General features: G+C 44.4%; 1 protein-coding gene and 1 long non-coding RNA gene across 11 annotated transcripts; one reads left to right on the top strand and one right to left on the bottom strand.

Annotated features, from left to right (window-relative positions):
- Positions 1–54492: 54492 nt before the first annotated feature.
- Positions 54493–57382, bottom strand: LOC141947699 (uncharacterized). Its single transcript, XR_012630233.1, has 2 exons — positions 57134–57382; positions 54493–56103 (listed from the first exon to the last, which is right to left on the bottom strand). It is a non-coding gene; the product is annotated as an uncharacterized LOC141947699 (long non-coding RNA).
- ADAMTS9 (ADAM metallopeptidase with thrombospondin type 1 motif 9) lies at positions 56113–142239 on the top strand. Of its 10 annotated transcripts, none has more exons than XM_074879047.1 (40): positions 56113–56967; positions 57088–57476; positions 58735–58897; positions 71387–71673; positions 72650–72733; positions 72836–72957; positions 73369–73409; positions 73530–73635; positions 75367–75513; positions 76386–76527; positions 76747–76851; positions 81511–81656; positions 88423–88604; positions 88718–88854; positions 89465–89582; positions 89847–89942; positions 92737–92903; positions 93013–93142; positions 93712–93838; positions 95502–95712; positions 96474–96638; positions 97754–97918; positions 98792–98911; positions 100736–100840; positions 100987–101154; positions 101351–101635; positions 102286–102447; positions 103042–103218; positions 117036–117203; positions 122354–122527; positions 128447–128617; positions 130120–130314; positions 132304–132436; positions 132680–132774; positions 132934–133028; positions 133123–133256; positions 134737–134828; positions 136803–136907; positions 138956–139050; positions 139377–142239. In XM_074879047.1, exons 1-39 carry the CDS (start codon positions 56379–56381, stop codon positions 139043–139045), a joined length of 6288 nt encoding a protein of 2095 aa, XP_074735148.1. In that variant the 5' UTR covers positions 56113–56378; the 3' UTR covers positions 139046–139050; positions 139377–142239. The 10 variants fall into 10 exon arrangements, 7 of the variants coding, with proteins under 7 accessions (XP_074735148.1, XP_074735147.1, XP_074735150.1 ...); XM_074879046.1 differs by having other exon boundaries at positions 76744–76851; XR_012630230.1 differs by lacking the exon at positions 139377–142239 and having other exon boundaries at positions 76744–76851; positions 133123–133222; positions 138956–139049.
- The last annotated feature ends 1187 nt before the right edge of the window (positions 142240–143426 follow it).

Raw genomic sequence — 143426 nt, 5'->3', positions numbered from 1 at the left:
GTAGAAGGCTGGCCCTGAAGGTGCCACCTTGTTCGTGCACATCCATCCTTTTAGGCTCTCTTGAGAGCACACAAACAAGGAGAAATCTACTGTCTTATTTTTCAATGTGTGAAAAATGCTGAAATTAAATATATACTCCATAATGCACAATTCAAGTCAGGGCCATGCTTTCATGTAACAGTTAAGGCAAAGAGCTCAGTAGGAGTTAAAGAAAAGTTTAAAATTAACAAAAATAAAGATATTTGAATATTCCAACTTTAGGCTATAAACTAATGATCAAACATGAGGTCAGAGAAAAATGTTCCCCAGCACAACTGGTGAATAATTATCGATCAGGAGTGTTGTAATTTACACAGTAATACCAGGGATGATATTTGACTAGAGTGGACATTAATCTCCTGGTAGAGCAATGCTCTTGTTCCTGGTCTTCTGCAGTAGCAAGAAAATTGATCAGATGGCTTAATGCACGCTAGAACATCCATATTCCGAGTTCAGTCATTTGTATTGCTATCACATGTAATTATTGCTTATGGTATTGATTTCTTTAAAGGTCTTTCAGTCAGCGTTAACAGCCCTCTTGTATTGACCTACTTATAAACTTTGTTTTAGACTCTCTGCTGCCATGCAGCAGCTGCCATGCCATTTGAAAATCTAGCTTCTTTCTTCACAGACCCTATAGATTAAAGACAGAAAGGTCCCTAATTCTCAATTATGTGAGCACTCCTTCTTGCAGTTTAAAGAGAAAGGGGTGAGGAAGGCAGGGTACTTGGTGTTCTCAGCCTGGCTGCTTTTATCATTGAAAGCATGGAAGTTTGAGTCCCCACCCCTGTGGGACTTCATTAATACTTCTCCCAGGTGAACTTAGCCCCTCACAAAAGGGTTCTTTGTATTTTGTCTTTAACCAGCTCTTTGTTTGGGCAGATATCCAGGCTAGTAAGAAAAAAAAGTCAATATTCTCAGTGGCTTTCTCCTGCTATAAGTTTCAAAAGAGAGTTTCAGAGACAATATGGTTATAATTGGACATAGAAATAAATGCATGGGTGTACAGAATTTACATTGAAAAACGTGAATTTCCTTCAAAGAGGAATAACTAGACATTAGGGGTATTGTTTCATTTTAAAAAAAAAAAAAAGCACAAGTCTTTTACCCAAGTGGATACAGGCCTTACACAGCTGAGCCATTGCAATGCTTATTTACAGTAGTCAGTAAAATGAAAATAGCCAGAAGTTGCCCTTAAACTCCCTGAAACCTGTATTTTTGCTATGTGTATGTGGCTACAGATAAAGGGAGAAATGCAGAACTCTCTTAATCCAGGCATGCTTTCTAGAGGGTAGAAATTAATGGTGCATTTGGGAGCCCCTGTACCTGTGAATTGCTGCTGGCAGGATTCACACAGCTCGTTCTGTGGGATGGACCAAGGCAGCAGCTTGGCATTTGTTCTGCCTGCAGCAGAAGTTTTCCTGCTCCTCTGAACCACTACATGTAGGCCATGTGTTAAAGCCTTAAGTGGCTCAATTCTATTAATTTTTCTGCTGGCCTCTCTACTGGTAATTGATGTCCCAAAGAGCTTTATACTGGTAATAGTGTCTGGAGAGAGACTGAAAACAGGCGGCTTTAATATGAGCTTCTTGTTGGGTTTGCAAGAACAGAGGATAGATGCTGTGCCATGTAGAACTCACTGGTGTCATCTCCCATCACCGTGATATCTAAATATCTGTGGCTTCAATGTGATTATTCTCCTAAAGCAGAAGGTAAAGAAATACTACCGTCCTCGTTCTGACAATATGGCATTAAAGCAGTGGGAGTTGCATCCAGATGCATCAAAATATTTCAGTGCCTAATTAAGGACAGGACAATGAATACAGCAGTTTAAATCTGAGACTAACATCCTACATGCCAGACCAGATTTCTTTATCTAAAACGGTTCATAAGTGATTGTCTCATCCTGTAGGTTTTGCAGTGAGGCTCCTCTTCCTTAATGCAGACATTTATCTAAATAAATTTGTTTCGCCCTGGTAAACTTTTGTCATCTGTCGTTGTGAAAGCAGAAGGAGGAATAAGAAAAATGTTATTGCTAGGCTAGTTTTCATTTCTGAGTTTGAATAGACTATCTCTTCCCTACACCTGAACATCTGATAACTTTTTTAAAATATTTTTTTCCCTCCTCTCACAAGGGGAGAATGCTGGTAGACAACCATAGCGCTTTGTTATGCTAATCTGGCACTGAACTGAGACCCATCAGTGGCATGTCTTTTTCTAAAGAGCAATCAGAAGAGGAGGAAAAATAAATTTAAAAAAGACCCAAACAACTTGCATTTACTTCATCTCACCAGAATGTAAACTAAAGTGGATCTTTGATGTTACATGCACAGATGTTGTAGTCGATATATCTCATGTCAGGGACCAAGCTAGAAGTGACAGAATGGCAGGAAGTTGAGTAGACCACAAACATCCAACACTACGGGGATGGCCCAGAGCAGCAACCTACACAACCACAAGGATCTAACTCCATTCTTAATTAAAGCAGTGCTTTCCAAGATATGATAGAAAATAGGTGCTGTGCTTGAACTCTAATATTTAGATGTGGTTACTGATGCTAAAGTAAGATTTGGGGCCAGAGGCCAATGAGCAGGCACCTGCCCAGAGAGAGATGTGTTTATTGCAGTCTGCCTGCATACAATAAGCGGTGATATCTGGGTTCTCTTTAAAGAGTTACAGATTTTTGGATAACAAAAAAGCTAACATATGTCAGTTGTTTGCTCATGAATTTAACCATTATTTTATTAGCTAGACAGATACTCCTATTTCACAATTTATTATGCTTTCTGTTCTTGGAGTATCTGTGATCAGGGAGGGTGTCGTCGTCTTGTCATACAAATAAACTTTTGCCAAAATTATTTTAATGGATATTTGGACTTAATTACAGACTCTTGACTCCACGTTTTATGCTCAATATTAACGTGGGGTTTAAATCGACCAATTCTCATCAGTTACTTTTATATTTCAGTTTTGGCATTTGAATGTGCAGTGTTATAGAAGAGTCAGCTGTGTTGTAAAGGAGTCGAAATAGGAAATTATATATGGAGATTTGGGGGCAGTGTTGCATGAGAAATAAGAGAAATGTGAATGTCTGTATTCAGTAAAATGCACCAGAAACCCCCAAAGCCATTTCTTTATGTGCCAGCAGTGCTTTTGTCTTGCTGCAAACTGACTGAACGTGTTTGCACAGTCCTACCATGAAAATGTGCGTTCCACCTTTGTGTTGTTCATTCAATTCCCCTTTTGAATCCCAAGCAGCTTTGGGAGAAGTATCTTGTACCATGTTAGCAGCAGTGCTCCGTCCTCTGAATGACTTCTGTGGGTAATGCTTGAGCTTACCAGCTTAAAATTCTTACTGTAAGCACTGATGCAGCAAACTCCAGTGGAAAAGTCTGACTGGAACAAACTCATTTCAAATGCAGTTATAGTGCTCACAGGTGATTTTTATTTTTCTCATGCTCTCTTTCTACTGCCCGTGTGCTTCCTTGTGTGCTGCCGTGATGAGATGCTAGCATGCTACATAATGAAAATCCAGTGCTAGACCCATGCAAGAGTAAGTTATTATAGGTAATGGATGTTGGTGTTGGATTCTGTTGAGTGCATCTGTAATACTGCCGTTGTCCTCAATACACTCCTTCAGCTTTTGATGGTTTTGATGTTGACAGTGGATTGTTCTAATTTCTGCAGACTTGATAGCTTAAATAAAAAGTTCAAGATGGTAGGAGAATGCCCAATATATTTGGACCTAAATATTATAAAAAGTATTTAAGAATGTATGTGCAATCTGTCAAGAAATCTAGCACAATAGCTGTTAAATGTTACCAATTTATCACCAATATTAGTACCTCTGTGTGGGGAATATGTTTCATATCTGTACTGCTGGGAGTTGCAGTGTTCTCAGTGGGGAGTCAGAGGGGACATGCTTGGGACAACACACTGTTTCTAATCAGCTATACAACTGTTGGTGAACGGCAGCAGATTTATCATCTGAAATTATTCCCTCCAAGTAGTTTTTTATTGTAATACCAGGAAACTAGTCTCCTTTTTTTTTCTTTTTTTTTTTTTAAAGTGCTTTATTAGAATCATCTGGATATACTCTACCTAATAAAACAGTAGTCTATGGCTGCTGGACTTCCTGTGAGAAAGAAGAATTAATCAGATATGCACAGACACTCTAAAGGGGAATGGAAGTTCTATCAGTTGCTATAACATAATGGAAGATATGTTGGATCTGGGGGTCAGTGGGTGTAAGATGGTTTAAGCACAGGGCTGGTCACTAGAGCTATATCTTCTTTTCCCCAGCTGAAGATGGCATATTTGTGTTAGTTGCTCACGTACTCGAGACAGATCAAGCAGGAACACTGGTACAAATGTTTCAAGAGTTATTTTATTTCCCTCACAGTCAGCAAAAGCAGTGTTTGGAAGCTGTTCTGGGTGGAAATCATTCCAAGTGAGAGGCTTGGACATGAGCAGCTTATTGTCTGCTGCTTAGCCAGAGCCATTTGCAAAGACAGACATGGTGGATCATGGGGTGCTTCAGAGATGTGTGTGTTGAGCCATCTTGGATGACTTATTGTCTGGTTGGAGCACAGAGCAACTTTGGCTTTGCCATACCCAAGAAACAACTGCATATTTGATTCCCAAGTCTGAACATGAAGAAACAAAGAGCTGCTGCTCAGGATGTCTGTTTTTGCACTGTGCAAGCAAATAATGGCTTGTCCACATGACACTGGCCTTCTAAAACTCCAGGATGTTCCGCAGAGGTGCAGAGAGCTCTCTTTCTAGAGTCACTCGTATAATTTAGGTCTGTATTAGGAAAAACCTTCCTTCTTGGTTGTTCTACATATGCTATTGCAGTTGACTTGTTGCTGTAATATCTAACAGCTCACTAATCCTGAACTAAATGATGTGGCTAATACAGACCCTGTGTGTTTCTCATCCAGGGGCAAATATCTGTTTACTGTTTTGATTTTAGGGAGGTTTCTTTCCCCCAGAAAAATTGCTTGCTGCTGTGTCCTTTGCAGTGAAGACACCTGGTTAAAAATGTCTTGCTTCTCTCTTGGAGAACTTTTTTTTCAATGAATGAGGAGGGAATTCAGTAAAATTTAATTGGTCAGTGTTTTTACGCAGATTATTTCTTTCTTTACCCCCTGAAGATAGCTGGGGAAAAATTATTTTGCTTTTCCAAGAGCCAGCAACTTAATTTTTAAAAATGTAGACATGGTCTGTCTGAGCATTCTCCTTTCCCTGTTACCTGGCGGATAAAGTGAAAATGCTTGCAAGAAGGGAAGAAATCCAATGAAGACTGTGAGACCGTGAGGAGACCAGGCTGCAAGGCAGACTGATATGGGAAAATGTAGTGTCTGGCAGTGAGATAACGGGACTTGTGGTGTCTGTGGCCAGATTGGTTTTGATGAATGACCAGCTTAGTGGTGTTGTCTCTATGACTCACTTCTTAGCTATCTGAAGAGGTCCTAGCTAAATAGCGCTTGCAGTTTTACACTCAACAGTTTTCTCCCTCCCGCTGTGAATTCATGGCTGGAAAGCACTTGAATTAGCTCTTTCCAGGGTAAAATTTTGGTTTGGAAGACTTGTTTTATATCAGAAACATATTTTTCCTGTTTGAAAGAAAAGAATTTCCAAAAGTCTTTTGTAACATTGATCTTAAATAAGTAATAGATAACGTGGTGCACTGTCTCTGGCTAGTACTTGTCTTCAAAGGCAGGAGCACTTAAAATGTAGAAACGAATGGGCCATTCACTCATTTGCACCTTTCTGGAGACGCATATGTTAGCAGTCAGTCTGGAAATGTCATGTGGTCATGGATTCTTACTTTGACCTTATTTTGCCTTATTTATCCCTTGCCCAGGCCAAACTGGCAGCTGCCTTGGGACCCGATTACTTAATTCAGTGGTTCTCAGACAGGGAGAGCCGCCTTCCTGGCGAGTGGGTCACTGAGGAGGGACAAGTTCAGGGGTTTTCTGTGACTTGCCAGCAAGGCAGAGAATAGCGAATAAATGGCTCGCCTCCTTTTGGATGCTGGCAACGAGACACTCTTCTTTGCCTGTGACTACTTCAAAAGGGTAATTAAAGTGTGAATTTAAAAGGGTATTAGGCTGACCTGCCTTGTAGTTACAGTAAGACAGCTTCAGTTCTGGATAAAGGTATCTGCCCAGAGGTCTGATGCAGGCTTTAATTCATCCACTGTGAACTCATTTGCTGCGTGTCCCTGCATAGCTGAGGAGAGGCAAGATGGATAAGCAGACCAAGGAAAGTGCTGCAGATTCCTCTCTCATCAGCTGAATTAATTTTAGATGCTTCCTTAAGCCAATCCCCACCCACCCTTCCCCTCAGTGCTGGTGGCCTCTTTCATTTCCCTGCCCCAGAATGTCCCCTTCATCCTGCTCACTCTGTATTGCAGTTGTGGAGTTGCATGGACATTTTTTTATGGTCAAGTTGAAGTCCCGTATGCCCCCATGTTAATTTTGCACATAATTTTTCATATTCTTGAACTATGTCCGCAAGCCTCTGGGTGCCAGTATTAATCTCTGATTTTTTTTTTTTTTTTTTTTTGCTTTCTAGTTGCACAGAGGGTTTGTTTCTGATTTGCAAGTGTTAGGAGAAACAAGCTGCAGTCCAGCTGTAAACTGTAAGCCCAGTGCATTTTTATATGACTTTATTCAATAGCACCCCTGAGTAGTATTTACAGTGCCTTGCAGTGGGGCTCCCAAAGCTTGACTCCTGCACACACACAAACAGGAAAAAATATCTCTGGAGATATTTTTGGTTACTTTTGTCCTGTTGAAGACAAAGTATTTTTTGGCATATGGGTGACATCCAACCTTCAAGGACCAGAGATGGCAGGCAGAAGGACAGAGAGGAGGGCTCTGATTCAGAGTCTGGGATGATTCTTGCCTTCTGCACCCTACGATGCTCTGTCAGAGAAAGGTGTCGGGGTTGGGGACTTTTGCCAAGCAGCCACCTATGAATCTGCTTATAAGCAGGACACATTTGATGGTGTTTGTAGAAAATGATGTAACCTCAGGCAAGTTATGAACAGAAGTTTCTATTAATGTACATCACAGCTCTTCACTAGCTGAAGTCACTTGCAGAGGGCACAAGCTCTGAATCATCTTGAGTGACATAAATGAGGTAGTTTTTATTTTAAACAAAAACCCAAACAAAAACCCTATTACGTTGTCTTTGGGGAAACAATTACTAATTCTGTTGCATTTGTTAGTAGCTTTGCTGTTTTGAGCTTTTCTTGACATCTTCCTGGGTTTTGCTTGAACTTTTGTTTTAATTAAAACCAAGGGACATTGTATTTCCCCCCGATTCATGTCTAGTAAGAGAAGTGACGGTAGAGAGTCTGTGCACACACCATCACTTCTGCAAGAGGGTGCTGTGTTCAGCTGGAACATAAAAAATGCAGCCTCTGCTTGTGGTGTAGGCTCAGCCTTCCCACTGCCTACCAAGAGCAACCATGCTGCAGCAGCTGGAACAGCTGGCACGGGGAAACTGCTGCAGCTGAGAATGGGGGGGGATGTTCTGTGTTTGAAAAAAAGGGTTCTTGGCAGAATATTTAATTGTGGCTTTTGGTGGGGGTTCAGGACTGAGAGTCTCATTTTGGTATTTGTGAAGGGTTTTCTTCTTTCCAGTGTGCTGTGGAGATCCATCTTCTTTGTCCATGTTCCTTGTGTTTTGGTTCTTTGTCCATCTAGAGATGATGTTGTGCCAACTTTTGAGTGATGAAGGTTGCACCCTTCTCTGTTTTGTAAAATTGCAAGTCTCTGTTTAAGGAAAAATGCCTCTTTTTATCAAATGTGCCCAGCCACAAGCCAAGTTTGGTTCTCTGCCATGGATTTAGTATGCAGGGTCTCACAAAACATGCTGCTCCATCCTCACTGTCTGTCGTGGGCAGTAGCTCTGCTTTTGGTATTGTACATGTCACAGTCTTTACTTGTGCCTTGGTGTTATCTCTGTCCTCTGGTTGGTCTTCAGATAAGAACACATCTGTTCCCTGGCAAAGGCATGGTAGATACCCTTCCCACTAATTTGTTCCACTTAAATGCCTCTGAAATATTGCAGAACAGAGAAATATCTCCTATTTTGTATCCTTTTAGGTTTTGCCCACCTTATTTTTTTTATCCGCGGCTCACTGCATCCATTCATTACCATCTCCTTTCTTCCTAACTGTTTCTTGGAAAGAATAATTTCTCGCCTTACATTGCTTGGAATGGGATTGCTGCATTATGCCGGTCCCTTTTTCTTGCACTGACACTGCATGAATTCTGGGGATGTTCATGTGGATCTTACGATGCATTTGACTGTTGTAGTGTGTCAGAGAATACCAGACTTTGGCTGTTAAGTGGCTGATTTGGGAGGTGGTATGGCAGAATAGGGAAGCTGGTCCCTCAGGGGAGATATCCTTTCTTATCTCTGTTTAATGAAGGTGGGTCTGAATTTAAACATGCAGAAGTCTAGTGAGCCCTCAGGATGAGGATGTGAAGTGACTTGTATCTGAGCCTTCTCTTTCCCCTCTTTTTGCTCAACTAGTTCCAGCTCCCACATTGTTTCATTGCCCCAAATAAAAGCTCTTGTTATAGTACTGGAACAAGCATTGTGGGTGGCTTGCGGACGCAATGTCTGTTTGCTCCCAAGTCAGACAGGGATGTGGGCAAGTAGTGGTAGTAAATGTTTGTTTTAAAGCAATATCTTAGGTATGATTTCCTTCCCTGTTTTTATCTTAAGCAAGGGTGAATAATACAAACCCAATGAAAATGCATCATAAAACCCAGGAATGTCCTGCAACATGCTCTCAACTGTCGAGTCCAATGTTTGAAAACTGTTAGTATTTCACTGTTTCTCTTGGGAATATGGCAAAAACACCTTCTCCATTGGAATATCTTGAATAAGTTGGTGAGTAATATTGCTGAGAGAAGGCAGTTGCTGACCCTAGGGCAAGCTGCCCTCCAGTGCTGTGGAGTGCTGGAGCGCAACGGCCAGAAGATGCCGGGCTGGCCTCCATGTGGCTGGTGCTGCTCCAGTCCCCTCCTCTCCTTCAAGGGGAAGGGGAATTTCAGGGGTGTGCCATGTACATGGCAGAATCAGCTCACAGCGTACAGATCCTCTGCACCTGCTGCCCTGGGGAGCTGTATTATGCAAAGGTAGTGTACAGTCATCTTCGATTCCTCTGCCTGGGTTTTGCACTGTGTAGCTCATCCTGACCTTCACCTCTGCCCCATCTTTACCTCACTAGCTTGTTTTGTTCTCTTTGGAAACTTCCTGAGTACATTTTATTTGATTCTGCCTCCTCCTCTTCTTCAGTCTCCTGGCTACTGTTCATCTATTCGTCATGTACAAACACAAATAAACAAATGAAAAGTGGTACAACTCCAGGTCAGAGCTCAGCTAATGCCTTAATCTTCAAAGGCTTTGGCTATCTGGACAAGGAACTGCTAGTCATGCACACCTTGGGATGCCTTTGGCACCAAGGCAGGTATTTTTGTCTACTGGACAGAATCCTAGGGTTTTTCCGCTCGGGTTCAAAGGCAGGGCTGTTACCTCTAGGGCCACTCACCACTTGGAAATTATTTAATGTGAATCATTTTCCCTCTGTGCAAGATCTTTGCTTCTAGAATGAAATAATCAACTTCATTCGTTTTTTTCCCCCTTCTGAGAAGAGAGTAGAAGTGATATCTTTGTATTGTACGCACATTTGGTGAAAGACCATTTTCTGTGTTGTTTCAAAGAGGTAATTACAATTGTAGCTTATAAATCATTGGGGAGGTATAGGACTGTCCCCTCCTAATGCGGCTTTTTGAAAATGAGTGCTGATTATTTGCTTCCTGATGGTGTAATTTTATCTGGTCTGAACTTACCATACAGATTGCATACCGCTGTGATTATGTATTTGCCTCTCTGAGGCTGCCAGATACATACAGGGAAGCATGTGTGAGCTGACCTCTAGCAGAGGCTCTACAATTGTGGCTTCTTTCCCCTTAATCCCATTTCCAAGCAGTGATATTGCTAAGACAAAGTTTACCACCTGAGCTATCTCAGCAGGACAGAGGACTGTTGTGCTAGGGTACAATTTATTCTGGGGCCAGTTTGTTTAGCTAGTGTAAGTGGCATTGACATTGTGAAGGGATCCACTAGGCTGTAGCCAAAATGCAATGATTTAAGCATTGTATTAATAGTCCCAATGAATTAAGCATTGTATTAATAGTCCCATAACTATTAATGACACTTTAAGGATTAGACACAATATGGCTCAAGTTTGAATTTAACAAAAATCTGGGAGCAAGCTGGCAGAGATCAGTGAAATATCTGCAATTGTTAGAGTGTCATAAAAGGGGTTGACTCTGCAATGCTAAATGATGGTTGCTTGCACAAATCAGTAAAGCCAAGGAAAAAGCTGAACTGTTTTGCTCAGGATATTTCCTCCCCTTACAAACAGAGGAAGCAGTAGCTTTGGGATTAGCGACACTTTGTACATGAACAATACTATCTATATTTTCGACTGGTCATAACACTGTAGGGAGAATAATCTGTGGCTGGATTTCTCTGTAAATTGGCAGAGAAGGCAGCCTTGAGCCAGGTCCCATTAAACCCACCAGCTCCATGACTGGGGAGGTCCTCCCTCTGGTTGAGGGGTCCCCTCCGTTGCCCACAGCAGGCTCATGTTCCTGTTGCATGTTCCTAAACCATTAGGCTATGAAGTAAGCAGGGCAGAGGCCTCTGGCTAAAATTGTTCTGATTTTCACTAATTCAAGGGGTTTTTCACTAATTTTCACTAATTCAAAGGGTGCCTGGAGTGTATTGGTTAGGACACTCAGCTGGAAGTGGAGATACTGGGATCTAGGCCCTGGAAATTACCTGGTACTGTTTAAATACAGAATAAATACCCAGGTTAAGCTGTTAGATTCTGCTGTGATGGCAAAGTACCCAAGTACTTCAGTATGTTTAGCTATCTAAATAGATGTTTATCTATCTAAATTTGGTATGTCCTAGTGAGATTTTTTTAAAGTATCGAGGACACAATAAACACTGGGTTGGCATTTTTAGATAACAAAGTTTTTTAGAGTTTGTGTTCCTAAGCCATTTATGGAAGCAGACTTTAGACTCCTGGGCACCCTACTTGCCACCTTAACATCACTCATCCTGGATTAGGGCAGGAATTCAAAGCAAAAGTTCCTAAATTTCAAGCTAATATTCTAACTGGGAGACAATCACTGCAGAGATGTTTTCATCCCCAATGGAGAAAGGGGACAGAGAAGAAAGAAAAACATTTGACAAAAAGGGAGGGAAGGGCAAGAAAGGAAACTCTTAGTTCTTTTTTATTACTATTGATTTAAATCTTCCAGGTACAGATAATCTATAGAAGTTACTAGTGAAATTCACATAAAGATAATAATTTAGTTCATCTAAACAAATGTTATATCACATCATTTGTAAATTGAGAAACTCTGTGGTGGTGTTACAAAATTTCCATGAATATCCATTAAATATTCAAACAATGCTGTTTCTTCATGTCTGAAATGAACTCTTGTTAACTTTGTTTTGAACTTTATTTAGCTATAAACTTTGAAAATAGGTTGTCTGTATGTTTATGTATCTTCAGTGTCTTTCTGTCATGAATTTTCTCATCTTAAGTTTCTCTGACCATAATGTTTAGAGAAGGTACTATATTTAAATCTGTAAGTTGAATTTTGTAGAGATCTAGCATCTGATTTAGCCCCATTACTCTCACAGCTGGTCTGCTCCTCAAAGGGCCATAGTCAGATATGCTCAATTTAGGGACTTTCAGTGCTAACTTCCCATTGCACCAATGACAGTGACTGTAATTTCTGCCATCTTTACCGTTTTACACTGGATAGGGATGATACAACCTTTTTCCCACATGTTCGGTGACCCCCCCAGTGTTTGCATGTTGCCTTTGTGCTCCATCCAGTCTGGTCACTTGTTACCGCTGCCTGATGTTGGGTACCCAAGTACCCATTCCAGCATCCAGGATTGCTGGGGACTCAAGGTCTTGTGCTCAGGCACGTTATTCAAAGTGCAAAGTTACCTCAGTCCACCTCTGAAGCGGTCCTCGTGTCTGTAGCTTCACACAGGCAAAGAGCTGATGGAGACACGGTTGAGGGAGGAGGATGTTAGCCTCTGCTATGTATGATTTTGCCAGCATTGTGAAATCAAGCCTTGCAAACGGAGTGCTGTAATTGTGTCTCATTGTGAAATCAAGCAGAATATGCCCACGTTTGTGCTGTGATGTGGCACTCATCAATATATTTGAAATTGCCTGGCTTTGTGTGCAGTTCCCAGAATCTCTTCTTACCCTTCACACATCTGTATTTTTCTTGCATCTAGATTATGTGGTTGTATGTTATCCAGGAAGAAAACTTTTCCACGGGGAAAGGTAGTACATTCAATCTTACCTATAATTAAAAAAACCAAAACCAAAGCAGCTACAGAGCAGAAAAACTTTGCATGTTTCTAGATGTTAGGAAGAGGGTAGGGAAATATACATCCTAAAAACCGTTAGCATTTGTTAAGTGCACATTCCAGTATGAATGTAATGTTCAAACATTTCGAATAGTTTTATTGTGCATTCAATTATCCCAGCTCATGAGAAATTTTTGCAAATTAAAGTGAGGTAGTAATTACCCTCCAAGTATCCGTCAGTGCTACTTGGAGCACTGAAGTAGGCTTTAATGGCTCATATGCACTGTATGCCTCTCAGCATGACAGCATGAGTTTGGCTTTGCTGCTGTTATGGTCTATCTCAGTGTGTCGGTAAGTATTGGAAACTAGAGACAGATAAATCTTTCCTTAAAATATGGAGCTAGCATGAGAGAAACAGAGCCACTTTGTAAGCTGTTATTGTAACTTTTAGTACTCACTGGGTTAAAGAAGGGGGAAAAAAAAGGGGGAGGGAAGGTATTTTGGGGTACATTAAGATCATGATTACATTGTAGTCCATCAGTTAGTTCTGATGTATTAAGTTATGTTGTTCTTCACAAAATCTCACTTTTCTACTCCTGTAGACACACTGTGTGTCTCCAACTTTGGCTCTTTACCGAGGGGCGATACTTAGCTTTGGTGCCCCTGTGCCCCTTCTTGCCAATGCCTGGGTCTTCTACCACTGCCTTCTGGTTTGGGGTGAAGGCTTCTCTTAAGCTGGGCTCCCACAGAGTCAGACATCTACACATCCTTTCCCACTCCCCTGGTTTGGGGTGATATTCTTTTGGCTAGATTTTGAAATCTACTGAAAAGTCTTGTATGCCTAAAGGGGAGATTTTGGGACACTGGGCGTCTTTCAAAACTGGTTTATTTACATATGTGTCTAGTAGGAAACAGAGTTCCTCTTGAAAAAGCAAAGCAAAAAAAATCCCACTTAACCTCCTAGAAAAGAATTAGCTCCTTGACTTTAAACAGCAAAAATAAAAAGCTTTAATATAAATACATCTTGAACTTCACCGAAACTTGTTTACCGTTAAAACTTATCTCTGAGCTTGCAATTGCAGAAGCTGGTGTAGTAAGCATAGTAGAGCCATATAGCACATACTTTAAAGCAATTTACAGTGCAGAGAATCTAATAAAGGTAGCTGACAAGATAATTGCCAAATTATATGAATGCATTACCACCACTCACACACAAATGCTCTTTAATTATTTTTTGGCATCTGAGAAAAGGAAGAGAAATGCTGAGTTAATAGGCAACATGTAATCCATCTGTGTTTGTTTTGGTGCATCCTGGATTTGTGGAAGATACCGACAAGAGACGTTGCCTGGGGTACAATGACCTTTGTGCACAGGAAAAAAATTGCCACTCACTAGACTAATAGTGTAAAACAAGAGAGTTGCTTGTCTTTGGATTATGACCCGGTCACCTAAAGCATGTGGGAAAAATGTGTTCAGATAAAGGCTACAAAATTGTTAACACTTTTAATTATGTTTAGATTACAGAGCATTATACAACTAGCAGTGTCCATGTTATTGAAAACCTTATCAGCTGCCATTCAGTGAATGGCCCCACTAATAAAGTGCTTCATGGAATTTCTGCATGTATTTGTGCCTGGTGTTTGTCCAGCCACATCTCGGGGGTTTCCTTCTGAGGCATCCATCTGATCCTAATCCCAGCCAACAATAGCCATTTTATTCTGTTATACTCTATCACACAGTAATTAAAGTTATTATTTCCTTGCTATCATTATCATTGCCTGTGTATATATCACACAGATGAAAATAAGAAAAATCCTTCTTGTTTAGACAGTCGTCTGAGGTATTCTTCAGCCACTTGTCTGTTATGCTTTCTTGATTTGTTTAGAAAATGACTTCAAATTACAGTGATATGGAACGTTTTAATGGGTTCATTGTCTGATTTCATTTTTTAATATTTTTTTTTAAATGAAGTCAGCAGTCTATTCTGTGAGGGATGAAGGTAAAATATTCTTCATTTATAATATCCTGTTCAAAGCTTGCTGCTTCAGATGGTAGAAACAAAGGACTTAATGAAAACTAATTTGAATTAGAATAGGAAATAGTGGTCATGCATTTCCTATGGATAGGACAGATAGATGAAGAATTCTTCTTGTGAAAGATGGCTCACTGGCAGTGCAGAATACTAGGATTAAGTGACTATGTACCTCTCCCTGCTTAATGCATTCAGCATCGCCAATGTACTCTGTGGAACCAAATTAATTTGGGAACTTGAAAACCTGAGTTGGAGGTTTGGTGCTGAAGAAGCCATTAGACAGGGTGTGGGGGGGATCAGTGTTAGCGTTCAGCATGACTGAACATGGGCAGTGGAAGAGAATGCAGCAATGAGAAAGGGATAGCAAGGAGGCACAGAGGGGAGCTTGGAACAGAGGGAATTACTCTTGTGACTGTGCCATGGCCTCATGCAGAGCATGCTCCTTATCTGTAGAGAAAGGGTGAGATTGTGCACACGTGAGGCTGGAGATACCTGGCACAAACTTGTGTGATATCTTCTGATACCTGGCACGATCAGCTTCTTTGGGAGAATAAGAGGGGTAATCCTTTCCGATTGCTCCGCAGAGCAGGGAAGTGATGACAGCTAGTAGATATCTGCTCACTGAGAGGTGGTTGGAAATCCTTTCCTCCCAGAATGCAACAGCTTAGACTGTTTCATGGCCCAAATCTATTAGTCTAGGTTTCTGAGTGAAAGCTTCCAAGAAAAACAAAGGCTTGCCCTGAGATGTTATTTGAAAGCCCTGATTTTGACTTGTGGGGATGGGAGTGTACTTGGAGAAAGCTTTGGGTAGTGATTGTTGTTCAACAACAGTAAGGAGTCTGCATCTTTTTTTTCCCTTCCCTTTTTTTTCTTTCAAAATGCTTAGTTGTTTTTTCTAGCAGTGCAAGGCAATCACACCTTCAGTCACCAGTGTCATGCTCTTTGGAGACACGTAGAATTTGGGATGGGCAAAAAGAATGGTAGGATTTCAGGTAGTTGTAATATCTGGAAGAAAATGGAAACGTGTTCAGAGGATTTGTGTTCACCTCCCCACAGCCATTAACCACAGGAGCCAGCACAGCCTTCAAGTGTGTCCGCTACCAACCGATTCTCCTTGGGACAAGTTCCTGGCAGCTGGCTTAATGGGGCATGCAGATTCATTGCTTTTGGCTGTGCTACCTGAATGCAGATGTTTTTATCAGACAGCAGTTCTCTGGCTTGGTGTAGGTACAACAGCAGTCCAACCTGAACCAGCTGCTTCGGCAGTTCCCGTAACACCTTGGCAGAGTGGTGTCTTGTCCTGCCAGTGCTCAGCCTTGTTCCAGCTGGGGTTACCACAACCATCAGACTCTATACAAGGAAGCTCCCAATGCCAATGTAATTGTTTTGGCTAAAAATAATTATTTATTTTTGTAGGTATGGGACTTTTAAGCAGGTCTTCTATTTGTTGTTCTGGGAGTCAGACTTATGGGATGGGCCTGTGGTTACAGCTGTGGACAGCATATCCATTCTCATTAGTCATCTCAAGTTCAAGCAACTCTCTGACCTGCAAGATTTACCCCTGGTTCAAGTACATGGCGCAATTGCAAGTTGATTGTCTACCAAGGTGCTTTCCCTGAATAGGACTTTTGAAACCAGCTTCCTACTCAGTTTTGCTGTTTCCTACTCAAATCCAATTTCCAGTGCCATCATTGGCATCAATGATAAATCTGACTCTGTGTGTTTGTCAGCATTAGAGCAAAGCCTACAGCTCTTAAAAGAGCTTACGTCTCCTTGGGATATGGCAAAGGGACATCTTTGAACACATCACATTAGATTGTCTCCAGCACAAAATAGTTCATCCTTATGTTCTTATGCTCACAAATGCATGGCTGAAGAGTATGAGAGGTTTTTCCAAGAGTATTGATCCTTTAGGGTACTTAAATACGTGCACTACACAGGCACTGCTATATAATGAATAACATAATTGCAGAAGCTTTACCAGAATGTAGGTACTGAAGTGATCTTGGTCTGCAAGTATTGGCTCAAGAATTGTTTCTAAGGCATGTTGTCTTCTCTGATCATTTTGGTTTGCAGGTTCATCGAGCTGAGCTGTACTGTGGTTGATGGGGAACAGTAAGACCAGGTTATCACCCTTAAACAAAACTCATTCCCATTCATTTTCTTTTTTTCCCTATGTTTTTAGTCAATCAAACAGTGAAGCTGGTGGGTCTGAGACAAACATGTCCTCAGTGTGCAAATCTCTGTGAAGGGAGGGAAAATAATTACAGAAAATCTTCAGTTACTTTAAAGGTTTCTTATTTCTTCCCACACACAATTTTTACTTTCAGAAATCTACTTTCAGTATACGTTTTCACTCGTGCTTTGACTAATCCATATATGTCACCAGATTTTGGTTGAATTTTGCCTTCTCTTTTTTTTTTATGAGAAATAGGATAAGATCAACAGCCACGTTTTCACTCAGCAATTTTGTGTATCACTAGTTTTAAACAACTTTCCAATTATGAGTGAATCATTTCTCATTAGGTTTTTCTTATCTCATGGGGTCTTTGAATCAGATTGCACCCGTGTGCAGTTAAGAATTTAAACACACTTTACTAAGGCCTAAATACATGCTTAAAACTAAGGGTGTAAGCGAGTGTTTTTCTCAGATATAAACGACAGTAAGTTCATGCTGCTATTATTTTCTGAAGGGTCTCATGTGAGTCACTTTATTGAAGCATCACAGAGGTCCTGAGGTCTGTGAAATCTCTAGTGGACATAAAGTTAACTTTGGGTAAGTGGTTGTGGCATCTAGATTTTGGTTTCAAGAATATATTTTGCAGTGTAAATATTGTCTCTCATTAGTATCCTCCAATATTTGCTTAAAACATGTTGTTTGTGTGAAATTCCTAGCAGAGAGATTTACTAACAAATTATACTCGCAGAGCAGCAAAACTGAAGCAAACTCATTTGTGGGGTAGAATAAATGCACGCAAAGTACTACAGACAGCAGCCATCCTGTTTCCACTGACAGAATTTTCATTTCAATATGTGATTTAAAAAAAAAAAATCACGGAGTGCAGTAAAAGCTAGGCGAGGATCTCTTTTTGTCTTTGGGGAGAGAGCAAATATGAAGACTCCCTTGCTCTCATCATTGATTTTTCTGTTTAACATTCATGATACTTCAAGTAGTTACACTGCTAGCAGGTAGAGTAACAACTGATTAAAGCTGTTTCTGAACTGTTTCTCTTTAGCTGTAACTAATAGGCATAAATATTTACTCTGTAGTTATCAGTAAAATATATTTTTCTGCAAGTACTAATAACAAACCAATCCCCTAATTAGGATATAAAACAGCTGGTGGCATTCACAGAAACATTTCCCTTTAACAGATAACTCTGAGAGCAGAGAACAGTGCTATTTTCATTTCGACCCTTTCAAAGAAACAGGAAAATAGGAAGGGAGTTTTAAAATTGTATTCTACACGCATATTAACTCCCACATTGTTTTCTGCCCAAGATTATAAACAATGTTTGTTTGAGAGGCTTTAGATTTGTTCACATTTCAAATACTGTAGGGAATGATTAAAGATATTGAAAGTTAACCTCATGGTGGTACATCAGAGGCACCTCCAGCTTGTGCCCCCCAAGCTAAACCCTGCGCAAACAGTAGAGGTATGTAACCTTTCTGCTGCTCACAGATCGTTCGGTAAAAATTTAATCAAATACTTGTCTCTTTTTGATGTCTGCCTATGTGGTGCCTGTCAGGAGTTGGAAAGATAGATTGGTGTCGAATAACTACTGTTTGGATCCAAAAGGATTTTAATAGCTGTGTTACGATCCGTAGAAACTGCTTGGGGATTCTTTAACGGTAGTTAATGAATGTGTCTTAGTGACGAGAACAAAATAAAGTCAAGGCAGGCTGAACTCTTCCAAATGGCTTGTAAATCCTAAACACGACATCGATTCTATTCTTAACTTCATTCAGCAGATTATAAATTGATATGCAAATGGGGGTGATAGGAAAATATGGTTTACGGTCAGCTGTTGTCTCATGCTTTTGAGAAAAAGCAGACTCAAATTCAAAGCATCTGTTGCAAAACTAAATGAATTCTGGTTGAAATTTATTTCTAGAAAAGTTGTCCATTGGGACATTCCTGTAGTAAGTTGAATATTTATTTCTGCTGTGAGACAAAATTGCATCTGCTGTGTGGTTTTGATTTTTGAATGTCTGAGGGCCAAATCTCAGTTGCTTTAAACGGGCATAGTTGTTCCCCCTTCTTTTGTTACAGAAAACTTTGCTTGAGATATCAAGCCAAGGAAAAGATTTCTTGTAAGGAGAAGACTTTGGATGGGATCGTTTTTTCAAGGCATTTGGGTTTTCTTCCTTGTGGAGATACGGTCAAACTATAAGTAGAATACGAGCAGAAATGTTCTGCTGTAGCTGGTAAAAAGCCTAATTTAAATAGTTTCCTTAAAAAAATTAGGCTGTTCTAGTGGAAGTTATCCTTTTGTTTTGCTCAAGTTTCTATTTCCTATGGGCACAATGATATTTCATTAACAACCTAAACATTTTCATTCAAAATTATGCCACTGCTCCTTGTTGGGAGTATGTGGGCTTCATGCTGTGATCCTTCACTGTGGGCCAGGCTCCCTGGCTGAACTGACATCCATTACAGAGAGGAACATAAACTCTTTTTTTGCCTGGTTTCAAATGACAGAGATTTGGGGTTTGGGAGGTATTTTGGGGATGTTCTGGTGGTTTTTAGGAAGGAATATTTTATTTTTAATATCTCTAGCTTTGATGTACTTTTCACCAATGTCCACAGCAAGGTCTTTCACTCAGAAATCATTTTGCCGTTGAAGAAAAGGTGGTATATGAGGCTACTACCACAATCAACCAAAATATCTCCAGAAAGTTTCTCCAGTGTTATTTATTGCATGTTGGAGAAGGTTTTCATGGAAATAGAGGCATGCAGACAGCATAGGTACACATCCCTCTCCCAACCTCATTGCTGATGCCCCATGCTCTGTGGATCTCAATGTGAGAGTGGTGAGATACCTTTATAATGTTATAATTTTAATACAGAGGTTTGGGGGGGGTTCAGGATTTTCACTCTAACATTGTTTCTTAGTTCTTTGTCTAGCTACTTGGTGCATGAAATAATTAATGTGGTTTGGACATCTATTCAGGAGAAGGCTTTAAGTTCAACTTTTAAACTGTTTAGTTTGTGCATGAGAAATTTTTCCCACCAGCTTTACTTTGGGCTATTAGCCCATAGCTGTACCCTGGCCAAGCTTTTTCATGAAACATCAAAAATTTACTGAGTACATATGTTCATTTTTCTCCCCCGTGGGACTACCTTTCTCCTGCAATCTCAGCCTGGAAAAGAAACTTACCACTAAAATGGCCTTGACATTTTGCACAACATTTCCCATACTTATACTCTTGGGTTCTTCAGGAAACCAGCACCAGTGGGGCAGTGGACAAAACTGCAAGTAAAATGCAACTTTACAGTTGTGCAACTCTTATATAAAAGTCATAATTTAAACAAATAAATGTGAGTGTTGGACATGTGCCAGGAGACAGAATAGAACTGGTTAGCAACTTAGTTATTACACAGAAATCTTTACTGCTTCCTTAGCATTGATTGTGTGTGACTGTCTAAGCTTTAGAAACCTGGAAATAAATCTCTAATCACAGAGGATCAAAAGTGGGTAACTCAACTGGGACACCTCTGCCAGCTGCCTACTTATCCCAGGCCCTCAACAGTGAATAGATGTGACCAAGCTGTGGAGCTGGATGACTCATACTTGTCAGAATGGATCTATCACCAGGTTTTATTATGGGTTAAAGTCATCGTTTCTTCAGAATAGATGAGGCACACTTAAGTCTGCGTTGCTTGCTGGAAAGCATAGACCTTTCAGCACCAGGGCTCAGCAAATTTGGGAAAGGGTGGGAGAGGCTGAGGGGGGTTCAGCTCACAAGGTGGTTAGAGGAATGCATCTGGGGGAGCTACATCTATAATTTTCCTTGGTAAATCCACATTCTACATGTATAATTTTCCTTGGTAAATCCACATTCAGGGGTTCTTTCAGTGTGGAGATGAGTCCTAAAGCCTGCTGTGTGTTGGAGAACTTTGGTTTCTACTGGATGAGGTTGTACTGCAAGTCTTGTGGCACTACTTACCTTGCTTCTCAGAGCCAACTCCTTCAAATATTTCCTTTTCAAATATTCATGAATACTTAGTACTGACACAGGATACTGGATTGATTGCTTAGCTCTAGAGACACAACAGCATTTTTTGTTGGGCCTGACTTGATGTCGTGATTTATCAGCATAAGATGTTTGTCCTACTTGAAACTGGTAAAAGTGCCAGTCAGTGAAAGTAAAATGAAACTTGTTACATTTTTAATGAGGTGTTTCTTGATCACAGATGTTCATATGTAGGGTGCCCAAATCTGTTGCTCTGAGTTGTGAAGACCCACTTCATGCTGTTTTTAACCAGATAAACTAAACATGCTTTGACTTTCAGCAGAAGACAGGTGACCCAGGAAGAACACAACAGTCCTCAGCCCACTGATTTTTCTGACTTCATCCTCCAAAATCCTGTTCTTTGCTGTTAAAGTTTTCCAGGAAACCTAGCCTTGGAACTCACCAACTTTTTTCTCAATTAGTGTCTCTGAGTTATTTACACTATTTAAGATTGCCCAGCTTGAAGCAGATTTTCTAGCAAGGGTGGAGGGCTCTGGCTGCTGAGGTCCTTTAAGAAGTTTTAAATTAAGCAACCAAAAATCCTGTAAGCAACTTACTGATCACACCTGAAACTCCAGGCTGTGGATTAGTCATTTAAAATGGCACCAGTTTCTTGTTGGTGTTCAGGCTGTGCATGGCTACAGCAGAGGTACTGAAACTGCCTGTACTCTTGTATAACAATCCTCAGTATACCTTCTGGGTCCTTGTGCTGTGTTCACACAGCTCTCGCCTGCAGCTGGTTGTTATCTACTGTCTCTCTTTCCTCAGAAAAAAATGTACAAGTTTCTCTGCCTGTTTTAATAGGGTCCTCTGTTAATAATAGCGAAAAGGAGGTTGCAGAAGAATACTTGTGAATGTGAAGTAAAATTTTTCATGGGTTTGGGTTTTACCTTAGTTGGCTAGATATTTTGGACTGAAAGCTTGGTAGAAATTAACTTTACCTTTAAAATGAACTGCATTGCTTTTTCCATAGCTGTCAGCTGTATACTCTTTGCCCTGGATCTCCAGAGGCTCTTGTGAGCATCTCCATTTCCAGTCACCAAGTGTGACTGGCCAAGGGCTGAGATCTACAGTAAGTCAGAGTCACTATATTAGTTTTACCTTCTCCTCCAACTTGACTGATCACCAGGCAGGGTGCAGATGTTTTCAGGTAGCCCCACTTGTTGATATCAGGACATCATTTTGTACTTTATTGCCTGTGGCATAATTCTCCTTGTGTGCTCCAAGTCACTGGTCTAATTTTTTAGTGTAGTATCACTGGAGTTTGAAATCAGTAAATCAGTAACCTTCCTTGTTTTGTCCATGGGGAAAAAAATATCTCTATATTTTTCTATATACTAAAAAAACCCAAACCAACAAACAACATCCCCCCTAAACTGCTTTGATAACAAATGCTACATAAACATTCTATATAACAATGTGACAGACAAAGCAGAATAAGTTGTTGCAATTTGAGGAGTCCATATTTGCTCTTCAGCTTGCAGCAGGAATAAGAAATTTGACAGTTTTGTCCACTATTTTGTTGAGGACTGTCACTAACAATGATAAAAATTGCAAGACGACAAGACCACATGTGCACTTAAGGAGGAAAGGAAAAAAAAAAAAAGCAGGATAATTCAATCTGTAGATTTAATTTTCATGCTCTCACAGTCTCTAAGGATTTGTATGACTGACAAGTCTAATAGCAAAAATCTGGATCCCAGAGTCTTCCTCCACTGACCCAGTAAACCTTTGCCAAGTCATGATGGTTGCCTGATGCACAGCCTGAGTGTCAGCTGAAGAAAGAGAAACACCTGGGATTCAAGAGCTGAAAAAGACATTTAAAACAGAAATACAAGCTGAAGTGGAAGGAGGTCACAGGCAAAGAGCAAAGACTGGGGTACCTAAAACTAAGAGTATGGAGGAGCAGACATCACTGGAGATGAGGCTGCTAGTGGATTATAGGGGTTTCCAGCCTGGGTTTTGTCACTAGCAATACCATGCTATGGTGATATTACTAGTTCAAGCCTTGATCTTCTCTAAATGTCCATTGTGTAGCAATGCTCTGGGCAATGGGCAGTCCCCTACCTCTGAAAGGATTACCATCTACATTGGGGTGCAAGTACCAGGCAAGAGGATACACCAGGGAGCAGTGGCCTGCAAGGAGAAAGCTCTGCAGCCAGCTGGGAATGCCACAGGGCTGATCTGCAGATTTGAGCTCCTATGTAATGTGATTTCCAGCAATTCTTTAATCGAGTTAATGATTATGTCTAACTAGCATTCTTATGTCGCTTTTATCTGGATCTCTCTTGTCTCACCCCATAAAAAGTGCTTTTTATGAAGATGTGGAGTAGCCTGCTGCACAAGTGACACATCACCTCCTGAAGTCTAATAGAGCTGTCATCCTCGTGTCACCATTGTATCTGTTAAAGCAATCGGCTGAACATCTGTCCCTCTGTATTTTATACAGTACGATCCACTCTGCCAATTCCCTCCATCCAGCCAGGTTCCCGGAAACGCCGCATTTTAAATGCTTTTAGAGTGGGAGGAAAGAGGGAGTGTTTTTTCATTTTTCAGTCAGCTGCATCTGATAAAACAACAATTTGTAGTGCAGGGTAACCCCAAACATGTAAAAGCTGGTTTGCAAGCCATGCTGCAGTATTCTAAAAAGGACTGGAGCTCTTCAAAAATCATTCGATTGGAATCACATTGGGCCTGAATTTGGCAAGAAAACCACCTAATTTCAGTGCTGAAATCTGTAACAAACTGGAAGTAATTCTCCATTAGCGTGGAGTTCATATAAATCAAGGCTTCTGCTTCCAAAACTGAATTACCCACAACAGCACAAGCTATTGTGGCTTTTAAGAGCAGACATCTAAAACCAAGCGTGGCCGGTTCCAGGTGTTCAATGCTGTAATGGGGGCCAGGGTTTTTTGAGACGTTTGGATACATTAAACAGCATGTTGAACTCTTCTGAAAAATCTAGTCCTCCCTCGGCTGATACGGAAGGGATTTTAACTCTTAAAAAAAAAAAAAGACCTGTTTTTTCTGATTCTGAATATTTTTGGAAAGTCCGTTTTCTGACAGTATCCTTGTATTTGGTTTGATGCTGCCCACAGGAAAGAAATGCAAAGAGCTCATGAGTCTGGACTAGCAGCAGAAAGCTGGAGAAGGCAGTGATGAAACGGAGGGAGCAGATGGCAGGGCATGACCAGAGGAGCTTGCTTAGCAAGTTGCTCTTCCCCTACACACTTGGATAATACAACTTCATCACATGCACCTCAAACAGAATTTCATCTCCTAATAGATGAAGAGCTGAGCAGATTGCAAGCCTACAGCTAATTCTATGAAATCTGATTGATTTCAATAGTAAACACAAAATAGCCAACTGCATTTTTTTGCCTTTGTTTTGATGCTTTTTGCCTAAACAGCAGCAGGTGTTCTGGGCTGCCCTGCCAGCACTTCCATATGGGTCAGAAACCAAATCAGCTACCAAATATTGATGCAAATTAATTAATTAATTCTGCAGTACTTCTCAACTCTCTCTTTGCAGATATTACATTTCTTTTCATTTATGGGCTGTACCTGTTTGTGGGGCAGTTTCCAGATTAGTATCTCTGCATTTCTGTTTTCAACTTGGTGTGAGTGGAAAGAGAAAAACATGCTTTCCTATCCCTAATTCTAAATTTTACTAGTGTGATGGGGGGGGGGGGGGGGGGGGTGTGTGTTTCTCCTGACACCCCTTTGCTTAGACATGGCCGGAGAGTCAAACCACGTACAAAGATGGTCTATGTTTAATACACTGCTACTGGGATCAACACAGGATATGGAGTATTTGAAAGTTCATCTTGAGGGAAAAGTCACAGTGTAGGCAGTTTATTAGCTGTGATGGCTCCTGATACCTTGAGAAACTCACCCTGTTACACCTGCCAAGAAAGACTGTCTCCTGGAAAAGCTAAGGCAGTTTGTCTCAATAAATACTTGGATACAGCATAAAGGACACTGGCTGTGTACCTGCAATCAAAATGGGTTAAGACTAAACTGTGTGTGTCTGCAGCCTGATTATGGGTGAGTGATAAACTTGTAATCAAAGAAGTAAAACTCTTTTGAACATCAAAGGAACTGTTATTCATGTGGATGTGTACAACATATCTGATTACAGACAATGGTCTAGCAGTGTCTTGAAGCAGCAAATACAACCAGGGAAACAAACAGGGTAGTTGGGAGGGATGGATGGATGGATGGATGGATGGATGGGCGGGCTTTAGCACTCTCTTCTCTGGCCTTGGGCACTCTGACCCATTGTTAGGAGTAAAATACCTGTTGTTGCAGCCAGGATACCTCCAGTTCCTCTTCCAAACTGAGTTTCAATCAGCTGGAGACACCTAGGATGGATAGTGAAACTGTCAGAAATATTTTGTCATGGAAAGCCATCTGGACTTCTAGAGAGAAAGGAAACCTTTATTTTCTCCTCTGCTTCTCATTTTCCATTGCATACGTGGCCAAGAACCATAGAAAAAGAAAATATCCTAGCTAAGACATGTCTTGTCCTTACAATTTTCAGTGTTATTCATGTTGCATGGTTTAGGCTTAATCCTAGTACTAATGTACTTTCTAGTGTAGTAATACCAACAACTAAGAGCTCTCAGTGCTCACTCCTCTTCTGAGGACATACTCTTAGCATCCCTCGCCAGGACCATAACCCTGTCTGTTTTCTGAGGTTTGGAGGACAAGGGAAAATTCTGTAGACTCAGGACACAGAGTTCAAGGAGTCCCTGAGACAAAAGTAGCTGTGTGTCAAAATCAGTGTTGATGGGGTGTGGAGGAGTTTGATTAATATGCTGAAACTTAAGCTGCGTCTTCCAGAGGCTGGTACCAAAATACCAAAAAAAAAAAAATTGCAACGAGATACCTATTTGAGAAATGCTATAGATGGCTTCATGTTGTCCCAGGTACAGTGAGGAGAAACTTGCCTTTTCATACATCTGTGTGGGCCAGACATTATGTTGCTGGTAGATATTGAAAAGCATGAGAAAAAGGATAAATTGAACATCTGGCGACAGGGAATTCCCCCGGAGCCACCTCAATAGCAACCACAGAACAGGTTTTCAACCCAAAGCAGGTCACATGCACTAACGTGGGCCATAACTAATCCTTCCCTCCCACATCCTCCATTCTAGGCAAAATCATCTGTGGCTGTCAACACCTCCAGGAGTCATAGTGTAAAGGGTCTGTACGATGATCCCAGTCTCATCCAAGGTATAAAATGTCCATGCTCTCTTTCTTCTCTCCCTGCTTCCCACCCCTTTCCACATACTACACCAATGGGTTTCCCAGAGCACTTCTATTAATAAGACATGTTGTCACCTTCGTTCATCTGCCAGAGAAACAGGGTAACACCTGAAAATCTGAAGGGGGGGAAAATAATTATTTCTTGATAAATGATTTCTAAACTAAGAAATTTAGAACAAGTGAGTCAAAAGTATATCTTGAGGATGAGGGAGGTTCATGCTAAGAGACAATAAGGCACTGTATTTTGCAAATTTCAGTGCTCTTAAGACTTTTCTGTTGTTTATAAGAAATGCTTCATGAAGAAAAATTGTAAGTATAAGAATTCCCTGCTCTTGATATTTCCTGGGTACGTTGGAGTGTGCCTTGCTCTTGCTGAGGTCTAATGGTATCATTCTGAGTGGGAAGTGGGGCTGGTAAGCCACTTCTCACCTATTAATTTTCACATGCTCTATATAACCAAAGACTGAAGCATAATCTGTTGGCGTGAGGTTGACTGAACTAGGATATACAGACAAAGAACTTCTTCAAATACTTGACATTTCAGTCTCAACCACGGTTTACATCTGAAGTAATTTGGAGGTTTATTTTGATTAGAATCTGAATAGTCATTTTTGATTAGCAGACTGCATAGATCAGAAATGATACTACAAAGCTGAAGCCATACAGATTGCCAAAGGTAACACACTATCTTTGCTTACTCAAGGTTTCAGTGCTGAACTTATTTGAAGTTGAGCTCACCATGGAATATTTGTTTGTTTTGCAACTGTTGTCTACCCATCTGCTTTAGGTTTTGCTTGATTTCAAGAAGGGTTGGATTGTTTGGGCTTTTTGTTTTTTAAGGATATTGGGTGCATTAATCCTCTGAAAAATCAAAACACCCTCAAGATTAATTACAGATATGGGTCAGCTATTTGTTACATTCTATCCATATGAAGCAGGTGTTTGGGTTGGCAAGTGACCCAGAGACAAAGTAAGGACTTGGTAGATGAGAAGCAGCCCTGTGGTGACTTTTTTTTTCTCTTTTTTTCTTTGTGTTTATGGTAAAACCAAGCTTTACATACTCTCTAAGAGTCCATTACTTCAAATGTTCTGCAAATGATTCTCACTGGAATGGTTTCATAGAATCATGGAATAATTGAGGTTGAAAAGAAAAATTGCAGGTCATCTAGACCAGTCCCTCTTCAAAGCAGGACTATCTGCATTTGTCTTCATCATAGTCACCGATGAGGTAGCTGAGAAAGCAATTAGAGGCACCTATCCTCATTTGTTTTTTTTCCAGGATGAACAAATGTCATTCCCTTGTCTGCCTTGTCTATAGCATAGTCATGTCTTTCTGACCGTAGTACTTCAGAGGTAGCCTTCCTATGGGAATACCAGGTAATAATCACTTCCCCTGACCTGCTGGCTAAGTTCTTGCAAGTTCAGTGCAGTAGGTGGTTGACCTTCTTTGGTGCACTGCTGGCTTGCACTGAATTCCTGTCCACCTAGAACCCACCTCCTTCTCCGTAAAGCTGCTTTCTATTTAGAAAATCTGCAGCATGAATGGGGATTATTGCTTCAGGTGCAAGAATTTGAATAATTTCATGAGGCTTCTGTCAGTTGACTTCACCTGTCAGTTAAGACGTAGTTGAACAGAGCCCTGCCCTCTGGCATATCAGCCATTCCCACCAATTTAGTATCTTATGTGAACATGCTGAAGGTACACTCCATCCTGTTGGCTAGGTTAATGTGGCTAAACACAGTGAGCCCCAGGATTAAACTGAGGAGCTCGGCTGATGATCAGCCACCCATTGAGCATCAACTGACCACTATTTTCTGAGCCTGGCAGCACACCCCTTTGTTCCATACATCTCCATGGGTCCCCTGAAAGGCTGGCTTGGGTTAAAGGATAGTGCAGGCAAGGTCTGGGGAGATAAAATGGGAAGGTAGTGAATTCACAACTAGAAGACAGGCACCATTTGCTAATGGTTTTCAATGGGAGGTGGTGAGCTCACAGTGTTTTCTGTTGGGGAAATATCTCCAGTAGCATATTTCAGTGTTCCTGAGTCTTGGAACCCAGGTTTGTTTTCCTAAGATCTATTTGGCAAATGAATAATGCTTCCAGCAGCCAACAGTGCCTCAAATTTGATACAGCGGGGAGCCCTCTCATTAGGTAGAAGGGATTCAGACTACAGTGGTTAAATCTAAGTGCTGGAGTCACAGTCCAGTGCTGCGGAAGGCCACTCTTAAGAAGAGCTTGTTTGCCAAATGCTGACAGATGACTGTCTTTTCCTCAACAACTAAACTCTTGTTTAGCTTTATTTCAAATGTTTACTTTTCTGCTGGGGTTTCAATAAAAGACCCTTGTCTTGCAGCAGCAGCAAGTCATCCAGCACAAGAATGGGGTCTGTAAAACTGTCTTCGTTTTGTGCTTGTAAAGCTCTTTGAGAGAGAGCGCGCTACCCATCCTGTGTTTTGCTTTTGGGAGGAAGTTAAACATACATTATTTAAGTTACTTGTGTTATTGTTAGATCATTGGGACAAAGGGGCTGACTGGTAGCAAGCATAAAATAGTTGAAATATATGCCCCTATGATTCTTTTTCAAAAAAAAAAAAAAAAACCAAAACAAAACAAACCCCCAAAACAGGAAAATAAAAAAAGTAAAGATCAGTTGTTAGGTTTTGAGCTGCTTTGGTTTCTGCGTTGTCTTTTTTTCTTCTGAGCTCTTATTACCCTATTGGATCTCAAGCTATCTCTGAACCCCAGAAATAAGGCCACTTATTTGGTTTTTCTAACAGAACAGTTGCTATTGAAAATGAAATTCTGCAGATAGATGGTTGGAATATCAGGTGCACTGAGGAGGAGTGCATCCAGCACAGTAACTGGTGGCTTTCCTGGTGGCTTTTCCTTCTGCTACTGCACAGTGATCGTCTCCCCATCACTGAACTGATGCTGCAGCAGCTCTGGACAGGAGCAGGAATATGTATTTACAATTATTTGCCTTTTCTCTTTCAAGTTTTAAACAGTGCTGAGTAATGAAAAAACAAGCTAGGGCAGGAGCAGCTCTCAAGCTTTTGAGCTCTGCAGATGCAGCCCCCGGTACCTCTTGGGTGCACTTGGTGTTCACAGTTTCTGTGACTTTTTGACAGCTCCCACAGCATCCAGCCCAAGAGCAATACTGAATTCATCTCTTCTTTCTGACTTCTGAAGAGGGGGGAGCCATGGAGGCAAAACCTGCGGGTCCTTCTCCCCCACTGGTGTTGACTAAATCATGTGAGAGGGATTAAGGAGACCAGTGAAGCATTTTAACCCTCCTCTCACCGCAAGAGCAGTGGGGACCTGCCGTGTCCACTTAATAACCAGGCATGTGTATCAAAGAGGCTGGTATATGAGAGGGTGAGCAAGGCGGAGTTTAACAAACAGCCCTTAATCCAGTTAGCTCTTGATGCTGATGATGGCGGAACAACTTGGAACTGAAGAGTTTGTGCTCCAGGATTTCTTTTATGGGACTGTAAAAGCAACGTGTTCCCTCTGGATGGCGAGTGTTAAGGATCCTTTGCTCCTTTTAAGAAGGCAGCAGCACTGCAGCAGATTTGCGTGACTCTCCCACAGCCGTTCCCACTCCTCCCTGGAGCTTTCTGAAAACCCCTCTGCCTTTTGATAGTAGCCCAGCTCCCCAGTTCAGTGCCTCGTCTTTGTGTGGGCACCACGGAGTCGCGCTGGAAGGGAGATAATACTTCCTGAAGTGCTCATTTAGCCCAGCGGGAGGGAAGCGGCTAGCAGCATCCACGCGGGTTATTAAGCTGCACTGGAAAGAAAGAGCAAACTGCAGAGTTGTATTAGTTTATGTATTATCAGCATTTGTAAGGTACCTGTTGCCTTAGTAACGAGGAACAATGTATATAGCTTTGACTGGGCAAAATCACCCTCTGGTCGGGGAAATAAAAAATTCATGGCCTTTCCTCGGGAGCCACTCCTCCTGAGCTTGGGGAGGGGAGTTTAGGAGACAGAAGAAACTGAGCTGGTTGTTATGATCATACAATCCCGGTTTCTGTTCATTCACTGCTCCGGGGAACCCTGCAGAGCTGCTAACAAGCTGTGTGTATATTGAGAGCACGTAGGAGTATGATGGAGGTAGGGAGGACAGAGGGGTGTGCAAGCTCATGTAACCCAAAGCGTGTGCAACGCCTTTCAGTGCAGTGGGCTTGGGGTTATCCCGAGCTGTCTTTCAGATGTTCCTCCTGCCCTCATCTCCAATGGACTCGTGCCTGACTGGGGAGAACATTAGTGGTGCTTCTCCTGGCCTCATCCGCCCTGGGAACTGGACCATTTCCACATGAGAGGAGTGGCAGACTCTGCTATCTGTGTGGCAATTGCATGTGTTGTGCTGTCCTTACTTCTCTGGGCTTAGTGTTTCATCATTAAATGGGAATAATGGTATTGCCTTACCTGAAAAGCTACCATAGGTCTCACAGTAGCAGTTACTCTTCTAATGTGGGGTGAATGAGTGAATGCATGAGATACCACTGCTGTTTATATCACAGGAAGGTCCAAGGGCCTTCGTGCTGGGCCCTGGGAGCTCAGCTCTGGCATGGTGGTCCCACTGGGGTACAGCAGGGTCGCCTCATCTCTGGAGCAGGGAGCCTGGCCCAACTATACGGCACTCTGGACTTTCAGATGCTTGACACTTGATATTTCCCTTATGGAAAAGCAGTCTGCTCTGTATCAATAGTATAACAAGATAAACATTGTGCTCAGCATGACAACCAAGAAAAATACTGGAAGGTCAACTTAAAGGCTGAGATGGGTTCAGAAGACAATGCTGACTTTGTGTCAAAATCAGGGGAGACTCATCACACAGGTCCCAGCAGTCACGGGAGATAAAGCAGCACTTTCTATCGCACATGGGTCAGCTAGCATGGACTTGTTCCTTTTATTTATTCTATATGCTGGCTAATGACAATACAGTTATTGTTCTTACACCTGTCTGCAAAGGGAAATGAACTGATGACAGAATTCTAGTGCTTCTCCATGAGGCAAATGGGTCAGGTTTCTTTTTTTTTTTTTTCCCATTTAGTGCAATACATCTGGTCTCACAAATCTGAGCTGCAGCCCAAGATATATATAGGCAATTCAGAGCCTTGTTTTATCATCTTCTAAAGGACAATAAAGTAAGTCATGAAAATCTCCACCAGGGTGAAATAAGAGGTGAGATTCTGATAGTTGTAAACCAGGCAGCCAGCTAAGGTGTATCCAATTATCTGTGGTATTGCAGGTTTTTGTTTCAGGAACACATCAGATGTGGTTGCCAGCAGCACAAAACTTACTTCACTTTGGCTTGACACTTGTTTTCACAATTGCTATACAAACAATAAAAACGCATCATCCATTACTGTTCCATCCTCCTATCACCCTCTTTTTGTTGCATCAGAAGAGATTTAACTTCACCCTCTATCAGCCACTGCAGTGGTTGCTGCCACTATTACTTTGACTATAATTTTAATTGCCTATAGATGCTGCGCTGATCTTTTTTCTGACGCTGAAAGATTTAACAGTGGAGTTAAGCTCCAGAATCGATGTTAACAAGTCTTTATTTGGGACTATTCTATTTAATAGACTCTCATAGCTAGTAGGGGTGATTTACAAAACTGACCTTCACTGACTGTCTGCAAAAACAGAGGATCAGCTAATACATTTCTTCAGCATGTAATGGATCCTTCCTCATTGGGAATCACCCTGGCCCTTAAGTCATGGTCACAGCTTTACCTGCCCCAGAGCATTACTGCTCTAACTTTTAACTAGATGATTTATTGCCCTGTGAAGGGTAAAATAAAACCAAACTTCTTGTTCAATACGCCTTAAGATGCAGCAGCAGAGATGGAAGTAGCTGATTACTTGCAGTGCAGAGCCTATTCCCATGCCTAGCTGAGCTGACAGTATAGTTTTAAATGTCCCAAGTAATAGGAGTCTGGACCAAACGCTGTAAAAGATATGGTACGGAACAGCTAAGCTTTGATGGAGACATGGCTGGCTAACCTAACAGGCATTACTTGGCTTTAACAACCTTGCTACAAAGTGTAATGATTTGTGTAGCTTTGAGTTCAATATGAAGGTTTCTGCTTTAAAAAGTAAGGAAAAAAAGATTTGCATTGGCATTTTGTTCTAGCAGATGACGTGCCACTGGGACCACGCTCCCCAGTGAAAATGCCACAGAGACAATCTGTCCGCTCCTACCCATCACATTTCTTTCCATGCCAGTGGCTGACAGGGCACTTCCAGCCATACGCAAAATCCAGGCTGCCGGCTGCAGTGGTATTTGCAAAGGTGAAATCATGCAGCTGTTAAAGGAGCTTCTTTGCTCCCAGCCCGAAAAGTCGATGAGCATTTTGTACGTGATAGGTTTGGGCAGATCTTCTGAAGTGACTCCACTCAGCTTCCTTTTGCCCTCTGATTTGCCTGTGGTAGAGGCTGTATGTACTTCATAGTGAATGATATAATAAAGGGTTATTAAGTGATACAAGTGTATTAAGAAGTGCTATCCACAAATCAGTATAAAATATTCCAGGTTATTATAAGACCCTATTACAAGCAAATTGAAGGATTTTGCATCAGTTGATTAACCACTTATGAAACTGCCTCTTATTAAACTTGCCTATGACATATTAAATGTACAGCTGTAAATGAAAGGCAACTAGGCCATTTATTGCAAAACAAATGGATTGATATGATAAAAAGGGGCTTTTGCTTTTGTGTGGGGATACTGCCAAAAGGAAGAGGAAGAGCAGTCCCAAAAATGAGAATACCACAATGTGCTTTTACTCCAAAACAGAGTCCTGAATTTACCCTGTTAGAAAAATCTATCGCGGGGACTTGAGTGAAGTATTATCTAACCATCTGAGACACAGCCCTATAATTCATGGGTCATTGACACAGTAGAGAAGATCAGTTCTGTCTATTGTAGCAGCAGAGGGACTCTTAATCCATGGATTATTAACGTGGAAAATTGAAGGGGCTGTTACAGGCTTGTGGTTTATTAGACTATTGTGGATTTAGGGAGCTTTAATTTGAAGATTATGGACACAATGGAGTGCAACAGATCCCTTGACAATGTCAGTGGCAAGGCTTTTGTACAGGAGAAAGCTTCTGCCTGAATTCTGGCCTTCCCCATCCCACAGGATACTGCTTAGGGAAACACTTATGGGGCTGTAATCACATTTGAAAATCAAAGCAACTCAGAAACCCACCTCTCTGAAGAGAACATTCCCTGAGATCTCCAGTCTGAAAATTATTTTGTTCTAGCAAAGATTTTCTTGTTAGCACTTGATTTGTATCAACTGTTGTTTTATCTTGCAAAAACTTGGTGCTATATGTCCTTAGGTCCATGGGATGTTTTGCAGTACTAGAGAACTGGATGTATATCAGATGTTAGAGATGGACCAAGAAGTGTAACCTTGGACTTCCACTAGCAAGAGCTTTAAGAAAATACCCTCCTGTCCCTGAGCTCCACCTCAAAGGAACTGAGTGAGCTTATCTCTGCTTCCCATTCACCCTGAAAGACTAACAGAGATGTGAGGAATTTGTGGGTATGGAGAGGCACAGTGAGGCTTGAACACAACCATGGTTCAGAAGACAACCATCCTGCTCTGAAAGCCCACCAGGGACAGTTTTTCCCCTGTCCGAGCATCTTTCAGGTTGCATGTTCTCCTTTTATTTTCTGTTTCAAAAGTGGTGAAGAGGACGTAAGCTTTATAACTGCAATGGTGTTTGCAAATGGAAATGGTTTGCCTCCATCACTGGCAGTGTCTGAGAGCAGGTGAAGCATCTGCTGGGAAGGTCTCAGCAGTAATATGCTCCACTGCAGAGCAATGGCATGAATGGGACAACCTTTCCGCTTGATTCTCTGATTTATGTTTGCAATAAAAGAGGAGGGAGCTGTGGACAGATCTAACATAAAGTGGCTTGTTGGATCATAGGTCTTGACATGTCTTATTTGTACATGCCCAGCTCGGGGTGTCTGTGCTTGCAGGGGTCAGATTTGCGGCTCTTGCGTGAACGTCTGCAACTGCAGGTGGACTGAGGGGAGCAGGGAAGGAAAGCCAAAATGACAGCTCTCCCTGGCATTGTTTGGTTTATTGCACTGTTGTCCAGAAAAAGCAAAATTTGGTCATGCTTCTCCTCATGTCTAGGTTATTTCCCTAAGCTGGGTACTGCCTACTCTTTCTACTCAATTTCATTTTAGGGCCAGACAAAACCTTAAAAGCTTTCCCAATAGGGAAAGGTCTAAAGGAAGAAGACAAGTATATAAAATAAACTATAGGGTATGTGAATTGGGGAAGGGGAAGAGAAAAGGAAGTAAGTGGGGATCTCTCCCAGGCCAAGAGGGAATCAGAGAGGTGAACTGAATGCTCCAATTTCCTTGCCCAGCATCAATGAGATAGTAACAGACAATATGCAATGGAGTTTGCAGCCTGAGGACAGGCTTAAGTCAGCAAAGCTCTGTTTTTCATATTTGTTTCTACTTTGCAAGAAGGGGATGCAGGAGGAGAAAGCATGTGCAGGACTTTAGAAACTCGTGTAAGAGAGTTTCTAGGAGCAGCCTTCTGCACTGGGACAGTCTCTATCCTCTGATGCTCCGATGTGTACCAAAGGCTTGGTTTCTATGCAAAATCCCAGCAGTTGTGCAGGGCTTTGATTAAATCGTTGTGAAATTGGTTGAGGTATTTCACTAGCTTGAGTGATTATTTTAATTGAAAAAATATATATTTACTCAAAATAAACTCCTGTTTCTCAACTATGCTTATGTTACGCAGATAGCTTGGTTTATATTTAAATAGAAAATGTTTAATATTCAGCCTGGGAATAGTTGTTTAGCACAAATAACTATTGCTTCAATATTAATTTCCACTTTGAGTATTTACATTCGCTTGCTTTCCCTCCCTTGCCCTCTTCCATTCCCTCTTTCCAACAAAATTTACTTATATTTCCCAGGGAATATATGTGGTTTAGAGTAATGCAAAACAAATGATGGATTGAGTGTATTTGCAATGGCCTTTGAAAACTGTCCCAGTGTCCAAATACTGCTCAGTTTTATTCTGCTAAGCGTCCTGTGCTTACTGCTGCAACATGTCATCTATGCAGCCAGGAAGTTGTACAAGATACGCAAGATTCAAGCCAACAGGATAAAATCCAAGTGATCTTTTGGCCAGCTTTTGAAATTAATAGAATTTTGTGACCCAGAACTCCAGAAATGAATATTAACTGAGTGGTCAAACACAGATGGTCCATATGGAGTCTTCTGTGTAACTTCTAATTTGACATGTGAAATATTTTATATAAATTTTAAATATACCAGGATTTTGAGCACTGTGCTATTTAAGGAAGCACATATTGTTGCAAAGGAACAAGACCATTCTGAGAAGTGCTTGGTTTTAGAAGATAGATGGGTTTAAGCAGCCTTCAGAATTTGTGTAATACAGTTACTGAGTTAATATTCCAGTCTAAACTATGGATGTACCAGCAGTGAGATATTCTGCAACTGCAGCTTGTAAAATCTGTTGAGTTTGGAGATGTCCTACAAACTTGAAGATTTGGGTGTTTGGTTTTGTGAAGGTAGGACATGACTACAAATGCTTCTGCAAACTCAGGTCTGTAGTCAGGCACCATGGTGTTCAATATGAAGCTAGAGAGCTAGAGATGTGGGCCAGAGCTCTTGCTGGTAATGGTGCAGAATCAATACCATAAAGTGAACTTGTGTGTACAGACCTCTCCAAAGGGAGGGGGAAGGCTCATATCACATCGTGCCTGAGCCCCCTCTGGCTTGCTTCACTGAGCACGTATATCTTTAGCTTGAGCCAAAGATGCCTGATTTTTGGCAAGTACTGTACATGCAACTCCACGAGATGGAAGCACACATTTAACGGTGATGTATTGGACACCTTCAAGAAGTTATGGAAGCTTTAGTTGCTCTGAAGCCCTAAACTCTAAAGTAGCAGTAATCTTTCCTTTGACTTCAGCAGATGTCTCCCACAAGCATGCAAGAAAATGTTTGTCTTAATATTAGCAGTAGATTTTAGGTTGCGAAATAGTCAAAGGTCAGAACTTCATTTTCTCTCGAATATGTTGCTGAATGAACAATAGCTGAATAACATTTATTTGGTGTTTGCAGTCACTAATTACACTCCCTCAAGATATTCTCACAATTGTTTATTTTTCTAGTTCTGCCTAATAAAGTGGCTTGAGTTTGGTGAACAGCTGGAGCGAAAGGGGTGTGGGAGGTAAGAACACTATAAAACTGAGGTAGGTGAGATGTTCTCCTGGTGAGTATAAGAAGGAAGGAAGGCAGGCAAGACACTGAGTTCCTGGATCTCCGGGCATCACCCTTCCTGTGAGACGATTGTGAAATAATACGTATTTTAGTCATTTGGTTGCTAAAGTTCATAGCAGAATTATATCCTAGTTGTAAGTTTTTTGCCAGCAGTCTAGAAAGTGGAATGGTCCTGTTTGTCACTCACTTTCACGGGGATACCTGGGGCTGGTTGTTGGACAAAGACTCCCCACTGTGTGTGGTGTACAGGGGCTTCCCTTGCCATTGCAGTGTAAAACACTGAAACTTGCCCCAGGGGTGCAGGGGAATAACGCTGCCTGGAAAACTTCACCATATTCCTCCCACTCAGGCTGCTGCTCTCCTGTCTCATGGCTTTCCTGTACAGCAGGGTCAGATGGAGAGCCATCAGGAGACTGCTGACACTAATTCAGAGCAAGCCTAGCCATCTCTGCTGTGGAGAGCCAAGGTGGGAATTTCTTTCTTCACTTGATCAAAGCAGTTCAATTATATCCTTTTGGAGCTTTATGTATTAGCATCGCATAACATCTCTTTTCACTTAACTACTCCAGCCATTCATTATCCATCCAAATGGAAACTGGCAGCACTTTCCGTATTCAGGTTTTTTTGGATCAGTAGTTATATCTGTTGTCGGTCCAGAAAATGTCAGCTTTCATCTGTCCTCTCCCTTGCACAGAGCTTTTCCTTTTAAACCAAAATTTTTGTTTAAATATTTAAACATTTATTTATTTAAGTAGCAAACCAATGCATCCTCTACTCATGTCAAATTTCACTAGACAGCACTTCTCTGGCTTTGCTTGTTGTCTTATGGCTCAGCAGATAACATATTAATGGCCTGTAAGGAAACCCAGCAGGATGTATCCTGGGAAGAAAATGGACTATGTCTGAATTTCTTGATGGTCCTTCATTTGGAAATGTTACTCAGAAAGATGTTATGATTCTGATGGAACAAATACAGCTGCTTCTTTGTATGTATTACATCCACAGGGAAAGATCTTCCATGGTCACTTGTCTTGTATCAAAAGTTGCTGGTATTTCCTACAGGAAAGATAAGCTCTGCGTTTCTTATTCCAGTAAATGGCTGCCATTTAATGTTTCAACCAATCCTCCTAGTAATTACAGTCAGCAGAGTTCCCATGCTGTGCATCAGTGATGGTTTGTGAACTTGCTTCAGTAACTTCCCATGAGTCGTCAGTAGGGTTGACACAGCTGAAGTAGAAGAGTCAAACTACAATTACATAGTTTTGTTGTGGTTTTTTTTAAGCCTAGTTTCCTAAAGATAAGATTTGCACCATCACACTGTAAGTCAGACTCTACATCTGAATACGTTGCTAAGTTTCATCCAAATTTGACAGACAGCTAGGTATGTCAGCACTAACAAGATAAGCAACTGAGGAAAGGAGAGATTAAATTCATGGCCCCTCAGTCAGGAGCAAAAGTTGCCCTGTAATCTGAAGTAAATCTCCAGATCCCACAAACCACTCATAGGAAAAGTATTCCCGCTATAGGAGATGTTCTGATTTGACTTTGTGTGTTGCTACCCAGAGACTGGCCCAACCCTGAGACAGGGAGCCAAAGGAAACAATGCTTTGCAGCTTCTGTTGCTTACAGATTGGCTTCTTGTTAAACACTTTCCCAACTTCTCCGTCAGAGATGTGTGTCATCTTTTGGGCTTTTGTTTTAAATATACAAAGATGGTTTTTCCATTAAATATTGTGCAGCTGTCCTGGGAGGTACATTTCCAGTACTTTATTAATAATTCTTGAGTGCAGAAGGGGAAAGGACCCTGCGGGCAGAGGGCACAGCAAGCTTTTGTGCATTAGGTAAGATGACAACCTGAGAACATCTCTGGTGCGGGGCAGAGGCCTGTATAAGGTGAAAATGCAAACATGCCAGATTCATAGGATGTGGTACGATGTCTCCATGATCCCACAACTCCGCCTGGCACATTGATGTTTGGACCATAATGGTCCTCTGATGAATACAGATAAACCAGTGAGTTTCTGCCAGACGTCAGGCCTGTTGCATGGTGGGCAACACACAGGGACTGTTTTTCAGCTCTATGGTTTTGGCAGACCCTCACAACCAACAGCACAGCCTACTGTTGCTCAGAAAAGGTGTTGGAGCTGAACCCCACTTTCAGGTGGGACGCCCTTCTCCGAGTCTGCACAAGCATTTGTTGCTAAGAGTAAAAGAAGGAAAGCAACAGTGCTGTGTAGGCTCAAGGTAGCATTACTTAACATGAGGACAACAGTTCTGATGATAAATATTTCATAGGCCATTCACATCTGATAAAGGCGAGAAGCAACACGTTCAAGTTTTTATATTCTTTCCTCTATCTCCTTTTTTCATCTGGCTTGTTTGTTGGAGCATCTCACTCTCCTGATCCTTCCTGATGGGGGAGGAAATTACTGGTTTTACTATTTTCTAAATAGGAAGAGCTGAGGCAGGGAAAACTACATCTGTTAAAGCAAATTAGGAGAGAAAGAGGCACACAGCAGTTCTCAAAATTCTCCCCATATGTCCAGCTCCCCTTGGCACCAGGCATTAAAGAAATTCCTATAAGTTTTCTATCTGCATCTTTGCAAACCTAAATCCCTCTGAATGTCTGGCACTAAATCATCTACCCATGGTTACAGAAGGAATTTGAAGTATCACAGGAAACTGATCCTTCTTCAGCAACAAAAATGGTGTTTAATTGCTGCCCTTTCCGTCCCATGTGGTGTGTTCTAGAGAGTTTGTCAGCTTGAACTGGGTGCATTTCAGCTGCCAAGTTCTTTGTTGAGGGAAACTCCCAAACTGCTTTGCATCAGGAACAGGCATATAGATAAGTATGTCTAAGCATGTGTGTGTGTATAGCTATATATCAAAAACTATACAGAGTGTGTGTATGCATATGTCTGTATATAAAGTATATTTACAGTATCAAGAAAATAAATGAGAGAGCTTCCGAGATTCCCAGTTGTTCTCTAGTGGCTCATGAAAACATTTGAAGTGTAAGTGCTAGGTTGCACTAGGTTCCTCCTAAAACTTAAAGATGGCAAAGAAAAACTAGTAAATTCTGAGTAGTTCTTGTCTTTGCCTTGGTTAATTTTTTCCAGTAAACTCCCTCCCACCAGAAGCTCAGCTGGGACTGCTTACTTAAATTTATTTTGCTTAAAACAGGAACTGAGCCTTAAAACCATTATTAATAAACAGTTTATTTTTTACAGTGAGGCATCCAATGTAATTCATAAATTATATTTAATTAAAGACACTCACCTTTCCAGCTGTTTCTCTAATCAGCATAATCTAAAGCCAATAAATTCAATGGGTGCTTTGCCAGTAATGTCAGGGACTTTGGTGCAGGCACAAGCACTTTCAGGCTCCTCTCCTCATCACCCTGGGTGTTACCAGGTTTTGTTGAAGCTGATTCACAGAGCCCCTGAGACATGCTTGAACTTCTGGGGACTCTGTCTCTTCACCAGCAGGTTGCCCAAGGTGGGGGCTGGATGCCTGGCCAACACAGTGGGCCCACCTCTTGCCTTTATTTTTTTCTTATTCTCCTCAACCTGTGAGAAATTAAAGTAACTAAGCCATAACTATTGTAAAAGAGCAAGTCTACCATTGACATAGCCAGCAACTTGCTCAATGACCCTTCAAGCTAACCCATATACAAGATCATTTCCTATGAAATGGAGTGGGAAGTTTCAGGCAGCCGGTTGAAGAGAGGAGCCTGTCTGTGACATATAGTGGAAAAAAAATAAATCTCACTTTCAGTCCTTTCTACAGCTGGCTCTCTGTGAGCCTCCTGAGCTCAGGAGTAATCAAATGAGTTCATGGGAAACAATTCTACTGAGGGCTATGAAATACAAATATGAAGATACCACCCTGACTGCAGAAATCACCTGTGAAGTTTGTTAGAGAGGCTTCAGGAGAAATGACATGGGAAACAGAAGATAAAGGTAGCTGGAAATGTCTTGGTTGTTAAAATCCCCTCCACTTTCAGAGAGACCTACAAAAGAGGGAGAAATGGGTTAACCTTTGTTTATAGAGATGTGCCAAAGATGTGCATTTTTCTTATTTTAATTGACGTATTCCCAGTCCTCATATGCTCCAGTGGCATCTGTGATGCGATTCAAAAGGGGGTAAGAGACAGCCTGTGATGTCTACAGATAGGAGAAACCAAGTCATGTCAGTAATTACAGGTAGCTAGGTATTATTCTGAATAATACAAATACAACCAGCCGACTCTCTGATCTGCTCTTTGTCAGGCCCCAGAAAATTGCCTTGATCCCTCTGTGTTTATGTGTGTGCGGCAGACAAAAAAGGGATGAAATTCTCATTCCACAATGTTTTTTCAAGCATCTGAGCCATCTCTGCTGACCCAAGTAACTGCACTTTAGTGACTGTATCATCTGCACGGTGACATCAGCACTGGTTTGCCATCAGATAACACTTCTCAGAAAGGGAAATTTAATCTACTGGATTACTTTTCCAAGTAATTAGGGGAAAAAATAGGGAAGTTTTGCAAGGCCAGAGTTTGTTTTTACTTATGACGTCCTTTAAAAAAAAGGTTAAGCGGCTGCTCAGACAACCCCTTGTAGGTCTAAGGTTCAAAACTAAAAGTAACAGCCCAGCAGAAGTGTGCTAATAGTAGATGTGACTGAGAGCTGTGTGGCAAGCTGGGGGCTATGATAAATCTGAATTATTATGAGAATCCGTGAGGGCTTGGGTGCTGGCTATTTTGGGTTAGTTTCTCACTTTCTGAATTTTTAATGTTACTTACTATTGCAGTTGAGTGGTTTGATTGTTTCTTCTTTATGAACCCTGTAAAAGAAAACCTTTTTAGGTTGGAAAGAGCTGGAAGAGAAGGATGAAGGCAGTCTGATAGGCTGTCCCCAGCCCCTCTCTTCTCAGAGGTAGAGGACCTCTGAGCCACTTGACCTGGTTTGGGATTTTTCCCCTCAGCAGCCCTGTCCAGAGGCTGTTCCCATGAGGTAGGACGACTAACAAAAGCCTGAAGGACTGTGTTGGGACTAGGGACTTGCTTTGCAGAACAGCCCCTTCACGCACTGCAGCAAAACTGGAGCTGGTGCCACTTGACAGAATTGGGTCCTGCATTTGTGGATTTAACCTCATTTTCTGCTACAGGCCTCCTGGTATGTAAGAAAGCAAATTCAAGCATGCTACTGTGTTCACTGAGGCAGCAAACTTGGGGGGAGGGAGAAAATTCCCCTCCTTCTGCAGTTCATGGTGTTCTTCTAAACTATTTATAAATAGGTCTACTGTAGCCCGTGTTTGCATTTGGACGGCTTCACTGCTCTCATTTTCAAGGCTTCTCTCAGATCTGAAAGTAAAGGTCGGGTTGACTCCCCTCATTTGAAATAAAGAGGGGAAGAAAGTTAACACTGTAGCAGGTGGTTCCAACGCAGTAATTCCCAGGAACATGCATGAGTCCTCCCTCGTGCAAGGCAGGGGCAGAGCTCTAAGCCCGCTCTCCCTTTTGCTCCATTTTCATTTCCCTGCCCTCTTCATTAGCTGATGACAGTTCTAACTTCCTGCATCCTTTTAAAGAGATCCCTCTGCTCATCATCTGGGATTCATGAAATGCAGAGTTCTGGTAAGCAGCACAAATCACAGGCTTCTGGCCTGCACTTGCCAGAAACCCTGGATAAGTTTTCAGCTGAGTTTATACTTCACCTCCCTCCACTCTGCAGAGAAATAATATATGGTTCCGTTTTCTCCAGAAAAACTTGCACCAAAAACCAACAATCTATTTTGTGAAGGATTATTTTTGGCTGATTGAGAGGTGTTTGGAGATGACAGGCATCTGAGCTCATCTTAAGCCTTAAATTGCAGTAAATCCTGTATTTATTTACTTTTTACTTCAACCAAATAAGACATTATCCTGCCTTTGAGTTAACGCTTTCAGTGCTTGGCTTAGCTGAGTGGTGCATTGTTATCTACCATCACTGGACAAGGAACAGCACAGAGCCACCAATTCATATATGAAACAGCTAAAACACTAAATAGGATTATGTGGCTCATAAGACATGAAGAATCAGAACCAGCCTGTTAAGCAGTTTTTAAGTTGTACTACATATATGTAACAATTGCCTTGCTTCTGCACGGGGCAACTGAAGGACAGGTAAAACCACCATGAAACAGCCTGAGATGCTGCGTTGTGTGTACGGGCACAGGATGCGATGCCTCATCGTCTTCCCAATGTCGGCATTCAAAGGCTGCGAGTAAGAAAGGTCTCAGTGGGTATTTTCTTAAGTCACAACCTATATCTGAATGAAGAAAACATGACTTTGAATAAGGGTGTGCAAAAATTCACTTCTGAAATGGAAAACACTTTTTTTTTTTCCTTAGATAATCAAGAGCACCTTACTCTCCTGTATCTACAGCAGCCTTCTTCAGAACAGATTATCTTTGACTCAGATGGTACATTTAACTTTGGGATGGGTTACTAATAGAGGTCTGTAGGTGTTCTGAATGTGGGGAATGTATGTGGTAGGTTGGTATGTTATGAACCTAAACAAAGACGACTAGCAAGACTAAATATTGTTTTATTGCCTATTTAGGACTTTGAGATTAAATGTTTGTATAAAAGAAGGTGTGTTATCCCAAGACAGTGGTTTTATTTCTGCTGTTGCTAACATGGTGTCACAAAGGCCCAAAAGGTCTCTGTAAACTCTCTGCTCTGACTGAGCTATGAGTTAGAGCCAAGGTGAACTTCTCCCAGTAAGTCCCAATCACTGACACGAGGCACTCCCCTTCAAAGAGGTCCTGGCCAATAAGGCTAGAGGTCTCATCAATATCGTCTCATCAATAACAGAACTAGTTCATATCCATGTACATTTTTTTCACCAATGATTTCTTTTAACAAAGAAGCACTGAAAAATTAATTGCCACTGTTCTCCTTGGATGTGTTCTGAACATCCCACAGGCTCTGAGAGATGGTTTCTGTGCAGGCAGTAGCTGTTACCCTGGCAAATAAGTGTTGACCCTCTGTTTAGAAATCTAATTTTCTTCCCTTATTTGTTGTGGGAAAAATGTCATGACATTCTTGTCATAGAATTCCTTTTCTAGTTTTCCTGTGTTTTGCACTCGCAATCTCTGCAATTATCTTTGGCACAGCAATTATTATTGTACCAGCTGTAATCCTTGCAATAGGTGATCCTAATGAAACATTGCTTGGTGTCTTGTGAAATTCCAGCGCCAGCGAGTACAGACCCTACCAGAGCTTTTATTATTGACTTTTGCTAATTTGTTTGGGTATTCACATGAAGGTTTTGCTGTGATTTACCTCACATGCTATAGCAAAGTGGATTTCCAAAACTATTTACCTCTGAACTGTGGTCTTTTATCTAGGAAAGTGCAGTTTATGGCAAGTGTTTAGGGATGAGTTTCTGCACGGTGTGTTTTTCAGCTGCTTGGCACCTCAGTTGAATGGCACAGGTTTTAGTTTTATACATCACTGGAAAAAGCGAACTTATAAAGCACTGTTCATGAGAACTATCTCTGTATTGCAACAACGGTTTTAATTATTACAAAATAATTTATTTTAATGTCATTTCAGATTTAACTCTTCGTAGATCTATTTCAATTATAGAAACTAGCCATATATATATTTTCATGGAGACCTTAAAAGTTGTATTTGCTTTTATATTTCTTCCATTTATATTGATTAAATGTCATACACTAAATAATTCCCATACCCATTAACATATGATTTGCCCACTAGTAATTACTTTGTCATCCTTACTTCCTCAGGCTATTTTCAACTTTAAGCCACTGTTAATCCATGACCTTAGTGCTTTTGTCTCCAGGTCTGAATTACATAAGTATTATGGAACAAGGATTGAAATGAACTACTCTTGGCTTTATTGTACAATTACAGTCAGCTGACTTTTCTATTTCCACTAACTAAAATAATAGAGTAAATTTAATTCCTTTATGAAAGGATCATAAGAATTTTTTTTTTTTTTTTTGCAGTGTGACAAGGCCAAATAAGAAATATTTCTACAGGGAAAGTAAAAATGGAGGAAAATAGCAACTGTCTGCTTTTCTGGGTGTTCAGGATTGCTGCCAAGTGGACACAAAGACAACTGAAGCAGGAATGTATCCCGCACTCTGCAGTGGCCACTGCAATGGTAATTGAATAAAATCCGCTGAGAGAAAAAAAATAAAAGCACTTTGGTCATGGAGCTGAAATGGAAAAGTAGGTGCCTTTAAAGGACCTTTTTGTAGCGTGGCTCCTCAAACTCTTTCTCCTTCCATGAGACTACCCTAAAAGCAGAACACCTGTTGAATGTCAGGTTTCCTTTTGGATGCAGGAGCACAGCATCATATAGCATGGTCATGTCTCTAACAGGCTGGGCAGTTTGCTATTGCTCCTGTTCTAGGCAAGGCATCTGATTCTCATCTGAAATGCTATCTCTAAGCTGCTTTTGTTCAATTGCTTACTTTCACGAAAGGTTATAATCAAAAGGCCAGACTTTTGGAAGAGTTTGGCTCCCTTGTATGATACTGGTTTCCAAGCGGCATGTAAATAAGGGGTCACATTTTCCAAAGAGAGTATTGCCCCACCGTCAGTGCTGTGAGAAATCTGCTTTGCAGCTCCATGGCTGTATTTAAGGGGAAACATTGCTGACAGGCTGAGTCAGTGGCCCAAATTCTCCTCCCTTTATCCATATAACCACATGAAAGCTTGTGCCTCCTATCCACAGAGTGTGCATGAATAATTTGCTTGGCATGGGACTGGAGCTAGCTAGCACAATAACTATGCTTTTGTAGGCTCCATATGTCCCTTGCCTTGGAGCTTTTAAAATGATACAAAACTCTGGTACTGTGACTAAAATGAGAAAAGCCTGGGCAATGACTTCAGAAGCAATTGGGAGTGACCTAAAGCTCATGAAAGGACTCTTGGCTTCAATGGTGTTGACCCAAGTCCATGAAACTTAAGAGTTACATCCAGACCCTATGGAGATCCTGGAATGACCCCTGCAGTATGCAGAAGGATGGGGGTTTTAATCCCTGCAAGGGAGTCCTAATTTCCAAATACTTCAGAAACACTGGACTCTTTAACTGTACTTCTCGAAATTATGCTCAAGAAATAAGTGTGCACACACGTTGTCTATCCCTCTTCTCCTCTATGCAATGAACATTTTTGGTGTAGGAGAGTTCAGTAACAGAAACGTAAACCTTTTGTTTACATCTATAAACAAGATAAGGTACAAATTGTTGCAACACAAACTTCCTTGCTGTGGCCCTCCACTGACCTCAGCTATAAACGACAAGGAGCCTCCTTTCTCACAGTTTCAGGAGACTCCAATCTCTAGGACAAAGTTTCAACCAACCAATGAGCTTGCAAATTCTTCTGTGTGAACTTTTCCAACTGCCATGCTATTCATACACTGCCTGGGGCCAGAAGGCTCGTGGCTATGGTGTGAGGGTCAGACACGGCAGTACCCACACTTGCAGGGTGCTCCGGACACCTCCAACTGCAGGGTGAAGCTGGTTGCATTTGCACTTATTCCCTGAAATCAAGAAATGAGTTACACGTGCTTTTGCCAAAGGGCTTGGACAGAGAAGTGCACGCTCATACTGCATTTCAAACTAACTGACAGCAGACATCCATGTCACTGTATCACACGCTCATGTCTTCTCCTGGAAGCTCTGTGCTGGGTCAAATAAATTGGTTGCAAAATATCTAAGATTCTGCCAAGTAAACACAAGTATAATTAGATTAAAAAGCTACTCATGCATTGTCTTATTTTTATAGATTTCAATGGATGCAGAAAGAAAAAGATCTGGCAGTAAGAGCTGGTTTCCAGGCACAGGACCCAGACAGATGGCACATGACCTGAAGGAAGGACACAAGGAGAGGGCTGAGGCATGAGAAAAGTCTTAGGGAATGGGGCAGAAAAGTGAAGGGGACTTCTGCCCTTGACAGCTGTAAGTATAGCTCCATGCATTGAGAGATCTCACAGCCCTTTTTGATAAAAGCTCACAGCCGTTGGCAGTTCTAGTATGGCTGCACATGCATGCCATTGAGACTATGGTATGGGGGTTTTTTTAGTCAAAATTTGTTAATCTGGGATTTCAACAGCCATATTTGTTCTGGGTGCTCTGTGGAAGCTAAGTTATTATGTTTGGTATCAATGTCAGACCACAGGGCAGTGCAAGGTCGAGCTTTACAACACCACACTGCATTTGCAAGAGGGAGAGAGTTACAATGATGTTTGTATCTCCCCAGGGTCCCTTTTCTCCTGGAGCAGCTCAACAGAGGGGCACAAGGACATCACCTCTGGCACAGCTCACCCAACAGCAGATCCCCGGAAGATGGACTGGACTGGTGCTCAGGTACAGCACTGCTGTAAGCTTACCTTGTTCTCATCCTGTCGCTATTGAATGGTCACCACTGGCATGCCCTGGAGATGACATGACATGGCCCTAACAGGGCAGTACTTCTTATGTGTTTAAGCAATGCAGTAACTCCTCTTCTGCTTGTTGTGCTGTGCAGTGGGTTACAGGAGAGCATCTCCAGGATAGCTGCAAGTGACAAGGGCCATGGAGACAGTTCTTGGTCAGAGCTGTTATGATGCTGCCAAAGCAGCAGGGAGGTAGAAGCATCTCGGATCTTGAAAACTGCTGAATCCTGGCCCAGAGGCCTGTTTTCTATTCATAGCTGTGTTCAAAAAAATTTCATGCAATCAATTAGATACTGCTGCTCTAAACCAGATGGTTTTATATATACATAAACAGGGCTACAAAGTTGCATTCTCACTGTTCAGAGAGGTTAGTTAATTAATTCACAGAATCAAACAGGATAAGCATGCGTTTGTTTTAATGAGCCCAGTACTACACATCTATTTGGGGGGGAGGGTGGGGGTGCCCTTTTGGCTCTTGGGGTGTTTGGTTGACCCGTGGGTGCTGGGAGATGCCAGCATGGCTCACAGGCTATGACAGGTCTAGGGCTCTCAGTCATGGGCCAGCATCTCTGTGTCCTGGTGTTGCATGAACTACATTGTTGGTAGGTGAAATGGCTCAGATTTGGACAATTCTCTGTTTTGAATATAGGCTTTGAGGTACAAATAGCTGTGGGCGGGAACCTGATATGAAAACAGTATAGAGAAACAATGCCGCTGCTATGTATGAGTTTTCCCTCTCCCTGTAACAAATGCTACTCTTAGCTGGCCAGCTAGTGTGGAGTAACGCATTAACTGAGTGTGATAAGGAAGGGGAACACTGATACCAGCTCCATTTTCAGTCCTGTGTTTGTTCTGCAGTTAGCACAAAGGGGTCTTGGTCCCTTGGTAGGCCCTGTCATGTCAAAACAATGTCAGTTAAGTCAACAAATCCATTCATGTTCCAGTCATTTCCAAGTCATGCTTCCTCCCTTTAAAAATTCTGGGTGGAAATGTTAGGGATATTTAAGAATTAAGCTGATAAAACATGGGGAGAAAACGTGGAAACAGCTGGCTCTCAAACTTGAGCCTGATTCCCAACACCAACATCCAGTAATGTTATTTATATTCTAGTGTATACAGAAAGTAGAGTGTCCTGAAGAAATATGGCATGTATAGCCCAGCATACATTCAGTGTAGGACAGGAAATTACCTCCTTAGCAGAGCTGTGTATCTCCAGGCATACAAGATGTGCTGTCCATGTGCACATCTCTTTGGGTCTGCCATGCGCCTGCAGGTGATGAGGAGCTCTGGCGGGGTGGTGGTTACCAGGAAGGCCCAAATGGTCCAAATGCTCTAAATATGTATGGGTAACACTTCTGGCTGGGAAAGAAATGCCATGCCCTCAGACTGGGTATATGTGAGCTCTATTCCTGGTGTCATCAAATTCAGCCCCTGATATTGTAGGTAATAGTGTGCTATAATCCTTATTAAAAACTGTGATCACACTTTGTTTTAGAAGTAAATTGGGTGTATGAAAGCAATATCTAGATTACTGGCAGGTTGCTAGCTAACTCTTTCAGCCATACTGCTTATTCCTACTGTGGCATCCTTATGGATCCCGCCCCAGCTTATCCCTCCTTGCAACCAAAAGACAAAGTAAGGCTTGGTTTATAAGTCTTGGGAATTTTGAGGACTGATCCATGTTTTTGTGTGCTTAGAGTTGACAAAATTAGCTGCTTACTTCATTGACTGAAAACAGATAAAAAGAAATACCTGCTTGTGCAATGAATAATTCATCAGTGAAATAAAGTGCTGCAGGATAGTATTTGGGATGAAAACTGCATTATGTTAGTCTCCAAGAGGCAATCTGCTACCTATAAAGTTAAAGGAAGGTATTCCTCCTGGTTATCCTTTCTTCAGGAAAAAAACAAAGACAGAAAAAACCCTCCTCTTAACACTGTCTATATTCAGAAACAGCCTACATTTTAAGTAATTAAAACTGATGATCCTGACAAACATTCACCTCCAAAGAAATAGTCTATTGCAAACGTAAACTCACAAGATCCTTCCAGGCATACTAGCACAACTGTCTCCTAAAAATTCTTCCCAAGCCATCTGGCGTCTTATCTTTGTAGCCAAGCCATACAATAACTTTGAAAGAGAATTGTTACTAGCAGGCTTTGGTCTCAGGACTATAGATTCGCTTGGAGGCATCACAGCTAGCTCTGAACCTGTCAGCTCTGACTGTGTGAATACTCCACTTCTTTCTATCACGACCCAAAACGTCCAGCTGTGGTTCTCTGGGGAGATCCCTTCCTCATGAGGTTTGCGAAGGGAGTGAAGGAGTTACAGGGAGAAGCTGGAGACGCTGTGTACTTCCAAACAGGGATTTACACTCCATTAATTTTCTCTACAGCGGCCCAGCCTGAGTGGCATGACATGAAAGTGGTTACGAAGGTGCAGCCAATTCACATCATTCACGCAGCTCTCCCCGCACCTGTGAGGGGAACGTATGGATTCCAGGTTTGGTCCTACACAGCTTTTGCCATCAAAAAGGGTATTTAGTGAGTGAGAAGGCAGGAAGGTGTGGAGCAGAGGTGGCTGATGGAAACAGCTGGGAAGGACAGGACAACTCTGTTTCAGCTTTGCATATCATCCAGAGTTTGCTCTCCCTTGGTTGCATCCCACTAGTTCTGAGTGGCAGTCCTTAGCATCTCACCTAAACTCCATCATTCAAGAAACACTGGATTTTTACTGTTAAGTGCCCTATTTTGGTTGCAAAAGCAGAGCTTGATATTGAAGGTAAGTAACAAAGTCAAGGCTGCAGGCACCTGATGGCAAAGCAATGATCCAGGCACAAACTGGAGTGCGGGATCCTGTGTTAACTGTGCCCAACTGCTCAGGCGAGGCGATAGCCATCATGAGAAACAGGCAGGTTGTTGCAGAGTGTGCAGCTGAAAATAGAACTTGCTCACTGCTCGTTCATCCAGGGCAAACACAACATAGTTGGGGAGAGACCAAATCCCTTTTTAGATTTTTGTCACATGTTTATATGCTGACTCCACCGCCTAAGCATCCCTAGTCTGTTCCTTATCAATGCTGCTCTCAGAAGAAACGAGGAAACTGGGTGCAGGAGTGTAGGAGCACATGTAGGAGGAGAGCTCCTTCCTCAGCACATCCTGCATTCAGCAAGTTGGAGACTTGCTGCAAGTTGCATCTGCAACATCATATTTAAGAAGTGTCTCATTCCTTTATCATCGGGGGAGCAATCCCACATCACTGCTCTGGTGCACCTTCTGGCTGTAGTAAAGATGTGATGCCAGCAGTTGTACCAAGCGATGGAGCTACCATTAGATTACCTTTTCCCTCCCTGTGCCAGTCTGTGCTGGCAACCCTCAGCACCTGGGCAGCATTTTAGAACGCTCTGGTTTTCAGTACTGCACCTTAGGGAGCAGAGCCATTTTTCAAAGTTAGAGAGAAATATTTTTCCAAGTTGTTGTATCTTGCTAATGAAATACTGGGTGTTGTACATGCTTGTCAGGTGGATATTAATGAGAATGATGTGGTGCTGTAAAATAGCTCCTGGAAATGATGGAGGCCCCGATTCTGCACTTCTCCAAGTCAGTAGAAGTTTTGTTGATGAATTTTGATGGGAGCTGGACTAGGCCTAAAACATTCCCACTTTTTAGCCATTGACAACTTTTTTGACGGTTTTATAACTGGTACAGACTTTCTACCACTATACAAATACAACAACATCACAAAGACTTCCCCCAGGGAGATGTCTTTGCTCTTAGCTGGCTACCTTGTGACACCCCTAGGGAAATCAAACAGTTCAGGGAAAAAGAACTTGGTATACGTAAAGCTGCTTAGCTTTTTTCCAACTCTAATGGATATTTGTATTTTATTATCTCTAGAGACAATCTACTATTTGGGGAAAGAATGAAAACAACCCTCCTAAAATAGTTTTACAGTTTAATGATCCCTGCACTGGAATATTACATTGTACGCTCACGCTGCATGCAGGCTTGAGTGGGGGGTAGAACTGATCACAGGGTCAGAGCTCCACAACTCTGTATCCTTTGCCAAATTGACCATCTCAGTTCTCCTCTTCATAGGGTGATGGCAGTACCTCCCAGAGCTGTGTATAATTAGTCTATATGAATAAAAGTACATGGCTCAAGGGGTAAAGATTTTTGTACCTGCAGAACTTCCAACACTCCTAGGTTGCCTTTCGGTGTGGGATTACAGAACATCTGCTCTGTTTAGTCCTCCTAGTATTACTATTAACGTTTTGGCAAAGGCACCTGGAACACAGCACAGATGCACATGTACATAATATCGAAAGTCAAAAGGAGTGTATTCAGGTCACGTTTGATTTATAGCATGTCAAACACAAAAGATAAACTTATATAACGTTTAACTCGATGGCTTAATTTGCACAAAAAAGGGAAGAACCCGAATTAAGTGTTTCTCAGGTACTTTAGGATCTGCCTCAGATCTTTACCTGTAGTAAACAGGGTAGGGGATGGGGTCTATAAATGTCTGTCAGGCCAAAGGCACTGCCAGACTGCAGTGAGAACCTAGAGTTAGGCTACTCTGAGCATGTATTTTCCCCAACACAGATAAGAGGTGTAAGCAAAAGAAGCAGTGTGTGATCAGTCTACGGCAATGCTGGGAGCAGGGGAGGGGCAAGCTGGAACCAGAAGTTTTAAGTGGAAAGCCTGAAGGGATCATTATGTCCACCCGTGCTGACCTGAAGCTGAAAATCCCACACATTTGCAGTGTCTACATGGGCTTTGCTGTTCCTTCCACCCAGTCCCTAGATCCTACTCACATATCTGTTTTCCAGGGTCAAAGTTGTTTGTAAGGCAAACTGAGAGCCAGTTTCCTTGCATGTGAGTGGAGCAATACAAGACTTGTTTGCATTTCCTCCTTTACCTTCTGTTCCCGAATGGTAGTTCCCCGCCCAGGCAAGGAGCGGAGATGATGTCTGCAAGGACAGGGTTATACTTGCATTTTCCACTGCACCCAGCTTGCGCCTCTGTGCAGAGGGATGGCTCCCGCAGGACACAGCTCCTGCTGCAATGCGCTGGCTGGGAAGACATTTGAGTTGCACAGTTTGACCCAGGACCAAGCAGAAGGACATTTGGGACTTACTTGCCTGGGTGACCTTGGATTAGTCACTTCAATGTGCACATTTTATTATCTCAGGGGACTAGGATGGAAGTGAGAGTTTATTTCTGCTCTGCAGCATCTTGGCACATCATTTCACATCTCCCTCTGTCACCGGCCCTAAAATGGGGACCAGGATATGGGCCTGCAGGGATCAAGCTGTGACAGGAGTGCTGTGCTGGTATTGCTGTGAGAGGCAGGTACCACTTCCCAGCCCTCTCCGGGTTGGAGGAGCAAACCCCCAACAAACCAAGTGATTTGGATGTCAATGGCAACAGCACGCTATGCGGGGCACGGCTCAGGGTAAGAACAGAGAGCCCCACGGAGGAAGCAGGAGCTTAAATAGCTACTGTAGATGAGTTAAACTGTGTATTTGAATCCTTTTAACCAGGATCAAAAAGAGTTGGCTTGGCACAGATAACAAATTGGAAAATTAAATATACACCAAGAACTTATAAGTCTCAGCCCCTCCAAACAAATGTGAAAGGCTTAAAACAACTTAAAAATCCCACCTTAACCCAATTGCTGAAAATGTCCTTTAAAGAAAAGGCCTTTATGTGAGCAGAACAGCTTCCTAAACTGAGAGAAAGGCAGCACTGAGTGGTATCCTTGTTACCAGCATAGGCAGATGAGCAAGGCAGGCAGGAATCCAGCCAGCAAGCAGTTGGCTGTTTGAAGGGAATGAAATCTTTCACTTTCTGACCACACAGATTAGACACGAGGAGAGAATGTTTGCTGTCTTTGGTTATCTTGTGGCATTGAAGAGCAGCCATCAAAGGGAAACAGTCTGCCTTCTGGGATAATCGTTGGGCAAGTGAGTGGATGCAGCAGATAAAGGAAGATGACGCTTACCCAGAGAGGCCGAGCGGCAAAGAACAAAGATTAGTGACTGGGGATTGCCCTCACCTATGGGGAAAAGGAAATGGTAACGAAGATGAAAAGCAATGGAAAAACCTCAGGAAATTTGGGTTCCTTGAGTGTATTCTTGCAGCAGCATGCACTGCCTTAAATTTCCCATTGAAGTTTTGCTGTTGTGATCAAGTTCTCATTTTGTAGTTTATAGAAGAGGCATTTGCAGCTCGATTTTTGCAGTATTTATGTAGGCAAAATTCCCAGTGTTTTAAGGGGATTTTTCCATGAGTAGGTATGGGCTCTTAGGGGTTACTTCTGACTGGGTGAGGACTTGGAGTCTGCACAATTACCATATCGTAAGTATTAATAGATCCTTCCTAATAGGAAAGTTATTTGAATTTAAGATTGTAGCTTAGTTTCTCTAAACTCCACATAATCTATTTACTTACGCTACAGCTTTCCTTCTGCACTTCCTAATCTCCAGCTGTAAAGATTCAAAATGCTGCACAAGATACAACTCCTACATGTGTCAATGGAAATGGCATTGTAAGTAAGTAATACCGTGCTCCTGGAACATGTTTAGTGCCATTGCAAAGCCAGGATTTGGTCCTGGGAGCATTTCAGTCCACTGCCCTGTAATTGAGAGACCTAAATAGTCCATCCATGGGTCAGCTCCCCTCTTCTGAAAGATGGAGGGCTTTTGTTTAGGGTTGACATAGCGCTTAAGGATATGGTATAGTTGAGAACTGTCAATGTTAGGTTAATGGTTGGACTAGGTGATCTTCAAGGTCTTTTCCAACCTAGATGATTCTGTGATTCTGTTTCTTGCCTACCCTCGTGTCTGAACGTGCCAAGGTTTCAGATCAGCGAGCGAGCCCATGATGATGCTCCTCCACGTGACAGCCTCACTCCATTCAGCTCAGCGCCAAAAAGAAAAGGGTCCTGCCCACCCAAGTCACAGGTATGTGCTGCCACTTCTCACCCTGTGCCAGCTCCTGAGCTCCTTTGAGACCCACCCTGAATCCAAATTAACTGGTTACCTTGTAGAAAACTAAGGAAAATAAGCAAAGCTTTGACAGGTTGTCCTGTGTCGGTGAGCTGAACAGCAGCAAGGCAGCTCCCACCAGCACTGGACCCGGCACAAGGGGATGCTGAGGCTGGGAGCAGTGGGATGCAGGGCGCTTGTGAAACGGGGACAGCAGCTGCCCTGAGGCACTCTGCAACACAGATAAACCAGCAACCGACTTGTTTCCCAACACCACCCTGATCTTAGGATGAGGAGATGAGTGAAGGCTGCACCCCTCTCCCCCAGGACACCAGCAGGACTAGCTCCACGTAAGCCTCCTCCCCTCCCCTCTGACTCAGCTCTAATGCTATGCTCAGATTTCCACTCTCACCTTCCTCAGGCAACTCGGGTCACTTTTCTTCACTCCCTCTTTGCTGACCGGCAGCTTGATATCCCTCAACATGCCCAACTGGCAGCACCAGCACTCCTGGGATACGTGTCTGCACCCACCTGAGCGTGGGATACGGCCTCCCCCTCCCCTGCCATGACTTCTGGGGCTGTATCCCAAGCTCAAGCACCCTGTATCCCTCTCCCCATGGAGTCTGAAAGTTTTCGGGGACACGCGGAAGTTGTGGGAAGGTGCTGGACGACTGTCAGGGGTTCAGCAATGTACAGGGTACTCCCGCTAGCCCAGGGAGCAGATATTACTCCTGCTATGAGTTAAGTCATTTATTTGACAATGAGACAGAGAAAGCCTGAAGAAAAGAATCAGAGCAAGGCAACGTGCCTGGAGGGAAACCTGGGCTGCCATGCAGTGATGTTACGAGATTCCCCTTTTTGTTCATCCAGCAGCCCAAGGACCTCGGTGGCTTTTCTGACTCAGAACACAATTCAGTGTGGGACGGGTGGGGATGCCACGATCTTTTATGCCAAGCCAGGAGAGGCCATGCAAGCCAGGGGTTTGCGTGGCAGCCCCAGTAGTTTTTGCAGATTGAAGTTATTTTAGAATAGTTTGGTCTTTCTCCTCTTCTGAGGATTTCTTTCTTAATGTGTGTACATGAACGAGCAGTTAGCTGCAAGAATAGGAAGATATTACCATGCAGGCCCTCTGCAGCATTAAAAGCAAATCCGGTCCAGGTTTTCTCCTGAACAGGTGAGCGCATGGAGATACAACCACGTTTGGTTATTGGAAGAGCTGCTCCTTGGCAGTAGGTGACATCTACCAGAATGGGCATGTCGCTGCTCCACCCATGATGGAAGGAGGGAGACATCTCTGCTCCCCAGAACTGGGAGACCGTCAGGCAGCCGTGGCTGTGCTCACGCCAGCCCTAAGGCTGGACACAGTGAGAAAGCCCAACACCGTTGTTGGAGCTGACCATGCACGAAGCAACTCGAGCCTGGAAGCATCCCAGCTTTGCCAAGCCCCCGAAGCCAGTACAGGTGAGTTATTTTATTGTAAGCATCCGATACCTAAATTAAACATGGTTTATAAGTGTGGGCACAATGCCACGCTGAGAGGCTATGTGCCGTTACACTTTGCCCTAAAGGTGTGCTGACATGGGTCTCCACCAACGTGGAGATTCCTGCTCTGTGCTCTGCTGTGCAGAGGTGCTGCCGGGGCCCTGCCGAGGAGCCCTCCCAGCCCTGGCCAGTTAAAGACACATGGCCTCAGAGGTGATGCTTTGCTTACTTTGACTTTCAGATTCATTGTACAAAATTAGTAATTTACTACTAACGGTTGAGGTTTGTAGGGCTTCACCAGTTAATTTAGAAGAGCCAGGAGGTGCTATTTTGCCCAGAAGTGGATTCTGAATTGATTTTTTTTAAAAGCTTTCCCTTTGTGCAGCAAATATTGGTATTTCTGGGTTTTATCCCAAAGTTGAGTGAAGAAAGTATAGAACTTTGACATTTTCTACAGAAGTGCAAAACTGAACTTCCAACCATTTATTTTCTTTTGCCTTGCCTACAGGCTTTAAATTTCATTGCATCTTTCCCCATTTTGAAAAAAGTAACAAACACAAACCCAAGGTTTTTGGGTTTGGTTTAAGGAAGGGTAGAAGACAATGTTTGATTACATTTAGCTCTAATGGATGTCTTAAGTTTTTATATAAAACTTCCAAGTTGTAAAACAAACCAAAATAAACTCAGATAAGGAAATAATCTTTCTTTTCCTTCAGGGTGCCTGAAAACTGCACAGTATAAAAATAATGCTAAACAAAAGTTGCTTTAAGCGCCTCATCTGTGAGAAATGCAGAAGAGAACAACTGCTATGGAAAGTGTCACACGGGGGCTTCTTCGACTGTTGGTACAACTGCTTCGAGCTGTCTTAAAAAAAAAAAAAAAAAAAAAAAAAAAAGGATGAACATCAATTATGTAAGAAAACTCGGCTCTCCTCCCGGTGAAGTGGCTCTTTCCCCCAGGACCTGGCACATCAGGCAGCAGCCGGTGCCGCTCGGCCCGGACCACTTGGCTTTTGTAAAACCACTTGCAAGGAGCCGGCGGGGCCGCGGCTCGGCGTCCCCCCACCTCCTCCGCCCGCCCCGTCCAACCCCGGCGAGGGCTTTTCTTGGCGAAAACCTGCGATTCCGGCGTTCCTCGGAATGAAAGAAAGTGACATGTTGGAAAGGGGAGGGGGGGGGGGAAGAGGAGGAAGGGCTGTCCCTGCTCCTGCAGGGCGGGATCTTTTCTCCTGCTTGATCTATGGAGCCCGCCCCCTTAAATTGGCTCCCGGGAGCGCCCCGTCCACCAGCCCGACGGGGGGAGAGGCGGAAAGCGAGGGAGAGCAGGCAGGCGGGCGGGCGGCCGGCTCCCCCGTCCCGGCCCGTCGGTCCCGGCCCGTCCGCCCCCGCGCAACATGCGCGGCCCCCGGCGCCCCGCGCCCCGCCGGCCCGCCCGCCCCTAACACCGCCCGGCTCCAGCGCCTTCCCCCCGGCAGCGCACCGGGGGGCGGGGAGGGGGGGGAGAAAGGGGGCGGAAAAAAAAAAAAAAGAAGAAAAAAAAGGGAAAAGGAGGGGGGGAAAGGGAGGAAAAAGAAGGAGGAAAAGAAGAGCCAAGCGGGGGAAGGCTGCTCTCCTCTGAGGACAGCGCGCAGCACCATGCAGCTGGCGCCGCTGGCGCTGGCACTCACCACGCTCTTCATCGACGGCTTGAGGATAGGAGCGAGGAGGCAGAAGCTGCACCCCAGGCAAGGTAAGGGGGTATCGGGGAGGCGGGAGGGGGGAGTCGGGGGGGTGCTGGGCTGCCGCCCCCCGCGGGGTTAGGGGGCTCGGCCTCCCCGCTCAGGGGCATGTGCTTCTCCTTCGCTTGCAGCCAAGCTGCTGGAGAAGCTCAGCGAGTACGAGATCGTGACTCCTACCCGGGTGAATGAGTTTGGCGAGCCCTTCCCCACCGATGTCCACTTCAGGCGGCGGCGGCGGAGCACCAGCGCTGCCCCCGACGCCTGGACGGCCGCCGCCGCCGCCTCCCCTAAGGCGCACTACAGGCTCTCCGCCTTCGGGCAGCAGTTCCTCTTCAACCTGACGGCCAGCTCGGCCTTCATCGCCCCGCTCTTCACCGTCAGCCTCCTGGGAGAGCCTGCCGCCGACCAACGGCGCCTCTACGCCGAGGCGGCCGACGCCGACGTGAAGCACTGCTTCTACCGGGGCCACGTCAACGCCCGCCCGCGGCACACCGCCGTTATCAGCCTCTGCTCCGGGATGGTGAGACCCGCTCCCGGCTCCGGCCACGGCCCCGCCGGGCGCCCAGCGGCGGCTCGCCGGGGCGGAAGCGCGGAGGAGGAGGAGGAGGGAGGAGCAGGGCGAGGGAGGGTGGGCAGAGGGATGGGGACGGCCCCTTCCCCCCGCCCCCCACACCCCCCCATCCCCGGCTGGGGTTTGCGGCGCCGGCTCGCCCCGTTCGGGAGTTTCTCCCACCCCGCTTTTAGTATTCCGTCGGGTCCTGGCACCGGGGTGAACCCCTCCTGCTCTGAGGGTTTGGGGGGGGAAAAACTGCCACCCAGCGGCACCCCGGGGGGGAGGTCAGCGGGCGCAGAGCCCCGGCACGGACACCCTCCTGCCCCCGGGGTGCCGACGAGGGCTGCGAAGGGATGACTGGGGGGCTGCACCCCGGCGCAGGGGCACGGCCCGAGGAGAGAGGAAGGCAGGCTTCCTGGCAGCCCCTCCTGCCATCCTAGTGCCCTTCTGTGCAGGGGGACATTGACAAAGGGATGAGCAGAAGCTCCCAGCGGGGCTGACCCTTCCGACTGCCCTGGTGCTTGGCCGGGGTGCTCCCCAGGAGGTCTCTGCTGGGCCCCGTCTGGGACAGGAGCTCCCCTGGGTGAGCACCCAGGCTAATGCACGTGTGTGTGGCAGGGCAGGCCTCCCTCCCAGTTACTGGTCACGCATCCCAGTCTAGGATGGCTGCAGGATCGTTTTTGTCTTGGATGTCTTTTTTACCTGCTAAATCCCTACATTCATAGTCACGTGCAACTAGAAGCGTTGGTGTCTTCTCATAAGCAGGGATTTCACTGGCTGGACATCTCCCTCTGGTCCTTACACGTGGGTTTAAAGCCCACCTGAGGGAGAGCTGCTGTATGAAAACCAGCACAACGTGATGGGGTTGCACTGAGGCCTCCAGCACTCTGCAGCACCGTCTCCCCTTGGGCAGCGGTAGCTTGGTAAATGTCACTGGTGTAGGGGACAGGGTCTGACAGACATGCCCCTCTCGTGCTCCCTGCCTGTGGATTAGTAATCTGCTTTCTGTAACTTCCACTGGGGTGGCTGCAGGGAGCATTGCAGCCTGGTGTGGGTGCAAGTGGTGTGATGGGAGCTGGAGCTCTGGCCTGCACCTTCGCAAGGGTCACTGCAGAACCGGGCACTCGCACACCTCCCTCGTTAACCACTCATTTTGTTGGGTAGTCCTGCTCTATGGGTTCTCATCACCCAAAGCTGACCACCTGTTCCTCTCTGTCCCTCTCAGCTAGGCACATTCAAGTCAGACGATGGGGACTATTTTGTAGAGCCACTACTATCGCTTGAAGAACAGGAGTATGAAGAAGAGCACAATAAACCACATCTAGTCTACCGGCACCGGACACCTCCAACCAACTCTTCAGGGGACAGGCAGACTTGCGATACTCCAGGTACTCGTTTTGTTACTGCCCTTGATGACTTGGCACTTACAAAAGGGAACTAGTTTGCAGTAAGAAGCCAGTAGGTTTGTGTGGGGCAGAAGGGATGCGCAGTTGAGGGACCCCTCTAGAAATGGTACCGCGTGCGCTAGGACCGGGCTCGCAGCGGTACTGCTGTCCTGGAGGGACGTGGTGTGCCTGTGCTTTCTAGTAATTGGTTATAAGGAAGTTGTGGTCAGGAAAAATGTTACGGTTTCCATTTCATCCCTGCTGTAAGGCTGGCAAGAGATCCTTTGGGCTGTCGTGCCTTAAATAGCCCATGAGCCTTTAAACTTGCTTTCTGTCCTCTCCTACGTGTAATTTCTAACCATCTTAATCTGATCTGCTCTCTGTTTGAAACTCTGTTTCTGTCCTTTAAATGACATCCTTCTGTCTTGGTCTTGCTGTGCTCCTGGTCTTCCCTCCACAAATCTGTTTGTGAGTTGCAATGTTTTATTTCTTTCTAGTGGAAGTGAGAAGGTCCTAACACCAACCCTGACAGTCCTTCCCTTATTAATCACTTTTCCATGGTTCATTTTCAAAGGCTTTTTTTTTTTCCTCATAGCCCTTCCTCCACCAGCACCATCTCCCTGACCTCCTCACTCTCTCTAGGCTTTGCACATATGAAAGAGCACAAGCCTTTTTATCTCCCCTTCACGTGCCTTGGTGAGCAATAGCCTTGCTCCTACTGTCCCTATTATCTGCAGTGGCCTCCTGCTGCTCTCTGCTTCGTTGACTTCCTGATTTTCACAACTAATCCTCTCCTTTGGCAGCAAATATCTAAGTTTCCTCTGAAGAAGCTTAATTCTTCAGTGTTCTGTTTCACCTGCTGTTTTGTCCTCCTCCTTTGGCCTGCAGCTAGATCTACAGGAGCTTTAAAACATAAACAGAGTAGACCTTGACTGGTTTCCCTTGTGCGGGCTGCAAGCCGCTCATGTGCTGCAAAGTAGGTGGAGTTGCTCAGGGAGTAAAGGTACCACTGGAGGAGAAGCGTGGTGCCAAGCTTAGACTGCATTTAGCACGCGTGACTCGTTTGGCACCCATGACTGTGGATCGCGGCCGTGCTGTTGAGCTGTCAGTCTGTTTAGCTTGCACTGATCACTAACTAAGCTAAGTCAGAAGATGCTCTGGTGCTCTGTGACCAGCCAGAGCTGATGCACTTAGCAACATGTGTTTCTTCTAGAAGACATGTGGATACGTGTCCACATGTAAACATACGTGCTGGGGACCAATGGTACCTCTCACAAGGCTGTCGTTGTTTGTTCTTCCAAGGGTTGCTGCTGGACTATGCCATTCTGGTTTCTCTCTTCCAGCTGTTTCTGCTCCCTTCTTTGAGATCAGATGCAGGAGACTCAGAACAGTTGGAAAGAAACATGGAATCTGGCACATTGCATCAGTAGCCCTTGGAGGAACGGAGCAGCAGATCACAGGACTCATTGAATCAAAGGTAGCTGGGAGGGCGCTGACTTTCGCTTGTGGACTTTACTCTGTGCCATTATAACAGTCTGCTGTATTTCACCCCACTGTATCATAGCTTCCATTTAGGGTATTATTCTTCTGGATCATGATTCACCAGAATATTATTCCATCCACGATATTACCTACATGGTGTGTATCTTTTTCTCCTCTTTTCCAACATTCTTTGCCTCTTGCTTGTCTTTTGTTTCCTTTCTTTCTTCTCAGTTGCTTCATGTAGTGAAGGGAGGAGGTCTTGCCTCTCAAATACAAGCTGAAGGATTCCAGATATAGGTGTGCCAGTCTTACTTGTCCTCCTGTCCCCTTCCCCTCCATCTCTGCCCCTCCCTTTTACTGTTGTCCAAGTTTTTGAAAGGGAATGATGCTTTAGTCATACATGTATGGTGAACAAGTCTTGGTCACTTTATTTAAGGAGCAAGTGCAGGGCAGCTTGGGCAATGCTGAACCTTGGGGTTACACCAGGTGGAGAGAAGGTATCTCACATGTCTTTGGAGCAGAGGGGAAAATGCAAAATCTAGCAGCACTCCCTGTTTTGGACAGGGTACATCTGTCACTCCTACCAGAGAAGAATGGTTTCATGAGAGTTTGGGGGTATGTTATAGCTGTAGGGTGTGGTGTGAATCCAGTCTTTTGTCAGAAAAACGTGTGAAAAGATGCGTTTGCATTGCAGGCTTCTGGCAGAGATTGAAAATTGCTCAAAGAGGAAATTCACGCGAGGGAAATCTTAAGTACCCACCCTGCAGTGAGCAAGGGAGCCTGAGTTGCTAGGTGGTGGTGCTATTAAGAATGGCTTTCTGATAGTCTTCTTCCTGGAAATGATTAATAAGCAACATACTGGCGTGCCCTTGCCATGATGATGTAATTATAGACTTCTTGCAGTATCCAGGAAAAGTTTCCCTTGTGAGTTGACTGACAGATTGAGTAAAAGCTTTCATTTCCAGCAGTCTCCCTGGTGTTACTTCTAGTTTTCAGCGTCCTCAGGTCAGCTTAGAAAAACAGGTATTTGATTTTGTTAAGTTTTAATTAGCAGTTTCTGATAACAGTTTTAGGTCCTCTGACATATGAGATACTCTGCAGATGTTCTGAAAAAAGATCTTTCTCCTCTGAATGCTGATGGATATCAAATGTAAACTGTGCTCTGCATATGAACTTTCATAGCACAACGCCGGGGTCTTCTGGCAATGCACTTCAGCTGTCTGGCATATAGCTCAACTGCCTCAATAAAAACTTTGGACAGTTTTCCTTGGGGTAATGGGTTAATGTAGTTTCAGTCATAGGAAATGGTGCAATTTCTTCTCCTTCCCTTCTTTTAGTTAGTACCGTGAATCAATTTGTCATCTGGTCGAGGATCTGCTAGAATAATTAGTTGTGTTTCCCTGAATAGCCCTGACGGGATGAAGACTTGGCCAGCCTGACAGTGTGATGTCACTAGGTGCAGCGCCGCTACCACCCATCGCTTCACGATAGCAAGCTCTTCCGATCCAAATTATTAAATATCCGCTTTTTTTGAGGTGGAGGAGGAAGAGAAAAGAAATTCTGATCCTAAAAAAAGAAAAGAAGGAAGTGGCTCATTGCGAAGCTGGAGAGCGGAGCTTTCCTGCGCCCCACGGAGGAACAATCTGACTCCGATGATAAAAGGCGCATAGCTGCATCCTGCCACGCTGTGGGGAGCTGCACCCGCCGTGCCGGCCGGCTTTGGGAGGCCGGCAGCAGCTCTCCAACCCGCTCGTCCAGTCTGACATCCCATCAGGAGCAGACCGGCAAACCCTACCCACCGGTTTCCATGTGAAACCCCAAAGGTTTGGTCTTTCAGAGAGGCGTCCAGCTCCAGATGCCAATGGACACTGTCCCTGGTCGTCACCTACATAAACCACTTTGGGCCACCTCTTGCTTTGCGTCTTGTGTCCCATTCTGCTGCCTCTCCTTTCTCTCACGTTTCCCACATTTTTCGTCATCGATATGTTTATAAGTGTATTTTGCTTGTTGTCTTCTCTGGAGCTCTTCCCAATTTTCTTGGGGTTTGTGATAGCTTTAGCCTTTTACTGAATCTTACCCAATTGTTTTGCCTGTTGGCCACCCCTTGTTCTGAGACAGATGTGGCCTTCACCTGCTTGGTGGCACCGAGCCACATTGCCCCATTACCCTGTGGCCATAAGCATAAATACAAGAGTTGGGCTGTCTCATCTCCCCACTTCTGCTGCATGTTCATCTATTTATTGCTTCAGACTTTGCAAATTCCTTGAAGTTTTTACTGTGACCCCGGTGCAGGACTCCTGAATTAACTCCTTTGGGCAGCTCCTTCTTTGTTCCCACTGCATTCACTTTTCTGCTCTCCTGATCTGTGTTTTCTGTTTCTTTCCCTGCTTCCTTAGTTAAATACCTCCCTGTTCTTGCCTCACTTCTCATAATTCTTTTATATTCAAGACCCGCCTGTGGCTGAGATGAATAAATCAAGGACTGAATACATAGCGAGCACTAGCTGTTCCCATGACTTGTTGCTGGTCAGCTGTGCCCATCTGAGGCTGGTGTTAGATGTGGGCTCTGGAGCTGCGTGTGAGGATCTTGCACAAAGTCCTGGCTCCTTAATGAGAGAGCTTAAAGTGGGAATATCCACCACGGGCAAAACTCCTCATGCAGAAGCAGCAATAACACTCTGATGGTGCCAAACTAGTAGGAAGATGATTAGAGCTTTTTCTATTTCTGGGGGAGAGCCAAGGGGCTGTAGCCAGCAAAGAGGCCTTCCAGCAATTCGCGCTGAGGTGGTGAGATTTTGGAAGCGGGCTCAGATGAGTGCAGGACAGAGCAGATCTTACCTGCACAGAGCTGGCTGTGCCCCCACCCGCTGCCGGCGGAGGTAGGAAAGCCCGGTGACTCAACTGCTGAGGTTGCTTTCCAAAAACCACCAAGCATTACCAGCACAGATGGCTGCTGGGCACAGCCTGAAAGCTTGGCAGGTCCCAGTACCTGCCAGAAGTGGACGCAAAAGGGTCTCAAATTTGCAACTGGGTATTTAGTTGCAAGGTGTTAAAGCAGTTTGACGACTCAAAAGGCAGCATGTGTGTGGCCAAGCACGGCAGCTCCAAAAAGGCAAGGCCCATGTACTCATCCAGATGAGGAGGAGAAAAGGAGCTCTGTGTGTCTAAGTTGTGGTGAGAAGGTTGCTATAAAAAGCACGAGACATATCAGCAGCATGAACCAAGTCTTGCCGCCGAGCTAGCGTGACACAGGCATAATCAGTCATATGTCACTGATTTTTCAGTGGCATTAATGAGTAATTTGTAATAGATTACCTTTCATAGTGACTTTAACAACCCATCCTGCTGAACGTGACACTGGGGAGTCACCGGAGCAGAGGAGTGCTGCCCTGTGTCTTGAGCAAGCAAATGCCTGGTGCTGCCAGCTTGATGATTGCGATCTTGTTTCCGTGTGATAATTGGCACCAGCCCGCTGAGCCCTTACAGATGGTTGTCATCTCTCCCCCAGTGCCATCCAGCTGCATGGGATGTCATTGGTGAACCCATGGCACAAGCAGGAGATGGTCCCACCACTGCGTTCCCACGTGTTTGGGAAGGGATGACCAGGTTGAGGTTGCCAGCATGTGGGTTTGTTAATGCATTATCAGTGTCGTGACTGGGGAGGTGACCTGATGGAGGATGTGTTGGGGGTCTGGCACCATGGCTAAAGCCTGACTTTGTCCCTTTCCATGTGTTCTCTTGTTGGCACAGGTAGGTGATGAGCTCTTGCTCCTGCTGGAGCTGTGGTTCGAGGTGTATACCCGGTGTTAGAACTGGCAGTGGTGGGGAACAGGGCCAAACAGGCCAGAGGTGGAAAATTTCATACTCATTCTACAGACCATTTATGTGTGTTACATTCTTATTTTATAGCAGTTTTGAGGCAGAAACTTTGAATGCATTTTCCACAGGACTTAATTTTTGTACTCTTGTGAGAGGTCCATGATGAAATCCCATGTCCTTTGCAGTCAAGTTGTTGGTGTAGAGCCCTTTTGGGTTTTTGCTATTTCTTTTGCACTGTTTGTCTTGCTTCCAACTATGACTTTATTTTGGTTTTCTCCTCCTTCATCCAGCAGAATTTCACATTCTAGTTGTCTGGTTTACAGGCAGGTCTTCAGGCAAATTCTGTACTGCTGGGTGTCACGTAACCATGGGTTTGTAGAAGATCTGCAGGGAGGTTTTCCTAAGCCTTTACTTCCAGGTTGAGCAATCCTTGAGCTCTTTCAAAAGTCTGTTTAAGCTGTCAACTTTGCTTTTGGCCTCAGGGTAAAACATTGACTTCGTTCTTTCCCTCAGAAAAGTTTCTCATCTTAAGGAAGTGAATTGTAATTTATAGTCAGATAGTAATTATTTCAGGTTTCCTTCCCTCCCAAAAACAGCAAATGAGAGAGTTATGTCACAAGTCCCATATGCTAATGTAATTAATTCTATTTCTGGCTTCCTATTGAGGTAATAGCACAGTAACAGCCAATTGGTACTTGGTCAAATGGGCCTGGGATGTCAAACACAAGCTTTTCCCATACTGAGTAGGGAAAGGGATCAGGCTGTAATGTTTGTGCTGTCTTGCTGTGGTGTTGGCAAGTGAAATAAGGTATTAGACTGACTTCAGTTAAAAACTTGATCACAGCCAATGATACAGATCCCATAACTGTGGTTTTATTTAAAAATTTCTCAATGTGAGTTATAAGCAAGTTGCATGCATTTTGTTGTTTACATTCTTAGTACTGAAAATGTATCAGGCATCCATCTGGTACCCTAATGGTGGAAGACCAAGATTGTGACTAAAATTATTATTCATTGTTTATTGTTTTGCAACTTAGACATGGCAAGTGGAGAGTTAAATTATTCTCCTTGGATGTACATGCAATTGTGCGTCTACTTTTACATCATCTGCGTGGACATCCGCTGAAGAAGGGCAGGTGGGAGAAGCAGGGAGGTATCACTTTGGTACTTTCCATCTGTACATTTTCCCTGTAGCATATACTACTGAAAATAAACAGCTGACTATTGTGTGACTTCTCTTCCCTCATGCCAGCATCCCTGTGGCCAATTGCTAGGCAAAGTTCGTTCGTTCTTTTGGTTTAGTTTTTCTCACCTTTTACTGAGTGTCAGTACAAAGTTGTGGTGATCTCAGTGTTGTTCTTGTTGGTATGGTACCTCACAGTGTAGATAACGTGTTGGTGTACTTGTGACTGTTATGCATTGGCATTTGGGTGCTTAGGTGGTTTGCAGGGCAGAAGTTGGGTTCAGCAAGTGCAGCCTCTAGAGCTGTGCAGGCAAATAGGTTCAATTAGCTCAGGCAGCGCAGAAGGCAACAGCTTGGGCTGTTCTCCTGATGTGCTGAAATGGCACTGGTGTATGTCAGTGTGTCTGTGGTATATTCATACTGGTTTGACCCACAACCTGGCTCAGATGTGTGTCTTCTCATAGGTGAAATGCTGGGCTGTGCTTTAGCAAACTGCCCAGTCCTTTGCAGCACCAGGATGGTTTTCAAGGGTATTTTGCCATGTTTTTTTCAGTCATTCTAGAGGGCTAGCTTATTTTTCTTCCTGAACCAGTGGATTATGGAACTGATATCAGTGATTTTTCAGCACTGCAACTTTCTGTCAGCCATACCTTAAACCATTTTTGTACCAATTTAGTGCTGTTTTTGCGGTCGTGTGGTACAGTTATTTAGTTATTTTGTCTGTAAAATGATCTTGAATAATTTTCCACCACATGCTCAGCTCACATGTTACTATGTGCTTTCTTAAAGAGGCAATTTATTGTCTTGTTCATTAATCTAGTTTCTGTCTACTGTGCAAAATTGATAGCTTTCATGTACAACCTTTTACCTTAGGCAGAAGAAAATCTTTAAAGCTGGAATGCATTCTCACATGCATCATCGGGAAGGGAAACGGCGAGAGTATGTGTGGTCTTTGGCGTTTGCATGGTATAAAACCAGAGAATATATTCTTCCTAAGGGAAGCTGATTGCTGCTAACTGCAAGTCCGTGGTTCTCAAGCGTTCTGGTTCAAGCAGCAGGAAGAAAAGCAGGATCACCCCAAAAAAACATATGTGGGTTCAGCATCACCTTGAGCTTTGGCACTTCCAAGGATGGAGTCTCCATAGCGAAAGCTTGCTCTGGTTCACAGGCCACAGTGGGTGAATGGAGGTGGGACCGCAAAATATCTTTTTCTTTGGATCCTGCCTGGCCTGGCTCCTTCACTTCCATTCTGATGTAGGCCGTTGAACTCACCTCTGTCAATAAAGTCTGTTTTCCCTTTCTAGCTATAGCAGCAGCTCCGACTGCACAGTCAAGGAGCTATCCAGAGGGAAGGCAGGGTTAGTCCTGCTTATAGGACTGGTCTTTGCAGTGTGGTATAGAGCAAGGCAGTTGCTGCTCCCCCATTACATTACCATCCCTGGCTGTTTTCTGAGCACGGCAAGGAGCTGCTGGCAGCGAAGAGGTGTTTAGCTCTGGGTTATGCTGGCCACAACAAGCACAGCCACAGTAACAGAGGTGAGAATTTGGCCTCGTGCAAATTCATCTGGGATATATCTGTAGGTATATTGAAAGACAGATAAAGATATAAAGCATGATATAGAATTAAAACAGACCCAGGGCGACAAATACCCTTGGGTCCAGTTTAGGATATCTTTGGGTCCTAAAGAGGAGCTAGTTTCCATCCCATTTCCTGGCAAGAAGAGTCTAAAAATGTGGTTTGATTTCAGCCAGTCTGACCTCTGCATGAAGAAAATCCATTTTGCCTCTTGCCTCTCTTTTCCAAGTGATGGCAGTCACTTCAGTGGCTGCTGTTGTACCAGCTACAGGCAACAAATTCAGGCCAGCCAACTGTAGCCAGAGCTTGTACCGAACCATTTGGACAGGGTTTGCTGCTGTGGCTCCTGCTCCAGTTGAGGAAGGCAGGTCACACGCCGCCTGACTGCCTGGAGGGAGCTCAGCTAAATTTTGATCTGCTTTATGGAGGTGTGCAATAAATAATGAACTTACAAATGACAGTTTTATCATCTGTGAGCTAGTCTTGGAGTGTTGTGGGCCAACCACTGAGAGGCAAACTTTGTGTTAAAAATCCTAGGTCACAGGTTCAGAAAAGGTATGACCATAAGTTGATTTGAAATGCTCCTTTTCTAGCAGGGGGAGGTTGTTAATGTTATTAGCTCAAGAAATAGATTATTTTTTTCCCCCTCTCTTGCTCTCTCTCTTTTATACTTTTTTTTTTTTTCTCCACTCTATGTGCAGCTCTCATGAACTTGGAGCTGAACTGGAATTGCTTGCATTGTCACATGTCTTATTTAATTGTGCAAATTGCTTTCTATTCCAAGGACAAGTTAATGTAGAAATGGAAAGGATTAGAACTATTGGGGGAAGCGATCACTCTTTCTTTTAATTTTTGGTTTTAGCATAACAATAGCTACTATTTCAAAAGCAGTCCCTGGCTCTGCCCTGTCACCCTTTCATGCAGGCAAAGTACTCGCGTAGGGCCTGAGTCTCCCCTGCTGTCTCCCTTGGGATAGATCCAAAATCCATTAATCGGCTGGAATCATCCATAAATCAGCTCAGTGGGCTCTGGGCTGAGGCTTCTTGTGCAAGCAAAACTAAATGTCACGGGTGGAAAGATGCCATCAGGGAGGAATATCCCTGTCAAGGATTGGGTCTCCTTTTGAAGTCCCACATAACAAAGAAGAAACCAAGCGGGGAAAAAATGAACATACACCTCTAGGTCTGCATAAAGACAGTCTAAGCACCATAGACTTGTCTTTGTAAAGCAAGCAGTAAAACAGACATTATTCCAGCAGCCATTTAGCCACCTCTTAAATGAATAATAACTTTTGAATCAGTACGTAGGCTCACCTAATACTTGCATTATTGATCTGTAATTTGCGTGTTTTTAAAGTGTTTGTCTACTCATTGGGGTTTAGTTTTTCTGCAAGTTAAAGATAATGTTTTGTTGCTTAAACCCATCCAATTACTGCCATGTGTAGGTAGATGTTTTTCAGGTCATTTGCAGAGATTGAGAGCTTGCCAAGCAAACCATTTTCCTTCCTGATTTCTGTTAATATATTAACACAGTAGGAAGAAAAAAGGCAAAACTGGGTGGAAAAATATCACACCCTTTTTTGCTGTTGTGTGTGGCAGTAGGAAGCTGTTGCTGTAAAATTGCAGTTTTCTTGTGTAACGTGAGAGATTTTCACTTCTGCTTGATTAAACAGCAGGATGCTGTACCATTCAGTAACAGCATTTCTGTTGTGGCCATTGTAACGGAATGAGATATCAACAGCATCAGGCACATGGAGTACTGGAAGCACCTGTATGCAACTCCCATAAATGCTGGTGGGGGTTTTGTGGACGGGTTGAGAGCAGTGCACTGCCATTAGTGTTTAATTTTTTACAGGTGTATGTGCACCATCTCTAAGTGTAGTTATATGCAAGAAAGATGGGTGAAGATAACAGTTCACAGCTATCAAAGTCCAGGAGTGGCTTGACATGTGATGAATTCCCACTCGCTTGTGCTTGGTTTTACAGTAACTAGGCTGGCAAACATACTATACGTGACTTATCCAAGTAGTGTGCTGGAAGTGTTGGAGTGACTTCATACCTGTGAAGAAATATGTTGGTTTTTGAAGGGACGATGTGGCTGACTTGATTTGTGCTGGACGGGGGAAGTACACTGATACTGTATAATGCTTGGCAGTGTTAGGTTAACAGTTGGACTTGATGATCTTAAGGGTGTTTTCCAACCTAAATGATTCTATGATACCATGCCAGGTCTCTGCAACAGAAAGAAAGGTAGTTTTTCCTCTGTGCTGGATGTCCCTGGCTGTGTTGGCTTCTGGTTCTCCTGCATCACGGGTCAGGTTGGGGCTAACAGAATCAGACCCGGCATTTCATGTGGACATCTCTGATTTTTTTTGGGTGGGGTTTTTTGTTTGGGTTTTTTTTGAGCATGCGACAACACCAGCTGCAGGATTTCAGTGCAAGTCTGGTGAATATCAATTAATTTCTTCTAAACACCTCCTGTATAACAGGTGTCTCTTCAACGGATCCTTTGCGTTTCCCTCTTCTTTTGCCATCTAACCTCCATCTGCCAGTCTGGCCAGAGGAGAAGACACCTGAGCCCCATGGTCCCACTTGGAGCTCTGCAGAGCCATGGTGGCGGATGGTGCAGAGCTCTGCCTTCACGCTGCAACCTTGTCTTCAGCCTCTCTCAAGCCCCGTTGAGCACCTCCCCATCCTTAAGGCGTTTTTCCTTGAGCACCTGCTTCTTCTGGAAGTTGGTTATTTAAAAGGGAAATTGAAGTGACTGGCTGAGGGTGCAGAGAGGAGGGGAACTGGCTGAAGGGCTGAGGTTAGCACTTTCTCCTCAGTCTGGTTGTCTTCTCACCTTTAAGTTATTTGTATGCATAGTTGGCTTCCCATGCTGATTGGCACTGAATGAGTCGGGATAATGTCACGGTTGCCCACGAAGCCGTGCCAGCATGAGAGCACAACCTTGCCAACACAAGGGCATTGATTAGTGCAGAGGAACTAGGGCAATCCAATTATAACCACAAATACCATTGGGTTTCTCAAATTCTTACTCAAATAACTGCGGACTCTCTGCTGTATTAAGGTGGTCTGGGCTACATCGAGAAAGGGCAATTCATAGGGCTTAGGTAGTGCAGAGTAAACAGGATTTATTTCTGAAATACTCTATTGCCTCTTTACACGTAGGGCAAAAGGATAGTATTTTTCAGATAGGTAGAAGCTGGCCAACCTCCTTTGCCTGCCTTGATATTAGAGAATGTATTTTATATTTCTTTTTTTGGAAATTATTACAAAATATCCTAAAAGGAAACTACACAGGAAAAATAGCTAAGAAGTTTCCTATCATTTCGATCTTGTTTGAGCATTGAATATTCCTTTGTTCCCTAATATTATGCTTCCTCTAACCTACTCAGTGGGTCAGATAAGGAAATGTGATATTTTTCACCACCATGACGAAATTAAGCTAAAGCTACAAAGAGCGTGAGGGTTGTAGCCTGGAGTCTTAGATGAGTAGTTCAGATCTGGCTTTATATTAAATGTAGAAGTGAACAGTCTCTCATGGATGAATCACATTCAATTAGCTACTTCCTGTGATGAACTGATTAAAAATTAAGTGGCACCAAATAAGACTGATTTTGCTCTTACATTTAAATAATGCTATAATTACATACTAATCAGATGGTAAATCTTAATTGTACACGTTCCATATGTTTTATTTGCCTGTTCGCCCTCTTCACTTTGTCGTCTTTATATCAGCGTGGAGTATATTTTCAGGCTGCTTTTATGTTTGGCCTAATTGAATATCAAAAGCAGTATATGTGAAACTTCCTGAATTCTATTCTTTAGCCAGTGGCAGCTGTGCTATTAGATGACCTTTACCATTCCCGTAGCAGAGAATAATAAAGGGAGGGGGGGAACTGAAGCCCAGCCGTGTTATTGTTAGAGACAGAAATAAATCATATATAATTGCTTCGCTATGAAGGCCAAATCCTGCCGTCCTTCATGCCTGAGTTAGAAATACAGGATTTGGACCTTTGTTTCCTGTGGTTTCCTGGCCACCTTGGACGTGCCCAGAATCCTCACGCTGCCGCTGCAGTGGCTAATTACCATCACCGGGCTCACGTCACGTTAAACTGAACTGCAGCCCAGGCTCCATCCCTTCTGCACAGGCAAGGAGATGGCTCTGTGGCAGGAAAGCCTTTACATGAATGTCTGCCTTTTAAGTGCCATTAGCTTCCATGATACTGCTTTAAAAATTAAGAAAAGCCTTAGATGTTGGATTACATGGTGGGTCTCCACAGAGTGCTTCTGTTTTGGTCAGCTGTTTGGAACAAGCCTGCTAACTCTTCATTGTAGTAAATAGGTATTTTGACATAATGTCCATGTGGTACTAACTTTATTAGCTCCAGAATGTACTTTATGTTTTTGTCTGCTTTTTAATAATAGATCACGAACACAGTCACAAAAAGAACAAGTGGAAACACTGGAGAAGACAGTGGGCAGAAAGCAGCATATTGTCTGACATGGAGATGTTGAAACACAGCCTGGAAGTGAATTCATTTTCTACGGATAGCAACAAGACTGGGAACATCAGTGAAAAGAAGAGCCATAAACGAACAAAGCGGTTTCTCTCATACCCTCGTTTTGTGGAAGTGATGGTGGTGGCTGACAGCAGGATGGTTGCCTACCATGGAGCTAATCTACAGCACTATGTCTTAACGTTAATGTCAATAGTGAGTACTCAACTAGCAGGAGTAGATTCACCCACGGATCATTTTCTAGTGGTCACAGAGCACCTTTTCTGCTGTGTTTGTATGCTGTACCATCAGTTTGCTTCAGCCAGGCATGGAGAAAATGCTGGGATTAGAGTAAAGTTTGGTAAAACTTGGTTGGTGAACATTGGTTGGAGTCTTCTTTCTTCCCAGACCCATCACGTTTCCTAACCCTTCCCACCCCTCTCCCTTCCAGCTTTCTGAACCCCAGCCAGCCCAAGAAATATCACGGGCCTGTTAGTCCACACACTGTACTCTTCTTTTTATTTAAGCCCATGTAAAATAGCAGCTGAATTTAAAAGGTTCTTTGGGGACTGTGCCTTCTAAGAGACTGGTGCTAGTAGGTTTTGCAGTTGCCTGACTTCCCTTGCTGTTGCAAAGAGAAGGAGCCTGTGGTCACTTTGATCCTTAGCATAGCGCTAGGGTTGGCTTTCCAGGCTGAGGACAAGCATTTTAGTAGCTGCTGGTACTAGGATGCGGTAGTGCAGTCCCCAAACAGGCATCTCTGTAGAGGCGGAGTGACTGGAAATGAGTATCCAGCATAGCTGTGTCACTGGAGGGATTTTCATCCTATTTGAGGGTAGAATTACAGGGAATATGTGGTCTAAAGCTGTCCATGTCAAAATGAGGCACTTGAGAGAATAAGTTGCTATTGACAGTCTTGATTGGTGGTCATTGTATCTCAGAGCAGAATGATCCTGTAATTTGGTGAAATGTGTGCTAAGGCAAAAGGAAATGTTGGGTTTTTGTGATACCAGCAGGTTTGCTTCATTCTGAAATTGTGCTTCTGGCAGGAGGTCTCTCCAAGTAGTATCAGAGCACTGAGTGGGCCAGAAAAGCAGCTCAGGAGAAAAGCAGTTGCAAAATGGATGTATTGTCTTAATTGTTTGTTTCCTTGAATGTTAGCAATAACTCTGAATATTTCTTTTTGAAACAGGTGGCTTCTATCTACAAAGACCCAAGCATTGGAAATTTAATTAATATCGTTATTGTGAAATTGGTCGTGATACATAATGAACAGGTATTGGAAGTGATTTTCTTCACCTCCTGCTTGACAGTGGCATTTATAGTGAGCACTGAGATGAATAATTAAAATACTTGATTTCTGTGTGTTGCTCATTAGGATGGCCCTGCAATATCTTACAATGCCCAGACAACATTAAAAAACTTTTGCCAGTGGCAGCAATCCCAGAATCACCCTGAAGGAAGTCACCTTCAACATGACACAGCCGTGCTTGTTACCAGGTATGGTGAATAGTCTCATGAAAAGTGATAGCCAGTCATGTGTCAGAGGCTGTGAGCATGTAATATATCCAGCTATGGGAAATGTTCAGTTTTTAATGTGGGTGCAATGACATTTGCAATTGTGGGAGCAGTGTAACTGTGAGCAGAATTGGGATAACGTGTCCACCATAGCGGAAGATGACATTGAGAGGTTCAGGACTGCCCAAGGTCTGCCCATGGGTTTAAAATAAGATGAAAAACTCTGACTATGGTAGGGAGTTGGTTCAGACTCTGACTGGACAATGTGGCAAACCAGCATGAGAAGGTCCGTTGGAGGACCAAGAATTGCATTTGGATGTTGTTATTATTGTGCTTGTACCTTAGCTCACTGCTGCATTGAAAATTAATGTGTTGGGTCTGTTCTGCTTTCAGACAGGATATTTGTAGAGCACACGACAAATGTGATACTCTGGGTAAGGAAAACCTTTTCTTTGTCTTTTAATAACTTTTTTTGTAGTGACAACCTTAGTTGCCTGTGCTGAACCGTGGGTGATATTTCTTTCTCTATTGTAAACCTCTTTGTTCTTTCCTAGGTCTGGCAGAGCTGGGCACAGTCTGTGACCCATACAGGAGCTGTTCAATTAGTGAAGATAACGGACTGAGCACTGCTTTCACAATAGCACATGAACTTGGCCATGTGTATGTTTTATGTAAATACATTTGCATTTAAATAGTCCAAGATTTATGCTAGCTAGGGCTTGCCAGCCAGGCTAGGGCTTGGTACCTGCTGAGCCTAATTATTTGAGAGAAGATAAATATAGTTGGGTAGAAGATGCACCACTGAGGAAGATTAATTTGTGGTGTGACTCTGGGAAGTGGTGGGGTGCTCCAGAGCCTATCTCAGAGCAGAAAAAACAGCAGACCCACATTTCCGGGAGGATGAGTAACAGGGCACCCCAAGTAGCACCTAAACAAGGGAGGAGAGGTAACAAAATGTCCCTTATTACTGCATCTTCCCACATCTACATGTGGCTATCAGCAGAATCTGCCCCACCAGCCATGAAGTCCTGGCCAAGCCACCAGGACTAGCCAGGACTTTGGCTGGATCTGGGAGGTACTGGGTGCTGGACCTCCCCAGAAGAGATGCTGTCATTCAAGATGAACCTCCTCCATTAACTGATTTTGACTTTTTTTGAGAGTGGTAGTGAGAAAAATCATCTTAGATCACATAATCCTTTACCCTCCAGCTACAATTTTTAGGCAGCTGGTTCAGTCCTGAGCCACCTCCTGCCTGGTTTGCAGTGGAGGTCTGTAGGTGTGGGATGGATGAGTACTTGGGAACAGATCTCTCATTGTTTTAAACTCCCTTTTTCTTCTCAGAGAGCTGGCTGAGACAGTCTATTTTTAACCACAGTAGTATTTGTTTAAATGAGATTTCCTGACAGAAAGTCCCCAAAGGTTTGGCGTTCCCCACACCTAACCTGTGGCTAATTCCTTCGCTAATGCTGCCCCAGAACTGCCGGAGGGGTTAGCGGCGCTCCCGAGCAGGAAATGCCTCTTTGCTCTTTTACAGAGAGCAGAGTGAAAAGGTGGTTCATTGGAGGTAATCCTAATGGGATATAAACTCCCCAGCCTTCGAACGCAAGATCACACTGGGTCATTTCCCCTTCTCCACTTCAAACAGCAAAGCACTTTAAGCCGTTCTGTCTCCGTTAGCGTGTTTGCCGCATTCTTCAATATGTCATGTGCTGCAAACTTTGCCTGGGTTTCTGCTGATATTGATGCTTGATGGCATTTTGTAAACCTACCACATAAAGTATAGGAGCCAAGTCTATCTCCAGTGCAACCCTATTTAGGCAACAGCATGAGGGATCAGCACGGCCCGAGGTATTCAACTGCATGGGCAAACATTTTGCAGCCAACATAGGGTGCTGCCTGTGTACGTGAGGGACTTAAGGCAGCAGTGGTTGGTGGGCTCAAGTCATTCATATCCTTCAGAAACTTATTCCCCCAGATCAACTCTTGGCTCAATGCCAGAGTACTTGCCATTTTTATGAAGGTGGGGCCAAACTTCAGCCTGTCTGCAGATTCGCAACCATCGGCTGAAAAGGAAACTGCAGCTGAAATTGCATCTTACTCCAGGATCCCTCAAGGACTTGTCTGGCTAAATATATGCAGTGACGGTGTGGAGAGCTTACCAGAGTGCTACACAGCTTTTTGCAGAACCAGGGCTAGGAACCTCATTTGAGCAATGTTGTTGACACTTCGGAATATGTGCATATTAATACTTTTATTCTGTAATATCTGTCATTAGCATACCTAGGAAAAATTCTTGGGTTTGCTTACATTCACACTGTTGCTTTTGCTATGCTAAATACTTGGCATTTACCACTTAACTGACTGTGCTTTCTGCTGCTGCTTTTCTCTTAGGTTTAACATGCCACACGATGACAATCATAAGTGCAAAGAAGACGGAGGTAAAAATCAACAGCATGTCATGGCGCCAACACTGAACTTCTACACCAATCCCTGGATGTGGTCAAAATGCAGTAGGAAATACATCACTGAATTTCTGGAGTAAGGCCTTGCATATGCATGTGTTAGACTGTTTTCACATGTGCATGTGTCCCGTGGGGTTCATCAGTTAATCTGAAGTCCTAGTGTGCAGCGTTTGGAGGAAATCAGAGGGATTTGTGTGTGCACACATCCTTTACATAGAGCAGGAATGCACCCCTGGCATCCAGTCCCTGCCGGTTCAGCCTCATGATAAGCTGGCAAGGACCAGCCTCTCTATGGGAAAGAATAAGTCTTCCCCCATGGATACTGCTTTTAAGGAATGTGCGTTCCCCTCAAACCTGAAGAGTGAGTTTTCCAAGCCCTGTGGCTCAGATAAGGAGCTGTGTTTTAGGAGGCAGATTGAATCTGCCTTTCTGCTCTGCAGGTCAAGATAAAGCCCTGACACTAGTTCCGTGGTAGGAACACTGTTCCAGGAGCCCGCGGGTCAGTTTGACGCACAATGATCGCCCATTTTGCTGCGATGCTTTCCCATGTGTTGTGATGAGGAGCAGAATGAGAGCCACGATGGTGTTCTGTCAAATCCTGGAGCTCAGTCCCTTGGGCAGATCTTCTGCTCATCAATGATTTTCTTTCTAAAGATGTACCAGCTTTTGCTCAGCAATGAAATGCAAGTCGTGCACTCTCAGAAATGCTTTTGCCAGGGTAGCTGACTGCACCGTGGGTGGGTGGTCGTTAGCACAGCACAGGGGTGGTGGTGAATGGGTAATGCACCCTCCTGTGCTGCTGTGCTTGAGCGTGCTGTAGCTGTTGTAGTGCTTGTTAAATATGGCAAATGTGGTGTGCATCTGCCCTACAGCTAGTGCAGGTAAACACCAATGGGTTCTAGTCTCATCGCCTCCTTTTCAACATCATTTTTATGATTTGTGTTGTAGCACTGGTTATGGGGAGTGTTTGCTTGATGAACCTTCATCAAGAACTTACACGTTGCCTCAGCAGCTCCCGGGACTGATTTATGACGTCAACAAACAATGTGAGTTAATTTTTGGACCCGGATCTCAAGTGTGCCCATATATGGTAAGTGAAATTCCACAACTTGGTTTTCCTGGTGTTCCCAGGACAAAATAAGGCCTCCTGGGATTGGATGAATGGGAGGCTCACAAGCCATCAAATTATTGTCAAGCTTGTGAGTTAACGATGAATCTTAGGGGGATAATTTTATAAAGGATCTTCTATGTGGTAAGGCATGTGGCACATATTTATTTAATAAGTTGATCTTTTCAATAACTTAAGCAGATGCAGTGTCGGCGACTTTGGTGTATTAACATTGATGGCGCGCACAAGGGATGTCGTACCCAACACACACCTTGGGCTGATGGGACAGAATGTGAGCCTGGAAAGGTCTGTAATACCTGGTGGTTCGTGCCTCCTAGCTATGTTTCCTAGGGCTCAGGCTAAGCACATCAGCCAAAATCATCCTATCCCAGTGGCTGGCTGTGTGGGGCACAGCTGACTGCAAGGGTGGAAGCCCAAAGCAGCTCTGTGTGTTTTAAGCCTGGTGTGCGTGGGTCAGCTCTACCCCAGATAATGTGATTAAAATTGATTGCTTGGTGTAACGTTGTTTAAAGCAGGTATTCCTTCTGGAGTGCTTATCTTTTTAAATTAATGCCCTTGAGTGAACCCTTGAGGAAAACTTTTGCAAAGCTTCCCTAGGCTTTTATTAGAAATTTCCTATGTGATGTGAGCAATTAGTAATTTTGCGTAACATAAACTTGCCAACTGGCTTCTCTTCTTGACAACTTCAGAGTAAAATATAGAACTGGTTGACACTTTCTGTATGGAACATTTTTGGCAGTAATTCATAGAAACTCTCAATTTCCATGTGCAGTGTTAGTTTCCAGCTAGCATTGTGGTTTCTAGAATAAGTATTTAGTTTTTAGTTGTCCAGATCTGGAGAAATATAGTTCAGAGCATTTTATTTTTCTTTTATTGAGATACTGAAGCTTTTGAAGAAAAATGATAACTAGTTATCAATATTTGTGTCTGAACAAAAATATTATTCATCTGGATCTAGTAAAAAAAGTGTGATGCTATTCCACAAGGTAAAGCTTAAAAAATTGCTTTTCTGGCTATTAATGGTCAATAGTTAAAGTTTTCTATAGAAATAGTCAACATTTTAACATTTTAATTCATAATCTTTCAAATGTATTTTAATAAAAATATCTGGATGCTATTTTAGATATAACTTTCCATACAGGCTGTAGATCTCCTTGGTTTTTGTTGCATGTGTCTGAATAGTCAGTTGTTCAGTGACGACTGATTTCCTTCAAGACAATGGGTGTAATGTATCAATTTGCCTTCCTTTCTTCCGGAAAAGAGCAGTCAACATGTTTGTTTTTATTGTTGAGAATGTACGTTAGAGATGTGGTTGGAAATCCTATTCTTGTGCTACTCCTTGGAGCCAGTGGTGCACCAATATTTAATTCATAATTCATGTAAAATGCCCCCTTTTTTTTGAGCCTCAAGATAAAGCTTAGGCATCTCTGGAGTCCCTGTGACTTGAGACCTTGTGTCTTCAGCTTCTCCATTTGTGACCTTGGCATCTGCTCACCACTGGAAGCTCAGAAATAACTATTTTCTTGAAATTCCAAAAATCTGGGCCACAATGTTATTTCGACAAACCTGCTCTGTTACCCTTGGATATGACCAGAGTGATGTGAAAACAACTACAATTGAGCAGCTTAGCACCTCCTTAGAGTTACCCCATGTCAGATGAGAGGCAGTGTCCAGCTGCATGGCTCTTAATAAAGACCGTGTAAGCAAAAACATTTCAGTCCACAAATGTAGACAATTTGACAAGTTTAGACAAATTGGACAAGTGTGACCTTCTCAGCTGAGAGCAGATGGGGTCTTAAGAAAAGCTAATGCAGTCCACTCGTGTTCACGCATTTGAATGTATTCTCAAAAAAAGGCTTTACGGAGTGATTCTTGTATCTTTGTGTTGGTCTAATTCAAGTTTAAGGTTTGGATCATGATAAACTCTCTTCCTCAGTGTTTACTTGGGCTTGTGAAGGACTGAGGTGTGAGTCTGGAGTGCTTTTCATTGGAATAAATCACTTTTTTGGTACTCTGCTGTGGCCAGCAGCCCCATCAAACTGCTGCTTGCTGACTAATGCCTTGCCTGAAGTCTGCATGTTAAAAGCCTGTGATATATGGGTTGGCAGATGGAGAAAATACCATGCCATTTTTTATGGAGATATCTTTGGAAATGAGGGAGCCTGAATAGCTAAAAAAAAAATCTAGCTAAAACTACTGGGATGTAGATATATCCAGGCTCTAAATTTATTCTTAAATCAAGGACACTAAACCAACATGGGAGTATTAACTTATGCATATTTTTCATGTGAGGACACTGAATCTGATATCGCTAAATCAAGTAATAAGCCCAGCCCAGAGTTTGGCCTTTGCTGGGTAAGCACCAGTTGTGATGGTTTAAAGTGTTTCACAGCACCAGTGCATTGTCAGGTGGAAATAAATCACTGAAAGAAAATAAAGAGGGTCGTAAACTTGGGCCTCTATCCCTTGTGGTTTTCAGGGTTGTTTAAAGAATGGTAAAAGAAGAGTAGACGAATAGTAATCATTTCTGTCTCCTGCCGTATGGCAGCAGGTAGCGTATATGTTATGCATGCATGAAGCTTCACAGCACTTGTCTGCCCCCTGCTAATCTATTCAGCCAAAGTCAGCCCAAGGATGGGAGATGGATTTGGTGAATTATCTGGGACTCCAGCGGCAAGACAAAGGAAAGGAAAGTCTGTTGTAGTGTCTCCCGTCCCTGCCATTGCTCTCCTGCTCAACTGTGCGTCTAAGTTATTTTGAATTTGCTCCAGACAAAACCTCTTTTATTCTCTTCATTCTCTGATCTGTAAGCTCATAGGAGAGAGAAGCCTAGCAGGCTTAGTTTTTCTGTTGTAACTCAACATAGAAATTATTTTTAAAATACAAAAGGCACGAAGGTTGCGCAGCCAGACTATTCACAGTGTGGTTCCAAGAAACACCATTGTGTTTCCATAAGATAATCCTGCTGGTTTTTTAAAACAGCTGCTCTTCCCTCCCACCCCCACTTTGTTTTACCATCAACTCCAGACCCCCAATTTTTAATAACATCAAGGGATGTAGGTGATTTCCTGGTTAATTCTCAACCATCGGATGGGAGACATACAGGTCATGTCACGGTCTGTTAGCTGTGTACATTCACTAGTTAGCTATTCAGTCATCTTCTCTGGGTCAGTGGTGCCAAGCATGACTGTGGTTATATATTTAGCTGTGAGCATCAACATTGCTGCGAGAAGTGCTCCACCAGGACAGCGCTGTAGGATTGGTTTCGTGCATTTTTGTACATTGATGATAGCTGTCAGACCTCTTTGTCCCTGTACAAGGCTGGCACAGGGGTCCCCATTCTGCAGTTTTTCAACCCTCTAAATGCCAGGAGGAGTTGTGCGTCATAAGGGTTTGTCCCACAGTAAAGAAACAGGCATTTCAGCTTATTTTATTCCAGTCCTTTACTGTAGCAGATATTTTTCAGCCAGTTTCTACCTGGGGAATCAAATCTTCAGATGAAAGCAAATCCAGGGCACGCTGCAGCCTAGAGACAATGCTCATCTCTGAGAAAACACCACATCTAGGGCCCAAGCTATGAGTTGTTCAGCCATCCTGCAAACCATGCCCATCGGCAAACACATCTGGGATCAGCTTTCTTCATAGCATAACAACATGGCAAGTCAGCCATCATGGACAAAAGGTGCTAAACCTGCTGCAGAGACAGTGTCCTATGGGCTGGGTATACAACCTGCCTGATAGCTTGTTTGCTCTGTCTTCCCAGATGGGTTTCTCTAAGGTGGTTCATAAGGATGTCTAAAAAAGGGAGCGAACTCATGGTGTGTCTTGACACAACCTCGTTCCGCTATTAGTGAAAGAGCTGGAAAAACGTGGCACATCAGTGAATTCAGCCCTCTTGCCATAAAGATCATCAGGTGTTCCCCTGCCTGAACAGCATCTGGTGCAGAGAAATATTGCAAGGGAATATTTTAATGATGCACTACTTGTTTTTTTCTTTAAGTCTGTAACATCTTCTAATCTGTGAGCAATCAGCAATGTTTGGGCTTCCTATAATTGCAAAGATTTAGGCATCTGCCAGTGCATGAGCACATCTCTGGGTTTAAATCTGCTTTAGCGAGCACTGTTAAGTGAGAGGGAAGCCCTGCTCTCACAGCTCTTGGGGACGCTTTTCCATCCACTCTGGTGGGACCGGAGGGTGACTCTCCTCTAGATCCCACCTCTCCAGAAGTCTGTGTACTTGAAGTAGCAAATGTACCCCAAAGGGACACAGTTTATACCATAAAAATGGGGGACTTGCCAAGATAATTTAAGCCAGTTTTCCAAACAAAAGAAAACAAGAGTTATAGCTGGAAAACAAAAGTGTAGGCCAGGCCTTGGCAAGCCCCATGTTATGGCTGAGTGAAAAAAAAAGAAGTAGTTGGATTGAGGAATTAATGTTTCTATTTTATTTGCCCTTTGGATTTGGAAGTTTCCTTTCCCACTTCGTACAGCTGTGGGGAGGTTTGTGTTTTCCCTGGTGTTTTTCCCCACCGCTTGTCTCCTCCCCTGACATGGTACAGTTCCTGCTGCTCTCCAGGAAATCAGATAAGCAGCTTTTTGAAAAGCCAGTGCCGCAAGCATTGCCGTGCTGTTTGGCACCAGTAAACAGGGCATATTAGGTGGTTGCTGTTGTCCTCAGTTGTCTTCCCGTAAATCACTCCCATGGAGTCAGGACCTTGCCTTCACTTCTCCCTTTAAGGGTGCAGAGAGAAAGAAATTATGGGGTTGACAGACAAAAGGTAAAGAAGTTTGATTTTATTAGATTGCAAAATCTTTGCAGCATTTTGCCTGTGGTTAAGAAATAAGTAAGCCTGAGTTTTGTCGTCCAGGCTGGTCGCTGTTGGTTGGCTCGTAATGCAAAAGCAATGCAAACCCACCTTTCCCATCTCTTTCCTTCACATGCAGCACTGCCGGTTTGGGATGTGCGTGCCCAAAGAGCGAGAGACACCGGTGATAGATGGAGCGTGGGGGACATGGAGCCCTTTTGGGACCTGCTCGAGAACCTGTGGAGGTGGCATAAAGACAGCGATACGAGAGTGCAACAGGCCCGAGTAAGTGCACGGAGGGGAAGTGCCGGTGTGTGAAATAGAGAAAAGCAGCTGGATTGCCCAAAGGGTCTGAAATCCCCGTTGGCTGTCCCCCAGCCCATGTGTGCCCCAGGGACCGGTGGCTTTGCCCCAGGGACTGGTGGCTTTGCCTGGCACGGATGAGGCAGCATGGGAACCCAGGAGGAGCCAGTCACAGGTTTGGTTTGTGGGTAAAGGGCACTAAAAAGGGATCCCTTCAATGGAGAGAGAAGGAAAAAGCTAATATCTGTGTGGGTTTATTGCCTCCTGTTTTCCTGGGAAAGCACAGCTGGGGTCCCACTTTCAAAGGTGTTTTTATTCTTCCAGAGCTGTGGATCAGAAAAGACAAAGAAGGGAAGGGGCCACGTTTTTATGCATTTTTCACCATTTTACCCCTGCTTTGACTACTTTTGCAGCTGTTCCTGCAGGCCAGATCCTTTATACAATTTTCTACCATTTTGCTCGTGCTTTGGCTGATTTTGCAGCTCCTGGCTGCTTTCGCAGCTGATCTTTTATACAGTTACTTGTCAGCTGGTGCAGACTAGCCAAACCTCAGCAGAAATCTGTGCCCCATTAAAAAGTGGCACTCAAAAATGTTTGCCGTCAGCTTGGAATGCAAAATCCTGAACCCTTTGAAATGGCAGGGAATTTTGCCATGGGCTTCGAGGAGACAAATTTGTGGCCGGCGAAATATTACTTATAGGTTGAGCAACCGGTATGAAAACAGCCTGTTTACATAAATTGTGAACTGTGCTGGTTTCTGTTTAACTGCCTTCTTTCAGCCCACGAGAGCAAGAAGGGGTGGGCAGGATGCTTTCTGGACTGAGACACAGAGAGGAGAGGGGTCTGTGGAGCTGGTTGGACTTGAGGGGTCTTAAAAAGATTGAGCAGGCTCATTCCATTGTCTTATCATTGGTGCTGGATGGCTTATTGCCAAGGAAATAGCCATTAGTGATGTGCCAGTGACAGTTTCATCACTGCTAATGGGAGAAGGGAGAGCTTATACCCATGGCACCAGTGGTGAAGTGACAGGAGAGGCTGGCTGAGCGCAGCTGGACGAGTGTCAAAAGAGAAGGGTTGAGGCTAAGGGAATGGGACACCAGCACACTAATTAAAGTGATGCTGAAAAACACACAAGTGCAAAGGAGTTCTCGTCTCGCTGTGCTGAGTCAGCATACGCCATATGATCTTCCAGTAGCCATGGAGACACAAAACTAAAATATCTTTACACACACAAAAATAACTATGCTGCTGAACCTTTGGAGCTGTCATTGAGATGTATTCCCATCTTCTGGAGACGCATCTGTTTGGACTGATAGCTTTTTGTGATAGAAAATCTCCTTTATCCTAATGGCTAGCCAAGGGACTTTAAATTCCATCTTCTCCTATAGCTTGTGTTTTGTATCTTGGTGTTTCCTGAGGTGTATTTCTGTGGCTGGGATTTGCAAAAGCACCTAAGTACACTCAGCACCAAGCTGCCTGTGAAATCCCCTGAGCTTATCATTAATAGTGGTTATTTTCTGGGCCCCCTTTCAAGAGCCATATAGCTGTCACTGACCTCTCCTCCAACCCCTCACAAAGTCTCCACAACTCATCATCTGTCCTAGCACCATCCACAGAGCTTTATACTGACTGTGTGGTTTTGTCCCTGTAATTTGGCATCATAGCGTGAGCTCCCACCGTTTGTGTCCCTGTTATCATGGGGCTGTTGAGATGATGCAAGTGAATGAGACACTGCTGGGTGCTCTCCTGCTTCTCCAAATTTTCAAAAGTCTTCAAAACCAGTTTCACCTGGGACCAAAACTAACCCATATACCTTGAGTAAGGTCTGGAATAGTTTTCAGTAAGTCTTTTATATTCAAGATGGTTTAGCTTTTTGAAGATTTTTTTCTGTGCACGAGGATCTGGGGTGGGATCTTGCATGCCAATAAAATATTGTGTTAAATCTGGCATTGAAAATGACCTCCCCCACCATGGTACAGAAAATAAGACTGCAGCTCCTGCCTCTGTAATGTGCTCTGATACCTACGTGGATGAGTATCTTGCAGAGCCGTAGGAAGAGCTGTAAGCGTCTGAAATGGCAGCAGACTGTGTTTTGACATATGCCGAAGGAATGTATTAGCTAACCAGACCAGACCCTTCCCACCAGGATTGCCCACTTGGAAATATGAGGCTGGCTGGTACAAAGCTCACGGCTGCAGCACGTCACGTACAGGGTCTGTGGTGCAAGCCCTGGTTTTCAAAGCAAGGCATAGCTGCAGAATTATGGGGAAAAGGCATATTTTATAAGATGTCAATACCAGGAGCCCTGTTTTCAGGAATGGCTTTCTGGATGGGGGAATGTTATATCTGGACGTGAGTCAGATCACGTCTGCATTTTATTCCATCACAAAAGTATCCACCTGTGCTGAAGGCTGTCTGAGCATGACATGTAAACATATCTGTAGATAACTGTGCTGGCCCCTGGCAGCACACGTACAATTCCGGGTCCCAGGGCTTCCCAGGATGCTGTGAAGGAGATCGCAAATTGACCTGTGCACGCTAGAGTTTCACAGATTTTTCTGCAGTCACTGCGTGAGTGCAGACACATAGGCTGATGTGCAGATGAACACACGTGCCCTGCAGTTAATTCTCCGGGGGGCCTTTCACCGTGCCAGCCTGAGTGCCCCCAGGCAGAGCTGCTGCCTGTGAGCTGAGCACATGCAAAGCACCCCCAAACTAGCACTTCCTGACGAGGTGCCTGTGCCTGGTGCTCCTGGGCTGCTGAGAGTTGGGTGGTGCCTCAAGGTCTGCAAGTGAAAATGTTCAATGTTAGGAATTGGAGATGATGCATTAAGCATTTCAGACCTGTTGGGATGGGACTGGGGATAAGATCCCACGGTTCCCCAGGCCTTTCTGCCGTTTCCTGAGACTTTCTGGTGTGCTGGGAGAAATGCAGCAAAGCCAGGGTGTGTGCAGGATTTTGTAAGGGGAACGATGCTAGATTGAAAGCAGGTCCACACCGGCTGTTAGTTGATGAAATAGATGATTCAGAGAGAAGGGAAATCAAGGTAGAACAAGGAGGTTTATATGCATGCACTGCTTTCCCTTCTGTCTCTGTGGTACATTGTTGATGATTATCAATAAAAAGACTACATAGTGGGAAGTATCTGTATTTCTTCGTGACACTGAAAATCAATGTTATATGAGGCTGACTTATTTTTCAGGGTCAGCTCTTTCTGTTTACTCAAATTCTGTGAAAAGCAATACTGGTTTAAAAACACCCTAAAACTGTCAGGGTGGTTTGGGGCTATTTTGAAATGTCAGAAGTGTGAGTGTGCTTCAGCCCCAAACACTGGCTGTGGGGAGATTTACTGTCACAGTTACAAAGCTGACAGTTTGCAACATGATGGCAGGTTTTAGCATCCTTCAGTTTGTGGTGTGTCTGTGTGTACAGTGTTATCTCAGTCTCATGGGTCATGTCTAGAGAAAAGGATGCTATACAGTAGCTTGGGATCTTTAGATTTTGTTAGACATGCCCTTTAAAAAAAAAAAGCTCCTGCATGTTCTTCTTAACTAACTTAATATTTAAAAGTCTCATTTTAATTAAATTGATTTATATTGGAAGTAACATGGTTACCATAAAAATGTTGTAATGTTTTTAAAGAAATGCCCTGTTAGAGGTTTGTGTAATTTAGAGCCTTTGTCAAACTGCAACAGCCCTGCTGTGGTATAAATGCTTTCGAAGTGGAAATGATGAATCCTGTTAACTCCCCCATGAATGATTCGGACTCACTGAAGTCTGGAGTGTGCTGCTGCCACAGCTAAGAAGTGTCCCCATGTGCTGTGAGGTGAGATGGGCGAGATGTCCCTTTGGAGCTGGAGGTAGATAATGTGACTGCATGGGAATAGTCTGTGGGATGGGCTCCAGCGGTGGGAAACCCCCAGCAATCACCACTGTGCCTGCGAGGCAGGAGGAGTCTGAGATGCGTCTGCAGGGGCTGCTGCGCTGGGTTAGCTCTGGAGTGGTCCCAAGTGTAATTAGTTAAATTATTTCAAGTTGCTTGTCATACCAAGCTGGAGAATAGACTAAATTGGTAGAAACTGGGTTTAGACTTGCTCCACTAGGAACTGGTGTAAAATCAGTCTGTAAACAGGAATCTGCACTGGGCACTGTGCGGTTGCCTGGGCTTTTTTTATCACTGGTACTTGCTTAATTGCAAGCACCAGAAACCTTTGCAAGTAACACACGTTTAGTTTCCAGATGGCAGGTGAGAGCTGCCCTCGGAGCAGGTAGAGCTGATGTTACCAGCTATTGCTCCGGGCTGTGCCTAAAGAGAAATCATACCCCTTGGCATTTAGGATAGGACTTGAGGAGTCTGCCCCACGGCAGTGTGTATCTCAGCAAGGAGAGGATGCTGGCAGGAAAAATCCCACATGTGTAGCTGGTAGGGCTCTGCATCTAGCTCGTGGCTGCTGGAAGAGGCAACTCCTTCTGCCAAACCTGTGAGCATCCCTAGTGTGGTGCTGATGGGGTGGTGGGAAGTCTGCCTGCCCTTCCCCGCCTTGCAGGTAATCTGGCAAGAGCAAGCTGCTCTTGTGTCTCTGTCTCCCCATTTGTTTCACAGCAACTCTGCTACTTCAGTCACAAACGGTTTTCAAATATAAGAGTGAAGAATGTGAAGAATTTGTGGGAGAAAATAGAGATGCTTAAAAAAATTGGTACTTTTAGCAGAGATGCTAAAAAAGCTGTGTTCAGCTGTAGGAACTTGTTGACTCACTGTGTGTAGAGACCCTTGTACCTGTGCAGGGGATTTCTGTCTCGTGTTAGGAGATGCTGGCTGCATGCCATGTGGAGAGCTTATGGTGGGCATCTCCATGCTAAGGGCTGGGGGGTTCCTGTTTATCACTCGTTGGTTTGCATTTTGGAGGGTCTCCAAGTGTGCAAACTGCCTTCTTTCCCTAAAGAGGCTCAAAGGGAAGATGTGCTCTGCCAGCAGCCCTGGGGCACCAATGGGCTTCTGGTCCCAGGGCGAGGCAGGGCCAGTCCTGAAGAAAAGCCCTGAGAGGCAGGAGCTGTGGGTGCCAGGACTTCAGCGCATGGCGAGTCTCTTTTCTGATCTGCACCTCTTGACAGTGCAGGTACTTGTTTCATTCAGGGATTGGGTAGATGTAGGTTTACTGGTTATTTTGCAGCAGAGGCTGGACCTGAGCCCAGACATTGTCCTGAGCTTCAAGGGCCACTCTCTGCCTCTGTACACGTGCTCCGGCACAACGTGGTCAGGACACGGTGGCTCTGGCCGTTCAGGATGTCTTGCCATCCACTGACTTGTCTGAAATGGTCTGTTAAAGGGAGAGGCTGGGGTAACCTCAGCCAGCGGAGGCTTTCCCGTGCTGATGCCTGAGATGCATGTTAACTTCATCTCCCTTGCGTGCAGGTCTTACTTGGTATAAGTTTTCCTTTTTGGATAGTTACAACTTTACCCAAGTTGACCCTGGCAACATTTCATCCAGCTTGTAACATCCTTCCTTCTGTAACAACAGGGACGAGCAAAGTTGGTTGAGTGGTACTGCAGTTTTTATTATGCATATTAGTGGTGGTAGCTTGCAGAAACCTCCACCACGCCCTCGCGATTTCATGTGAAGTTTCAGGAGACAGCAGCAGAGACGGTGGGGATTTTCTGAAATAATTAAAGCATAGTGCATCCATCCTTTTTTTTTTTATTATTACAATTCATTATATACATAGAAGACTGCACCTAGATGTGCATGTGAAATCTTACCCAAGCTCCTAAAAGAAATGTCCTTTAAAAGAAATAGGATAGCTTGTATCCTAAGGGTACTTTCCCCACAACACTACCATAACTGAAAATGAGTCCTCAGCAGAAAAGTGCCTTATGCTGGGCTCCTCCAATGCCATCCACATGCAGTCATTCCCGCACTGCTGCTGACAGTGGCTGAAGTGGGAGAGGCTTTTTTGGTCCCTGAAGTGAGCTGTTATCTGGCAAAGGTTCCGTCCGCATATGAGGACAAAAATAGTTTTATGACTGTAGCCCTGAATCTGGGAGTTGGGAAATTCAAAATGGCAATTTCTCCTAGGCTTATCCACTGGCTTTTATGTGGCTTGGATTAAATCCTCTCCCCAGTTTATACCGGAGTCATCCTACTATAAAACAGGGGTAAAGTATTTATTAGCTGTGTTTGGTGCTTTCTGGAATACATGGAGATATAAAGTTGTTTAAAAGTGTCTAGCATTACCATTTCTACCATTTTGGCCTAGAAATCCTGAAGGACTAAGTGCTGCCTGACCTTTCAGCCTGTGCAGGGAAGCCCTTTCTCCTTTCTGCTGTGACATTTAGTTGTTTGCAACCCACTAGATCAGATGCAAACTGTCAGCCACCAAATCCATAAGACCAATGGGATTGTGGAAAGATGGTCCTGTATGGGATCTCTCAGTGTGAAATTAAATCCTCAGATGGGGAGGAAAATGTTGCTCTTCCTCTCTGGCTTCTCTCACTATCACTGCATTCATCAGAGAGCAAATATTCCCTTTTTCATCCCTTTTTAACATCACATATATATGGTCTTTTTTATTAGACATCTGCATAATCTTTCCTGCTTGTCAGCCTGGGATATTAAAGACATGCATAAACATAGGCAGAGCCATCACAATGGTGTTGCAAATACTGACTGTGCTGAACAGGTTGCAGAACTGCAATTGCATCTTGTTTCCAGCCCGATCCCAGCCAGCTTCTCTTTCTTGTTTCTGCAGGCCTAAAAACGGTGGGAAATACTGCGTGGGTCGTCGCATGAAGTTTAAATCCTGCAACACTGACCCGTGCTCGAAGTTAAAGAAGGATTTCCGGGACGAGCAGTGTGCTGATTTCGATGGGAAGCACTTTAACATCAACGGGCTGCCCACGAATGTGCGCTGGGTTCCCAAATACAGCGGCAGTAAGTGGCTGCGGGGGGGGCGGGGGGGATGCAGATCCCGCCTCCTGCATCACCACGTTGGGATGATGGCATTCGGATAACATGTTTCTGGTTTTCTTCCCTCCCATCCCCAGTTCTGATGAAGGATCGGTGCAAGTTGTTCTGCCGAGTGGCAGGAAACACAGCGTATTACCAGCTGCGGGATCGCGTCATCGATGGGACGCCCTGCGGCCCTGACACAAATGACATCTGCGTGCAGGGCCTTTGCCGGGTAAGTATTTTCCCTTCTCTTTAGCGAGGGTGATTGCAGTTTTGCGTGGTGAGATGGCACTTCTGCACCTTGCTCCGCCCGGTTGTTGGCATGCCCTCTTCACTCAGGGGCTGCCGACAGCATCCGCAGGCTCCACGGAGCTCCATGAGCTTTGATTGTGCCAACCTTCAGGTTTGCAGAAGATCCGTGCGTGCAGGATGTCTGTACATCTGCCCTAAATTACTGAGGGCTGTGGAGGTCTGAGCCTGAACCCAAATGATGCTTCCTTCTGTGCTCTGCCCCGGTTCTTCCCAGTCAGACCCCGAAGCGCTTTACATTTTCATTCACAATTATTTTTCACACTTTCCCCTATGGGAACAGTTGATGCAAGAAGTTTTCTCTAGCGAAGGCATCGCCTGGTGCAAACAACAGTTCTGATTCTCGATTCTTGTTTGAAAATGGTGTGGGATGGCCACACTGTAAATGAGCGGAAAAATGTGGGGAAGCAAAACAATTTGTCTCGTGGCAGCCTTTTGCATACACAGCTTTTGTGTGCCTTAATTGGGAGGTTTGTAAATGCTGTTCTAGTCTGTATTTGCTCAATCTAGTTTTTTCAATTTTTCTCTTAAAGCAAGCTGGATGCGATCATGTGCTGAATTCAAAAGCAAGAAGAGATAAATGTGGTGTTTGTGGTGGGGATAATTCTTCATGCAAAACTGTTGCGGGCACATTTAACACGGTGCATTATGGTAAGAATCTGTAGCTAAAAACTTTATAGTGAAAAATGCGGGTCTATAAAAGCCATTACCACACTTAATCTACAAAAACACTGATGTAAAATGCAAAATCCTTCTAGCTATAGCATATTCCATTTTATAACTATTTATGCTATCCCTAAATGAAAAGTATTGGCTTGTGTAATGTGAGGTAATTTTGCTCGTTTCCCTTCCCCCCATAAAAAGCAAATGAAATGTCTGTGTAATAGCCTTGACTTTCTGTTAAATCTTTTCTAGGCTATAACGTTGTGGTCCGCATCCCAGCTGGTGCAACTAATATTGATGTGCGTCAGCACAGTTACTCAGGGAAACCAGAGGATGACAACTACCTGGGTGAGCTGCGGTCCTTCTTTCAGTCCAGAAATCTGCTTTATTGTCTGATTGTGGTGATATATCCACTGACTGCTCTCTGCTAGGGAGGATGAAGAATTCATTTAAGGGAGATGTTTTCTTATCGAGGATTTATCTCATATGTCTTATTCATTCAGCCTTATCTTGTTCCTTCTTTTTTGTTTGTGCCATCTCTGATGCAAAGTTTGGGAGGTTCACAGGTTATAAGAAATATCCCCTTAGAGTGTCTCTGGGGCTGGGAAGGACTATCAAGTCTGGGCTGTGGGTGGGAGCTAAGGCACAAAGCTGGGAACCAAACAGGCTTCTGAGTTCTGCTGGAGTCTCCTCATCGCAACTTGACATGTCTCTGCTGTCACTGTGCCTTGGCTGGAGAGTAAATATGCCACACCCTGAAAGAAGTGTGTACAAACAAATCCAAAGAGAAATTATTTTCTATTCCTCTGACAGTAGTAACTCTGATTTCACTTAGACTGAGCCCTTCTTGTCCCTGCCTGACAGTGATATGTAACTGTAAAGAAATACCCTGCACCAAAGACATCGGTTTGATTTAAACCTAACAATAACTTGGCCTTTGGCTCTTGGACATTCATAGTCACTGTTTTCTCTACACTGTGGGTATGTCTCTAGAGGCAGATAAAAATGCTTGTGGTGCTCTGTCAGACCAGTCTGCTGCATGCACATATGCTTTTAGCATGGCCACGTGTCTCTTTCCCACCATGCTGATCAGTAATTCACCTCATTCTCTTTGGGTTCAGTAGCAGAGATAACATGAACGCACATTACAACTGGTGTTACACCTGCCAGTTGAAGACTGGTTTTGCCATTAAGTCCTTTTTGGGTCCTTCAGTGTCTGTTCAGGCTGCTGACAGAGCAGGGACTCAGGCTGTGGCCCTTTGCAGTCCCAGGGAGGTGACTGATCTCCCAGCTCTGTTCCTCCTCTTTTGCACACCCGTGCCTGGCACCGCCAGCTGCGCTCCGGTAGCAGGGGGTCCTGCATTTACATCTCTGAGCAGGGCACTTAATCTCGTTTCATCTCCCAAAATGCCTGCGTTGTTGAGCGTTTTTTGTGAAATATGGAGCCAAGTGTTTGCTGTAACTGAGTATGTTAAAAAGGGGACTAGGCTGGTGGTTCCTAGCCCATTGAAGGTAAAGGAACTCACTTGAGAAACGAGTAGAGGAGACTATCATGCACCAAAGGGAGACGGTGCTGACAGCTTTGGCTGTCGCTCTGAAATGCCATCCATGTGGCTGGACCCTTCATTCAGGCAAAAAGCTGAGCAGGTCCTCCCTGTCCTCATTCCCAGACTGGGGTCATGAAGGCTGTCTGTCCCGGCACGCATGCAGCCGTTCACTTACAGCCATGTGGCATCGTTTCTGCACATTTACAACAATGAAATGAGATGGTGCAGCACGAATGCACATCAGTACCAAGAAAACCTTACTGAGCTGTGATAGTTTTCTGTCCCTGGGGAGGGAGGTATGTTTCATTATTCCTCTTTTCTAGAAAAACAATCCTCCCCATGTTGTGCCTATTCAAACTGGTTCACCCCAGAAGGAGCCCCAAAGAACTTCTCGGCTCTTCTTGGAGGGCCTTTAATCTTCTTGGGAAGCAATGAAGGCAAATCTTCTTTAATGTTGCTTTAATATTGCTGGGAAAGCATCTCTTCATATTAGGCCTGACTAGAAGCAAATGAGAAGTGTGCATGTGTCCACTTATTTTGCAGCTCACTGAGTGTGAAATCTTGGGCCCTCAGTACTGTGAACCTTGTAGTTGCTTAACAATTTAGGAGGAATTTGATGTTGTCATCAAGTCCAAGACATGTACCTACTGTTGTAGGAGATACAGTAAATGGGAAGAAATCCTTTAATGAGTTTTACTACTGCGTGATGACATTAAAGCCTCCAAAATGTGGAATTTGGTTGAGTATAGCGTCTGCTTTGTGAGTTTTTCTCCATCTATGTCTGTTTGCTACTGAGCAGTGTTTTGCTTCATTATCTCTCCTCATTCAGTGTAAAAACCTTCCCTTTGGTGTTTTGGTGTTAAGTTTAGATTTTTCAGTACAGAGGCTTTGTAGTAATGTAGCTGTGATGGGTGAAATGGTGGGGAAACTAACTTAGGAAATTAGCTACATAATCGCATTAGTGTGAAGTTGTGCAGCAGACTGCTGTTTTCAGGAAACTGTTCCTTTTATAAAGCATTTAGGCTTTAAGCCTTCAGTGCTTTCACATACCTTAAGATTTGGAATAATAAAAAGTACAGGGAGAGGAGGGAGAGGGAGAGAGCAGGGGAGATACTGACCAAACTCCCTGTAATTACCTACCAGAAAATTATGACTGGGCAATTAGGGTACATACATTTACCCTAAGAACACACCTGGAAACAACAGGGAAGCCACCCTCTCTGCACAGCTAACAAAAAGATTTGAGCAGGATTATTTCTGCGGTATACGCGGGGGTACGGGCTGTGTGTGCTGCGTACAGCAGCCGGCCTGGCATGCCTTTTGGGTATCCCTCTGCCCTGGATTATGGGTGAACTATTTAGCAACAACTTCAGGCATTCAGCTTTCATTTTAATGAGGCTCTCCAGTAGAAAAGGGAGAGGGCACAATGTCTGTAAGAGCTCTGCTGCTCTCTTTACACACTTTCTGTTTGAGTGTGCCAGTGGGCTTTTCCTCCCACCCCAATGAAAAGGAGCACTGAGAGCGCATGACCCACGTTATTATGTACGTATGAGTTAATTCTGCGTCTTTAGTTCTTGTTTTTTGCACCTATGCAGCCTTATCTAACAGTCAAGGAGACTTTATATTAAATGGAGACTTTGTCGTCAGTATGTTTAAAAGGGAAATCAAAGTTGGGAATGCTGTGATCGAATACAGCGGATCGGATAATACTATTGAAAGGATTAATTCTACAGATCGGATTGAACAAGAAATAACGCTTCAGGTGAAGTATATGTTGTGCGTATGGAAAAGTCTGCCCAGCATTATTGGACTGAAAACAGTGGGCAGTGAAGTCTGTTGGTTTACTCTGCTTCATCTTTTTTTCCTCTTAGGTTTTATCAGTGGGCAATTTGTACAATCCTGACGTTCGTTACACATTTAATATCCCTATTGAGGACAAACCTCAGCAGTTTTACTGGAATGCATATGGCCCGTGGCAGCCCTGCAGTAAGCTCTGCCAAGGTGGGTGCTTGGGAAGGCTTAGTTTTGTCCTGGATTTGCCTGGGAACTGGGCAGTGCTGTCAAATCCCTCTCTGATTTCTCTGAGATTCTCCCTTATGGACGTGACTGTTTCCCTGGGCTGTAGTAATAGATAATGTTGTACGAAGTGTAGCCCTGCTCTGCTGCTTCTCAGTTTGAGTGAGGCACCTATACAGCCCCCTGAGCCAGGTAAGCCTTGTGACCTGGTTCACAGACGAGGAAGCTCACGCACAGAAAAGGTTACGTGGCATTTCCTAAGGCTGCAGAAGGCATCGGTGTCTGGTTTTGGGTCTGACACCTGCCAATGCTGGCCCTGCTAAACACACAGAGCCCATCCTTGCAGGTGTGCTGCAGCTCTCTGCCTGTGTCCATCTCATCTGCATTAAACCCCTTCCACTCTTCTTAGAGAGTCTTAACCCCCTCCCTGTTTCTGAAAGAGACTTAAAAGCGTAATTAAACATCTCAAATGCTACTGTAAAAGGAGTAAGAGAAACAACTGATTTGATTTATTTCCCGTGTGACTCAAACAATGTGACTTTTTTTCTGTGTAGGAGAACGAAAAAGGAAACCCGTGTGTACGAGGGAGTCGGATCAGCTCACGGTGTCGGACCAGCGATGTGATCGAATTCCCCAGCCTGACCCCATCACTGAGCCTTGTAGCACAGAATGTGAATTAAGGTGCACTCTGCTCAGCCGTGTGTATACATTACAGCGTATATTTATTGTTTACTTCTTTTTCCTTTCACCTCTCACCATAATTCCTTTACTCACCAGCCTGTATTAGATTTTAAAAAAGAAAAGGATTAGCATTTGCCTCTTTGTCAACCAAGAGGGATTGAAATCCACCAGCTGTGTTTTGAGAGGCACTTTTCTACATTTTCGCGTTTCTCTTGTTGGATTAAAGTAGCGCTAACTATAAAAAAAAAAAAAATCACCTAAGGTTGAAAAATTTCCCTGTGCAATACAGTGCCTGAAATTTGCATCTGTCTGGATCAGAAATGCTCAACACCATACTACAAACAGCCTGCAAAGAGGGAAAAACATATGCTTCAAGCAAAAGAGTAACTAAAACTTGGATTTATCATAGTCTGCTTAAAGAATAGGCTTAAGTGTAGAACAGGTTTGGGGTTGTCCCCAGACAACTCCTGGCGAGCTGGAATTGATGGAGCATGGCCTAAATCATCCCAACCCATTTTCCTTTAAAAAGCAATCTGTTTTCCTTTCTGGAGCTTAAATATGGTAGCATTAAAGGGCTGCTGGTGAAGCAATTCAGATGGCCACGTTTCCCGAGGGGTTTCTCTGGCTGTGTTAAACCCGGGGCTGTATAGGGGCTGTATAGGGGCTCTAGGTTGGGTTGTCGCGGTAACAGCTGTTGCCATTGCAACAGGTTGGAAACTTGAGAAGGGTAAATGCAGGAGTTTAAAAAGCAGGCAGGGATGTGAGGGCTCCCGCCATTCAGGAGCTATTGACTCCAAATCCCCTTGATCTTATTCTTCTTCTAGCTGTGCTGAAGTCTGCTCTCCCAGCTTAGGAGTGGGGCTCTACAGTCCCCACACAGGCACTTGCAACAGCCTGGGGGTCCCCAAGAGGATGTCACTGCCTCCTTCCCTGGGAGCCACCCTGCAAGGTGTGGGGGGCACTCAGCTCCTGTGGACACCAGGGTCTCTGACATCTCCCTGGATCAGACCCCATGGCCAGCATCTCTTGCCACAGCTGGGGCTGATGTGAAGCAGGGGTGTATCCCCACGTGAGTCCTTGAGGGTCACCAGCACCAGCCCCTGTTGCCCATCCCAAGAAGGAGGGAGCATGGTGGGAATCTCTCTGTTGAGAGGGAACACCTCTAATCCTTGCTGACACCTCTGGGGCTCATGGGTCTTGGAGCAAGTCATTTGCTCATGCTGTGGAGAGCTGAAACTCTTTTGCAAGCATCCTGCCTTGTGGAGCGCCTTTCAAGCCTGTGCAGATCGTTTTCTGATGCTGTATTTTTTAGCTTTTAGTTTTTAGAGGATGACGTGGCACTCCTGCAGGAGAACATGGGCTGGAAAGCCTTCAAAGCCCTTCTCCTTGCTTGGCCACGGACTCCCCACATCGGCCTGCGTGGCCCCGCAGGGTCACAGTGTGGCTTTGCTGCCTGTTAGAGGGACCCAGTGACAGTTCCTTCCCTGCAAGAAGCAATGCCAGGGTTATTGTGTCAGATTTTTGGAAGCCATAAAGCATTGGGAAGTATTACAAAGAGCCAAAACTTCCAGTTCAGGAGCATTTATTTATGTCAAATGCCCTTGAGCACGTTACCTGCAGAGCCCCAGAGCCTCACAGCTGATGTTTGCTCTCCTCGGCTCAGGTGGCACATTGCGAGGAAGAGCGAGTGCACGGCCCAGTGCGGGCTGGGGTACCGCACCCTGGAGATCTACTGCTCCAAGTACAGCAGGCTGGAGGGGAAGATAGAGAAGGTTGACGACCGCTTCTGCAGCAGCCAGCCCAAGCCCAGCACGAGGGAGAAGTGCACTGGAGACTGTAACGTGGGAGGGTGGCGGTACTCGGCCTGGACCGAGGTAAGGGATGCTCGGTGGTACGATGAACACTGTCTCCTCCTTGCACAGGGATATGTCAGGCTGTTATGTTTGCAAACAGCATTTATATAACAGTTGGCCACAGTGATTCTGCTTCCATTGATTTTTCTGGAGGACATTGTAGTCCAAATCAGCCTGGTACTCCTTATTTTCCACTGAAATTAATTTATGCTTTTAAGCATCCCAAGGTCTGTCTTCGTTATGCTAAGCCCTGCTGGCTGTCTTCTCCCATCAAAGCCAGCACCACTGCCAGGAGTTGGGGAGGACATGTTACCATCAGCAGAGGACTTCTGAAATTTGTTTCCTTCACACTTTTTAGCTTTTCCATGAAAATTCCTGAATGCAGGCCTGACACCGAGAGAATGATGAGCTTGGGGCTTTCCAGAGAAGGCATAGTGAAGTGGGGCTGGCTGGTTAGAGGGAATTAATCTCTCCTAAACTGAGAATGAGCAACAGCCATTTGGGAGAACTGAAAGGCAACACTTGTAAAAGTAATAATGGGGTTATAACCTGAAATGAATTTCTGAAACTCATTGCCGTGAGATTTGATTAAGCTTAGCAAGATTGGCTTTTTAAAGGAATATATAAAGTAACAGCCTGTTATGTAAAGTACAAATTGTTCTTCCAGAGGTTTTCTGCAGTCTCTTCACAGTCCTGACTGCAAAGAGGGAAAAGGCAATAAATGGGCTCTCAGCTTGTAATAGAGTGGCAGAAAGTATTTACTCAATGTCTCTCTTTCCCAGTGCTCCAAGAGCTGCGGCGGGGGCACGCGGCGGCGGCGAGCCATGTGCGTGAACACCTACAACGATGTCCTGGACGACAGCAAGTGCAGTCAGCAGGAGAAGCTGACCGTGCAGCGATGCAGCGACTTCTTGTGCCCCCAGTGGAAAACTGGCGACTGGTCCGAGGTAGGTGCTGGTCACCACGGTGGGCTTATCCTGCTGGTCCTCCACCCTGAAGGGCTGGTGTCTGCAAAGAATTAATCTCTGTCCCTGCTCATTCCTCGTGTTTTGTTTGTGCCTCCTGCAGAAGGTGTTCCCAAGCCTGTGCACAGGGAGGCTTAAGACAGGCAGCAAAGTCACTGGCATTGTCACCACTGGTCAAGTGGCTGTTTCCCTCCCTGAAAAGCCACAGGGGGTTAATTCCTCTCCAATCATGCAGTAAATTCTTCCCAGTTTTTCCATGGTTCCTCTGCACCTTTGGGAAGAAAAATACCTTCTGCTCTCATCTTCCCCTGAGATTGTCCTCACAAGCCCTGACAGCTCTGGCTGTTGCTGGAGGGAAGGATTTCACCCTACTATCATCTCACTCAGCCCTCTCCCTGCTGTTTATTACCATTGCCTCTTCCACTGCTGCTGCTGTCCTTTGCAATGCACCAAAACTGTATCTTGATAGACATTTCCCTGCAGCAGGACTGGGGATGCTGGACAACAGTCTTCAAAGGCTGCTTGTCACCTTTGTGATGAAGTATCTCTTGTACCTGTGAATCACGTTCTTTTAGGAAATGATGAATGCAATTAAGTGGAAACGGGGATTGTTCTCTGCAAAATATCTGTCTTCTGGGTGGAGTTACTGGCAGCCCAAGCCATACCAGGGCAGTGGAAGAGGCGCTCGCAGCCTGTGGGAGCTGAGACCCTTACCGCACACACTCAGAGCCAAGCAAGTTTTTTACAAGCCTTTAGCACCCCGTTGTGCACAGTTGAAGGCCAGTCAGGCAGTGCTGTGGCTTTGCCCTATGTCTCAGAGCTGCTGGAAGTCCTCGTGGTCTTGCTTTGCCTGTGCTGAAGGGTCCCAGCCCGGCTGTGCTCTCCGTGCTCCAGCTTCTGAGAGCAGTCCCGTCTCATTGCAAGACACTCACGTGTTTTCCAGCACACGTGGTCATTAGCTAAAGAATTGTCTCTCATCTCCGGTTTTTAAGCTGTGGTTGCATCGGATCTCCAGGTGTATTTTTCAGTGTCGGGGCAGGTGCTGAGCTGGCGGCGCATCCCCGGCACCGCCTGAGCTTGCGCTTTACTCCTCACAGTGCTTGGTCACCTGTGGAAAAGGCCACAAACACCGCCAGACCTGGTGCCAGTTTGGAGAAGATCGGTTAAACGACAGGTTTTGTGATCCTGAAACGAAGCCGGAGTCAGTGCAGACGTGCCAGCAGCAGGAGTGTGCTTCGTGGCAAGTGGGGCCATGGGGCCAGGTACCGTAGAGCAGCCGCGGGGCTCCCGGTCGGTGGGACCTGGGTGCTGGTGGCCGAGGCTGGGCGCTACCCTTTCATCCAAATTCAGTGGCATAACTGTGTTAATTGATTTGCATGCCAAAGCAGCCCTCTGTTCGCTTGGGTTCAGTGGATGGGCAGCAATAACAGTACCTGCCCTTTGTGCTAAATTTAATCTCTGTCACACTAAATTGGCTATGATTTTCAAAAAAAGGGTTTCCAAGGTTACGCTCCTAAATCCATATTTAGGCACATAAATACATGGCCTAATTTTCACAGAAAAGCTGCTCACATTGAATAGCTTTTGTTGCTTTTAATGTTTTCCAGTTTCTGTGTTCGTGAGGGCTTTTTTCTGTTAAAATACAAGTTGCTCATTTCTCCCAGAGTGTTCTGGCATCTCCTTTTCCACAAAGCTATTAGCTCTTGACTTAAAAAAAAACCAGCAACAAACCCAGACCAGCGGTACCAGTCAGACTTATTTCCCATCAGTAAAATTATTCATTACCTGCTTGTGGTACCGTGGGGCTGAACAACCAGTTTTAAAGAAGGATATGATGCAGGTTCTACCAGACTCTGATTTACTGTATGTAGCAAAGTAAATCAGTTAAATGCTTGCACCTTCATTCCTGAGGAGGAAGCAAGTGAAGCATGTGAGGCTCTGGTGGACGCAGTGAGTTAAAACTTTGACCTAATTTAAAGCTGAAATGCATGAAGTGGAGAGAAACCAGAAGGGAAGCTGGGTTTTATTTTTGTGCTCATGCTGCGTGCCTAAACACAGGCCGGGCTGATTAATACTTTCTAACCAAAGCAGCTACTCAGACCCAGCACTTCTTTCTCCTGTCTGTCCTCTCTCAGTGCACGATGACTTGTGGCCAAGGCTACCAAATGAGAGCGGTGAAATGTGTCGTGGGCACCTACGTGTCAGTGGTGGATGATAATGAGTGTAATGCTGCAACCAGGCCAACAGACACCCAGGTAAATCCTGCTGTCCCGTCTCCATCTTTTGCCAGCATGTGTATGGAGGCATCCAGGCTGCAGCTTCAGAGGATGGCTTGCTGCAGCAAAGGCTGGCCCTGAGCGCCAGCCCATGCAGAGCAGTATCTTGGTCTGCTATATGACTTGGAAAGGTACAGCACAGCACCCTGTTTTGGTAGAAATAGGACAGAGAAGCTGTATACAGGGATTTCCCATCCAGACCCTCTCCATGTGGTTAACCTGACACTCTGAAGCACCAGATCGACAAAAAGTCAACGGACAACTTGTTATGAGAGCATCAGGACCCTCATGGGGTAAAGATTACCTTTGCTTATGGTTTATATCCATGGAGCTCTAGTCATAGGATGGGATGTGTGAGTGGCTGTCCAGATTCAGAGCTAAAGCTGGTCTCTAAGATCTCAGGAGCGAGAGAGCAACAGTAGATGAATATGGGAAGACAACCAGAGACCAGAAGAATAAGACGGGACAGTAGTTACTAGCCTCAGAGGCTGGGGTCTCAACACAGCAGACACCTCCTTTCGCTTGCATGGGGTCCAGGATGCCTGGCTGCAGTCTGGGCTCACTTGGCTGCAGGACTGTTGCTGTGTGGTACAAATGATGGCTGGAGGCCTTCATTTCTTGTCTGCTGCACGTGACAATATAGTGTATGCGCCAGCTACAATTCCAGACGCATCTGCCCTGGCCGGATAAATTGAGAAATGTTGCACATCCTTTGCAAATTTGCTGAAGAGGCTTTCCATGCTATGTTTGCTGGTACTTGGAAGCATCCGTGTAAATTCCCATTTCAAGCAGAGGATGTGTCCAGGGTGTCTGAAGGAGTTGAATAAAACAGAACATTACCATCTATCTGTCATCTAGGAGAGTTGTAGTGCTGATGCCCTGCCCAGCTTTAGTCCTGCATGACTTCACACAGTTTAACTAAGGCCACAACATTTAGGAAAGGGCTGTTTTTCCCATGTATGGAAACCAAATGTACTATAGTCAAGGGGTAACAAACCCGGTGTCATCAGCCATCATTTGGCATGCACATCTCCAGTGTAAGTAAAATCCTTGCAATGCGGAAATCATTGATGCCATTTGTCAAGAGCCACTCTCTCCCACACAGTGATGATCAGTATTAATTTCCTTTTTGGCAATGACTACTCGTAGGCTCATGGAGTAAAGTTATGGCTATTCATCATTTCTGTCACCAGACCTCCCAGGAGGTCCAGACAGGACCAGAGCCCTCCCATTAAGCACCGTACCAAGGCTGAGCAGAATGACATGCCTGTCTCCACAACCTTGCATGCTTAGTGTGTGGTGAAGATCAGCACGTGGATATAGGTGGTCTGGTGGGCTGCAGGGAATCAAAGGGCTGCAATCAGCTCAGCAGCGTAACCTTTATTAAGTGGGCTGCAGGTCTCGCGCTGAAGGAAGGGAGCTTTGAAGGGAGATAAAGTTGCTGTTTTGCAGATGTGTGTTCATAACAGAATTCTTTTAATGAACTTTCATCTTTTGCCTCAAAAACATCTGGTTTTAATGCATGGAGATGGCACATGGTTATGGGGATCCCTATTGTAGAGTTCCTAATAAGTCAAAAACCCACTGAGGGGTCTGCATATGAAGCCCTCGGGGTATTGACACCAAGCTTTGCTGATTCACCAAGAGGATGCAGGGAGAAAGCCTGTCAAGGCACAAGCGTGCAGGTCACAGATTTTCAAGACATTGTGTGTTGTTCATAATTACATTGAATAGGAGGTGGTTTAACTGAAACATCTGCAAATTCTTTATTTCCCTCTTTTCCCTCATGTATTTCATGTACAGGACTGTGAAATAGCAGCATGTCCTCCCCATCCAAATAGTCCCGAAGCCAAAAGATCCATATCAGGCGTTCACAGGACGCAGTGGAGATTTGGATCCTGGACACCGGTAAGCATGTGTCGTAATACTTTCAGGATTATTTTACAGGAGATAATGTGATATTTTTTAAGTGCATTTGACCAACTTTTCATTCCAAAGCCCTTGTAATACAGATCAGGAAAGTTTCTAGTGGAGTGCTTGTTGCTTTTCCCTAGTGCTCTGCAACGTGTGGGAAGGGTACCCGGATGAGATACGTCAGCTGTCGGGATGACCAGGGCTCGGTGGCCGACGAGTCAGCGTGTTTCCACCTCCCGAAGCCATCAGCCACAGAAATGTGCACCGTGACACCGTGTGGGCAGTGGAAGGCCTTGGAGTGGAGCTCTGTAAGCATCATGCTGTCTTTTGCAGTGGAGCCTTATAGACTGCGTTGCTGGAAACATGTTTCATTTATCTGTCACGCTTGCTCTTTTATAAGTGGGGAGATTAAGGTTTTCTGCTGTTCATTATTAGAAATAGCTGTCTGTCTGATTTTTCAAAGCTGGAAATGTGACTGTCTCTCCTTTTCCCACTGTAATGCAGTGCTCGGTGACTTGTGGTCAAGGTAAGGCAACGCGACAAGTGATCTGCATCAATTACAGTGACCAGCTGGTGGATAGGAGTGAGTGTGATCCAGACGACCTTCCTGCCACCGAGCAAGACTGCTCCATGTCTCCTTGTCATCCAAACAGCCATGACTACGGCAGGCCCATCCACCCTTTCCTCTATCCGGATCATCGCCTGAAACTGCACCCTGGAGGCAGCCCGAACCGAAACCGTGCACATATACCAGGAGGCAATCAGTGGAGGATTGGCCCCTGGGGTGCTGTAAGTGCCTGGATTTTCTTATTGCTTGGTTTTTGTTGTTTGGTTTGTCGGTTTTTGTTTTGTTTTTTTTTTTTTCTGGGCTAGTCCTGGCTTTTGTTAAAGTCACCACACAGGAAAAAGAGGGACCCTTCTCCCTGCTGTCAGCTCTCTGCTCACACGAGCAAGTGTTGCAGCAGGGTGCAGGCATCACTTCTCAGCCTCTCACACCTATCTCCAAGGCTCTCTAGGCAGAAAGCTGACAGCATCATTTTCCATGAGGCAAAGGCCAACCTCTGCTTCTTGGCCATCTCCTGGGACATCTACAGCTGTGCAGAGCTGTTGCCAGCTCCTCTCCCCTCAACCAGTTTGCAACGCTTTATCACAGAATTCCCTAAAGGGAATTAAGCAGAAATGGGATGTCAAACACTGCATTAAAGGCAGTGGGGATTACTCACCTGCTTAAACCTGGGCTTGTGTTTATTTTCTTTGCTTAGTCAGCACCTAAGTCATTGCACTACTATTAGTAATAGCTGGGTTTTGAAGTTAATAATGCCTGTTAGCTGTATTAAATTTCTAGCAGTGCATTCCCACGGTGCAAGGCATTGGGAAGGAGCTGGGAATGCAAAATTATTCCTGGACTCAACAAAGCCATGGGCAATTGTGTCTTCCAGTGCTCTAGCACATGTGCGGGGGGGTTCCAGCGGCGGGTCGTGGTGTGCCAGGATGAAAACGGATACACTGCAAATAACTGTGATGAGAAAAGCAAGCCCATGGAGCAGAGATCGTGCGAATCTGGCCCCTGTCCTCAGTGGGCTTATGGCAACTGGGGAGAGGTGAGTGCTCCATTCATCCTGGGCTCCCTGCACAGAGGAAAGCTTTCATTAGTGGGTGGCTGAAAAATGGGAAAAGAGGGGGATATTGTGGTGACATTTATTAGAAAGATTGGAACATGAAAAGCAGCCTCTGATAAATGAGTGAACCCTAGCAACTGCTTGGTGGTGTTTTCCTTTGCATTTGTCATGGGAAAAATTTCTTCCCAGGCAAAAAGCAAATTCTACAAAAATCAAGATATTTTTTTTGTCTTAAGAGAAGTCTAGTTTAACTGAAGGCTTTTTTCTTTAATAAAAACACTGCTCCCTTCTGAAAATTCATCTGAGATGAACAGTTAGAGACATTAACCTCCAGTATCACATTGGGTCTGGCAGTATCATTGTGGAGCAGCACGAACAGCTTTGGGAAGAGAGAAGCTGAAGCAGCTGATGCCCTGTCTGAGGCTCATGCAACATCTGGGGGGGATTTGGCCAGCGTGGGTTGGTTGGGAACAGAAACAACCATCGGGTCTCAAGAGGTGCTAGTGCTTCGAGCGACCGGTCGGCAGTATTTTTGCTGCCCAGGCGGTGATTGCTCTGTCCTCTGCTGACTTCCAGTGCACGAAGCCATGTGGGGCAGGGACAAGAACACGGCTGGTGGTGTGCCAGCGCCCTAATGGAGAAAGGTTTACGGATCTGAGCTGTGAAATCCTTGACAAGCCACCGGACAGAGAGCAGTGCAATGTGCAGGACTGTCCTAGAGATGCTGCCTGGAGCGCTGGTCCTTGGAGCTCGGTACGACCATAAACTCTTTCTCTTTGTGAACCCTTTTGTGGATATCCCGTAACAACAGATTTAATTTGCTTCAAACCAAGGTGCTAATGCTTCGTGTCTTAAAACTGCACTTAAAGAGGATTATTGACAATATATTCAGAATAACACCTGTTCAGGAAGGGCTTACAATTAGGGGAGCTCAAGTCCTTTAATTTAAAAGGCACTTTCTGCTAAGTAGCCACCTTTGTCCATTTTATTACACTCTGCGAGCGCTGTGCATTATGAGTCTTGGTTCTGAGTTCTTTGCATATGGATTTAAACCTGGCATTTAAGCAGCACATTTCCATTGAAGTTAAATTGTTCTGATATTTAATGGTAATACTGCACTGTGCACCTCCTGGTTTGACAGTCGCGTGTTCTCTGCCAAAAGCAAGATGACAGAGGAAAATGTGTACTAAATTGCATCAACTCCTGAGCATGTACAACTGCATATAGATGTGTGTGTGTGTCCCTACCTGCCCCCACACACAGCTATATAGAAACACGTGTGCATTCACACCCGTGCTCTATTTCTGTTCCTGTGTGTATTATATAATAGAGTGTGATGTACTGTGCAAAGGCACCTGTCAGCTATCCTCATGCATCTCTCTGGTTCTGGAGAGTTCCTATCTGGCCTGACCTCCAGCTGCTGCTCTAGATATCATTAAGTCAGCAAGGGTTCAGCAAAGTGGTGGAAGGCTTAAAACCCTGGGAGTGTTCTAATAACAAAATAGTGTTTGAAGCAGAGGTGTCTTACACTGCCCCTTTGCTGCTGGAGGAGTCTGCTACAGAGGTGCTCTTGTGAGGGCACAGCAGCCCTGAACCGCAGGGCTGGGGCACTATTTTGGGTCCCACAGCTTTGAAATTCTCCCTGCCCAGAGCAGCACCTTCTGCTCGCCTCCGGGGCCCCTGTGTGCCAAGGCCAGTGCTGCCAGGGGCTCTTCTGGCGCACTGGAAACCACGGACCTGCCGGTTTTGGAGTGGCCTTCAAACAAATGTCGATCTTTATTGTGTATTTTGTTATAAAAGCATTTGAAGAAGATTTAAAAAAAAAAAAATTAATCTGACTCAAAAGCACTTTATAGGAAAAGAGAAAAAGAGGCCTGTTTGTAATGTATTGGACTTCCTTAACCGTCACGGTTTGAAAAGTCGTCTTGCTAAGACGTAACCACACTCTTGTTTCTGCGGGTGCTTTCAGTAACACGGATGCCTTCAGTAATGCTCCTCGATATTTTTATCATACCTCAGTGAGTTATGCAGTAGCCATAAAACTGCTGAACTGGTGTTTATACGGTGCTTCACCAGTACAAGGGACAGTGATATGAAATATTTCATTTGAGGTGCTAATGTATCACTTGTACGCTGATATAGTTGGTGCTAAAAATGAGCGAGGAGAGCTAAGCAGAGCTAGCAACGTGTGCGGTGGCTTCCCTGCAGAATTGCCGGCTGGGAGTTGCTGCCAACCTTTGTTACCTGTGCTGGACCATTTGCAAGAACCAAAGGTGTGGACAGAGTTGTGTTGCATTTTGGTGTCACTCAGCGTTCAGCCTCTTCACAGCTATTCAGGAGCAGGCTCCAGGGCTGCGTCTGCTCCTCTGTGTTGGAAATGAAGGGTGCAGTCCTGTATTTTGGTTTTGGGTGTTTGGTTTGTTGTTTTTTTTTTCACCCAGGCAAACTTCCCTTTGCTCTGCTAAGTCGTATTAGCCTTGGTGGGTTGTCCTTGCTCAGTCTTCTGGGAGCGGGTGGGTGTTGGGCAAACAGGCAGAGGGCAGGGGCAACCTATCCTGCCTGTGGCATCTCCTCCTGGCTGTCCGTGGGGCTCGCAGCCCCCCAACCTCCCGCAGGTGAAGGGGCTGCAGAGCTGAGCCCCAGTTGTTGCCACGAAGTGACTTGATTTTTCAGTCTTATTACCGAGGTGTCCTTTGGCTCTGATGTAGGGGACCCCAGAGCTGTCTGAAGACTGAATTGTATCTATGGGGTCAACAGGGCTTCGTGTCCCTCCTGCAAAGTACTCCACATGTATGTCTACCTCGTGCTACTACTGTAGGTAGTAACGTCCAAATTTTTTTTCTTTAGTGTGGTATCACCTGGGTTTGCTTTAGCTCTGTCATCAGTTGCAAACATCATTCTGTAGCTGTACATACTTCATCTGTTGGGATGGAGTGTCACTACCATATTTTTTTGGTCACTTTTGAAACAAGAGTATAGTATTAGCTGAAACTTTTCAGCAGTATGGATTTATGTATTTATGTAAAAGTGTATTTATTTTTCCAATATTGTTATTTAATTTTATATAAATATTGCATACATTTACGATGTTTAATGTTAATGTTGAACAGTGAAAATTAAAGACAAGTAGAATGTAATCATAAATGAATTTGTATAATGATTTCTTGAGTCTTTTGCTAAATTAAGATCATATACTAAGTTTTGGTAACTTTTACTAAATTTTCTGAAATGGTACTGCAATGTTCCATCTTTTGACTTGCTTTTCTTTTGCTTGCTTTGTTCTCCAACAGAAACTGTCATTCTCGATAATTAAACAAGCACAGTTAAAAGTGTATGGATTATGAAGTTTGGATAACTAATTTCTTGCAAGCATTGGCTTAGCTTCACTCAAGTTTCAGTGAAATTAGTACTATAAAATACATACAAATTAAAGCAGAGAGTCTGAAGGGTCCCATCCTCAGTCCTCAGGCAAAATTCCACTGGGATTTTATACAGTAAACGAGTGATTTTATCTGGCTGGTCAAATCCAGGTTTTAAAAGAGATGATTAAATGAATAAACAGATTCTGTATGTAAATGATCATTTTATAACAGCAGACTGGTGAGATGCCTTGTCGTTATAATGTATGTTCAAAGAGGACTAAGAGGAGGTGACACTTTTATTTCCTTGCTTATTTAAGAACATGTATTTAAACACTGCAGAATTGTACGCCATGTGATAGACCTGACCTTTTTATTAAAATAATGCTTTAGAAAACATGCAGAGATTGTCACCAGGATACAGAGAGTGTTTTTTCTCCTCTGAATGCCCTATGGTATGAACGCAGATCTCCATACACGCTCTCGAATACCGAGAGGAAATCTCTCCATGTTCTCCAGAATGAGGGAGACATTCACAGAGAGTATTACCCATCTTCACTTAAACCCCAAGGCTGAAACCACTTCTTCTGGAGCAGATCTGCTCCTTGCAATAACCTCTGTGAAATTTTGAGTTTAACATAATATCCAACTGTATCCTGATACAATTTATTAATAATGCTGGATTAACTTGTTGTGGGCTTCTCATTCTTTCCGAGTTAGGAAATGGGCACAGAATAAGGTAAAACAATTGTATCTCACAGCACCCTGGTTCAGTCGGGTGAGTCATTTGGGCTTCACTGCACTGGGACAGTAATTATTTGACTTTGACCTGTGGAAAATGGGTGGGTGGGGTTTTGGACATGGTTTTGGGTTCGTGGGGGTTTTTTTTTTTCTCTAAAAAGTATTATAATTTTAAAAATAATCTGCTTTGTCAAGTACTTATGCTCTTGGGTATCAAAAGTTCTAGCTGCTAACGCAATGGTTGTGTAGCTCTCAGTGCCTGCAAAGTGGTGATGTGTGTTCCCAGCTCTTTATTGAATAGGCTGAAATGCTGGTATCATAGTCTTTGAGCACCTTTTGACCTAACAGTGAAGAATTGGAAGCTTAGCATAGAGTAATTAGAATATTAGCTGGCTAAGCTGCAAACCCTGTTATTGCCGATGTGAATTCAGGTTTGGGTTAGGACAACATTGCTGTATCCCCTTTGCTGGAAGCTGGTGGCATTGACGGCTTTGCAGGGCTCTTCGGCTCCACGCAGGGACATAGGGAGCAGCGAAGGGTCTCTGGGCTCAGTGGAAAGTGGGAGGACTGCCTGGCCAATATCCATGTCAGGGAGCTGGCGCTCAGGAATTTTAATCTTAAAATTGGTGTCAGTGGAAAGTTCAGGTTGTTTGTATTTAATTCTGTCAGAGGCCCAACATGTTGTTTACAAAATGCCTTCCCCACGACGCTGGCTGAAAATAGGCTATTCAACAGCAATATTCTCCATGTTGTTGTTCTGATAATATTCTTAGCAGGCAGGATGTCAGCTTTTGCTAAGGCAGAAGTGATAACCAGGGGCAGATTTGGTTGCAAGTGTATATAACTTTGCTGTTCTCTTCCTCTCTTCTGCAGAAAATGAATTTGCTGTGACAGCAGCATTACTGAGCTGCTGTATGATTCTTTACACGTGTTTTGCAATAACAAAGCCATCCTTGAAAATGAAGTGATAGGCACACTGAACTCTCCACTCATTCAGTGGTTCATGTTGCTTTTTCTGCCCTTCATTCACATGACGATGGTTTACACTCTGAGATTGCAACAGCAATTCTGTATTTCTTTGTAGTGCCAGGTATTATCAGAAAACTAATAAAACCAATCCTACTCCAAGAGCCTGCGGGGAAGGACAAATGTTGCTGCAGCAGAGGAAGGCTGCACGTCTGGTCCCAGCACCCATAACCCAGGCAGAGGGATGCACTGGGTGGCTTGCATGCCTTTAGAAAAACAGTTAGAAATAAATGCCTTAGTGAAGATTTAATTAAGCTGATTCAGACCAAAATGAGAACTAACTTAGCCTATGGATATCCCCAGCCATCTGTCTGAAGCTGTCTCTGTCTCAGAGCTGTTTACTGTACACTTAGGCTGGCCCACCAAGGCTGCTGTCCCTCTTGGGTTCCTGGCTGTCTCCCTTTTAGGATCAGTCAGACTGACTGACTCCAGGGACTGCCAGTTTGGTGTGCTGATGAAAAGCAAGAAGTCGTCTGCTTTGGTTCCCCAGTCAGAAAAAGGCCTTTGACAGTGCAGACCTTTCTGCTTTGGTTTAAAAAAGCAAACCAGACCTGTTTCAGCCCTTCCCTGTACTCCCTGCTGTGTGTCACCTGTCCAGAGCATCCCAGCACCAGTACCCAGCTTCAACCACCCTCCAAAGCTGCACGTCCCTGGGTGACAGTTGGGGTGGGCAGAGCTATGCCAGATGTCTTACCATGTACCTATTCACTGCCTCATACCCTTCTCAGAGCTCGTCCCAGAAAGTAAATGCAGTTGGGGTTCTTGTTTGAAGAGTTTCAGCCTGTTGCTCCTCTGGGGCAGCGGAGATGGATGCTCCTGAAGCTCTTTCCTCAGCTCAGTGCCCACTGTCCCTGCTGAGAGGCTCAGAGCCACAGCTGGTGGCTCTAAGCTGGTTACAGGTGGGTGAAGCCAGTGAAACCCGGCTGCCTGGTAGAGGAACATCATTTTATTCCTCTCTTGCTACTCTTGAATCTCCAATTTTTATTTTCCTTTGCATTTTTGTTGTTTGCCTAGCATCACCAGACATCTTTCATTGCTGCTTCTGTTTCTCTTAAACAAGGAGAACTATATAGGCATACTTTTGCTATCAGTTCTGCTGTCTCCTGTTTGCTAGTGTTGATGATTCGTGAGCAGGAAAAAAGCCATCGAAGCCCATCTGCTACACTGCAGGTGAGGAACCACCCTATGGCACTGCGGGTTTCACCCTGAGCCTGCGCTTAAGCACCTTGCTGGATCTCAGGACTGATTTCCTGCAACTTAATGCTCAGCTGTTGCAATCCACACTCCTCCCTTGCAGGCACCCCTCAGTCTTTGCACCCGTTGTGATCTGGTGGTTAAATCTAGTGTCTTTTAGACTGTTGGATTGGGCAGCAGTGTCCCTTCTAACCTCCCTAATCCAGTGACTAAATGCTGGGGAAGTACCAGAATAATGAGCTGCAGAGAATGGCCAGTCTTGTCTGCTCTCCTTCAGTAGCCTCTTGTATTGCCACTGCCAGGACAGACGTGAGCTGGACCAGTGGTTAGATGCAGGAAGGTTCTTGTATCTTGAAACTGTTCTCTTCCCCCCACTCCCAGATGATGCATCTTTTCCCAAGTTCCTCAGTGCACCTTCCTACTCAGAGCAGGTGACTCCATTAATATTCACTGATGTTTCTTACCATGTATAGTCCAACTCATGCTTCTGTCCTAACTTACTGTAAAATACTTGCCTTTCTCCTCCCAAAGTAGTACAGCAGCTGTTTGGCTACATTTGGTGTGCTTCCATGGTTGCCTTTTTACAGCTCCCCTCTTACACATTTTTCTCAATGAGATGTTAATTTTCTAGGCTATGCACATATGGCCTGAGCTTGAACAAGTAGGGGGACTGCTGCTGTTCAGCGATGGCTGGCTTCAGACTCTGTGTCATGGGTGGCCCGTCCATGGCTGCTGACTTCGTAAAGTCTGCAGACCTGCTAGACACGCACATATGCACACGTTCACGCACACAGAAGAAATAAAGCAATAAATAAAAGGGCAACTGTTGCGAACATTTGTCTCCCAAAGCACTGGCTTTGAGTGCAGTAATTGAAATACGCATTAGACTGCAGGAGACACATTAGAGCAGTAACACGGTTTCAAGGATGATCTGTGAAGTTCAGCATCTTCAAGCAGATCCCTGAGCTGGGCGTTGGGAAGTCTGCGCATGTTTTTGCCTGTATTCCAGATTCACACTATATACCCCAAACTGCAATAATGGCTGTTGCTCAGATCCTAGGGTTTGTAGCATTTAGAAACAAGGATGTGGGATGAGGGACACTAAGCACAAAGACATTTACTGTGTTTCTAACTCGCCTTGTGACTGATTTGTGCAGTCATTAAGGAAAAATGATGTAGTCAGTCTTGTTCCAAAGGCACTTAATGCTCTACTCATGTTTTAATTTTTACTAGCTCACAGCAGAGGTGAGTGAGCCAGCAGCATGGATGAAAATCTGTCTGATGCCCAAGACTGTGTGCAGGCTGATACTGTTTGATCCCTAGTGCATTAAGTCAAGATTTTTCTTTATAAAACCAGGGAGCAAGGAGGAGCCCAGCGCTCCTACAAACCCCCAGTGTGATGCACACCTGTGAAATAGGGCTGATGTTCCTTGGAGAGCTCTTTACTTTGTGTTTCACTCCATCTGACATGGAAAAATCCTCTTCCTGAATGGAACTTCTAAATGGCATTATAATACAACTGTTCACTAAAAATATGAAGTGTCAGTTAGCCTAGGCTGCTTGCTGCTTCAATTGCTACTCTCTTAAAAGTGCCACAGCATGGAAAATAGGCTTCATCAGTGCCTTCCACATCCCATTATACCAGCGTCCTTGGGTAGCTCACACATCTCCTCCTAATTTGAGGAAATGCCATCTAATGCTTTGCTCCCTGGAGAGACCTGCAGTGGCTATTTGGGGGCTTTTGTTTGTTTGTTGTTCAAGTTAAATAGTGTGGAGCCGGGCAGGAGTGCAGCTTTTAAGGCAGCTTTGTGCGTTCACAGCTCTGCTGATTTCTGTACCTGGTGAATTTTTTGTAAGGGATGTAACAACAGGGCGGGTGAAAGAGGGGGAGAAGGTGCTACTTACTAGGTGGGTGCCATAGAAGAGGAGATGCATGGCTTCTGCTGCTGCAGTACCTTCTTTTCTCCAATATATCTTGTGAGTTTTCCCAGCTCAGGGAAATTATTGTATTGACTTCAGTCCTCAGGGCCTTAAATCTTGCAGGAGCTAAAGAGCCCAATAGCATCCTTTCCTCTGGGAAATCTATGCTGCTGGAGGAACGGGCTCCAGACACTCTTCCCTCTGCTGCAGCAACACATCAAGTTGGACCCTTTTCTTTCAGAAATTCTTCCTTTTTTTCCCTTTTCTTGAATCTGTTATGAGACATCATCTGAGGTCACTCACCAGTCTCTGCAGCTTGGTTTGGCAGAGGGAAGGCAAAGCTTTAGTGGATTGTTTTATTTCTCCCTTTTGCAAATAATCACTTGGGAAGCTCTGTGCCTCTTCTGGGAGAAGAGCAGCTGCAGGATGGATACCCCATGTGGGCTGCAGAGAGAATGAACCCACATGGATGTTCCCTCTTGCCCATGCCCAGGGCGAGGAGCACTCCTCGGGGACACTGGGGCAAAGTCTGCTCTTGTGCACACCAAGGGCTGCCCTCCAGCTCCGTGAGGGCTCCTCAGGACCTTCCCACAGGAGTTCTGGACAATACTCACAAACATACTTGGACTACGCACTCCAAAATCCATTATGTTCATGGCTGCTTCAGTCCCCCCATACCTCTGGGGAGTCAGCATGGATTGAGCAATTCTAAAGCCTCTTTCAAACTGCAGTGCAATGCTTTGGTGTATTTTGCTCTGGTCTCTGGTCCAGTTGCCCTCCCTTGAATGTAGAGACTACTCTTTTAAATGTACAAAAATCAGATGTATTTTCTGGCCTTGTACCAGCTAAAATCACCATGACCACATGCTCTCAGCAGCCATGTGCACTAAGGAATGGCTCCCTCTTACAGTTTTGCAGGAAAGGAAAGCCCAGCTGGGTGAATCCTGCCCTGCATGCCGTGTTCCCACCCTGCTGCAGACATGGACTTCTCACCACGCCAATGCAGCCGGGCCTTGAGACCGGGCTAAAACAGATCCCTGGAAGGAACAGGATTTCAAAGCAGCCACAAATATTTTCTAAATGTCTCCTAAAGTGCTGCAGCCACTGGAGAAAGGATAGCATGGAGCCACACCCTTCTTTTAAGCTTGCCTCAGTGAAGCCAAGGGAGTTACCTGCTAAAATACCTTGCTGTTGTGAAGTTAGTTAAATTAGTTTGGATGCCACAGAGCCTCTGTTGCTGGATAGCACACAGATGCTCGGGCATTTTAAGACTTCTAGTAAAGGTTCAGCTGGTGAGAAATGATCCAGGCTTTCCTTGGTGGTGCATCTTCTGATGTCCTTTGTGCTCAAGAGACTTCAGGGGTACAGAAGTCACTGGGCAGTGATTTCAGCATGTGATAGCAGCAGTGCAAGTTATAGAAAGAGCTGATGTAGACTAAATTGGATGCTGAAATGTAACTGTGAGGGTGCATGGTTGGGTTCTGCTCGCAGTTGGAGACATTTGCTGACATCCAGGAGCACAGCCCCTCACATAAAGGGGGTGTAAAGCATTGTAGAGCTCTGCTGTTTTTCTGCTTTATTTCATCCAGCACATGTTTCAGCCCAGATTGTTGGAAATGATGAACAAGGGCTTACTTGTGAGTGCTTACTTTCCATATAATCCTTAATGTGTGGAAATCTAAACCTACAAGGATTGATTTTAATTTCCTCTAAAAAGTTGCTCCTGGCAGAATCTGATAAAGCCATTTTTAGTGTAATTCTTCCCAGCCCTGCCCTTGGTGAGCTATCAGAGCATACCTATCTTTGGGAATTCATTTAGTGATCACCACAGCTTGCATTCATTATCTCAAATACCTCCCAAATCGTCGGCTGATGCACGGGGGGCCTGGAAAAGTGGTCTGACAGCATTTTCTGAAACTTTTCACTTTTGGGGGAGAATGTCCCCAGGTTCTTGCTGGTGGTTTGCTTTTCTGCCCCATGTTGAGCTGCCCCTTCAGTGCACAAAGTTAACGAGAAGTGGAGTCGCTCCATTTCTTCTTGACTGCTCTGTGCTGCCTCCTTCTTTTCACCAAGATTTGCTCATTGGTAGCCAGGACTGTTGAGTCCTTTAGGTGCCAGACTGACCTTGCTCCCAGCCCTCAGTCTGGAAGTGGCACAGCCACAGCACAAACTCCCAGTGCAGAAGAGCAAGTGACCATCTCCTGCAGGAGGGTCAGAACCTGGACGCAACCAGCCAGAAATTTTGTACAAATTTTTAAGAGCTTTTGGGGTGCGTATTCTGTTTTTTTCCTTCTGCCAGCCTGGCAAATCAAGTAGCAGCCTTCTATTTTAGAGAGGTCTTAACAAACAAGATGTACCCTCATCTTCCAAAATATCAGAATAGGAAATGCAGCAAGGGTTAGTTTAAAGCAATTTGCACGTACTTGGTAAAACAGAATAATCTTCGTCATTCTTGAACTCTGAAACAGAAAACAAATTTTTGTGGAAAGAAAAACACAAGCTTGCTGCTGCGCTGGAGCAGAGCAATGCATTGCAGGAGAGATTTAGCATCATGTTCTGACCTTTTTGGAAACAGTTGATACGGAAATATTTTTGTCATATTTATTTAAACATTTTTCTTGCATTTATTTAAACCAGGCAGTATATTTATTTGAAAAAATCAACAGCATGCCAATCACCGGTTCCTGGCATGTTAACAAAACTAATCATGCAATAAACATAAAACCCTTAAATCTGTGCTCATAGGCTTTGATCCTAATGCTCTTAGGAAAGTCCTTTTGTTCTTATTCTCCATATAAGCACCAGGTGTGACTGTGGTGGTTTTAGGAGATAATAAAGATAATAACAAGAGGAAGGTTTATTAGAGTCTTTAGTATAAAGTCTATAGCTGATTTTTTAGAAATAGTATGTCTTTATTATTTTATGTGCCACAATCATCTTGGGGTTTTTTTTAAGAAACAACACAATGTATTGTTTTTACACCATCCTCCATGCCTGGCTATCCTCCTGTCTTCACTCAGGGGTGCTATTTGCTGCTGTGCCTTAATCAAAGGCTAGAAACAGCATTTCAGAGCAACATTTTCCCACGCTTGAGTGGAGGCAGAGGCAGGTTGACCATTGGCATGCCCAGGTGCGTGTGCTCCTTGATTCTAGAAAGCTGGTTAGGGAAAAAAGTCAATACAGTACCTTAGCTACACCTTCAGGGCTGGATCCAGAGGTGATTAAAACCAGTAGAAGTCCTTTTGTTGACTGCAAAGAGCCTTGGATGAGGCTGCTATTCCACAGAGAGCCACCTGTCCATCCCCAGTACTTGGAAGTATTTTCTATAGAGGGTGGGGGATAGGAAAGAAATCAAGAAAACGAAAGAGAAATATGAAAGGAGTGGTTTTGTCTATGCTATTCAAATGTTTTAAAGAAGGCATGGTCAAAGCTTACCTCACTATGGCACTGTTATTGATAGATACCTTAAGCAGGCAGCAGCGTTTCCAGCGATGAAGAGTCCTGCTAATGAAATGCAAAGTTTCTCCAGGTCTGAAATAAATGATGAGGCTGATGGCAGTAGCTAGGTGTACTGCTTCCCTAAGTCACATGGTGGTGAGATGAAGCCCACTATTAAGTTATTTTCTGCATGTGCCTCACATATGCTTAAAATCTACATGCCACATAAAAGCTGGAAATACCTGAGACTAATTAGAAGGCAGTTATGAAGTAAACTCTTTGAAAAGGAATTTTCAGTCTCTGATACATAGTTACATTAAGTTATTCAACGTCCCTTTTCTGTCAGTGCAAATGAGATCATAACTCATATATGCATGAAAGCAAATGGGTGGTTTAGATCTAAAAATGCACAGCTGCCTAACTTGGATTTATATTAGAGACAGACATAGAAATGATTAATTCCAGCATCTTGGAAATTACATTTAAGTATTAACAAAATTAGGCAAATTATGCCTCAACCCCTGAGTGCACCAAGATATGCACGCAGTCTTGTGGTTTGATCATGGGATGACGAGATGAACGTTAGAATTGGGCTCCACACCAAAGCTAAGCAATCGTGGAAGGGGGATAATAATTTTGGAAATGACTAGCACCGTATTATTTGTGAGATCAAGTATTTATCAACCAACTTCAGGTCCCCAGAAACATGCTTGCATTGTTGCACAATGTGGTTATTCTTCCTTAGAATAAGTAGTGGATCTGGTGTATTTTTTAAATTAGAGAAAAGATGCACTAGATTGTGCCAGCTCAGGATGTGGGGCAAGAGAGAGTCCTGATCGAGTCTGTGAATTTATTCTTTAGCTTTGGCTGTCATAGTAAAGTGAGATCAACCTGCATGGAGAGCACTTACTGAGGAGCACTTGAATTTTTGCTAAAGTGTCAGTGTTGGTGCTTAGTCCAAAGATAGCAAATGGATGAAAGTATTAGAAGTTTACAACTGGGTTCGGTAGGATTTGACATTTCCTTCTTGTTGATGACGTTCATTGCCTGGGGAGAGATGTAGAAAGAATGAAAAAATGAACTTCTGATGAAATTTGAAGGCTTATAAAAATAGGATAACATTAACTCAATCTTTTTTCTGTTGATACTAAAGAAAAAAAGTGAAGTTTATGAATCTGGGTAAGTCATGAATGTCTTATTTTAGAACAAGGAACAACACTTCCTCTGTCCCTCGGTGCAAGGTTGAATGTTGCTTATCGGGTTTTTTGGCCTATCTTGAGATTGGAGCTGGACTCAAAAAAACTCAGAGGTGAACATCCCTACCACAGGCTGGTCAGGCTTCCCCACCTCTCTGAGGAGCATGATTAATGTCCCTGTTGGTCACAAGGGACATCAGCTACCTTTTGTCAATCTCTAATGGTCTTGCAGCAGGAAAGCAAGTTCTGTTTTTCAGAATATCACTTATACAAGCAGCAACATCTGATCTTATGAGTTATATCCCTTTCTCTCCATGTTGTTCTGAACTTCTCCATTTCAGAGCAAGTTACTGCTCTCGCTGGTTCTTTGGGTACCTCTTAACACAATAGGGGCGAATGAGTTGCAAGTAGTGCTGCAATTTAAAATAATCACAGCTGTCAATGCATATGCCAATTTCTATTCTAATGGATTATCTAGAGCTGCTACATGTATAAATTGTAGTTTTTTAGGTTTCAAATGTATTCATAGACTGGGAAGAGCTTGGGCTGTAATTTATTTCTTAGGGAACATACTGATGGAGTGGCTCTAAAACAAAGGAAGAAGCCTCATCTCTGCATGTTTGCTGCATTCTGAAAGGAAAGCAGAACTTTTTATTTTGAGAGATGGTTGAAGCAGTGTGTTTGTGCTCAAGGATTAAACCAGGATGCTTGTGACATAGCATGTAATGACTTGCATAACATGTAATGAAGAAATTGAAGCTGAGTCTCTGGGTGCATCATGCTGAGTAAGAGGCTTGTTCTACACGAAACTGTCATATTAAATTCTTGTCGTGATTCCAGACCCCTTTGATTCCTAAATCTTTTGGAGGAGACTAATCTGAAATCAAAGTGAAGTTGCTTGGGGTTTGCATGCCAGAAGTGGTCACATTTGAAAAAGTTCAGTGAACCTGCAGAGGGAGGTTGAAATTAGTTGCTTCACTACAAAGCTTACAGCTAACATACCTGCTGATTTGCTTTTTGCTTTGATTCTTTGGGCTCTGCCTTCTTGCCACCTTCTGAGTTGTTTTCAAAATGCGTAAATCTTAACGATGAGTATGTCCTGGTTTCAGTCTGTTTAGTAAAAAAAAGTAAATCAGTCTACACTAGTAAAACAAACATGAGCTTTAATACCAAGGACATGGAAATCTGCATTTTTCTCTTCTGCCTTGTCCTTTGTTCAGTTATTTCCCTCTGTGAAGGTGTATATCGCACTTTACTCTCCTGATTTACCAACATTTGACCTCCCTTTGTAGCAAGGTAAATGGAAATGGTTCCTTTTAAGTTCTTCTAAGTAGATACTGAGGGCTCCTGCCTTGATCCCTGTAAGATGACTCTGCTCCTTTGAAACCACTGGAGCAATGCCAGGAATCCAGCCTGTTATCCCTGCTGAATGTCAGCTGCTTTCTCTAATTTGATGTTGGCATTTTGGGGGGCTTTGACCAAGAATATCATGCAATATTAAGTGCAAATGGGAGCATTTCCAGTGATTAAATTCTGCCCTTCCATATCCCCCTCAAGCTTTGTGTAGGCTGCTGGAGACCTGGGGATGTGCTTTTTGGTCCAGTTAAAAGAAAATGCCCTGGGTAGCCATGGCCAGTGTATAACCGTGTAGATGGCCCTGCGTGAAAGCTGATCTGTTGTTACTTTATATTTACAGTGTTCAGTCTCCTGCGGAAGGGGCCAAAAGCACCGCAATGTGTACTGTTTGTCAAAGGAAGGGAGGCATGTAGAAGAAGATTATTGCAAGCACCTTGCTAAGCCCAATTTGCAAAAGAAATGCAGAGGGGGCAGATGTCCGAAGTGGAAAGCAGGAGATTGGGGACAGGTGAGACATGTTGTATACCCTTTTGCACCCTTTGATATTCTTCCTCAGTCAAATTGGTTAGAAGCTTGTTTTCCCATCACTTCAGTCCTCTTCAATTTTTCGAGGGTAAAAGTTTGGGGCCAGATCCTCAGGTGGTGTAAAACAGTGTATCTTCATGGACAGCAGTGGAGCAGCACTGATTTGTACCAGCTGAAAACATGGCAACTTGCTTTTAGTGTCTATCTGAAAGCAAATTCCTTGTATATTTTAAGTTTCTGCTAGAAAAGGCATTAGTATATATTATTAAAGAGAATCTACTATTTATTCATGTTTTTAATATCATTATTATTTAACTATGTCACATCCCAAGCAAAATCTTCCTTAGTTTTGAGAAATCTGAAATTAATTTTATTGTCAGCTTCCTGGGAAAGCCTAAAGAACAATCAGAGCTGTTCATTAAACATGCTTTTCACTACCTTTTGTTTCTTAACAAGCTCATCACTTGATTTTGCTTCATTAAAAAGTCAGACACTGATGCATAGAGCAGAGGCTGCTGGAAATGTGAAAGTGCTTGGAGTTATTAAGCATCTTGTTTGCTGAATGCATACCTTGAATCCTTGTTTTCCTGAAAATAATGTCTTTGTTATCACCTTGAATCTGATGCATCACATTTTTATCTCTTAACCTCACTTTTCCCTCTACCTCATTAGTGTGCTAATCAGCAGAGTTATTGAAAATCCCAGACTAAATGAACTGTTAACTTGTAAAACATCACTTTCTCTTGCAGTCTCTCTTCCAAATTAAGGTACAAACCACCCATTCTCACTGTATGCAAGTTTTCTGAGAGATAAACCATTAACATTGCTACAGGCACACATGCAAATGTTAGGACTAGGACAGCATACTGTTGTTTAATGTCAACTATTAAAAAGGACAATAAACCCACTGATGTTCTATGATTGTTTTCAGACTTGTATTTTTTTTTAATGCTTACCTTTGGCTTCATAGGATAGGAGTATTTGCCATTACATGTGTAAAGGTCTAAGCATGCATTCACCATGGTGGTTCAGTTACTGAGGTCTGGCTCCTTTACCCAAGGTATGGCTGGGAGCACCCAGGTAGCCCTGCAAAATGCACAATACTGCTCCCACGTAGGAAATTAAGTCAGTATTATTACCTTTATTACCTGCAGGACTGAAACCTCAATTTTATACAGGAAGCTAGACTGAAAAGAAACGGCAGGCCATTAGATAGTCTTGTCGTAACCGATTTGCACCTTATTTAAAGTGACTGCTTCTGAAAGCAATTTTTTACAGCTAATAATTGTAAACATAATAATGTAATGGTCTGTCGATTGCATTAAAATACATTAATGTTAATTGATAAAAGTAAGTGTTTTGAAATTCCCAACATTCTACCGCATGATTGGAGTTAATTTTATGCAAGTGGGGAAAGAAACCCAAGTTAATAGGAGGATGAGGTGATTTATGGCCTGAGGTAATCTCTTGTGACTAGGCAATTAAGGAATATTTGTATGCTAATGATAAGGCTAAGAATAAGCAGCACATTTCCAGGGGTAGCTCCTCAGCCCAGGTTCCTGGTGCTGTATGTGCTCAGCCAGCCGGCGTCTTGCTTGGGATAAAAATAGAGGAGTAGAAACATTCATTGAGTAATACCAAACTGGGATTTTTAAAGCCACATGAAATGCTCTGACATGGCTTCCTTGTGTCCTGATCCTCACTCGTGCTGGCAGCATTTCTTTGCCTGCGACAGAAGAAGAGTTGGGGCTGTCAGAAGTTTGGAGCAGTGGCCATGGCCGTCCCTGTGAGAGGTGTGCAGGGCTTGCACAGCTTTGCAAAAGACTTGATGCCTTAGAGGTGAGGTGGATTTAGGTGCTGAACTTCTCATTAAGACTATGAAACAAGCAGGGGTTTGGCACTCTGAACACCCAGTAGATCAGGATCTAAATGGACATGGAGACTCCGTGTCACCTTCCCCATCACTGGTGCCACTGTTGAAAATAGGAGCCAGGATCAGTTTGCACTTAGATACTATCAAAAAAAAAGCTTTCCGAAGGTCTAATTGCCTCTGAAAGATAATCCCAAAGCTGAGCTGCTGTGAGCTGCCTGTCTTTTGTTCTGGGTAAACCAGGAAAAGTCTGCATGAGAAATAAGGCAAGGTTTTCCCATAAAAGTGCATCCTCCTTGTCACCATATATGCACAGGACCTGCTGCATGTGCCTTTAGGGTGTGGGATTTCTTTTTCTTTTCCTTTTGGGAAAAGGAATGATTCAAAAAAATCAGGATTAAAAATTACAGGAACAGTTAAATATTAATCCCAGTTGGCAGCTGGCTAAACTGGTGCTCCACTCCACGTTTTTTTTTCTCTCTGGATATTTTGTATTCAGAGACTGGGTAATTCTTTTTTAGATTGTTATGAATCCACTTTCCTGCAGCAAAGTATTTTTAATATATCTGTAATAATCAGAAGGTAAGAAAAAAAGCCTTTTTCTCTGAGTTTTAAATGTGCTTGTGCCTGCACTGAAATGTCAGATTTAATGTGTTTGCATCTCCTACATGGTATAAATTATGGCCATCTACTTTCACTTAGCAAAAATGCCAATATTTATTCTGCTGTCTGGTATTTACATATTCCCACTACAAGCTGAAATCCAGCCATGTCTAAAGACACAGGTGGAGCATCAGGTATAACTTCTCCATAGCCAAGCTGGCAGTTTGGTGAGTCACTTTCTTAGTGAAGAAAGGAGCACTCCTGGGAAAATGTATAGACTCCACAGAAAGGACAAACAGGCTGCCTGGCTGGTGGCATCCCATAGGGGAATACATACATACAGCACGAGTTGGATGCCCCAAAACGGAATATCTTCTGGCAGTGTCAGCCGTCTGTATTTCCCCAAGGTAGACACAGGTTGGCTGACCTGTGTTCTGGATTAAAATAGCCAGGATGAAAATGGTGTTAAAACCCACCTTTTCTTGCCTCTGTAATAGAGCATAATGGTGTTATTTTGAAGCCATAAATCCAGCCAGAGCCACAGCAATACGGATGCTGTGGCACAGGCAGTGGGAGGAAGCACCCCGCAGAAGGAGATGCCTTGATCTACTGGGAAAAATCCCGTGGCCCCAACTCACCAACTTTTGCCCAAGCCAGGTGCAGCCGTTGCCCTCCCCTCAGCAGGGCTCCGAGTTTGGGCAGAGGCAGCACCTTGGAGTGGCCAGGTCAGCCCCACCACAGCCCTTCCGTGGCCCCAGGGCTGGGTATTTCTTCCTCCCGTGCTGTGGCTGGATGACATTGTGGCTGCCCTGGGTGTTGGGCCACCGAGTGCACTTAGAAAGCCCGTTCAGCTAGGGAAAGCCTTCCCTACGTATAGTAATTAGCTCAAGGAAAAGCTCTTTGCTTGCTCACTCATAGGAGGGGGGTGCAAATCTCTTCCAAGGCATAGTCCAGGGCACTGCAGCCCTGGCCTGGGGTCCTGGGGGGTCTTGTTTCTCCACTGCGAGTCTGTCCGCCAGTTCAGTCAGGGTGCAACAGTTATCCTCGTGGGCTTACACGGGGGCAAAGTTTCACCCCAGGCACTCAGTGAAATGAATCTATGGCTTTGTACAGTGCCTTGATTTGCCCCTCAGGGACCAGCCTCCTCCTCCCCAGACCTGCTCTGCCTGTGTGTCACACGCAGCACATACCCCGTGAAAGAGCCACAGCATGGCTTGCTTTCCCTTATCAAACATTCCCAGGCACGTGCTTTTTAGGTGGTGATAAATACAAACCAAAAGGCATTTTAGAGCATGGTATGCATCCTGGTGTATATGTTTCTCCAAGTCTGCGGCCATTATTCAGTTTAACTGTCCCCTATGGAATGCGTAGGACAAACAGCGCTGTTAATCACAGGGAGGCAGCGCAGCATATGGGAAGCATTTGCATCACCAGTGACAGAAATCTCACTGCTGCTTTCAAAAGTTACACAAAAACCTCCCACCCTCTTACAAATATCTGAAGCCAGGTGAATATTCACAGTCAGCTTTTCTTTGGTCCTCTTGGCTTTATGGGGCATATGGATAGTAAAGCAAACAGAGCATTGCAGAGGAATACTCTGCAGAAGAGAGAATTGCTTCTCCATTAGGCACCGCTTAATTCTCTGACTTAAGAAGGCCCGCTTTTATGGATATTGCAATAACGGGCTCTAAACCTGTTTTCTTAGTTCCTGATGTCTTAATAAGGTTGCTTTATTAATTGTTAATTCAGCAAATTGCTAATCATAATAGCTATGTTTTAAATGCATACCTTTGATTTTTACATATTTTCTTCTATAAATGCAAATTCTCTTTATTTCAAATCTATATAGTATACTTTAAAATCTAGCCAGGAAGAATCCATACCGGAGGGACGTTAAGTACTGCTAAACATATTACAGGGTGCAGGCACAACACTAAGAAGTGTTGCATGAAAGGAAAATCAAGCTGTTAAAAGCATTGTAGTGCAGATAATAATTTGAAGACGTTTGAGAAACAGAGAAATTCGGGCTTTTCTTGCTGTGCCTGGAAGTGGGGAGAAATACGTCTACAGTGTAATGAAAGAAATGTGAAATGCAGTTAATTTCAAAAGGCATTTATTTTCACAAACTAACAGTATGCCCTGCTTGTGTGCATGTGCATGTTTAGATGCACACTGAAAGAAATCCCAGCTGTATCATACCTTTACCTCTCTACTGCTACAGACTTTCTTCTATATAATTCGAGTTTGCTTTTCATTAAAGTCCACTTCAGTGACACTTGTGGCATTTGATATATTTGAACTATTGCTTTTTTGAGCCAAGTGCCTGAGAAGTAATACGCAGAGCCTCGCCGCCTCTGGCATGTTGCAATGGTTTAACAGCGCGGCTTTCTCCAGAGGGTTTTTTCAATAAAAATCCTGTCTGGGAAATCCTGAACCTACTGAAGCCAACGGCAAAAATTCCCACTGGCTTCAGTGGAGCAGGGATTTCAGCCTTGCAAATTTTTTCCCTCGTGCAATGAAAAGCCTCACCTGGAAGTTTAATCCCTGGCATTAGAGCGTTGCTATCGCTGCTGTTGAGCCCAGAGCAGCAGGTGAACCCCGGGAACTTACCGTGATGGCTGTGACAGGGACCTCCACTCACCTTTTGTCCCTTCTTCCAGTGCTCGGTGTCCTGTGGCCGGGGTGTCCAGCGCCGCGCCGTGCACTGCCACAGCGGCACCCCGAAGGCAGCCGAGGAGGCAGAGTGTGACCCGGCCAGCCGGCCCCCTCCGCAGCGGGACTGCCACCTCCCCGAGTGCCCCACGCACCGCTGGGCAGCCGGCGAATGGCAGGCGGTAAGCAGGGTCCCCCCCTTCACCCTTTCCCCCGGGGTCACATCACTTGTGCTCTCAAGCATGCAGCACAGGATGATGCTGCAGACGGAGGGCCACCGATGCTGGAGATCACTGCTGGGGTTTTGGGGTCGCAACCTGGGCTTGCCAAAAAGAAAAAAAAAAAAGAGCAAAAAAAAAAAAGCAGAGGAAATGCTCATGTGTGCTGGCTGGAAGGGGGAGCTGAGAAATACCTCCGTAGGGTTAATTTATTGCTTCGTGCTGCCCTGTGTTTGGCTGGGACCTATGCAAATATTGAGCAGGTTTTGGGTAGGGCGGATTTGGGTCTGTTCCCGGAGGCTGAGCCCTGCCGCGCTGCTCCGGTGGTAAGCCCCATGCCTGTGGGCTTGAAGGAATTGGGGAACATTGGTAATTCCAGCTTTCCTGCCCCGTGACCTCAGCTCCTTCTGACATCTCTATCCTTTCACTGAGCTCCCAGTCCACGCTTTTTTGTCAAGCCATGAGCAGCGCTGAGATGAGGTCTCCCCCAGGAGACAGTGCTTCTCTGAGTGACCAGGATCAGTCCCCAGCAAAATCGGCCCCTTAGCCTGAAGCGGGGGATAAAGCTGCTGCTCCTGTGGTACAGGGAGTGACTCCAACTCACCTGCAGTGCAGGCGATGGGTGGGTCCGAGGCTGGTGGGTGGCAGGAGGACAAGGGGACTCTGGGCAGGAAGAATGGGTCCAGGAGGAGCCCTCCCATCGGCTGCCCGCAGGGTGCCCTGGCAAGCTTCGAGTGCACAACCAGTTATGGCAGAGACAGTTCAGACCAGTTACAAAAGTTATTGTTTTCGTTCTGGTTTTGTTCTGGTTTCAGCCATCCCTGGGTGAGAGAATCCTGCCCTAGTTCTCCACCATCCCTGTCCCACACTCCCAGACCCTTCCCCATAGTGCAGGGACTGCCAGCCTTGGAAATGAGAAAGGTGATGGAGCTGCCAGCTCAGGAGAGCTGACTCCAGCAGTGCACAGCCCGTGGGAGAGGCCACCACTGCCATGGAGGGGATGTCCTTATCACACAGGGAGAAGGGGATTGCCCACCATGGGCCCTCCATGGGGATGCAGGCGATGGAGAGGGGCAGAAGACACACACACCCCCCTCCCACCAGGTCCATCAGCCTCCCTGCAAAACCACTGCTGGCCCCAGTGGCAGGGCAGCAGGGGCTCGATCCTGCACCCTTTGAACAGCAACAATCCCAATGACTTTGGAGGTGCATGATCACCCTGACACCTGCAGTGAGCAACTCCGGGTAGCCAGAGAAATATTGATCAAAGCGGGGCCCAGCCTTCTTTGGCAGTCAGGCTGCTTTTGTATTGCTCCTGCATGGCCCACACGGGTCTTGAAAGGGGACAAAATTGGTTGAGGTCCCTTCCCCTTATGAGACAGTGTGAAGAAGCGACAGTGTAAATGCAAAACAGGGCCTTCTGCTCCGGTAACAAAAGATGGGGAGGCACCACTGGCTTCCTGCTCAAAGCCTTGGTGTTTGTAGACATTTCTAGAGCCTGCCTTTATCATGTCACTAAAAAAAAAAGAAAAAAAGGAAGAATAAAAGGGGAGGATAGGAAAAGAAAATTTACTGATGAGAGAAAAAGCATCTCATGTATGCAGAGGCTGCACAACGTTTCCACTGCAGCAAGAAAAAGTCAAGGTTAAAGCAGTATCTGCTTTCCTCTCGTGTTTCCTACCCCACGAGCTCATTCTTGACTCGTCACTGCACTGCACTGATTATCTAATATCCCCCTGCCCGTCATACCTCAGCCTGACAGGGACAGTACAAACAAGTTTAGCTTCATTTCCTTGGTCTCAGCAGTGCTGGGAAGTTGGGTTTATAATCCTTTGTAACGTGGCCATAAGAACAAGAGGCTGGAGGGGATCGTGCCCCTTTCCCACCTGCCAGGGAGCCGAGGTGTGATGGGAAGCAGCAGGAGGCAAAGCTGAGCTGACCCCACGGTGGTACCCAGCGCAACCATCCCAGCTGGGAAAAGAAACATAGGAACAACTGAGGGGGCTCCAGCAAATTCCTTGCAATGAACTTTTGCTTTTACAGAGCCCGTTAAATTTCTTCAGCTAATAAATTTGCAGGCAGCAAAGTAGGTCACCAAACAGCATGCAGTTGCAGTCCTTACCCAACGGTGTAACTAGCCCTGAAAAGCCATGGCTCCTACCCCATCCTTTCGCCCTCTTTCCCTTATTTTTGCAACTTTTCAAACCAGTGGCAAGAGGCCTCTGCCTGCCCTCACCCTGCCAAGCCCTTGGTGGGAGGTGGATGCTGATGTTTTCCTAAGTTTTCCGGGGCTCCCCATTGCGCTGGGGCATTTTTTAACATGTCACAAAGATTTTTTTTTTTCCCAAGGGAGCTTTGCTAGGGGAGTGGGCTGAAAGTTTCCTCACCCGTAAATAACCATTAATAGAAACATTCAGGAGACGCCCAATGTGAGCTCACCCCTTTGGCTGACTCCAAGCAGTTCTGCTGAGCACTTCTTATTTTGTTCTGATGTACCTGATGAAAAAAAGTAATAGCACCTTCTCCTCAGCCATAAGTACTGGCTATATGTTATTTATAGTGAGGAGGCGCAGATTGCATTAGTATTCTCTGAGCAGGGAACAGCAATGAACCCTAATTGACATGAAAGGCAGGATGTAAAATAACATCCCAGCGCTGTCTTGTTCTTGATTTCTTATCTTTAAAGGGAATCTGTCGAGAGGGGTTTTTTTATTGTTCCTTTTTTGTTGTTGTTGTTGTTTAGAAAAAAGTTGGTCTTGCCAATGAAAAGAAGTAGGGAACATATTGGAAAGAGTTTATTGCTCTGTTGATGTATCACCATTAATTAGCTGTTCTCGGTGCCCACACCAGGGAGAAGAAAGTCAATAGAAAAGGCCTTGCTAATGTCAAAGTAAAACTCAGACCAGGGTCACAAAGAAAAAGGTGAAATTGGAAGAAAGAAGGGTTTCTTAATATGAATCTCTGTGGAAGGACAATTCACAGCTCTGGAAGCTGCAATGCAATTCTCGAATCTTTGACATTTGCCATTTGGGGGAAAATTGTGCCATCCTTGCCTGATTTGGATTGCAGTTACCCAAGGCATGTTTAAAGTGTTTGTGGAGTGGGGTTTCATTTCATGCCTATGTCAGATGTTGATTTAAAAAAAAAAAAAAAGAAAACAATGAATGCTTTTGCAAAGCAATGCCTTTGGGGTTTTTTAAAATTTATTATTACTCTTCTAAAACAGTTGCAGAAGTGCTTGAAATGGTCCTTAATTTGAACTGCCAGGAAAATAGTTCAGAATTTGGTAAATGAGGCAAAAGAGACAAATATTGTCAAATGCCTGACCTGTTTTTCAGCTGTTGCTATCAATAGCTGTTATACCCTGGCCCCACCATTTTATGTGAGATTTAAATCAGTCATGAACATGAGATTTCATACAAAATCTATCACCATATTAAAAGGAAAAATAGCCTTTTCACGCTAGCTGAACTGTCCACTTTCTACATGAATAATGTTTTATAACCTTGGGGTGGCTGATTGGAACCTCTGCAGTGTTTCTCTTTGATTTATTTTATGATGGTCTCACTGTCTCTGAGCCATTTTTAATATCTCAGTGGGATTATTTTAATTGCCAGTTATCCCTAAAAATACAAATAATCAAACCTTAATTTACTGATGATGATAAAACTCACAGAGCTGGATTGGGTTTATTTGGCCATACAACTGTTATTTGCAGAGAAACTCAAAGCTGGCTGGCGTGTGCTCGAGAGTGTCAATCTCTCATCAGCAACTAATGATTTTAAATGAAGATGGGCTTTTGATATGATAGCTCTTCATGGCCAATGTCAGAAGATGTGTTGATGGCATAGAGATTGTTCACCCTCTTAAAATTAAGCGTGAGCCAATGTACTTTGCAAATTTAGGCTTAAATATACATTAAGGGGAGGAGACGAAATCAGCCTTGTTTCTTCCCACTTCTTGCAAGGTCCCTTCTTTGACTGTCAGCAGCGGAGGGCTGGAACGTCTCACCCTGCGCTGGTGACCACGCGCTGGGCTGGCGTATGCCAAACCAGAGAGAAGGGGAGCTCTGAGCATCCCGTAGACCCGCTCCTACTGCGCTGGAGAGTCCCTTGTTAGGAGGGAACAGAAAGGTTGGGGTTTATGCTGCCCCTGAAAGGTGCTGCTCAGGGAAGCTACGAGACAATGGAGCACTAGTGATGCCTTATTCGCATGCAATAACCCCCTCTCTGATTTGACTTATATAGTGGGAACATATCAGAGAAGGGCAAATATAGCACAGTTTGTTTGCTTTCTGGGGAAATCACACTCCAACAAATTCCCGCAGCCCCCGTAGGATCGCTGTGTTTTGGCACAGACCTAGAAGGAACTTCCACTCTAAGGACTTAGAGCAAGAGAGTAAATAAGGTTGAAAGCACACGAAGCCCTTGGGGTCTTTTGGCAGACTGTGGATTTTGCAATGTTGACTGTTGCCTAAGAGCTCCTAAGTTATTCCTTCGGAATAAATGCTGCTTTGTGGGGCTGCATCTCCTCCCCCGTCCCCCTCCACTTTGCTCAGTTACTAAATATTTACAACCAACATGACATTGTGCTCACTGCAGCTCTCCTGGTTTGCTGCTCCTGCCACGGATTGATCTGATTTTTTAAAGTTCTCACATAATTTGCAGTCTTGATACTGACAGCTAATTACAGAAAGGCCTGACAGTTTCTGCGTTTTGCAATTAACTGAACCCACTAAGATCTTGCTAATTGTGGGCCAGCCAGGAGAGCAGGAGCTGTTCAGGGAGGCTGGAAACGATGTTTGCAGGGTGAGACTCTAACTAGATTAAACTGGCACAGTCCTCCGAGCCTAGGTGACTTCAAACAGTGTTTCTGTACAGATAGGGATGGTCTGATTGAGTGTTTTATTCTTTTCCTTAGGGGAAGACATTTCCTGCACGTTATATAAAATGATTATTTCCATGCATTTTTCTCCTTGTTAATCCAGTTAGTTGAAAGTGTTAGAAGTCCATTACAGGCGATAACTTTAAGAAAATAGGGTTTTATCCAGACAGCTTCTCTTATGCTGATTTATTTTGGTTTATGTATCTTTTCTGTAAGATGTGCTCCAAGCACAGACCCACTCCCAGGAGCGTAGCCTCACAGACAGGCTGGTTTTTCCAAGATGAGCAGAGAAAGAACCGAGTCCTTAAAGTCTCCAGAAGCCCCCAGGGAGTAGTTGTGCTCGGCTAGCATGGGTTGCTCTTTATATCGGGCAGGGCCATGGTTAAAAGAGAATAAACCCCTAGGGCTGCCGCTGCTGCAGCGGTTGCAGAGCTGTGCCCCCATGCCATGCCAGGGCAGAGTGCTGCTGCTCGCCCGCTGGCAGGGACTGGGAAAGGGGCTCCCCCAACATCAGCCACAGCCAAGGGTGTGATGACGTGTATTTTGGCAAGGGGGATGGCTGGGTTGTCGTTCTCAGAGTGGTTGTATTTACTAGGGGCTGAAATGATGGGGGTTGGCCCCTTTCTTTCCCTCTTGCCCCATCTCCTGACGCGGTATGCCCACCCCTGCATCTCTTGGTCCCATCACAGCTGGATCTCACATCTGACCCATCCCAATACCTGCTGCCTCAGTTTCTCCTCTCTCCCTATGTCTGCAATTTCACTTGGTACCTCCAGAGGATGGGAGCAATTTGTCATTAGATGCTTCCACAGCACCTGGCACAGCAGGGCCCTGGTCTCAAATTTGTCCCCAAGTGATACCAATGAGAGATGTCAACATAGGGCACAGAGCCATCCGCTCACTCGGGCTGCTGGGAGGAGGGCTCGCTTGCTTTGCAGTTGTGGATTAATTTGCTGAAGTCCCTCATGGATTGCATGAGACGTTCTTTCTTGCAAACAGTGCATGAAGACGTGCGGGGAGGCATCTCGGTACCGCAAGGTGGTCTGTGTGGATGAGAACAAGCGGGTCCAGAACAGCGGCTACTGCGAGGCCAGCAAACGGCCCCCTGAAATCGAGAGCTGCGGGCTGCCACCCTGTGAGTACGTCTGGATCACCGGGGAGTGGTCGGAGGTAAGTCCCCATCCCCGTCCCCCACAGGGACTGCGCCGCTCGGCACCAGGCCACCTTCTCCTCCTCTCACCGCTAGCCTTGCTGAGATACTGCAATGCAAATCAACAGTGGCAGGGCAGTTCTGTGTGGTTTAATTATTATTTTTTCGTTTGTTTCTGCGTGCAATTTCCCTGCAGGAGAGAAAAGAACAGGACTGGGGGAGACGACCAGGATATTAAAGAGTAAACGCCAGCATGCTCAGAGTCCTAACTAATATCTAGAGGCAATTTTCTTCCAAAGTACATCATATCCAGCAGACACCCTCTTTGGTTTTGTGCCACTTTATTTCATTTATTTATTTATTTGGTTTCATTCCCATCCCCTCCCAGGGAGCTCCAGGGCCCCGTGAGCTGTGTGAGGGTCCAGGTGAGCATCCTGGGGGAAAGGCGAGACTAGATGTGACCGTGGGGATGTGTCCTTCCTCAGTGCCATCTTTGGCATGAGCGAGGACCTGGCGTGAGCAAAGGCAGCAGGTTCACCCTCACGGCTGGGACAGGGCTTGGCAAGGAAAATAGATGAGTTTTCTTTGTAGCAGGCTCTGCATGTGAGAGGACCCGGGCTAATCTCAGCCTGTTTCCTTCTGCAGCAAGTGAAGGATTACTTTCCACTTGGAGGAACAGCAGAGGGAAATGACAAGGCAGCTGCTGACACAGCACTGATTAAAAAGAAAGAACAAGAAAAGGGAAAAAGGAAAGCATGCCAGGACTGAGGGGGAGGAGAGACAAGCCGCCCAAGATAGCGCAGGAGGGAGAAATGTGGAGAGATGATAATTTCTCGGAGCAGCCTGGTCTCCTGGGTAGTTTCCAAAGAGAAATATTAGGGTGCCTGTGAGGCTGAAGCCCTGGCTGCCCCTTGCCCAGACACCCTCTACATGGTCCCACCGCCTGTGACCCCCCAGGAGCTCTCAGGCCCATGAAGATGAGGAGGTGGGTGAGGGCTCATGGCGCTGGAGCTCAGCTCTCCCCAGCTGCCACTCAGCCTTTTGGTGAGGAGGGCAGAGGCACTCTTTGTCCTCTCATTACAAGGAAGACCTTCCCTTTCTTCCACTTGCTGTCAAGTAACTACAATTCAGGATCAATCTTGACAATTTCCTGTCTCTGTGCATCCCATGGAAAAAAAAAAAAAAAACAAAACAAACAAGAAACCCCAAATAATAGAGGCATTTCTGAATTCCCAATGATCTTCTGCTCCTTTCTTTGTCCTTGGGGAGAGGTAACATGTAGCCAGCCTGGAGTAGCTGTAGAGGCAGCACAGGGGGGAACTGGGCACTCAGAGACTCAAAGACAGTGTCAGGCGCCAGCCCGCTTGTAGTAGCTGCTCACAATACTCACGACTGGATTAAATAGTTATTAGTGATCCCTTAGAGCAGCCTGTGTTAAAAGCTGGGAAGCCTGCTTTTTCTCCCTGTTTTGGGCAGTGTCCCCAAAGCGTGCGGTGCTAACAGGCGCTTCCTCTGCCCACAGTGCTCTGTCACGTGTGGGAAGGGATACAGGCAGCGCCTGGTGTCCTGCAGCGAGATTTACACCGGGAAGGACCACTACGAGTATGGGTACCAGAACACAGTCAACTGTCCTGGCACACAGCCACCCAACATCCAGCCCTGCTACCTCGGGGAGTGCCCCGTCTCGGCGTCCTGGCGCGTCGGCAACTGGGGAAGCGTAAGTTTGACAAACTTCTTTTTTTAACCAAAATTTAGAGCAAACTTATTTTTCTTTACACCAGGGACAGTCTGAAGGTTTGGCAGGAGAATATTTAAGAACTGCATAAATTAATGCAATGAATAGCCTTGTGCAGTGGCAGCCCCAGTGTGCATAGGGATACATGCTCCAGACTGAACCTCGTCGTATGGGGGAGTCCCAGCAGCCACAAATAGAGTCGTGATCTCCATGAAAATTCAGAGATAGCCAAAATCTGTGACAGTGTTGATGGCCATGCTGAATGCTTAGTCAGAAAGTGGGGTCATTGCCAGAAAACAAGGGTTTGAAAGCCTTGTGCTAGAGGGATCTATGGATAGCTGGCAACTGGGATTGATCTGACTTGACCACGTGTATGAGCAAGACTTGGGAACCACCAATAGGCCAAAACACTGGTAATTTGAGCCTTAAAAGGATTTTTTTTTTTCTTTCCCCCCCTCCCCTCCCTCCTTCTTACAAATGCTGGGTCAGGACAGGGGAAACAACTTATCCTTTCTGCTAAAGTTATTTGTGTTGAGCTGTTTCTGGGGCCTGAACTACAAGATCAAATTTTAGTTAAGGTGATAACATTTCACTTCTTTGGGCTTCTGACATTCTTTGAAATGTGGTGTTTCTCCCATAAATTTGATTTATTAACCCAGCTCAGGCATTTGTAGGAATTTGTCAAACCTTTACAAGGCAACGAGGGTCAAGTCAAGCAAAATGTAATGGAAGTTGTCACAGTAAATGGCAGAGCCGTTTGAAACATAAGTTCCTCCTGCCCCACAGGAAGCTTCAGATCCTCCCTGCAAGTCAGGGCAGAGGAGTTAGAGCAAAGAGCTCAGTCTCAATTAATTGGTATTTTCCCCCAGAATTTCAGTGCAAAATGTTCAACTCGTTAATACAACTTCATTGAAAAGAGTATCCATTTCAGAGAGCAAGACCTTTCTCCTCACTTTGGGCTGCTGAACGTCCCAGTGACTACCAAGTGCCACGACCTTTCTCATCTCTGATTTTCAAAGGGATTTAATGTAAAATACCATCACCTCTGATGACAAAGAGAGTCCTGCTCAGCTCCTTAGTTAAGTTTTACAGATTTGGACCTGATAAAGTCTAAATGCTAAACTGTCAATACCATGAGCCACTGAATACCATGAGCCATTGAAGACTGTCTCCTTCATGATGCACTCCTTTTGACTAATCATTTCTAAACAGATGAGCACCATCATTTTCTTAGCAGTCTAACCTGGTATCTGTAGAAAGAGCTGATTTTCAGTTCTCAAGTACTTGAAAGAACAAGTTGCAGAGGAGGAGCAAGATGCTCCCACCTCCCATCGCCTGCGCTCAGCAGCAGCTAACCCGAACGAGCTGCTTGCTCAGTAGCTCCAGTAACTTGTGCAATTTCAGCCTTAAGATTGTCCTTGATTTGGGCCATTTGAGGATGACCCAGTCTTTGTGCAGATTTAGCCGTTTTTCCAGGGGGTGAGGGGAGGGAGAATTTGGAGGCTGTGGGGTTTTTGGTGCAATTTTGATTGAAAAATACAATGTCATGCTTGTTCAGAGGCCCTTGTCAGTCCCAAGCAATGTCTCACAGCCACCAGGAGGGGATTTCTGCCATTCAGACCTTCTGGTGAACATTTCTCTCTTTTGTACAACCTTCCTAGTGTAAAAATTAAACCTTTTCACTTGAGCGTAAGGTTCACCTTAACCAATACTGCCTCATCTTGCCAAGTGTTTAAGTGCTAAACAAAGTTATATAGTCTTCTTGAAATAATTAGTTATGATGATAATAATGAAGAGATTAATGATAAAAGGGATTACTTGTTTGATTAAAATTAAGCCTGCATTTGAACACTTTGCAGGATTGGGGCCTTTGCTGCTGTCTCTTGATACACCCAAAACGGGCTGTCTCTGTTCTTCTGGAGCCCAGAAACCCTTGAGATAAAATACAAATCTCTGTCTTGTGTCTTGCAGTGCTCCGTCACCTGTGGAGTTGGAGTCATGCACCGGTCGGTGCAGTGTTTGACGAATGATGACCAGGTCAGCAGCTTGTGCCATGCAGATCTGAAACCCGAAGAGAGGAGGACATGCCACAACGTCCATGACTGTAAGTCTGCAGATTTACACCTTCCTTTGCCTTACTTGTGGCTTCAGCATCTTTTCTCATCGAACTCCTAGAGATGTGCAGTATTTACAAGTATTGGGATCCATCCAACTAAGTACTAAGGCACTTCAGGGAGACCTTTTAAAAATAAACAAGGTGTTTTGATGCTTTGGATGCCTCAGTGTTACAAAATAAATTTTGATGTACAACTGCTCAGTGACTACATGTATATGTGTTTTGTTTCAGGTGAATTACCAAGGAGTTGCAAAGATGTTAAAAATCTCAAAGGTGTCACTGAAGATGGCGAATTTTTCCTTCAAGTCAAAGGAAAGATGTTAAAGGTGCATTTCAGCAACAGATTGATTGTTAATGCATTTCCCAAAGGTGCAAGAGGACACTGTGTGTGCTCTTCACTTCCACTCCTGGATTTTCTACCTTCAGATTTCTGAGCAATCTCTTTGCACATGATGCCTGATTAAATTCTGGCTTCTCTCTCTCAGGTGTATTGCTCTGGGATGCAGACTGACAGCCCAAATGAGTACGTGACCCTTGTAAACGGGGATGCAGAGAATTTTTCAGAAGTGTATGGATACAGGTAAGAAATCCCTTAATCCTGAGCTTCACGATATATTTGTTTTCTGTGGCAATATTTTCCAGTCATGAGTAGAAAGGGTTTTCTTTTGATTTAGATTGCATAACCCGACTGAATGTCCGTATAACGGGAGCAGACGAGAAGACTGCCAGTGTAGGAAAGATTACACAGCAGCTGGGTTTTCCACCTTCAGCAAAGTAAGGCTGGACCTGAACACTATGCAAATAATAAGTGAGTAAAAACAGGGCCTTGCCATTAAAAAAAATGTTTATTTTACAAAATATAGCTGTAACTACAAACAAGCAGTAGTACTCTAGTGAGCAATATTCCTGAGCTCTCCTGTTAAAAGCTGCTTTTAAACTTGGTCACCTGTTTGCTGCTTTACACTTAGAGACTGCAACTATTTCTCTGTAATACGGGAAAATATTAAGACAGTCACTGGTGCATCCGCTCTACGGAAGGAATATTTGCGTGCTCCTGGCAGGCCAGTGTATGTTTTGAAGGATTTTATTTCATTTGGTCTCTATTTTCAGACTGGACTCAGGCAGAAAGCTTAACCAGGGAGGAGCTGGCCCCCCATTTTACACACAGATGTGTCAGGAGATGCTGGTGCAAGGGACTCGGCCGCGGTAGGGATGCTGCTCCCTCCAGGCCAGTGCCAGCATCAGTGTGGTGGGGAGGCAGAGGAGGCTCTCAGCAGAGCCAGACCATGGGGAAATAACTTGTGTTGGGGAGTGATGGAGCCAGGGCCATTGATTTGCAGGGGAAGAGGAGTGGACTGTAGCTGTGCAATATAAGTGGTACCCTGTCACTCCCGTCAGCATGGGTGGGAGCTGGGAGCCATCCCATCACCAGAGAGCCTGCAGCATCCCATACAGTTATGGTTTCAGTCCCTTTGACTCCAGGGATGCTATCAGTTTCCAGCAAATGCTTTAAAAATACAATATATTGTTGGGGGTTCTTTCAGTAAATAGCAGAGATTTTTAGCAAATCAAAATCCTTCCTTGTAAAATGACTCTTTATCTTTTAGGGTGTTTTTATCACTTACTTTTCAAGCCATGAGACCTCCCAGTCTATCAGCCTGTAAAAAGCTACTAATAGTCTGTAAAAGCTCCTAGGTAAAGATCTCAAAGCAACCACCCTCAGGGAATTTGATACCAGCTCCCTTTGAATTTCAAAAGGAGCTGGGCACCTACCCCTGTCAGGCAGGAGCTATCTTGCATCCCCATCTAAATAAGTCTCAGTTACTTCAGATCCCTCCAGAGCAGAATACCCCATTTCCCTTTGAAACCCCCACCCTTGGGCTGAGGCAGCCAAGAGAGCACAGAGATGGTTGTTTGTCTTTGTTTAAAAGGGAGATTTAGGAGGTCCCATGGCCTTCTTGAAAGCGGGGAATTTTCTGATAGAGAAATAAGACCCAAGTCATGGGTTTGAGTTTTGTTGTTTTTTATACCAATGTACTTAAACTGACCTGTAAACGTTGAGTGTGTGAGTGTACTGTTAAATTCAGTGCTTACATGCCAGGGAGTCACATGTGGGACGAATTGGGAATTTAATATTAAAAATCCAGCAGATGAGATTTGGACTCTCAAGATTAATGTATGAAACCAGCTTTAATGAGTTTAAACATTAGTGAAGAGCATGTTTACATTTATATTGTCTCTCTCCCAGCATCTTTCTTTCTGTGTTACTCACCAACTGTTCTCCACAGCAACTGATTTACAGTTTGCACGGACACATGATGGACGACCGGTTCCTTATGCCACTGCTGGGGACTGTTACAGTGCAGCTAAATGCCCACAGGTATTTGACAACAGCATTTCATAGGAATTGGTGCCATTTGTTATGTTCAGGCCCTCTATTAATTACTCCTGATCACATCAGCCCAACTTCAGTGAGTATCATATTCTCATCTCAGTGACCAGAAACTTTTCCCTTTGTCCATGCAGAAAGTACTTTCCATTTTCCATATGGGAAAATGTCAAGTTATTATCAGGCCAGTCTCGGGACTGGCTAAGAGACATTCCTCAGGGCCTCAGTCAACAGTAAAGGAGAAAGGGAAGAAGAAATAAGCTGTGGGAGAAGGGCTGTACTTTGCATGTGTAGTTGAAGGTAGGGGGATTGACCCATGGCAGGGCTTGGTGGACATGCTGGGCAAGGAGAGCAGTAGTGACTCAGGCCATCGGGATGCCCTGGGACCCTGCCTCTCAGCTCTGCAATCTCATATCCACTGAAACCACTGCTTGCAGGGCTGCAAGAAGGTGGGTGAGATAACCCGTCTGAATGGAGAAGGCAGCAAACAGACAGTGGGACTCCTGCCATGCCAGCTAAGCGGGGAGAGGCCCAAGAAGGAGAGAGCATTTGCAGGGCAGGAACAGGTTGGGTTTCTGCTACTGGACAGATAGAGCCCGTCTGTCAGAGACCACGGTGGTACCTGTCAGCTGCTGCCTCACCATCCCCACACCCCGCTGCTTGGTTTCACAGCAGCCCAGTGGGACCCTTGCTCACTCCACTTTGGGGCCGGGAAAACACTGACAAAATGAAGGTGGTGCCTGTGCATCAGGGAAAATCCACCCTATCCCAGCACCGTGAGGTGCCCAGCCATGAAATCATGGAACTAAGCACAGATAAGTTGCCTCCTCAGTAGGTCTGGGGGGTGATACAGGACATTTAGCCCAGTTGCTTGGAAAAAATATGCTTTCTTAAGTGTCTTTAGGAGACTAATTAACACTGTGCTATAAATACCTCGCTGCCTATCCCCAGCACACCTAGCTGTTGTGGAACTGGGGGATGATAAGTAGTATGTTTGGATAGTCCAAGGTGTTGGGTGGGCCACATTTGCAACGGGCATTAAGCAGGGAGTTGCAGCAACAGACGGCAGAGGGCAAACCTCTCCATCTCCTTCCCTCCCTACTTTCAAGAGCTGACACTTTTCTGCACAGCTCAGCGGCTTAGGGATTGACTTCTTCCCTCAGGAAGGCTCATGAATGTTAATATCCATCTACCTGACCCAGAGAGTTTGCTCCTCAGAAATTCCCATGGCAGCAAGTGCAAGGAGCAAAGCTAACAGCCATCTGGTACCGCAGGACCATGCAGGGCTGCACGTCAGCCGGGGGATGTGTCCGAAGGATCCTTCCTTGGGCCCAGAAACGGGCAGGGCTGGGGTCTGCCAGGGGGTTAAGGGGAAGGCTGGTGGCTTCTGCATTGGATGCAGGCATAGCCCTTAATTTTCCATCCATTTTGTGCATTTTGAGACAGGGTGGAATGAAGTGAAGAATGTTTTTAAGAAATAAAGAAATGAAAGAGTTTTGATCTTACTGAAGTCTGGGAGGGGAAAAAAAAAAAAAAAAAAAGCCCAGTGGAAAATAAGGACAAGTGTGCCCTCTCCAGTTGAGGAGGGAGCACTGAGAGCGGCTGCAGCACGTCCCTGCGGTACCTTTCCCATCAGCTGCTGAAGCATGACAGGCTCTGCAGTTTGCCATGGAAAAGCCAAGAATGCCCTCAGCCGGCAAACCGCGAAAAAGCAGAGCAAAACCGAGAAAAAGCAGTGAAAAAACAAGACAAAGCCCCTCCTTCCCTGCAGCCACCAACGAGAAGGAAATTCCTAACCCGAGACATGCTGTGATTTGTACAATATGTGCTAATCACTATCAGAGCGATGGAAAAAATGGAAAACATTGCTGGCAAGAGCCTGTTAGAAAAGTGACACCGTGGCAAGCCACGGGAAGCCAAAGCACAGCATTTTGGGATAACCAGGCTCATCTGCTTGTTTTTTAGGGTCGCTTCAGCATAGACCTTTATGGGACAGGCCTGACCTTAACGGGAACAGCAAAGTGGCTCTCACAAGGGAATTACGCAGTGTCAGAAATTCAAAAATCCCCAGTAAGTTGTAATTTTAATTATGATTATACACACACATGAGAAGTTTTTAGTTGCCGCATTGTCTTTCATGGCAACATCTTCCAAATAGAAACTAACAAAAAACTAACATTTGACATTAAAGTGTTGCTTGTAATTGTATGTGATGGGGTGGGGGCCTAGCGGGTTTAACTTGATCTGAGTTATTGCAATTAATTAGTGAACCTGCTTAACCGTGAAGCTGAAAATGCTGAGTGCTGTGGGGCAGACATATCCTTAATTAGTTGTCTGAGATGTCCAGCACGAAGCGTGCATCACACGGCAGGCAGGACCGGGGCATGTGGGGCCAGAGCTGCAGAATGGGGCTTAGCCTGCTGGAGAGGGTCTGGGTGCCAGGTGAGTGCCCTGAGTAGGAATTGTTCCCAAAATGTTGCTAATAAACTGTAGAGAACATGGACCTTCCTGCTGGGCTAGTCTGAGTTTATGTCCTTGGGAGAGCCACCTATGGTGCTGCTGACCTGAGGCCTCCAGGTAAGGCAGGCAAGCCTTCAAAATCACTCCAGAGCCAAATTTGGACTTGTACAGCTTAATTTGTCTGCCCGTTAACACCTCCACCACTGTGTGCCTTCACACTGTTGCTTCTGTGTCACGTTCTGAAATTGGAAAGACCCAGGATCTCTTTTTTGGCTGTTACTTCATGTGAGTCATCTCGATTGCCCCTGTTGAAACTCTCCAAAGGAGGTCACCATAATCATTTAACAAAAAGCAATTTGCAAAATACCCTCTCCTGTGCTGCTTTCAGTCAGTCACCCTGACTCTGGGGAGCCTCTTGAGCCCATAAGCCTCATCAGTGCTGGTGCTCTTAAAGGAGAATTAAATGCTACTGGTCCGACTGTGCTGCAGCAAAGCATCCTCCAGTGCAGGTAGAAGAGGACCAGCACAGACCCCATGTGTTAGTTCTGGCAGGTGCTTTGCTATTCTTCTCCCCTTCGGAAGGGAGATGCCCGGGCAGCCAACTTCGGGGTTGCAGAGAGCAGATACCATCACGGCTGGCAGAATTAAAACAAACTTTAAGGGATTGGGGGTATAAGAGACAACTCTTAGCTCCATCACCCAGGGGTATCTGTCAAGCACTGTTCCAAGGGTGTAATTGCCTGCAGGAGCAGGAGAAAGAAAGGCACAGTAAGAAGAGATGATAGCAGCCTGCTGCAATCACAGATCAATAGTGTCAAGGGCAGGATGGAGCTCGTTTAAAAAGAAATGTTTTGTGCAAGCTTGTCCTGCACTTAAGTCCAATTTTCTGGTAATTGAGGGTCGAATTCCCCTCAAGGACTGTCTGTCCATTGTAATGACCAAGGGGAGAAAGACTCTGCAGAGGTGGAATAAGGAAAGCCAGATGGAGGTATTAATCTCCTGACTCAAGACTGGAGTTGCACCATGCTTGCTGGGCTCTCCTGGAGACCGGGCAAAACCTCAGGACCATTCCACATTTTCCTTTGTCTCTTCTGGCTGTGGAAATGCAAAGCTGAGGAGGCACGGCACCTTAGCAAGTGGCATAGCCTCACCCCATCGCTTTCCCCCTCATCTTGGCTCTGGAGCCACTCCAGGCCTTTCCCTTCCAAATGGATATTTGTTAGTATTGCCTGCAAATATCCTTCCAGTGCCCTTCACATGCTCAGGCACAGATGAGGAGCTGTTATTGTCTAGATGTGGTTTTGCTCTTGCATGTTTTCCTCTCATTACAGTTATTCACTGTGGGGCAAATTGGAGAAAGCAGATACCCTTGAGATATCCTTCCAAATGGCCTTCTCCTTGGGCATCTTTCAGTGTTATAAATCAAAACTACCCTTTCTTATTTGTGTTCACCATCTGACCTGGTGGCACTAAAAAGGATTACATTTACATATATTTAAATACAACAGTGATTTCATAGATTGATTTAGACGTAATTTGTTGTCCTTCCAAGACATTTTATATTAAAAACCTTGGCTAGAATAACCCAGATCTGGCCTTTCTGCAGCATGGAGTTCCCGAGCCCTTACATGAGATGTTATTTCTGATTTTGCCTGCAGGATGGTACCAAAGTAGTAGGAAAATGTGGCGGTTACTGTGGGAAGTGTACTCCATCATCTGGAACAGGCCTCGATGTTCAGGTGTTATAGTGATGGTGAGTTCCCAGCTGCTTCTGGATGAAGGGAAATCTTCCCAAAAACGTCCTGACAGAGCAGATCAGGCCACAGTTCCAAAAGCACTTGTGCATCGGTGACAGCCACCCACCCCACGCAGCATCCAGGGAGCGATGGGATACCGTGATCCCCATCCTTGCTTCCCCCAGTAACCCGTATGTGTATAACACTGCCAACTGGAAAGGCACTTCCCACCTCACTGGCACCCTCTTTGGCTCCGCTCTTGTGCCGATCTCTCTCTAATTAGAGGTTTCAGAGGTGAAGGTGATGATCTGACTCTAATGTGCACTTTGTCTGTATTTTCCAGGTTCTCTGAGAGCAGCCAGCGGAGCTGAGACAGATGAAGGATAGCGATGCAATACCTCTGCCTCCCACTTTTTTATCTGTTTATGTGTGTATATAGATCGCATATTCTTAATGTACAGTATAATATTTATGTTTGGAATTATTTATTTTGATTTAATATTTTTGTACGTAAAATCATTATATTAAGGCTGCTTTTACTATTTTTATTTTTTATTGTTAAATCCTGCAGTCAAACCACTGCATTTTGCGTACTCTACATTATATGTAGCATTATGACAAGTGATACTTTATTGTCACTGTATTCAGTTGTTTACTTTCAATCAGTAATTTTCCTTCAGTTACGGGCTGCTTTGGCCCTCTACGGTGCTACACAATCTGCATAGGGGTATTTTTGGCATTTCAATCTGTCTTTATGTAAGGAAAATAGACAAGATGTGCTTAAATTTTATTTCTAAGGATTAGACTGACAGCACTCAAGGAAAACACGACAACGAATACAGTGCTAGTTGCATTAGCAATCTTTATCTTTTAGGTATGTTTTAAATTTCACATGACCTCTGTGGCCAGTGCTAAAAGCACTGGTTTGGTGCTAACATGATATTTATTAATGCTCTGTAGTTTTAGTTAATCCAGTGCCTTTATCAGTGAAAAAGGGAAGAAAGCAGAAAAATTGTCAGGCGACTCAAATAAATTAAGATCTCCCTCAGGTTTAGGAAAATTCCTGCAGATGGATCTTCAGCTCGAGCCCCTTTTTTCATAGGGCTGTGAAGTGAACTCGCTTTTTAAAAAAACATATCTTTGTCTTCTAATTGCATGTGCCACTGTGCTTCCTGGCTCCATCTGGAAGCGGGGTATTAACTCATCCCAGACAGGCTGATCAGGCCATATGTTTCCCTGGGCTGTGCACTGAGAAGCGATGCAGTTTCTTATGGACATTGTCACAAAATCCTAACATGAAGCTCAAGGCATCCCGACCGTTTGATCTCCCTGCGGGGCCAGTGAGGACCGCAGGGGCTGCAGCAGGGGATGGGGGACCACACGCCCAGCCAAGCCGCCCCTTCCTCTTGGCCAAAGGACTCCATTGCAGGCACCTGCAGCGTTTTCCCAGCTTCCTACTCACTCACAGACCATCTGCAAAGGGAGGCTTCGGTGCTGGCTCTGTCTTGTTTCAACAAGATCACTCTGTACTTACAGATAACTCTGCCCCCCCCTTCAAAAACAAGCTGCTTTACGCCTACTTCTGTGTGGCTTCGGATCTTCCTGGTAAGGCATCTGCGCTCCTTGCCTATCAGCCATCCCATGTACAACCAGACCTTCAGCGTTCGCTTTTTTTTTTTTTATATAAATTGAAGGAGACATCTCCCATAGGTGCCGAAGGCGACTGTGCGATGGCTCCTGCGTGTACATAGCTGCCGCTTGTGCCACGCCACGTTTTCACAGAGCTTTGTAGCACGTTGAACGGGGGTGATGTGACCAGATTATTTTTGTAGTCTATGACTATGTCCCTTATCTCTTTCTCCACAATTTTACTTAGCAATAGGGAGATGCTGCCCCGTCGCCTTGTATGTCGGGGCAGCCAGGAGCACAAAGTACAAGGAAAGAAAGCTTTTCAGCACAAAATTGCCAGCAGTTTGGAAAACTGAAGAGGCTTCTCTGCTACTTCAGATAAGTCTTGCAATTTTGGGTGCCAACAGTTCACGAACGCAACCTCGGGATCTTGTGTGAGTCTTTTGCAGAGTTCCCCAAAGGATGTGTAATCAGTCTGTTACAAAACAGTCGGATCAATAGCAACAAACAATCTGATTCCTGGATTCATAACCCATGTGTGCGCCGGGCTGTGTGCAGCCTTCAGAGTGAAACCTGTCAGCCTGACTGTCGGGGATCGACACGTTCGCATCAGCTGGGAGACATCTCGCAGGCGAGCAGGGCTGTGTTACAGTCCAGCAGCTAAAGAACTGGTGCTCAACACTCTGTGTGTGCCTCCGCTGCTCTTAGTGATGTTCAGACTTATAGGAAAGAATGAGACTCTTACTCATAATTTGGTTTTTTTGGCTTAATAGCACATAAGTAGATATGATCATATCTTAGAAAGAGTAATTTTTCACCTACGTTGTATGTCTATGCATAACAATAATAAATTCTAGCTTTCTGAGAAAAATGCCAAAAATACCATTTCAAAGGGGAAAGAAAAGGGAAAAAGGGAAAGGGAAAGGGGAAAAGGGAAAGAGAAAGAGGAAAAAGGGAAAGGGGAAAGGAGTAGTAATGGAATAGTAACTTTTTAATGATAATTGCTTATGTATAACTTCTGTAGGGGAAAAGGAAAAATTGCACTATGAACTTTAGAAAGAAACAGTGGTGCTTAGAAAGTACAGGCTTATTATATTTTCTCTAATGAAGTGAATGGCTATTTATAAAAAGAAATATTATTTTGACCTGTACACATTCATTTCTACCATATAGTTTCATAGCAGCTATTAACAGAGCAAGAGAAAGCTAAAAAAATATTAAATAAACTATAAAGGGAAAAAATGATAGAGCACTGATCCTGTGGTTCATTAGTGGGCTTCACTAAATAGGAACAGACTTTGAGGACCAGAGACATTAGACATTTCTTGTTCAGGAAACAACTCTGGGGTTTGTATATCAATGCCATTATTTTTCTACAAACTGGGGGTTTTTTTGCAAGCACTTTCCTGTACAGTGTTTCTTTTCTTTCTGCGTATACTCAAAAGGAAATTAAAAGACCCATAAGACTTGTCTGTATGGTCTTTCTGCATTTGCCATCGTATTTCAATACCTGTGTGCTATTATAGAGGCAAAATACTTTGTACACAAGGGAATAATACATTGAATGGTAAACATTCCTTTCTGTGCTGGTGTTTATTTCCAAGCTTTGGGTTCCTCGTTTGATTGTCCCTTGCAAAAGGAACGAAGGAGGGTAATAATGTTGGGTTTATGGAGCACTCCCTCAAGCCCACGTTGGAGTCTTGTACCGGGCACCATCTTGGAGAATGGTCACGGCCACCCACTTGTGTTCTGCCCGTCGAATAGATGGATGTTCCCCAATTTTTGTCCAGGAGAAGAGTGCCCTGAGGTACAAAACATACAACAGCACATCTCAGAGATGCCCCGTGGTGACCAGCTGGTGCTGCCATCCACACACCAGGAACGATAAAGGGAGCGAAACAGTTCATTTTGCAAATGTTTTTGAAGGATGAGCTGGGATGCTGGACCTGGTCCACACTGCTAGCAGTGCTATTCAAAGAAATCTGAAAAAAAAGATCAACGTTTCTAAGTTTGAAAAAATAACATAAAATATACAAGAAAATTCAGGTAGAAGAAATTTGCATTTAAAGGAAGCAAATGTGGGGACGGGCTCCCAGGAGGGCAACCAAGTGACAAACTGCAGCCAGTCTTACAATCGCCTCTGCCCCAGAGGCTGCAGGTAAGAGTGAAGAAGTTGCATTTTTCTGTCTTCCCTTGTATGTTCCTCATGCTTTGTCTTGGAAAATGCAGCAGATCTCTTAGCACTGACAGCTCCAACCTTTTTCAGCTTCTATGTTTCCAATTGAAAAGGAGAGAGGATACCTTTCTCGTGCTGTCTAAAACCCTGTCAGATACAGAAAACAGAACATGCGGTATTGCAAAAGCTTGATTCTTAGTTTAAATGACCAATATCTTAAAGGCATTTTTCTTTTCTATCATTTATCCTTAATAAATTATTATAAAGACTTTAAACGTGGGCTGCTGTGGAATTAAACCAACAGGGGGTCTGTGCACAGCCCCTGAATCATATCTAACCTTCCAGTCCTTTATAATGAAAGGGTCATTTTATCACTTTTGATGCTTAGATCTAGTTGTTCTATGAAAATTACAGTGCTCTTCTTCAGCCTCATTGTACAGCCTATCAGGACTAATTGCTCCAGAGACAGAGGTGATTGCTTCATCTCTTTAGCATTCTCTTCTGCCCAAATAATGGGCTTTTTTCTCTATAGAAAAAATAAAACACATTTTGTTGAAGGCTGTTGGAAACATTTCAAGGAGCTAGTCT

This window comes from Strix uralensis, chromosome 10 (assembly GCF_047716275.1).
Source record: "Strix uralensis isolate ZFMK-TIS-50842 chromosome 10, bStrUra1, whole genome shotgun sequence".
Classification (NCBI taxonomy): domain Eukaryota; kingdom Metazoa; phylum Chordata; class Aves; order Strigiformes; family Strigidae; genus Strix; species Strix uralensis.
This window is presented reverse-complemented; position numbering and strand designations above follow the sequence as displayed.

Bases quoted from the DNA above. Each gene is read 5' to 3' on its own strand.
- ADAMTS9 (XM_074879046.1), top strand. From the start codon at position 56,379: ATGAAAGAAAGTGACATGTTGGAAAGGGGAGGGGGGGGGGGAAGAGGA. The intron at 73,636-75,366 runs GTATGTTTTATG...CTTTTCTCTTAG, and splicing joins GCACATGAACTTGGCCATGT to GTTTAACATGCCACACGATG. The intron at 128,618-130,119 runs GTAAGTCCCCAT...CTCTGCCCACAG, and splicing joins TCACCGGGGAGTGGTCGGAG to TGCTCTGTCACGTGTGGGAA.